This window comes from Balaenoptera acutorostrata, chromosome 4, assembly GCF_949987535.1.
Source record: "Balaenoptera acutorostrata chromosome 4, mBalAcu1.1, whole genome shotgun sequence".
Taxonomy (NCBI): Eukaryota; Metazoa; Chordata; class Mammalia; order Artiodactyla; family Balaenopteridae; genus Balaenoptera; species Balaenoptera acutorostrata.
In genome coordinates, this window is record NC_080067.1 from 51897525 (window position 1) to 52019420 (window position 121896).

General features: G+C 36.1%; 1 protein-coding gene across 1 annotated transcript; it reads right to left on the reverse strand.

The window, feature by feature from the left end:
- Window positions 1–10774: 10774 nt before the first annotated feature.
- On the reverse strand, window positions 10775–121679 carry ZBBX (zinc finger B-box domain containing). The gene is made up of 21 exons (XM_057545624.1): window positions 121658–121679; window positions 121073–121232; window positions 114488–114604; window positions 110361–110474; window positions 107530–107620; window positions 101199–101247; window positions 100217–100326; window positions 94250–94345; window positions 62078–62236; window positions 56979–57153; window positions 49259–49379; window positions 39893–40002; window positions 39412–39512; window positions 38158–38237; window positions 36378–36517; window positions 31079–31386; window positions 27480–27633; window positions 26624–26752; window positions 21333–21590; window positions 12932–13070; window positions 10775–11140 (listed from the first exon to the last, which is right to left on the reverse strand). Exons 3-21 carry the CDS (start codon window positions 114553–114555, stop codon window positions 11014–11016), a joined length of 2529 nt encoding a protein of 842 aa, XP_057401607.1. The 5' UTR covers window positions 114556–114604; window positions 121073–121232; window positions 121658–121679; the 3' UTR covers window positions 10775–11013.
- Window positions 121680–121896: the final 217 nt, after the last annotated feature.

Here is a 121896-nt window from a genome sequence, read left to right on the forward strand (position 1 = left end):
AGTTAAGATCTGTTCCATAAATCAATAGTAAACTATCTTTTAAAAGTTTACTAAAGTGGAAAGAAGTACAAAGGAAGTATTGTACATGTTGGCAAGTGTAGACTCTGGAATCAGAAGGGCTATATTTGTAATCCAACACTCTCACTAGCTCAGTAGCCTTGGGGCATGTTATTTAATCATTCTGAGACTCCATTGTTTCATATGCAAAACGGGGATTAACAGTAATACTTACCATGCATGGTTGTTGTGAGGCCATGAAAATGCTTACAATACATTATGATGCTCAACGTGTTAGGAAGTTGCTATAGAAGGTTTCTCCTATCAAATTCCTTCTCTACAGATCTTTGCAAAGAAAAAAAAAATTTTTATTCAATCAATAGTCACTAATGAATGATAATATTCACTAATTAATGCTCTTTGTGCCAGATACACGCTGATGACATGGTTATGAATGAGACAGCTTTCAGGGAACTTATATTCTGAGGACACCGGTAAAAAGGTGAACCAATGCTCTTTGTGGTAATAATGAGAAGAAATTTAATGTACAAGGAGATAGAGTGAAGAGGTATATGGCTCCTTTGTATACAGAGACCAGTGAAACTTCTCTGAGAGATATTTGAGGTGAGATCTGAACCTGAAGAGGGAGATTTGCAAGGGTCTAAGGGGAGAGTGTTACAGAAGGGAGAGTGAGTATAATGGTCCTAAAGCTAGAACCTCCTTAAGTTCAAAAAACAGCAATCAGATCGGTGTGGTCAGAGCAGGGGGAGCTCAAGGAAGAAGGGCGGGCAGTGAGGCCCTCAAGTGAGGCGGGGGTCTGATCATATGAAGCCTTGGTGGACACTGGGAAACTCTGGCTTTAGTTCTAACTGTAATGCGAGGAAGAATTTGAACCGGGGAGGCATGTGATCTTGTCTTCATTTTTGAAAAATAATGCTGGCTGTTTTGTGAAGTAGAGATTTTGGCTCAAGTGTGAGAGGAGTGAATGGCGTGGGAGTGGTGGAGGCAGTTGGATGGGACCATTTTCAGGGTACATTTCAAGACAGAGTTAACAGAAATTACTGCAGAATAGGTGTTCACCTGCAAGGAAAAGGAAGATTCAAAGGTAAAGCTCCTAGTGTCTTTGGCCCAAGCAATTAAGTAAACAGTGCTGTCACTGAAAAATAAATGAAGAAGACCAGAGGAGGAGCCAGTTTGCAAAGAAAAATCAACAGTTCTGTTTTGGACCTACCAGTATCCTAATCTGGAGTTAAGGGGTGATTTTTAAGGTGAAGTTATGTATTTCGAGTTGGAAAGGATCACTTAGCGAAGAGTATCGATATAGGAGGTCACAAGATTGTTCCCTGAGCACATCGATATTCAGAAACTGAGCAAAGGAGAAGGAATTTCAGACAACACTGTAAAGCTGCAGTCTGAAAAGAAAAATCATGAGAATGTTGTGTCCCCAAGGACATGTGAAGAAGAGTTTCATAGAGGATGGAGGGGTAGGAGTCAACCACATCAAACGATGCTGAGAGGCCAAGGTGAGCGCCGAGAGATATGGAGGTTGCTATGGACGAGAACACTATGATCAGATGGTGAGAACAAAAGCCTAATTTCATGGGTCAAAGAGAACACAGGGCGTGAGGAAATGGAAGTGTGTATAGACATCTCTCTCAAGAAATTTTACTACAGAGGGAGCAAAAGTGATTGTGAGGGGAATGGCTAATGAGGATATGGGTTCAAAGAAATCTATTTTTCAGTGGAACTCATAACAATATGCTGTCCCCTCTCTAAAAAGAACTTTTTGGATTGAGCAAGAGATGGGATGAATTCTATCTCCTTTATTAACAAATCTCGCACCAAATCTGTGGTGGGTATTGAAAAGGGTATTCATTCCAAAAAAAAAATAGATGCTTAAACTGGACTTAAACTTTGTACAGTTGGAGACAATGCAAAAACACTTCTTCTGAAGTACCATTTATGTTGACTGGTGTTGTATAAACAAGTAGAATAATTTCTCTAAATCTAATTGAAAAATTGAAGCACTTCTATTTCTAGAACAGAAAATACCATACAGTGAAAAATTGACCATTTGGTACGATTGTAATCTATCATTCTGTTTATAGAAAAATAAAATAAAAATTTATCTATTCAAAGAAGTCTCAGTGAGTCAGATACTTTAATTTATGAAAAGATGGGGAAAATTTTTTGGAAATATGAAAAATTAAATTGAGACCTTTTTAACTAGCTTTATGTCAAATTTGTCTTTTACATAACAGTGCAATGAACCGTTTCACTAATACCAACTAAATGTGTTTTTAATGATGTTATAATAAACCTAAAATCTTGAGAGAAGAGTGATGTTGTCAAAATATAATTGTTTCAAACTTGGAAAATAAACCATTTACCCCTAGTGCAATGTTTACTTGTGGATAAATGGCTCATTTTCACCTTGGTATTTAGCTGATAGCAGGAGGAGACATATCCTTGGTAAAAGTTCTGTCATCATCATTCCTTATTTTAATCACAAGCATCTGGTTGAGGTTTCGTTCCTCCTCTATAAAGAAAATGGGGCCATTTAAAAAACCAATAAAGGGGAATCTGTGTGAGACCGGCTGTCAGACTCATCTGGCCCTGGATGGCAGGCAAGCCAAGGGGAGGCGCCTGCCACATTTGTACCATTGCTTTTGAGAGTCCGCTGGGACCTCCAGAGACTACTCTGTCCCAAGGGGAATTTGGTGTGAAATTTCCCTTCATAGTTGTCAAGTAGATCCGTCCTGGAAATGAAAAATTGTCTGTGATGAGGACATTAGGGAACAAAATTAGAATGAAGCTCCAGGTTACTCATTTCCAGCAATGGCTTTTTGAGAATAGAGTAATATTTACACTCCAGTCACGCGTGGGAGGATGGCCTGGAGGAGGTCTAGTAAGAGCACCTGCACTTCAGGTTGATGCCGTCTGAGACGAGGTACCACCTGCACTGTCCCCACACATCAGGGTGATCCTGACATGCCACCAGCCCTTCATACCCTCTCCTTTACTGTCCCTCTCCTCACACCCACCCCAACTTTTTTACAGCTCGGTCCTACAAACCTCCTCTCCTTGACTTTGTGTTCCTTCCCTGAGGGTCTTTCAGGGGGGTCTGTGGCATACCAGACCCACTTCATTTTTTAAAACTGCCTTAAATCATAGCCCTGGGCCTGTTGAGATGCAAAGGCCATGTGACAAGTTGCCCTTCCCTCTCTCCACTCCCTCACCATGGCCTGGCAACAATTGTTTGAGCCTGACCCAGCCCTGGGCCCTCCTTAGGCAACCACGTTACCTGGTTTGAAAATATAAACTGGACCAATCTAGCTTCTCTCCCTAGAATTGCAACTGAAAAACCAATTCAAGAGACTGAGACTGTTAGCTGTCTGAGTAGTGCTGAGAGGGAGGCTGTGAGCTGAATGAGAGGCCTGCATGAACAGTAATAAATTAAATCCCTGGGCATAAGCAGAAAGGACGAGTGAACGTAAGACGTCAGTTAGTAGGGAGAAAGAGAACTAGCGTGCCCCCAAAAATCAAGGACCCATGTGTGTCCAAGACCATCCTGGTGGAGAACTGTCTCAGGTCCAGGAACCCTAAATCCCTGTGAGGCCAACTCTTCTCTAGTTCCTGTTCTTGGATTTCCATACCATTCCACTTCTCATTAAAATAAGCCCACTTTAAGTATTTTGAGTGGGTTTCCATACAGGAGGAAAAAATTCTAACTAGAAGTCAGTTGGCAATACAGGCAGCTAAGGTTGGATAATGTTTGGATACCTTCCAAAGAACTGAGGAGGAGAAACTATCTTCTCTCTGTGGTTCTCTGGGGTCTGGTCTTAAATCAAAGATATAAAAATCCAGTCACATGTCTTAACAACATTTAACATTCTGTGACAACATAAATCTCAGAATACCAGCCTGAGAGAGGGCCCAGAGACCTTCTAGGACACTAGGCCAAGGATCTCTAACTTTTCTCACGGAATTCTTTCTTCAGTTTTACAAAGAACCTCTTTATATAAAAAAAATCCAGGGCTTCCCTGGTGGCGCAGTGGTTGAGAATCTGCCTGCCAATGCAGGGGACACGGGTTCGAGCCCTGGTCTGGGAAGATCCCACATGCCGCGGAGCGACTAGGCCCGTGAGCCATAATTACTGAGCCTGCGCGTCTGGAGCCTGTGCTCCGCAACAAGAGAGGCCGCGATAGTGAGAGGCCCGCGCACTGCGATGAAGAGTGGCCCCCGCTTGCCGCAACTAGAGAAAGCCCTCGCACAGAAACGAAGACCCAACACAGCCAAAAATAAATAAATAAACAAATGTGGGGTTAAAAAAAAAATCCAACTACAGATGCTTTTGTTGGGCATCCCCTTTATACTCCCGCACCAGATCAAGAAACCCTAACAGTCCCCAGAACTCAGTTGGAAAGCAATTAACCTCTCATTGTATATGTGGACTATAAAGGATTTAAGCACTGCCCTATGGAAACATAACCACAAGGCTTTACCTCTGAAACCATCTGTAATCTCTGGCTCTACTGTACGAATATTCAGCAGTCCTATAAGAAGAAATTATTGTATATTTGTTCTCTATGTGTTCTTGTGAAAATTTCCAACATCATAGGTTTCAAAATAGCCTAATATTGGAACATTCATCTGAGACAAATGTTTCCTATCACAGTATTTTTAACAGAATGCACTGAAAGTCTTTGCTAAAGCAGATTGGATTTGGGCACCAGCTTTTAAGAACTTTTAAGAGATGTGGAATGTGTTTCAAGAAGTCCTAAGGTGAAAACGTGAAGCTGAACAATGATGACATCTCTGTTTGTGTAACTCAAGTATGTCTTTCAGGCTAAAAAAGAGGTACGATTTCTGTAAGAAATTGAATGATATAAGCAGAGCAGTGTCTCTTAAATTTGACTTATTTAAATCTCAAAAGGTGGTTTCTACCACATATTTCAAACCACATTAACTCCAAAATCCATATATTCTGAAAGCAAGAAGTTGTGGATCAGTGATGAGAATAACATTCTCTAACAGAGAGGCCAGTTGCCCCAGTATCCACTCTCCCCATCTTCCCTAGCGACACAGCCCCAGTTTTATTTTGAGCAGCAATGTGACCACTTAAGCAGCTACAGTTCCAAGCTCCCTTGCGTCCAGATGTGGCTAAGTTCTGGCCAATAAGATGTGAGCAGAAGTGTTGTGTGAGATTTCCAGAAAGGCTGGTTTCAAGGAAGCTGCCTCAGCAAGGAGGTGCCTATCTTTCTCTCCCCACTGCCGCCCCTCTCGGTGCCTCAAACTCAGATTGTGATGGCCAAAGATCTACAACCTTCTCCTATGACGAGGGGACCCTGAGGACGGAAACAACGTAGTGAGATGTACCGCCTGAGGAGCTCTTGACAGCCTAATCCCACACTTGACATACAAGGGGAACACTCCATGTTATTCCACTGTTCTTTGATGTTTCCTATAATATAAAATTAAACCAAATCCTAATTGATTCAGTAGTCTAACTTACAAGATATTCTTCCAGGGCTACGGCATAGGAGGTCAGAGGAGAAAGTAGATGTGATGATTATTTTGAAGAATAAAATGTGCATCTGTTTATCTCATGCCTCCACTTGCAGCTCTCTTTTTTTAAGTACAGAAGCTGTTTAAGAACTCTGCCATCACTTGAATAAACAACAAAACGTTATCCTATAAAAGTGTTACAATTACCTAAATAATGTGAAATTATATCCAAACTTACCTTAAAAGATCTCTTTCATACTTAACTAATTTTGAATATATAAGGTTTAGTTAATTGTAAATAGGGATGGAATACATTTCCCTTCTTAGAAATCTTTCTAAGCATTTGTATGTAGAATAATGTGTATTTGTTTTCTGGATAGAAAACAATTCATATATTGCTTCCTTCTGGGAGAAATAAGGGCATATAGAGAGCACTTTCACACCGATGTTTCCATAACTGTTATTGTATAGTATATGTATCTGAAAAAAAAAAAAACACACAAGATAATCTCATCAATCAATTAATTCTTTTCATTTTAAACATAACTGTCACTTCGTGGAGAATATTAAGAATATTCTCTCCTCTTCCTTAACTATGAAAGACATTTGCATTAAAAGAAGAGGATCTTTATTTCCTTAGAGTTCATCTATGCCTGCTGGTTATTCCCCAGCTAAAGCCATAATCCTGTTTGCAACATCATAATCATTTACCCAGCAAACAATCAGGGTGTCACTAACAAAGAATTATGACTTTAGGTAGGGGATAAACTACAGGCACAGATGAACTCTGAGGAAATAAAGATTGTTTTCATGCAAATGTGGTTAGTAATAAATAACCAGGGATGAAAATTATGATGAAACAGAATACTCTATAAAAACAGATTTGGGGAGGTATAAATAGTATGTTATTAAAATTTCTCCTTTCTGGAAGTATGATGCACAGGGTGTTTATAAAGTACCAGTGCAATTATAATACTCAAAAACTCTGAATATACATGATAGAAGAAATCTATAAACACAGGGAAATAATGTTTCAGAAAGATTTTTAACAAAATTAGATATTTCAATTTCAACAAAAACACCAGCTTTATACAATATTCAATCTAATTGTCCAACTCACTGAATGCATTCTTCACTTTTGATAGTGAGTGATTTTTATGGATCGTTTATGTCAACTTGGTTCTAAATTCACTAATCCATCCTTTAATTTGTCTGTATATTCCATGATTGTAGGGTAAACTCATGAGAAATGATGATAATAAGCATGGCAGAGCCCTTTCCAGTTCCCAGAGGGATTTTGCACTCATTACTGCATTTTATACTCACGCCATCTTTTTTTTTTTTTTTTTTTAAGCTGTGCCACGCGGCATGTGGAAGCCTAGTTTTCTGACCAGGGATCAAACCTGTGCCCCCTGCAACGGAAGCACGGAGTCTTAACCACTGGACCGCCAGGGAAGTCCCCACACCATCTTTTGAGCTAAGTCAAGTCAGTCTTTTACTCCAGTTCATGAAGAAACACATTCAAATAAGTGATCTGCCATCTAGTAAACAGTGTAACCTGATAACCTGTGTTTCTCGCACTACATATATCATGCTGTCTTCCTTCGGGAAAAGTTAGGGACTGAAACAGCTTATCAGTTGGATCCTGCACATTCATTCATTCATTCATGCATTTGTTACTAATGACCACCCAATCTCAGCCAGGCACATGATAAGGGCTAAGCTAATAGAGTGGTGAACAAAAAAGATATAATCCATGTTCTATAGAACTCTACCATCTAGTTGAGAGACATACATCAAAAAAAACACACAAATAAATTAATAATTATAAGTGCTACAAAGGAAAAAGTAGGATGCTGTGAGAAAGAATAAAAGGAACAAGGGGAATTAATTTAGATAGACGTTAGAGAGTCTCTTGAGAAGGTACGTTTTGAGACCTTGGAGATGAGAAATTGCATGTGCCCAAAACCAAGATGAGCTAATCATTGCTCAAGATCTTTCCAACAACTGAATCATAGGGACAAAGAGAACTGGTTTTTCTGAATCAAGGCATTATTTAAAATATTTGAGCACCTTATTTCAGAGATGGAGCCATTGTGTAACATTCATGTGTTCAAGAAAAATTTTCTGCGTACCTCACATATAAAACACAGAATTAGGTGGTCTTAAGGGTGGGGTGGGCCACTGGCCTGTGTTGTGTGACACACTCAGAGTGCGCCAGATGTGAATGACTTCAATGAATATCAAACAACATAGAAAACTATAAAATATAATTTAATTTCAATTTGTTTCCATCATGTGTATGGCCAGAGTTATAAAATTACAGAATTTCCTATGGCTATACACCAGAGGCAAATCTGCATATAAACTGCTAAATCCTAACATGCATGCAAAATCATATGATCATTTGTCCAATAGTTGCTAGAAGCACACTATACTAACACTAGAATTAGGAATATGGTTGTGATTCTTCTAGAATGTCTGTAACTCTCTCAATTCCACAGTCAGAACTAGGTGCATGCCTTTAACAGTGATTTTTAAGCTTGATCTCCAAGATGAGAGAACACATTGAAGCTGCTTCGGGCAAAGGCCCTAATCTTATTTCGCTTTTATTTCCTCATTAGACTAAAGGCAAATGAATTAAGGAATTTTTCTAAATGTGTGGTTATGGGAAGCAAATAAAGGCAGAAGGGGGTCTGCTCTGCCCCAGAGGACCCTCATGTTTAATTTCAATGTCGTACTAGAAGTTAAATGACAAAGTCAATGGTACACTCCTTATTTCAAATTCTGCCCAGAAGTGTACTGACGACAACCAACTACCAGCTTAATTTTTATTTCAAAATTCTTATATTGTAAAAGGTAATGGCATCTTATAAAATCTCCTTCTGAGCTAGTTTATAAAAAACTCAAGCTATGGCCAAATACACAGAAGGAACAGTAGTGGTTCTACTTTCCTAATGAGAATAAGACAACATCTCCTGCCATTTTGTCTGAGAAAAAACATTTGAGTTTTATAAATTGCACCCAGAGGAACAATTTTCTTTTCCATCAAAAGGGAAAAGGAAGATGTCTTAGAGCAAAGGAGGAGAGGGAAAGCCAAGAAACTTTAAACCTGAGCAGACATGTTAAAAAGAAAAACAGTATCTTTTCCTATCTGAACAGATGAAGAGGAAATCTCCATTTAAACTATAGATACTAAAATTCAGAAAGCTAGCAGCCTCAGGATAAGTTGCCAGAAGGGGTTTTGACACAAATGACAAAGATTCAAGGGTGACTCACTGCTGCCTCTCTATGGGATTGCAGTAGAAGTACTAAGAGAACAGTAACAATTACAGAGGCGTCACGCTCTTAATTTTAAGATATTTCTTCTGAAAAATTTTATTCTGTTACTATGATTGGCTTCCCTGATTACTTATTGTTCACTTATGTTACTCACTTTTAATAAATGGCATTTTTATGCTAAAAGACATAGAAATGGCTATAGGTTCTCTTCACCATCATTTTCTATCCTGTCAGTAGATGATGTGTGTGAATGCCAGTACAATTTTTTGATGCTGGGAAAAAAGTATACAAGATCGACTTACACTAAACAAACATCAGTCTTGTGTAAGGGGTTTCTACCCAGAATCTCAGAATTTAGAATCTTGGAATACTACTCAGAAGAAGGGTTTGAACCCCGAGATATGACTATGCTGTGGTGATAGCATAACCAACCTGTAGGGATGTTCTTCTGATAGGTCAACAAACTCCTTAAGGGGAAAGTGTCCTAAAATGTCACAAGGAGACATCCATAAAACTATCCTCCCATGTCGTCTTCTGCTCTTTTTTAAGCCCTTGCATTATAAAACTACGTAAAACCTTGAACACCTACCAACCCCAAGATCCACTACCACTCAAGACTAGCAAAACACTTCCAAATGTGTTATTTTCCTTGGCTACCACAACAGTCCTTCAAACTGACTATGTTTGAATTAGTCAGGGTTCTCCGGAGAAACAGAACCAATTGTGATGGCTAGCAAATTCAAACTCTATAGGGCAGGCCGGCAGGCTGGAGGCCAGGGAAGAGCTGATGTTGCAGCTTGAATCTGAAGTCAGTCTGAAGGCAGAATTCTCTCTTCCTTAGAGGACCTCAGTCTTCTTTCTCTTAAGACTTTCAAACGATTGGATGAGACCCACACACACTATGGATGGTAATCTGCTTTACTCAAAATCTATTGATTTTGTTAATGTTAATGTCATCTAAAAAATACCTTCATAGAAACATCTAAAATAAAGTGTGACCAAATATCCTGAGTACCTTAGCCTGGCCAAGTTGACACAAAAAATTAACCATCACACTGACCCTCCCCAAATAAGATGCTTAGGGGATCTTTTCTGTGTTTTACTAGAACACAGAATGGCAAGTATTATGTCCACTTTATTTTAGGTCCCCTTTTTCTCTTCCAGCAGAAACTTTTTTTACAAATTTTTTTTTTTAATTTTTAAAATTTATTTGTTTATTTTATTTATGGCTTGTGTTGGGTCTTCGTTTCTGTGTGAGGGCTTTCTCTAGTTGCGACAAGCGGGGGCCACTCTTCATCGCGGTGCGCGGGCCTCTCACTATCGCGGCCTCTCTTGTTGCGGAGCACAGGCTCCAGACGCGCAGGCTCAGTAATTATGGCTCACGGGCCTAGTTTCTCCGCGGCATGTGGGATCTTCCCAGACCAGGGCTCGAACCCGCGTCCCCTGCATTGGCAGGCAGACTCTCAACCACTGCGCCACCAGGGAAGCCCCAAGCAGAATCTTTTGATGTTACCAGAACTTCTATAAATGTCAAAAACACCAATAGAAAAAAAAAAAAAAAAAAAGCTGTAATCACCAAAGTAAAAAATGGATTCCAGGCTCAAGAAATGATTCTGCCAAGTATAACTTGGCCATCAAATGTACATTGATGACATAATTATTTAAAATGTAATTTAACAATTAGTGTTACTTTAAAGATAACCATGTACTAATTTATATAATATTATACATCAAATGTACTTCAATAAAAATAATTAGTTAATTAATTTTAAAAAGATAATCATGTACCATCTTATGATAAGTTCTTAGAGACACAGTTATAACTTACTTTTTATCAATTTCCTTTTTTTAATTTGATTTTATTTATTTTTTTATACAGCAGGTTCTTATTAGTTATCTATTTTATACATATTAGTGTATATATGTCCACCCCAATCTCCCAATTCATCACACCACCACCACACCCTGCCACTTACTTTTTAAATTTCACTAAGTTTTACTAATATGATCTGCAATATAGATTAGTATTTGACATACAATATACCGTTTGGAAGAAAAAGCCCTTAAACTTGTAATTTCACTAACTTATATTAGTCTGCAAACCTTGAAGTATCAGAGACAATAATCAAAATCTCCAGCACCTGGACACACAATCACTTGATTACTTTTTTCAGTTGTTTGCTTTATTCTGGGTACAAAATGGAAAAAGTAATGGACAAATGATCATTAGGTACTCTTTGACCACGGGAGTGTAATGACATGTTGCTCGTCAAGAAAATCTTCTTCCTCCTCATCCGTACTGCTTTCAGAAACTGTCAGCAAGGACTGGATTTCAGTATCTTTTTCAGAAGAGCTGGAAATACATTAAAAGATCAATACACAATATACAGAACCAGGTTTCAACTCTTCATTTATCTTCTGATCAATACTACACACGCTGAAGTCATCGGAGGCAGGCAGACGTGAGGGGGCTGTCTTAGACTGAGACCATAATTTTCAATGTGCCCAATACACCAAGCCTCCTTGTAGTGAGAGATCCCCATCGTTCTCCCTCTCCCAAGAAATAAAGCCACAGTGGAACCACGGAGAGAAGATTTTATGGTCTCTTGTTGTGTCGTTCATTGATGATTCAGAAGGTACTTCACAAACTTACAGAGCCTCCGGGTCATCGTTAAGAACACTCATCATTACATGGGCTCTTTAACAGAATCCCAGGGAATAGACTGCCAGCTAAATCACCTCTTTTGTGTACAGTAAATTAGGACTATGTGGATAGCCAGTCAAGATATGCCAAAGCCAAAATTAAGAACAGCAATTATACAGTTATTTTATTTTGTTGCATTTTATGGTGGAAAGGAACTCATGGAAACTCTAGTGTGTTGCTGTCTGAAATTTTGGGAAAGACGTAGAATGGGGGAACAGAGAGGAACCTGCATAGTTCAGATATTTTGCTCCAAGTTATCTAGAATTTCAGCCGATGTATGCTACTAAATAATATACAATAGTTCACCCTGTGACAGATAGAACTCTTCTTTGGATTTTATGCCCAACACAGGCTAAACCAGCATTTCCTAAACTCTTGTCGGTGGACCAGTTCATATCTAACTGTGATTAAAAAAAAAAAAAAAGTTTTCACTGGTCTGAGAAAAGAAGGACAAGGTAATAACTTTTTCATGAAATTTTTAATTTTAAAGAACTGTGCTTTATTCTATTAGTATATTCTCCTTATATTTAGTACTAAATGTCTTTCCTTTTATGAAATGATGGTGAGAGCATGAAGTTGGTTTAGTTACTTTGTTCTTAATGATTTTTTTAGGGAAAAAATAGCAACTTTATATTGATCCCTTTAAAAAAAATATCCGTGGTGTTAGAAATGCAAAAATCCTCGGACCACAGCTAAATGATTTCCTCCTTCAGAAAGACAGAGTAATGGACTCTTGATTCCCTTTTACTGCAATATTAGACTTCAACCAATCAAAGGAATTTACAATTCAAGGGACTTTTATTTTACATTTAGCTCAGTCTTTTTAGAAGAATCCCTCTTCCTTTTTCAGGGAATTCCAGTATGTCAATAGTAGCCTCACAAGATAGACTAGTTTTCTGAAGATTTATTAGTATAACCCCCATGTTCCTTATAAACAGATCACCATCTCTAAATAAATGTTCTTACCTTATGTAAGGAAACAATGAAGTTATACAGATTAAAATATGCTATCATTAACGATCTAGACTTGATTTCAAGGAGACTTCTCAATATTCTATTCTATACATTGAGTAAGAGGCTATTAATGCAAAGTGTTGAAACTTAGTAAGTTAATGAATGCAAGCAAGGCAATTGTTTTTCAATATAAGAAGAAATGCTGAAGGATTATTAAATTTCCAAATGTTTTTTCATTTTCCTGACACACATTGTGCAGCAGAGAATTATCTCTTCACGTTAAAGTAACAACTTCATAAGCCTTTCACTAAATCCTGATAATAGGTCAGCAAAGGACCTGAACATTTTACAAAGAGTGGCCATATAAAGGACACACATGAGGACAATCTTTCTTTTTGTAGTAAAGATAGTAAAGATAACTAGTTGGGGCTTGTCAAAAATTTTACTATGCACTGTCTGTACATATAAGCTGCAGATTTAACCTACCTCTGTTCCTCAACTCCACATGGGCCCCTCGCACGTGAGGTCTTACGGAAATTCTGGGTAGTCTGACTTATATTCAGCGAATGGTTGTTGAAGGCTGGTAACTCTTCTGAGGTTAGGCTGTAAAGTTTTTCTGAAGGATCTGAAATATTTTATTTCATGCATTGTCAGCACATAAATTCAAGAAACAAATGTACAGCATATGGTGCTGGAAGTTTACTCAAAGTAAATTACAAGCAGTACAAAGATGGTCAGTACAGATTTTCAATCATCTCAATTTTTTAGTCCTGGTGGGGTGGGCTGAATGTGAGGTACGTTTGATCTGAGATTCCAAATGAGGGCATGGGTATCAAGTCACTTTAATCACACTGATTTATTTTTAGCAAATTCCCCAATTTTCTTCAGCTTTGTTGAGATACAATTGACATGTAACATTATGTAAGTTTAAGGTGTACAATGTGTTGATTAGAGACACATATACTGTAAAATGATTACCACCATAGTGTTAGTTTGTACCTCTATCATTCCACATAACTACCATTTCTTTTTTGTGGTGAGAACATTTAAGATCTTCTCTCCTAGCAACTTTCAAGTATACAATACAGTATTACTAACTATAATTACTATGCTGTACATTAGATCCCCAGAAGTTATTCATCTTATAACTTATTCATCTTATAAGTTTATCCTGTTTGACTAACATCTCCCCATTTCTCCCACTCTCCTCTCCTGGTAACCACCACTTTTCTCTGTTTCTATGATTTTGGTTTTTTCAGAGTCCACATAGAAGTGATATTTGATTAGTATTTGTATAGTGTAGTATAGACAGTATTTGTCTTCCCCTATCTGACTTACTTTACCCAGCCACATTGATTTTTTAATACACAAATTTTGATTGTTTGATATTTTAAGTGTCAAATGCCCTGAAAATTCCCAAAATTCCAAACAAAATCAAGCGAGCCTCTTTAAAGTTACAATACTGGGCAACTCCTAAACTTGCCTGAATGTTAAATACTTTACTATATCTTTTTATCTTCTAAGAATTAAAAGCTTTGCCCACACACAGTCTGAGGCAATGGTTAGTCTTGAAAGCTACCCTTTCTTTTTAGACTTCCTTGCTTTGTTTGGGTAGATAATAGCCATGTGTATGTGAAAGGGTTGAAGCCTTAACTCTTTTTCCTTTGCATGAAGCTGGCCGGTGATTCAGCCTGAGTAAGGACAAATAGTGCAAGCTAAATAAGCAAATGTATAAGCAAACACATCTTTACATGAACTACCCAAAAGTCAAGTATAGAAATAAATACAATTGCTATGTTAGGTCATAATGCCCTCGTTTTGTCATTGATAAAGTTGTAAGAGCCATCTAACTTATACATGAGGTTATGTTATGGAGACTTTTAAAACTGTTAAAACTACTGGCTGCTGTTCCTCCCTTCACTCTTATGAAAGCGCCAAGATCAGAAGGACCAAACACCAAACTGCGAGTATTAATACACTTGACAAAAGATACTTTTGTGGTGGGGGGCTGGTTAGAAATAACTTGAAGTTTTTAAGCAAGCAGAGCTTCCCCTACAGAAGGTAACTTAGATTATTCCTCCCGCAAGATAGAGCTCAATACATTTACGACTGGAAGTGTCCTTAAAATCCCAGTGACTTCTTAATTACGATACATGGAGAAATTCAGTAGGCTGAGGGATAAGGCTACTGCTCCCACCACCACCCCAAAGCAAGCAGGACAGCTTTCCCTGGTCTCGTTTATGTTTGGGAACTCTATAAGATTAATTTTGAGAAAAACAAAAGATTCCTCAGCTAAAATTTTTGTCCCATCCCCACTTGCTGGAGATTAGGAAATTGACGGCCCACCGGGGGTTGATAACTTATTCAAAGTCATGCAACTACATAACAGAAGAACTGGAACTCAACCTAAGCTCTTTTAGCTCACCGAAACAATAAATCACTATGTTCCAGAATCTAATTCTTTAGCATTAGGCTACTATCTTCTCTCCTGTTTTTCCACAAGATGAAAGAAAACAGGCAGGCAAGGTCCCTTCACATACCCCGGTGGTAGAGAATGTTAACCCGTGGGAAAGCAGTCAATTCAGAATTTGGAATTGGTAGAACCACAGTGCTAAAACCCAGTGGTGATACTTAGATCTAAGGAATCCCACCAGGAGAGATATTCAACCTCTGTTAGGCATTTGAGTCCTAACTGAATGAGTGCAGAGCTAATCCAAATTGTGCAAATAGGATGAGACTATTTTTGTATAATTATTCATTCTCAAAATTATATTTCAGAATACCTTGTGAAGTTAGCAGGAACAAAGGTGACATCACTTGACTTTCAAGGCAGAGAAAAATAAAACTGCTAACAAAAACCCTACTGCAGGTTAGCATTAAAACCTAAGAGGTCAACCGTACAAAAACCTAAGTCTTCTGATTTTTCTCATACAAGACCAAGGAAGACTGCATTGATGTTTACATTGGAGATTTTACTTTAAAACTGTCAAGTCAGCTGATTGTTGAGGAGTGGACTGAAGTTAAATCTTTTCTATCCCTGGAGTAAGAGTGTATGTTCTCTGATCACTGAAGAATCTCTTAAATGCAATAATAAAGAATGGCCAAGGAGGAAAACTGACTAAATACAAAGTTCTACAGTGTATTTCTAAAACTCAGGTCATTTAAAACATGTACATAAAACTTTATTCTATGGGGAAATAAACACATATGAATATGGGGATATATGTATACGTATAGCTGATTCACTTTGTTATACAGCAGCAACTAACACAACAATGTAAAGCAATTATACTCCAATAAAGCTGTTAAAAAGAAAAAAAAAGAAATGAAGTAAAGAAGAAAGGCAGGACCAAAGAAACAGGTTAAAAACTTCAAAGAACAAAAACAAAGCACACAGGCTATTTCCCAATAAGGAATTCACCACCAACAACAAAATCAAGAACTAGATACACATACAAAGGACACCCCAATGTTTGGGAGGTGTGACAACCAGGACCCTCGCCCTGTAACCTGTGAGCCCGTGCCCAGCCCGCCAGCGTCCTTCTCCTCACCCACTGTCTTGCCTTATTTATCCTCCATCCCTTCTTTCCTTTGCCTTCACTCTGCCCACACCCTCTCCCTCTCAAGTGATCACAATGGTGATTTGAAGGAAGGATTTCACACTGTTTAAGTGGCACTGTGGTCTGGTGGTAAGACAAAGGAATGTGGGGCAGACTTGCCTGGGTTTGTGCCTGGGGGCTTCTGAGCACCCAGGGGAGGCAGTTACTGGGCCATCCAGAGCCCAAGTTACTGTAGCCACACAGGGGGAACGAAAAGCAGCACCGGCCCCATCTACCTCACGGGGTAGCTGTGAAGATCAAGTGGAGCAACATTTCATGGCAGACTAAACAGTGATTATTACTACTCATTGAATGGTTTCATATTCTTTACATCAGAATGTATTTAATATGTCGACTTTCACTTTTAGGTGTCACTCAATTTTTTTTCCCTGAAATTCAGATGCCCTAAAGCAAACAGATTGCCATTCTAACCCAACTCAACCTGATTGTCTTTACAAGGGTTATCTAGTTAATTAGCTAACTGTAAATCCTGATTAGCCCTTTTACAGTTTAATATCTTACTTGCTGGTCAACCTTCTAATTACTCAGGAAACTACTGCCTCACTCTTTTACTTCACAGGCAGTATGGCTACATCTGCTAGTATCAGGGAGATTTTTATTCTTTCTTGTTTAAGAAAAAGTCTTTTCCTCTCTTTAATTACTTGGCTCAGTACCTTTGGGCTCGTACAAGCATAAGATTGCCATGGAAATGTAAGGACCCCAAAAACTCTTAAACCACAAATCAGAATGAGTTTAAAACAAATGAATCATTTTTAACTATTGAAAAGATGAATGCTTTACTGTGTATTATTACTGATACTTTCTCGTAATGCATATCTTCTGATATTTCCAAATTCTTCAGGCTATAACAATATCCAAAAACTGAAAAAGTGCCTTGGTAAGTAAATGATACTGATATGTTGAGTTCATTAAGGGAGTGACTATAGTGTTATTTACAAAGATATTTGTGGAGGGAGTAAAAATACAGCCTGAACTATAGCTAACTATAATCCTCAAAGTGCCCAGAAAAAAACATAGTTCTAGAACGGAAACAGCTTTTATATGTTTTTGACTAAAAATTGGACTTGTCAAGTGCACCATACCTTACTGTATGTCAAAAGCGCCACTCATTGGTTTCTTATATAATTTAATAGTGTTTTCAGGACAGACTATGTGCTGGGCACTTACATGTTAAAATGTATGTGTGTGTGGAGAGAGAAAATTTTTATAAATATAATATTTAATATATACCTGTAGTGAAATTCAGTCATTGAACAATTTTATGATAGGGCCTATTATCATGCTCATCTTTCATACATGGAAACTGATGCAGCGTGAGTTTAAGAAAGTAATTTGCCCAATGTCAAGAAGCTAGGAATTGGTGGTTCTAAATTTCAGAGCTGGACCCCTGGCCCCAGAGCCTGATTCTCAACCACCCTGCCTTGCTGCCCCTTGTCTCCTGATTCAGCAGGAAGTTGTATCTGCAACCTGCATACACGTGCACGCAAACACACACACACGCGCGCGCGCACGCGCGTGCATGCACATTCCTAGCCCCCTGCCGGCCCCACCTCCTTTTGAAATGGCTCTACTGTCAGCTTCATCAATCAGAGTCAAAGGAGAAACTACTCAATGTATTATAGTTATTTTCTGTCTTTTCTTCTCCAGGCTCCTTGGCTCTTTTCCTAGAACTTAGAGGAAGTGGATGTATCTATCCTAGAGCTAACAGAAAACAAGTCAGAAGGTTTGCTACTCACAAAAAGGCAGGTTTCACAGGCAAACTCATTTATATTTGCTTAAGAGTTCAGTTGTGTAGCTGTGTTTGTGTGAGACCAGACCTCATGAAGTTTTTCCGGAATGCACCATGAGTAGTGACATGTAGGCGGAATTTTTCTGCCCAGTTATGCTGAACAGAACACAAAAGCCTGTGCTGAATCAGTGAATTTTCTAGAATAAGGCCTGATTGCACCACAGCATCTGTCCCCTCACTGACTGTTGGGATGATTCAGCTGATGTGCTGTCCTCTTCCTTCCTCAGCTCCAGGTGAGTGTCTCCAAAGCTGTGCACTCATCCAAGGCCAATCTTCCCAAATAGAAAGAGAGCTGTTCCTGGGTAGAGTGTGTATAAGTGATTGCATTCTGCTCCTGAACTATCAGAAAGCCCTGGCAGTTCGCAGGCTACATAGTGGTGCTTGTTTTTATATATGAAAAGTTATGTATTCTAGTGAAAATATTGGTGTTGGAGTATGAGGAAATGAGTGACACGGAGAAAAAGTGAAGCATGTAAGGACAAACCTGACAGAGGAAATGGAAAAGCTGAGAGGTTAGAAACAAAAAAAGACTACTGTTTATAAAATATTTCATTTGTAAATAACGGAACTTATCAACTTATCAAAGTAAAAAACCTTCACCTTCTGATTTAAAATTGTATGATTATCCTTTTGATCCAGTTCAGACCTGACATGCTTCATTTTAGAATTGGCTTTTAATGTGAGAATTACCTCCAAGGATATTTCCATTTGATTTTTAGTAATGTGGAGTCAGGCAAATGAATGACAGGTAAAGATGGATCACAATCTCTCCTCCCCCAATCCCTAATGAAATGAATGGAAAAAAGCAGAAAAATAAAAAATCATAAATAGAACCAAAGAAAGACGTACAAGTTCACATAATAGACTTTGATAAGGGACAAGCAAAGGAATAAACAGAAGATTCATTAAGGTATAGCTGGGGGCTACTGCTGTCCACCCCCTCCCCTCCCCACCCAGTACGCACACAAACTAGTAACAGGAAAAGGAGAGTCATCTAAGGTGCTGACAAGTCTCACCAATACCACACGAATTTAGAGAAAAGTGGGTGAAGGGGAAGTAAGGAGAAAACATTTTAAATATTTTTAAGCCCTAAACATCCACCAGAAGATCTCAGCAGAGGCAAGAAAATTGCAAACTCGCAGGTGTCCCCCCCAGGGACAGAACACACTTGAAATCAGGTCCAGTAAAGTTTGGTGTTTAATAAAATCCATAAAAAAAGACAAAAGAGCCCAGATCCTCCAACAAAAGAGGTTAAACTCCCCAGTCCTTCATGTATCCTTCCTGTGCCTTTGAGCCAGCAGGATACAGAAAAGAGTGCAACAGCCAACCCCCAAATAGTAGCTCCAAAGAGAAGATTAACACATCTCAGTACAGGTGGAGAGAGTTTCAGGGAGAATGCGGTCTCACTATATCAGAAAAGACAGAAGATATGAGCAAAGCCACCCACAATGCATGTGAGCAAGTAAGATACATGGAACTGACGGCAACTAGTTATGCAAACAAACTGGAATCCAAGAATCCATAGCACACAAAGAATGATTAAATGAAAGACCAATTTGGTAGATAACAGATCAAGACCATAACAAAATTCCCCCATAAGTCCTTGGGCTACAGAAGAAATAATGAAAATGACATTTTTAAAAAGAATAAAACTAATATCAAAGATCAAACAACAACATGTCAGACATCAAAAAGGAAAATAAATTAAATGATCACTTGTTCCTGGACTGGATCTTGCACCAGAAAAAAACAAGCTATAATGAACATCACTGAGACAATTTAAAAAAATTAGATACACACTATGGATTAGAGAATTATAGTGTATCATTGTTAAATTTCCTGATTTTGATCATTGTACCGTGGTTATATAAGAAAATGCTGTTGTTCGTGGAAAATACACTGAAGTATTTTTTGGAAAAGGGTCATGATGTCTATAACTTCTTCTCAAATGGTTCAGAAAAGTGTTGTGTTTGTGTGTGTGTGTGTGTGTGTGTGTGTGTGTACATATATGCAAATGAGGTAAAAGAAAAACAGATGGTGAACTGGGTAAAGTGTATATGGGAGTTCCTTGTACTATTCTTGCGTTCTTGCAAATTATCTGTAAATCTGAAATTATATCAAAGTAAAAATTACCAAAAAAAGTCAAAGCAATACCTGTAAAGGGCTAATTTATTAAGTCAGTCAATAAAGAAAGGACTAAAACCAGCTGAAAATTGAAATTCTGACATAGAAGATGTCAGTAAATGCAAAGGAAGATAAAAACAGGTTAAAACAGTTGAAGAAAATGTACGAAGATCCAACATAAACAAAACAGGTCTCAGCAGGAGAAAGCCAAATGGAACAGAAAAGCAACTCAAATATACAATAGCAGACAATTTCTCTGAAAATAAGCAGGAATTTAAGCGTTTTAAGAATGCTGAATTACTGACACTGAAACATAATCCTGGTCCGGTAACTGAATTTCAAAGATTAAGAAAAAAACTCTTCTAACGTCCAGTCAGGAAAGAAGCAAGTCACATGCAAGAGAGAGGGTGAAGTAAAAAATCGGAGACCTCAGACTATTTCACAGCAAATTCAGACCCAGGAGACAATGAATCAGTATGTTCAAGGTTGAAGAGAAAAGTGACCCAAGGAAATTACCCACAGTCAATTTGCCATTCAAATACAAAGGTAGCAGGCATTCTCAAACATGACAGGACCTCAGTAATAGAGTTACCATGAGCTCTACCTGAGGGGAAGAAAAGTATTTGACAATTAAATTCAACCAAACAAAAGTTAACTGGAAAAGCCACGCCAAAGGACTAACTAGCACCATATCCAGGGACAGAAGACACTGGAGAAATGTCTACTGAGTGCAGAGGAAAAAAATCTGTGATCCACTCAATTAATCTAGATAACTTGCCAATTGACCATAAAGATAAAACTCAGACATTCTCCAGAATGCCACAATCAAAACTTCTAGAAATGAATCAAAATAAAAGGTTCCAAACTGGGAAGTCTTATAAAAATGCAGAATCTCAGGCCCCATCCCAGACATAAGAATCAGAATCTGCATTTTAACAAGACCCCTGGGGCATCTGCGTACACATTGAAACTTGAGAAACACTGCTTCAAAAGATCGAACAGCTCACTTCTCAAAGTGTGTTGGGCAATGGCTTTTATAAAGCAACAGAGATTAGCCACTCACTGAGTTTGTAGGAAGGAGAAAAAAAAATTTTGTTCTGTCCGCATGAAGGATGAAGGTCCTTAAGCCACAATTTAACCGTGTATTATGTGAGCTAAGGGGACTATCTCTGATATGGCTGGGCACCCACACGTTTTATAACATTTTCAGGGTGACATCGGGGGATAGTCAAGAAAACAGACACAAAGGTTGATGGTTAAAAGAGAAGGGAAAGGCTTGTTTTCTTGGAACATGATATGAAGAATCAGGTGGAAGGCAGAGTTAATGTTGTCTACGGTGAAAAAATAGCATTACCTGCAGGATTTCTCAGTGCATTTAATTCTTTTTCCAAACTGTCTAAGGTTTGTTGATCAGCAGTGTCGTCTAAGAAAGGCTCGTCATGGTCAGTATCATCAATATATTCAATTTCTGAAATTTCAGAAGCAGCGCTAGAGAGTGATCGAGCAGCTGTATTTCTTGACCGGGGATGAGAAGAGGAAAGGCGGCTGGAACTTCTTTTCACAGAGTTGCAACGTGGTAAATTTGCTGTTGAAGGTCTCTGTGATGTCCAGCCTAAAAAAAAAAACTTAAAAAATTTTAAATCAACTGTTTTTAAAATTCTGAATGAGTGCTTAAAGATACAAAATACCAGTCCCCTGAACTTAGAACAGTTAAATTCATGCAACAGAGTTTATGAGAAAATGAACTTTAGATTATCATCCATTTTGGTTTACCTCAATTTGTGAATCCCAAATTACTTTCCCTATGTCATAAAGAACACTTCTGGGTTATTCTTCCCTAATTTTTTATAGAGATTCAGAGAAAGGCAAGCTAATTTTAATATTAACTAAAACAAAACATCTGTAAACCCAGTCAATTCCACAACAATTCAACACCCCCAATCTTATCATCTACCCCATAGCCAGCCACTGTGCCACGTATCTTAAATTCTAGGACAATGCCACACTGTGCCTTGTAAAAGGATAGGATAAACATGGTACCACTTCCTAGTGAACCAATTTTATTTGATGGTGTGTAACATTCTTCTATTAAAACAGATATGGAGACAAAATAGACCAGTATGCAAAATCTTTTAGAAAAACACAGGCCTTAAAGAAATTGAGAGCACATCTCTAATTTTGCTAAATATGAGTTCACCCTCAGCCACTTTATAGGGCGCTTCAGTGGAAAAGTTCCAGAAGCACAGATCTGAGTCAGGTTATCACTTTGTTCCAGTAGGGTAGTGAACACTTTATCTTGATCTATTCCAAAGGTTGACTTAGTTGGTTTCTTCAATATGTGTGTTTCTTTCATAGTAGGAAAACATAATCCGTTCAAAACATACTAACAGAACATAACTATATATATCATTTGGTACTGCTCACAAGGTTCTTTAAAAAAGGCCAAGGGAATGAATATTCAAGGCATAAATTTGGAAATGCATAGTGCAGGTATATTTTTAATATCCTGAATCATTGTTCTGATTTAGATAAATATATATTAAATATAAATAATTTATAAGATAATCTTGCGTTCCCTTAATATAAATTGCCTTTGTGTAAAATATTGGATTCTTTAAAGAAGTGTTATTGTCATTATCATAAAAGTCATGATTTGACTTAACATATGCCATATAACATTATGCCCACTCTGTTGACTCAAAGGAAAATGTAAGATTTAGAAGGGTGGCTACAGGCAATTGTCATGTATTAAACGGTTAATGATTATTGAGTTTGTCTTTTATTTTTAACTTAAAAGATCTACTTTGAAGGTAGCTAGTACCCTAAGAAGAATCTTAATGCAGTGTGTAATTATTTAAGCAACTAAAACTGACTAAGGTAAGTCCCAAAGGGCACCAATTTTAATGAACATTTCAGAAATCAATTTTGAAAACAATTTTTGTGGGAGTGAAATTGTGAGTAAATTAAGATTCTGACCTTTTTGTGTCTATTTGTGCTCAGAGACAATTCTGAAGAAAAATAACTGACAAAAACGTGCCTATGTTTTTTAAAAAATAAATGTAAATATCCCTAAGATTTATTTTTATGACTAGAATTTGGAAATGATTTTACCTGTAATATGTAAGGAATCAATATTTTATTTATAGCCATCAAGAAAAGCAAACTTGCCATTCCCAAGAGTGAAGCAGTAGTAGGAACAATAAGGGTGGAAGTAAAGGTCAGAGAGTATAACAGTAATTCAGCTATATAAATAGAAACTTCTAGATCTATGGAGAAAACCACACCCTTCTATTTGTATTGTGCTATGTCTCAGTTAAAATTAAAAGGCATTTAAAACTCGTTAAAATAAACAAACAAGGACACCAAGGGGGGAAATCGGCGGGGGGTGGTGGTGGTGGGATGAATTGGGAGATTGAGATTAACATGTATACACTGATGTGTATAACATGGATGACTAATAAGAACCTGCTGTATAAAATAATAAATAAATATTAAAAAATAAAAAACAAAAGAAGTTATTAGGAAGGACTGGACTTCTGCCAACACAGGCAAACATGAGGTGAGAAAAATTTAACATAATGTAGATGCCCTTCAGAAAATTCAGGAGAGTACAAACGCCTGCTGAACTCTTTTAACAACATCTGGCTGCTACAGTATTAGAGGTTAACTGATCCCAGTTGAGAAAAAAAAGTACACTGGGGTTGGATCAGACTTATGCTTAGCACACAGCAAAGAGACAGACCATCTTTCTTACTGGACATATATTCAAAGTGTAATCTAAAGTACCTAAAACATAGAAAGACAGTGAGGCTTCAGGTTGATCCTTGATTTTATTTATTTTGTTCATTTAGGTATGTCATTTCCTCTAGTGCTTCCTGTATAAGCTTATTAATGTTATTGCTAGGGATAAGATTAGAGAACCAGTTAAGACAGGCACTAATGAAAAATGCCACGACTAAAGGGATCATCCCGTATTTTTTTTTTAAAGTCCAATTTGCAGATTATAAAACATAAGAAATTCCTTTTGGAAGTAACTTATGCTATCACTGGCAATGTAAATAATATTCCCATATATGTTTCAGGGACTCTTAGAAAATACATTTTTTTTAATGTATAAATTCTCAGTAATTTACACAGTGGAGCAAGAATATCAAGACAATAATGTTTTGCGACCTTTATCCAGGGAAAAAATATTGAGCCCTTTGGTCAGAATGTTACTTGTTATTGAAACAGTATGCAAAAAGCATGTTGCTCTGCTTATGTTTCATCCAATTCTAATGTTTTATTTAGAATAGTAATAATTACTATTGTATTAAAGACTCTTCAGTGAGTGATTAATATTTTTTATATATCGGCATTCTTATGCCCATTAATGTAACCCAAAGCACCATTTTACATTATTTTCCCAATATTTCACTGGTCTTATTAGTAATCATAGCCTATATTCTTGAGCTAATACCAAGGACAATTTCTTCTGTTATATTTACAGTATAACTGTGATCAGTGTTAATCTATAATTTCCTCAGATTACAGAGACAGGAAGTCGGAGTCGGGGAGCAGTAAATTTGGGCAGCGGGTGGGGAGAAGCAATGGACTTCCTGCTCAACACACATGTATTTCATAGCTATCATGTTTTTACATTCACAAACTTAAAAATCTTACAGAAAGAGGTGTTCCTTTATATACTGGCATCAGTTCAGAACATAAGATTTCTGTAACTTGTGGCATGGTCAGGAAAATTTCATTTTTATTTCAGGCCACTATCTCTGTCCAGAAAGCCATCTCTTTCCACCTCTAACTGGGAAGTCTTAATAATGCTTTAAGATTTGGCTGAAATGTCACCTACTCTCTAACATCTTAAAATATATATCAACATGTTTCAATGGCAAAGCAATTATTTTACTATCTCCATTCCTAAAAGACTGCACATGCATCTACCTCTATTATAACTGATCTTATGTACTATTATTAGTTACCTATCAGTTTCCAGAAGCCTGTTACTCACGGTTCTTTCATAAACCTTTTATTATTAATACATATGGTACAATTTATGTATTTACATGTCTATACAGCAGTGTTCTCAAAGTATGATTTTTGGACTATCTACATCAGCATGACATGGAATTGTTGATAAAATAAATGCAGATTCCTGGACCTTATCTCAGCCTTAATGAATCAGAATCTCTAAGAGTGACACTGAAAAATCCTCATTGCAACAGGTTTCCCAGGTGATTATGCTCATGCTGACATTCCAGAGCCTTTGAATTGGACTCTAAGCTCTCGGGCTTCTGGGAAGAAGGCTTATTTTATATCACCAGCACCAGGCCTCGAGTAGGTGCTCCTTCAAATGTTTTCTATAGTAAATTATTGATTTCAACTGATCACTCTAAGTTGATACTTAAAGGCATTTGGCTACTTACATATAAAGATTTGTCTTAGTGACAAATTCTCATAGCATGCATGTGAACTTGTTTTTAATCAATATATAGTGACTGTAAAAAGTATCTTTGACTGCCTCAGAAGGAAGCAGCCAGAATATTTAAAGCTGCCCTAGACTTTGATGTGAGAATAGGTATCTAATTATAGAGCCAAAAAACATCTATCATAAATGAATGGATTTTCCACTAAAAAAAGACCTTTTAAAATCTGACAGGTTCTCAACATAAATGCACATGGAAAGAATCTAAGCTAGCCAAGTAGCTTTAATCACAGGATTTAGGGCAAGAGAGACATATAAACCTTACATATTTGGACAAATCATATGTAATTAAATTTCTAGCTTGAAGATGGCCTTCAGACGAAGGCAAACAGTCCCCTTTGTCAAGTGTTTCTCCTAAACCATGGGCTCCCGAAGATCAGGGAACGGGACTTATGCAACCACTTTCTCCCAGGGCCTGGCACGGTGCCGTCACACTCAACACGTGTATTGAATTGCCTTAATTCCTCAGTCATCTATTACAACTTCATATGAAATTCAGCACAAAGCAAACCTACTTCAGGAGGTATTTTTTTAGGATAACAATAATGATCTAATAATACTATTGATTTTAATCATGCCAAAATTCTCTGCATACCCTCACTAGGAAAATACTGCAGTGAGCATTCAATATGTCGAAAGAGTTATCCTACAGAAAATCTTGAAATTATTTTGGCTAGAAAATAAGAGTTAATGAACTGAAATCAAGATTCCAGGGCCAACATATTAAGCATCAGGTTTAATTAAAGCAGAGGTGTCTTAACCACAGCAGCAAGTAGCAATCTTGTGGCTTTGTGTGATCATAATACGAATCAAGCAGAGGAGTATGCAAAATCTAGTATAGATATACTCTTTCCTGAAAGTGTAATGAAACCCAGCATGTATTTTATAAGCGTTGTTCAAAATATATGCCATATCCTGAGCTACATTTTTAAAATATTATTCTCTACTACATTGCTACAGAAAGGAGCTAAGACTGTAAAATTTATGTTTTTGAGAAGAATAAAGACTACTCGTGGTTTTTTGGTTTTGGAAGAAAAGTCCAGAACAGTTTAAATGAGTAAGTTTAAATTAAGTAACTGCAAAAACTAATTTTCAGGTGCCTAGTAAACTGCTAAGAGACAAACTAATAAATGAAGTGAGCCACCAATATGGCACTGCAGCCTTACAGCCAATGTTACCAGTCTTTTGCTGTGTTCTCCTTGATGATGGGTTCTGGGCTCTCTTCAGAACACCCAAGGCAACTGCATTATCAGCATAGGCACTTACGCTATGGTCTGGGATCCATTCTCTGTCTCCTAAAAATGGAAAAATGGTAAAATTATATAAAGTTGAAAAAGAGGAGACATCTATATTGTTGCTTTATTATATGTATTGCCTTACCGGATAATATTTAGCTAAATAAAAAACATATATAACAGTGAGGTGTTTATTATGAAAGAAAATCTCATAATTATACAACAAAAGGAATAAGTTCTAAATTGCAAAGATATTGCACACACACACACACACACGTTTGAACAGAAACAAATATTTTAAAAAGTATACAGCAATATAACATAAAATATAATCAATTGTATGTGAAAAAATATATTTGAATACATAGGAAATTTAAGAATACAGGCGACACCAAGACATGGCTTTAAAAGGAAATTATGGATATGTCTCAGAAATCTCACAGGTCCTAAGATTTTAAGATGGCATTTAAGAATTATCATACAATACTTAACAGTCAATCAAGTGATTTGAAGAATTACTATTAATTTATTAAGGGCCACACTTCTAAAATACAAAAATAATCTCTCTCAGTCTCATTATAGCCATGTTTTCTGACAGTAGCCTTAAACATAAATATATGGCAACCCACACAGGGTTAATAATTCCAGCCAGAAAAGAAGGAAATGATTGATTTGTTGAACAGAATTGCCCAGTATTTCCTAAGATGTTGACAAACTGTTTTTAAAAAAGGTGTCAGAAAACTGTTAGCTTGGTCCACAGGCCGTCTGATTTTATGTCTGAATTTACCTGCACTTGTAATCCTAGTACTGGAGTAGCTGCATTCTAAGCTATGAGAAGGAAGTAAGTTGAGTCTTTCATTTTTATCAACAACAAAGAATCTTTCAAGTCCTTGATATTGTTCAGTTATGGGCTTACTTCTGAGGGCTATTTCTTGTAATAACTAGGAAACAAAATATTCAACAAAGTTAAGTTTATTTTATCTCATCCACACAAACCAGCACGTTCATTCACTGAGCACCTACTATGTTCTTGGCATGGATTCTGCCCACATCAAGTTTAGGTTCTAGTGGTGGAGACATAAGTAATAACACAACATTTATATAGAGTAAATTCGGAAAAATGCATAAACCACAATTACAGTAATAATCTGAAAGTTGCCATCAAATCTAAGGAGGACAGAAGTTCATGAAAAAAAAGTAAAGTTTTCCTTTCTCTTTCCTTTCCTTTATTTTCTTCCCTCAGTGTCTTTGCACATAAATTACTCTGGAAAATAGAGTCTCTCTCATATGCTGTGCTTTTGTACTAGTAGTATCTTTGTCTATACATAAAATAAATTCAGAGACGAAAGTAAAATACTGATGGAAACAAATCTGATCTGATCATGGTCACAGAGCAAATCCAAGTTACCAAAACATTCACCATGAATAAAATATACAAGTAGGAAACTGAGGCAAGGGTGAGCTAAGTAATTTGTGAAGTTTATACAGGTAGAAACTAGCAGACCTAGATTTTGAATATATAGATCTGGCTGATCTGAAGCCTAGGCTTACTCCACCACCCTATGAATTCATATTTTGATATGCTTTCATCCTAGGGAAAAATATAAATATGAGATTAAAAAAGTACATGGGTCTAGTAGGAAACAGATTAGAGATGTACCAGTGAGAGCTCTGGATGGACTTAAAATACAATCAGAGTGGCTATCAGTATTTAACAGTTCCCTAATGTATCTAACTAATGCCCAGATGCAGTCTGTTTCAAGGTGGTAATCACATAAAGAAAATTACGATAACTCTATTCAAATGTAGAAATCATATAAATGATATTACAAAACCAAGCTAGTGACCAATAAAGCACTTCCTTCAAAGACAAGTCCAAGTCCACCCTACTCATGACGCCTTCACTGGCTCTCCCAGACACTGATCAAAAATTCACAGGACCCCTTCAGCTCTAGTGGAGCTCATATTTGGATTAGACAATTGAAAATATGGAAGTTTCTTTTAAAGCCTAGGCTAACAGAGAACAATGAGAGTGAATTTGCTTGTTTGCCCAATGTCACCAAGTTAACTACTGGAAGTTTCAGATTCAAAACAAAGAGCCCCTGACTAGTCCATGTTCTTCCTGGCACACGCCCCTACCTCACTGCTGCTGCTCTACAACTTAGTACTCAATTCCACACCTTTATGAAGAACTCAATTTCTGGAAACTGAAGTGCAAAATGTACTGTCTTATATTCCATATTGAAGTCAAGTAATGCCACTGCTTAAAATTGCCCCTACTGTCCACTCCTGAATTTTCTACTGGAGCATAACTGATTTCTAAATAGTTTCTGCTCAGGGGATGGTTTCTACTAGGGCAGGGGAAGAGTAAAAGCAGTTCATGTAGAGTCATTTGGGATGAAAAGAAAGTAGATTCTACCACTAAGTGTAAAGCACTGTGGTTCTATGATATAATCATTTACCACTTATTTTTTTTACAATAGTAGTATGAGATCAAAATTATTAGTAGTTTTTTAACATTTCAATTTTAATGATGAAATACTTTAAATATATAGATATGTACAACACATAATATAACTTTCTCACACAATATCAGTAATTTAAAAGACTTGCTTCAAATATCTATACCAAAAATATATATATTAGACTTTATAAGTAGAATTTATTGTATTATTGTATTGAAGTTGACATACACTATTACAATGTAAGTTTTTGACTATTATTTCATCTGAGTGTATCCATAAAAAGTTCCAATTATCTTAAATGTTTCCAAAAATGCTATCAGACTTATATATACTCTATGTATCCTTTCATATTTAAATTTTAACATCACATTTTTGAGATGTATCCATGTTAATAAAAGTAGTTATGTTTCATTCATTTTAATTGTTACATTGTTTTCCATTATGTGAATTACCACAGATTATGTATCGGTGAGTTTTGCCAAATGTCTTTTATTAGGTTACAGAAAACAATGTCCACCCCAGGGCAGAGGTCAGGCAGGCTGACACCCAGAATAAAAGAACTGGGTTCTATATGCTCAGAATTCCTCTCTTATAACACAGCACACAGCATGTGCAGGTGTCACCTAGCCCTCTGCATGATGCCCTGTGGAAACTGGAAAATCAGAGTCCTTGTTTGTTCTGTTTGCAGAACTTCATTCTATGATTAATTGTTTTCTTCACTGGGGGAAAAGGAGAAGCTCAGCTGCCGTGGGCGTTGATTTGGGGAATCTGTTATTGGCTAAATTGTGGGAATGTCTTTCTAGAAGGGATTGGGGTTTACTTTTGCCAGATACATCAGGGCATCAATAGACATGGATCAACATTAGTGTTAATTTATTGGCTTGCAGATTCCAAGTAAGAAATGTACATTCAAACTCTAAACCGAAGCTGGATTAAATCCCAAGATTTCCATTTTTCAGATAAGATATTTATTGACTTGGGCCAGATCCCCTGCAGAAATCAGTTTCCTTTCATCTTGTTGTACCTGTGAGTAAGTCTCCTTGTGTATTCCTTCAGAGACTGAGCAGTCTTTTAGGGATCTAAGGTTTTTGCAGAGGTCTCAATTCTAATTCCTCACTTTGAAAAGGAAAAAGACCTGTCACTAAGTGGGCATAGAAATCCAAACCCCTAAGCAGAAGTAGCAGCAACTCAATATTCATTCTTCAACTTTTTTGGTCCCACCTTCAGTTTAGGCACCATGGAGATTCATTACAAATGACTGTAAAGTCTTGGTAAAGTGCTTGACTTCCTCAATTTCCAAATAATTTAACATTTGACTTGTCCAATTTCTAAATAACTTATTATCAATAATCATAATTACTTAAGATTTTTAGTACCTAGAACAGAGATTCAAATATAGTTTTTTAATTTGGCAATAATGTAATAATGAACTGCTTTATCGTTTTTTCTCTAAGAAGAAACAAAAACTACACCCCTATTTCTTTATTAGCCATACTCCTGAAGAATTACCTTTTCAACCTTATATTTACATTAAGCCACAAAAACTGGTTTTATCTACAAAACTGCATTTTTTTTTTCATTTTAACCAGTGACTATAGAGTAGAAAGCTAGAAAGGATTTATTACAGTAAATTATTCATAATAATGAATTTCATTTAGAAAAGTAACAGCACTCTTACTATGGTGCATGAGGTGGGTCTTAAATTATTTGTCATAGAAAATCATTTGTTACAATGGCATTTACCATATTAGAATTTGTTCTGCAAGTCATTTATATTCTTTCCCAAGTGACTTACTCTTCAACTATAAGGTCGCACATTTTAAATTCAATAGGAAGTAACATTTAAGAATATATTGTGTCAATATGAATTTTTTATGTTTATTATACAATTTTTAATACAATAAATGTAATAGATATTTACCAGTGGTGACTCTGTAGTTTTAGAATCTTCAGAGTTTGGCCTCTCATGCAGATTGCTAAATTCCAAGGATTCCTTGTCCTCTTGAGATAATTTCCCCTTAATGGAGGCTTTTTCTAAATCTGTACTTGGCAAAGAATCCTTGCTCTCAAGTGATATGCAGGAATCGTCGTACTTTTGACTACTTTCTATATCTATGCTGTCCTCTTTGAAATTTCTCTCAAAAAAGCTGTTTTCCTCTAATTTTTCAACAGCAGGAGAGAAAGCATCAGGATTCACAATGTCACCAAAATCTGCACTTGAAGTTCCTGCTGTTGAAAACACATATTTACAAAAGTTAAATAAATAAATATAAACAAATAAATTGATTAAACTGTTCACTAACCAAAAGTTCTGTGCTATAAACCTTTATCATTAAACACTATTTTTTTAACCAATGTTTCTTTACTGAGTTCTCAGTGTTAAAATACTTTTACATGGCTTATGTTCATAAATGATAATTATATATATATATATTCAAGCCTAAATTATTTAGAGTAATGGAGGGAGACAAGATATTGTTTTGTAATACAATCTTGAAATTGATGCAAATTTTCATTTCAGCCTGTGGTTCAATTCCCACTTTCCTACCCTCTCTCCCACTCAAATTTTATATCAGCAATTTATGAGAAATAATACAGAGGGAACCTTATTTCCCACATTTTACCTCTTTTGTTTAGCATGACTAGTGATGAGGAGAGGGCAAAGGGAAATCTGCCAGATGAAAGAACAGCAGCATTTAGGGGCACAGAAATGTTTAAGTTGGGACACCTGCCTCTGAAAATCTACAAAATGAGCAAGATTATATTAGTCACCCACCTCATTATGTCTGCTTTTAAAAATCACTTGGTTTAGATCACTGGTTTTCAACCTGGCTGTACAATGGAATTATCTGAAGGTACTCTTTAAAACTGTCAGCATATGGGCCTGACCCCAAACCTATTAAATCAAACACTGACAGTGGGACTTTAACACTGTTTTTTGTTTTCTTCCCCCTCCACCAAGTTCTCCAGGTGATTATAATGTGCATCCAGGATTATGAAACATTGTCCTAGATTTTCTTAAGAATAAAACTTCTTTAAAAAGCTTTGTACCATATTGCTTTCATTATCACACACACACACACACATATTTATCCAGACTGAATACAGCTTCATCTGATTATCCCTTATTCTCTTTCCAATATACATGTCTTATCTCTATAAATAGACTGTGAAAATAGTAGAGGCTATGACTAAAATAGTCTCCAGTGATACAAACTCTGCCTTACAGCCCAAAGGACTTACTTGTTGCAACCAAATGTTTATACAATTCAGCAATTACACACAGTACTTAGAACTTCCACTTCCAATATCACCTCTTAAATTGCACAAGTACTGTGAGAAATGCAATAAGTTGTATGTCAGAGAAATATTTTATAGAAAAACTTTATAAAAGCTATTCAATTTAATGAAACTTTCATGGTAATGCTGTACTTTCCTACTGAACTTGAAAAGAAATTATCTGAATCTAATATTTTTGTGGAAAGATCTGCCATTTCCTACGTATAAATGACTACAACGAACCTCTACAATATTTTTGCAAGATTGTAAAATTCCATTATTAGGATTTATTGGTGCTAAAAAGGTGAGCCTCTTAATAATGTTTAAAATGCAATGCAGAAAGTACAGATATGATTTAATTTAGTCTCATTAGAAGCCCTTTTAAGTCATAAAAAATAGATGTCTTGGTTCAACATTCAAAAATCAATTATTCTAACCTGTCACATCAACAGGATAAAGAAGAAAAATCACAGGATCATATCAATAGATGTAGAAAAAGCATTCAACAAAATCCAACACTCATTCATGATAAAAACTCTCAGCATACTATAAATAAAGGGGAATTTCCTCAACTTAATAAAGACTACCTAAAAAAAAAAACTACAGTTAATATCATAATTAATGATAAGAAACTAAAAGCTTTATCTCTAATATCAGGAACGAGATAAAGATGTCCACTCTTACCACTTCTTTTCAACATTGTAATGGAAGCCCTAGCTAATGCAATAAGACAAGAAAAGGAAGTAAAAGGTATACAGATTGGGAAGGAAGAAATAAATCTGATTTTGTTCACAGATTAGATGATTGTCTATGTACAGATCCAAAAGAGTTGACCAAAAAACTTCTGGAATTACTAAGTGATTATTGAACGGTTGCAGGATACAAGGTCAACATACAAAAGTCAATTGCTTTCCTACACACCAACATGAACAAGTGGAATTTAAAATTAATAACACAATACCATTTACATTAGCACACAAAAAATTGAAATACTTAGGTATAAATCTAAAAAAAATGTAAGATCTACATGAGGAAAACTAGACATCTCTGATGAAAGAAATCAAAAAACTAAATAAGTGAAGGGCTAGTTCACATTCATGGATAAGAAGACTCAATTTGTCAAGATGTCAGTTCTTCCCAATTTCATCTAAAGATTCAATGCAATCCCAATCAAAATCCCAGCAAGTTATTTTGTATATATTGACAAAGTGATTTTAAAACTTATATGGAGAGGTAAAAGACCCAGAATAGGCAACACAATATTGAAGGAAAAGAAGAAAGTCAGAGGATTGACACTATACAACTTTGAAAATTATCACACAGCTATAGTAATCAAGACAAAGTGGTATTAGCAAAAATATAAAAATAGATCAATGGAACAGAATGGAGAAACCATAAACAGATTCACTTAAATATAGTCAACTGATTCTTGACAAAAGAGTAAAAGCAATACAGTGGAGAAAAGATAGTCTTTTCAACAAATGGTGTTGGAACAAGTGGACATCCACACGTCCCCAAATAAATCTGGACACAGACTTTAAACTCTTCACAAAAATTAACTCAAAATGAATGATAAACCTAAATGTAAAATGCAAAACTATAAAAATCCTAGAAGATAGGAGAAAATCCAGATAATCTTGGTTATGGTAATGACATTTTAAAATACAACACAAAAGGCAGGATCCATGAAAGAAATAATTGATAAGCTGGACTTCATTAAAATTAAAAACTTCTGTTCTGTGAAAGACACTGCGAAGAGAATGAGAAGACAAGCCACATATTTGGAGAAAATATTTACAAAACACATACATAAAACACTATTATCCAAAATATACAAAAGAACTCTAAAATTTTCAACAGTAAGAAAACAGACAACCCAATTTAAAAATGGGCAAAAGGCCTTAACAGATACCTCATCAAAGAAGATATATATGGCAAATAAGCATATGAAAAGATGCTCAACATCATACATCATTAGAGAATTTCAAATTAAAACGAGATACCACTATACAATTATTAGGATGGCAAAAATCCAAAACACTGACAATGCCAAATATTGGCAAGGGTTTGAAAAACAGGAAGACTCATTCGCTGTTGGTGGGAATGAAAAGTAGTAAAGTCAATCTGAAAGACAGTTTGGTGGTTTCTTACAAAATTAAACATACTCTTACCAACAATTGTGCTCCTTGGTATTTACCGAAATGATTTAAAAACTTATGTCCAAACAAAAACTCAAACATGGATTTTTATAACAGCTTTATTCATAATTGCCAAAACTTGAAAGCAACCAAGATGTCTTTTAATAAGCGAATGTATAAATAAATTGTGGTACATCCAGACAATGGAATATTATTCAGCGCTAAAAAGAAGTGAGCTATCCAAGACATGAAAACACATGGGGGCACCTTTAAATACATATTATTAAGTAAAAGAAGCCAATCTGAAAAGATTATTGTATGATTTCAGCTATATGACATTCTGGAAAAGGCAAAACTGGAGACAGTAAAAAGATCGGTGGTTGCCAAGGGTTAGCAGGGAAGTTTGTGTGAAAAGACAGAGCACAGAGGATTTTTTGGGCACTGAAACTACTTTGTATTATTCTATAATGTTGGATACAAGTCATTATACATTTGTCCAAACCCAGAGAACATACAACACCAAGAGTGAACCCTAATGTAAACTGTGGACTCTGGGTAAAAATGATGTGTCTATGTTCATCGATTTTAACAAATTATTGTTAAATAATTTGTACTATTCTGGTTTGGGATGCTGATAGTGGAAGAAGCTATGAGTTTGTGGAGTCTGAGGGTATATGGGAACTCTGTATTTCATGCTTAATTTTCCTATGAACCTAAAACTGCTCTCTAAAAAATAAAGTCTATTCAAATAAATTAAGTATCTTTAAAGTAACACTTAATGGGCATTTGTATTCAGCATTTTCCCAAAGGCAATTGGAACTCCATGCTCCAGGTAGGTTAAAAATACCTTCTGGCTTAGACCTGGAGCCCTGTAGAGTCCTAAATTCCCATGTGGGTATAGTTCATTGTCATACGATTTAGAGGCTTCGTAGCTGAAAATGTTAAAACCAGCATGATTACTACAAATCATTGTTCTCTACCATCTGTTACCCAATGAGAAGGTAATCATCAGTTTTACAACTAGTCACTTTAAATAATGATCTCTGGCATCTCTCAAATTCTTCACATAAGATATATTTATTGGTTTTTCTGAAAATCCTAAGTAGATAAAATAAAATCCTAAGTAGATAAAAGTAGATTAGAAATAATCTAGTTCCCATATTTTAGTTTCGGAAAGTGAGATCTAAGAAAGGAAGTGACATGTTCAAGGTCACACAGCAATTTAAGGCAGAAATGAAAACAAAATCTGACTAGCAGGCCAGGATACTTTGCTATGACTGACTTTAAATGATGATCTCAGCATCTAGAAATGAAAACCAGACATTAGCACACAGTATTCTAATCTATAGATCCCAAGGGTACTACTAGTAATAACAATGTAGATATATAAACAGATGATTTGTTTTGGTTTTATCACTAATGTGAAACTTTACACAAACTTAAATATTTTATGAAAAGATTTAGTGTAAGGGAGGGAGGACAAAAGAGTGCCAATCAGACTTTTGTCACTAAAAGCCCATCTATGTAATCCTTTAAATGCTAGCTCAGTCCATAATAACTTTTAGAGTAGTCCTATACCGGCTGCTTTTTTCTCTGAATACAAATACCATTGTCCATTGACCAAAAAGAGTATTTGATAGAAAATTATGTATTTTCAACCAATTTTCTCCTGAGGACTAAATCTTCTGGGTTTAAAATGAACAGCAAAATAGGCAAAGCTTTTATATACTGCAATACCTATTGGTTTTATTAAGTTACTAACATTCACCATTAATAATATTAAGCAACAACAAAAAAAGTTACCTTTTGAGTTATCTTTACAATAAGAAGTGTTGTTGCTCAGATGAAGATGTAAGAGGTGTGTTTTTCCCTTGGTGAAAATATGATGTTGATGGATGTCATTTTCATATAGAAAAGTATTCTGATAATCATGAAATTTGCAACTTTCATGTTTAGGGACAAGCAAAAGAAAAGAGTTGAAAGAAATTATATATAAAAAAGTTAAAAGACCCAGCTTATTAAAATAAATACAGTAAAACTTTAAGCAAATAGGGTTATTCACATTAATTTAATATTTGCTTCAACGTTCTGTGGACAAATTCTAAACCACAAGTAACTAAACAGTATTATGAATTTAAAGGATATAGGCAACTGGGACAAACCTGATTTAACTACAAATTTTTAATTGACAGTTTCTTGTTAAAAATATTCTGAAATAAGTTTGGTTTCTCATGGTCTTTCTTCTAAAAATGGAGAGTTATCTTTCAATCTCATCAAGCTCATGAAATCAAGGTTTTATTGCTTAAATAAACTTTTTATTTGTTCATCATGAACTTTATGAGTTCAAAAGCCTTATGTGGTATTTATATCTCAGTTTTAATGAAGATTACCATATACAAGCGTAATTACAATTGAATAACATTTTCTATGAATGGAATAATATATTTAATAATACTTGATATTTATGTAAGCTCTACAGAGTACCACCATAAAAACTCATGGATTATGCTTAACCAAAAAGGTCCTCTTGTGTCACTTATGATGCTTTATGACTCTTAGAAAAGAAGCTCTATGGGCACCTCCAAACCCAAGATGCAAAACTATTGCCAAACCATAATCAGTAACTTTCTCTGCCTTGTCTAACATGGAGGTCAAAGCAAAGACTTGTGATAAGATATATAAAAGAATCAAGTTAGCGAGTAGAAATCCATTTCCTTAGGGATATAGTAGTGCATATAAACCTCTTATATACTGACCAGAAGGTTGTCCCCTGCCAAAAGCACATTTGCTGCTAAATATCTGGGCCTATGTGTCCAAACGTGGGGCTTTTCGGGTCTGAGGGCATCACTTAGGCCCACTGCTGTTCCAAAATGCTGACAGGGGCCTAAGGTGATCTGAACATACAAACAAAGAATCGGTGTAGGGGCTACTTAATAGGAACTTCATTCTGCTGTTTACCCAACTTAATGCTTTGTAGTCAAAACATGTGAAATCCTAGCTAAAGTTTCAACAGCAAAGAGGACTTAGAATAATTTTTAGCATTACTAACAGATACAGCTAGATATTATTTTTCATTTGGAAATGACAAAATTCTAAAAAAAATTTACAAGCTGAATCATTATAATTCATTTATTTAATTTATCACACAGTAAAATCTACCTAGGAAGTGATCTATAATTTGGGGGCTTTTCTTATCTCTCAACTTATTAATGTACTTGTTTTTATTTAGGGTTCATAACAAACTGAAGAAAAATCCAAAAAGTACCTTTGGAGAAAGTAAGGAAGTTCATATGAAATATATGACTTGGGAGGCCATTTCAAATAATAACAATTCCTAAATTCAGAAGCATCTATTAAATAATCCAGATATTAGGTATGAGTATAAACATATCATTATAGATAATTTTCTAATTACTGAATGCTGATAAATATTAGCAATATTGTACCCAAATTTAGACATGGCTTAAGTAAAATATATTCTAACATTAAAGTCACATTTTTTTTATGTTGTGAATTTCTCAAGAGATAGTTAATTTTTTGTGAGTTTTTAATAAGTATCAAAAGTGAATTAGAAAGATCTTACCTTTGTTGACTGTCTGCATCTGCTAACTCAACTTTATAAGGCACGACATTTCCAGGTTCTTCAAATTCTGCTTCATCAGTCTTATTAAATGCATGTTGTATAATATTAGTATGTTCAACAAATTTATAATACATTAACCAGCTAATTTGTGCATAATATTTAGAGAATTTTTTTTCTCACAAAGAAATGTCATGAGCTCTCTGACTATATGCCATAGAGCATTAGTTCTAGGAGAACTAAACAAATTCAACAGATATTTGCTGAGGGCTTTTGCTGTGTCAGTACATTTATCACTACTATCACACCCAGAACCAAATATAACAACTTAGGTTTTATTTTGTAACTACTAAGTGCCAAGTAGATCAGTGACTAAGATGTTTTTCATTCTCTGGCCAGCATGTCATACCATATGCATCAACAGTTTAATGAAAAGCACACACAAATACACATGCACATATGTATTTATTTGTTCAGAATCTTCACTTTATCCAGATCAGAAATAAAAATGTTGCCAGGCATACACACACACACACACACACACACACACACACAGCAGAAGCTATTAACCTCAAGAAGAAAGTAGTACTTAAAAAGGTACTTCCTCATTGTAGTCCTTCTCTGTGACAACCATAGTAAGAGCAACATTGAGGACAGGGTGTATACTCAGCTACTAGAGGACTAGAAAGTCAGAAATGCACTGAGTTTATCACAACTTAACCCTCCAGGCTGGAGCTCTAGCTCTGACTGGCTCTAGCTCCAGCTTATTCTAGCTGGTGTCTTCTAGAGGTTTGTATTCAAGTTATTATTATACTAAATCCCTTAAATCTTAACACTATTTTTCCTTTAAATAGAAAATATTAAATGACATTCAACAAACTAAATTTATACAAATTTTATTAAATAAATATCATATAATGAGAACAGTCTTTGTTAAAAAGCCTGATAACACAGAGAACTAAATAAAACAAACACTAAACTACATTTCTACAAGTTAAAAGAGTGAAACATCTTCTCATCTCCCATACTATGACACAATATCAATTTAGCTCATGAATTTACTGTCTACATTAAAATAATAGTCGTTTGTATTCCTGTCAGCATATTTAAATTCAAATACTTGTAAATTTAAAATACTTGTTATATACTTGTAAATTTATTTCAACAAGAAATCTTGTTGAAAATAACATGTAGTTGTAACTGTATGTTATGAATTTCCTGTTTGTTAAATAATATGAGTGGTCATTATGCACTTACATCATCCAGTTCGACTATTTTTAGAGATGGTTCAGGTCTCTCTATGTTTAATTCTTCTACTGGCAGAAAAAGAGCTGGAGGTTGTATTTTGATATCTTCAACTAGAAAATAAGATTAAAAATAATATCATCAAAGCATATACCTTACCTGATAATTCATCTCCAAATAACATAGGCAACAATAGAAGAAGAATGTTCTCCTGTGCATCCACACAAAGGTATAAATACTGTAAATTTTCCCAGTTCAAGTAAAATACACATTTACTTAACATTCGATTTTTAAATGAAACTATTTAAACTAAGGCAAAGTAAATCTAGAGAATGGCAAGGAGAGTGTGCATGATTTTGATCTGGAGATAAAGTGTACACAGTGCAGTTGAGAACGATACAGTAAGGAAAACCAAAAGCAGATGCTGATTAACGCTCAGTGTATATAATTTGAAATAGTAAATTTGAAAATATCTAATCAAGGCTGAACTAACCATCACTATCTTCATCATTTTCATTCTGAGAACACTGTGCCTTCCTACTGGTTTTACACTGAGGTATAAAGGTGTCCAGTAGCATGTTTTGAAGTTGCTCCTGTGGAGTTCTACAAAACAAGAAAGTAGCAATTAAAAGCCTAAAGTACATTATCTGAAATTTCTCCAGACAAGATCTTGATTTATTTCACAAACAAGTGAGTCTACAAAATTAATAATGAAAACCATAGCCATACCTCTAATTCACAGAAGAAAAGTACAACTGTATAACATAATCTGAATCCACTAAAATAATTTTGTAAATCAAATTAACATCATACAAGGTTTTAAATTTCATATCTTATTGTTTTTCCTTTAGGATGAAAATCAAAGTTATGACAGAATTCAGTATTTTTGCAAAAAAACACATGGAATCCATGAAACATATCACACTGTTTGAAAAGCTAATTTACAAAAGTGTGTTGTATCTCACAGACTTGGCATTATGTTGATAAGTTCTAAGAGAACTGAAGACATTTTTCTGAACTTCCACCAAGCCAGTCGGGTGATAAAATAGGCTTCCACAATAAGAATGTGAGGTGTCCTGGTTGTAGCATCTATTATCTAATTAACAGTGAGGTCTGATGTGGCCTGTCTCACATACAAGGCAATGAAGCACAGGAATTCTTAGAGGTCTTGTGCATTTGGTTCCAAAGGACAGTCCCAAACAATGGGGAAGGGAGTCACTTTTTAACTGCCTTTAAACTGCACAGCTCTTCTAGATTATGCATGCTCATGGAGTCCCCATATAAAAGTCAGGGTCTTCTTAATAATATTAGCAGGTGACAATAATACAAAAAATGTACCAGGCTATGTTCTAAACAATTTGGGGTACTGAATCTTAACAGGAATATTAAATAGGCACTAATATTATCTAAGTTGGATGAGAAAATTAAAGCACAAAGAAGTAATCCAGCTTGTTCAGTCATTCAGGTAGTAAATGCAGCAAAGACAATTTGAACTCAAGCAGTCTGCCTCCCTAAGCCCATGTTCTTAATCATTACTCTATATTGCCTCTCTCACAATTTGCAAAGGTACTAAAAATTTAATGATCTCCTAGCAAACTGTGACTATGTGCATTTCCCCAGTATATGTAATGTATATACCAGAACACTCCAAAATATTTATATATTATCCAGCTTTGAAGAGCATGTCATCTTACATCCATAATTTAATTATATGATGGAAAATATTAAAGAGTAAAGGTCAAAGACAAACTGGCATCTGGCCACCAGAAACCCCTTTCCAGTTTGACATAGATATACTGTACTAAAAATTCAATCACTGATACACATAAATGTACTAATATCCAGATACTCCTTCATGAAGTGAAAACTTACCTAATTTTAGGAGGAAAGCCCTGAACCAAAGACTTAGAGAGTCCAGTTAATAGAGCATTGGAGCTAAAGGGGTCCCTTAGATTATTTATTCCAAACTCAATGTTTTTCAGGTGATAAAATGTGGACCAAGAGAATTAAAGTGATTTGTCCATGAACAAACAACTAGTTAGTCAATAAACTAACTCTACATTCTGGATTGGGACCCTAGCACAATTGCTTTGTTAAAAGATCATGCCACATAAATAAAAGATGACATATGCTTTAGAATAGGATTACCCCACCAGATTTTCCTCTTTTAAACTTTAAACAAATATATATTGAGCATTGACCAATTCATTTGGGGAAACCAACTGATTCTGTGAATCAGTGTTAGGCTGTTTGCATCAGAATCACCAGAGAAGATCTTTTTGAATGCAGAGTCTCATACCCATCCTTAAAAACACTGATTTTTAGGTCTGTCTGGGGCCGGGAGGAGAAATCAGCATTCTAAAAACCTCCCCCCATGCTTCTGATGATCAGCTAGAACTGAGAAGTACATATAATAAAAAGAGTAGGGGAACTGGAGTAGAAATACCAGCTAATTTTTAATATCCACCCTTAAAATACTCTAAATCCAAATCGTATGATCTCTTTCATGAAACTTTCCTAGCATTTAAAAGACCCACTAGAAACAAAAGAGAAAAAAAACCAGTGGGACTACATCAAACTAAAAAGCATCTGCACAGCAAAGGAGACCATCAACAAAATGAAAAGACAGCCTACCAAATGAGAGAAGATATTTGCAAATCACATATTTAATAAGGAACTAATATCTAAATAATATCTAAGATATATAAATCAACAACAAAAAACCCAAAGAACCCAATTAAAAATCAGCAGAGGATCTGAATAGACATTTTCCAAAGAAGACATACAGATGACCAACAGGCACATGAAAAGATGTTCAACATCATTAATCATCAGGGAAATGCAAATGAAAACCACAATGAGATATCACCTCACACCTGCTAGAATGGCTATCATCACAAAGATAAGAAATAGCAAATGTTGGAGAAGATATGGAGAAAAGGGAACTTAATACACTGTTGGTGGGAATGTAATTTGGTGTAGCCGCTGTGGAAAACATTATGGAGATTCCTCAAAAAATTAAGAATAGAACTACCATATGATCTAGCTATTCCATTTCTGGGTATTTATCTGAAGAAAATGAAAATAATAATTTGAAAAGATGTATGTACCCCTTTGCAGCTTTATTTACAGTAGCCAGGATATGGAAACAACCTAAGTACCCAGCAACAGATGAATGGATAAAGATGTGGTTATACACACACACACACACACACACACACACACACACACACACACTATGGAATACTACTTAGCTATAAGCAAACATAAAATCTTGACATTTGTGACAACATAGATAGACCTTGATGGTATAAGTGAAAAATGTCAGAGAAAGACAAATGATTTCACTCATAAGTGAAATATAAAAAAATCAAAAATAAACAAAACAAAACAAAACAAAAACAAACACATTAATACAGAGAACAGATTAGTAGTTACCAGAGGGGAAGGGGAGTAGAAGAGGGTGAAATGAGTAAAGGTGTTCAACTGTACAGTAACGAATGGAAACTAAACTTCTGGTCGTGAGCAGGTTGCAGTGTGAAATATAATCTGCACACATGAAACATACATATAATGTTATAAACCAATGTTATCTCAACTACAACAAAAAGAACCACTGGAGATATTAAGATTGCTATTAAGGTCTATCAACACTTACGTATTGGCAGGTAAAATACAAAAATCATTACTATCCAAATCAGAAAAGTGATATAAAAACAAAATGCAAGGGCTTCCCTGGTGGCGCAGTGGTTGAGAATCTGCCTGCCAATGCAGGGGACACGGGTTCGAGCCCTGGTCTGGGAAGATCCCACATGCCGCGGAGCAACTAGGCCCGTGAGCCACAATTACTGAGCCTGCGCGTCTGGAGCCTGTGCTCCGCAAGAAGAGAGGCTGCGATAGTGAGAGGCCCGCGCACCGCGATGAAGAGTGGCCCCCGCTTGCCGCAACTGGAGAAAGCCCTTGCACAGAAACGAAGACCCAACAACACAGCCAAAAATAAATAAATTAATTAATAAAAAAAAAATGCAATAGAACATATATTTATAAACCTGTTAAGCCTTTTATAAAACATGACAATTATAGGCAGAAATGAAGTCAGTCATTTAACAAAAGTGTTCTTCTTCTACTGTATAGGAAACTCAGTGTGAAGGGCCTTGAAAGGCAGCCACTAAAAAAGATAAGTGACCTTGGGATTACTTTTATGTACTAATTCCTAAGCTAGAAAGAGGCAATTGACAGATATACACTACTAAGTTTCACACCTGAAAGACTGTTATGGACATCATACTTTAAAAGAGATATAGACAACTTGGACAATAGTTACATAGGAATAACCAGAATAGTCTATGTATGAACTTAAAACCCTGCCACATAAACCACAATGGGATATAACTACACACCTATTAAAACAACCATCAAAAGAAAAAATAACCTGAGAATACCAAGCACTGGCAAGGATGTGGAGCAACTAGAACTCTCACACATTGCAGAAAAAAATGCAAAACTATGCAGTCACTTTGGAAAGAGTTTGGCAGTTTCTCATCAAGATAAACATATATTTACCATATAACTCAGCCATCCTGGTCCAGGTATTTACCCGGGGAATTAAAAACTTATATTCAAACAAAAACCTATATGCAAATATTTATAATAGATTTAGTCATAATTGCCCAAAACTAGAAACCAGCTGGATGTTGTTTAACAGATGAATGGATAAAATATATACCATGATGATGAAATACTACTCTACCATAAAAAGGAACAGACTTTGATTCACTCAAGAACATGGTTGAATCTTAAATGCATTTTGTTAAATGAAGGATGCAAAAAGCTACATATTTTATGATTTAATTTACATGACATTCAGAAAAAGGCAAATGTATAAGGATGGAAACAGACCAATAGTTGCCATGGGTTGAGGAAGAAGGGTTGACTAAAAGAAGAGGAAGCATGAGGGATTATGGGGTGATGGAACTGTATTCTTCAGTACTGTGGTGAACACATGGCTCTAGGCATTGGCGAAAGCCCATAGACTTGTACACAAGTTTATTCAAATTTTAAAAAGTACTCATGATATGGGCATACCCCCCAAAATGGTAGAACCACTCTAAAGGAGATGGGAAAGTAATGAGTGCCATGGCCTAAGCAACTTTGGAAAACAAGATTTTGACTGGATACTGTAGAAAGCACTATACACAGTGTACTCTAATTGGTAAATTTGTTTCTCACAGTGATATTAGTTAGCGATTCTGAAACTGCTTTACACATATATTAAGGGTGATAAATTAATAAATATATTATAGATACTGAGAGCCAGGATTCTCACTGCAGGTGAAAGAAACCACAAATAAGCAAAGCGAGAATGTAAATGAACCATTTGATGTTGGTTTGGATGTATGAATATGAACTCATGTTTACCTTAATAGATATCCAGGTAGACAGGTACAGAAGTAAATTTAGTTGTGTGTGTATCCTGGGTTAGTATATATACATGTATCTCCTAGATATTCTCTGAGAAAACCTAGGATCTGTGACTCCTGAGCAGCAAGGTGTACACCTAAGTTGAGATCTTGGTTTCTGAGTAACAGTCTCCAGTAAAAGGAATCAGGTTTCCTTGGAAAAATGATTCTCAGGTTAGGACAGGAAAATGCATCTCAAGTGCTAGAAAAATAAAGAGATGTTCAACGCAAACCAACCAACAAACAAAAAAGGGCAAGAATGTATTGAAAGGAGCGAGAAGTCAACCTGAAAGAGCTCTCAATGATCAAAGCAGGAACTTGAGTCAAAAAATAAATAACAATTGTATTGGATATTAATCCAAAATAAAATAAATATCCATGAGTCCACATAAATAAACAATTGAATAAATAAACCAAAGTGGGAAAAGAGATATTCTTCCTTGAAGAATTCCAATTAATAAATGTAGAAGGAATAGAGGAAACAGAAAATCCCCAACAGAGCAGCAGAGTAATAACTGATACAGGCAAAATCCACTGACAAATGCTACAATTAGTAGATGAAAGGTTAAAGAAAAACAGAATTTTGCATCATCTCAAAGTATCTCCCCTAAAATATTTATTACTATGATGTGATTAAGTCCCCCCCCCCACCCAATTCATATGTTGAAATTCTAACACTCAGTGTGATGGTATTAAGAGATGAGGCCTTTGGGAGGTGATTAGGTCATGAAGGCAGAGTCCCCACATAGGATTAGCACCTTTATAGAAGAGGCCCATGAGAGCCCTGTGAAGACACCATGAAAAGATGTCTCCTATGAACCAGGAAGCAGGCCATCACCAGACTCTGAATCTGCTGGCGTCTTGATCTGGGACTTCCTAACCACAGGAACACTGAGAAATAAATGTTTGTTTTTTATAAGCCACCCAGTCTATGGTATTCTGTTATAACATCCCAAATGGACAAAGACAGAGATTGGTACCAGAAGTGGGGTGCTGCTATAAAATTCCTTAAAATGTGAAAGCAGCTTTGGAGCTGGCTAATTAGTAAAGGCTGGAAGAGGTCTGAAGTTCATGCTAGGAAAAGGCTACATTGCTATTAATAGACCTTTAAAGACAATTCTGGTAAGGGCTCAAAAAAAAGAGAGAGCTGTAGAAAAAGCTTCAATAGTCTTAAAGAATACCAAAGTAATCCTGAATAGAATGTCAGTAGTAATATGGATGGTAAATGCCATTTTGATGAGGTATCAGATGGAAGTAAGGAACAAGTTATCATCCAATGGAGGAAAGGCAATCCTTGCTAATAAAGTGGCAAAGAACTTAGCTGAATTGCATTCCTGTCCTAGTGTTTTATGGAAGGTAGAACTTGTGAGTAATGAAATTAGACATATGGCTGAGGCAATTTCTAAGCAAAGTGTTGGAGAGGCCTGGTTTCTCATGACTGCTCATAACAGAATGCAAGGAAGAGAGAAATGAATTAAAGACAGAATTAATCAAAAGAGAAGCAAAACTTAAAGATTTGGAACATTCTCAGCCTATTTATATTTATATTGAAAAGTATGACACAACCTATACAGGAGAGAATAGGAAGTATATGGCCAAAGGATCATCTCACAGGGAGATCAGTTAGCCATCTAAACAGAAGATATGACCTATTATCCAAGACAATGGAAGAATGATCCTGAAGGCAGTTCAGAAATCATCAGGGCTATCTCTCCCATCACAGAGAGCCCCCATTAGAGCAACAGCCCAGTAAATCCCTGGGCTGCCCTTGTGACCCCAGACTAGAACAGCCACACAATTCAAGCCCAGGGGAGTCACAGGCATGTCACCGAGCTCAGAGTCATCTTAGGAATGGGGCCACTCAAAGCCGCAGGGCAGAGCCAACCAGAGCCTTGGGGGCCCAGCCCCTGCCAGGCAAAGCTCGGGGCAGAACTGCTGCCTCAGTGTGTCCAGAAGTGGGGCTTCTATCCCAGTGGGCCCGGACAGCAGAGGATACATTCAAGATTTAAGGTCTAATAGCATTTGGCTCGTTAGGTTTCAGACTTGCTCAGGACCTGTTACTTCTTTTTTATTTCCAATTTCTCCCTTTTAGAATGGGAATATCTATCCTATGCCTGTCCCACTTTTGTATTTTGGAAGCACAGAACATGTTTGCTTTCATACGTTCACAGTTAGAGAGCAATTTGTCTCAGAATGAATCATACATTGAATTTCACCCATATCTGATTTAGATGATACTTAGATAAGACTTTAGAATTAAGACTTTAGAATTTTGAGTTGATGATGGAAGGAGCTAAGACTTTTGGGGCTACTGGATAGAATGAACATATTTTGCATGTGAGCAGGACATAAACTGGTGGAGGGCAAGGAGCAGAAAGCTCTCTTCTGAATGTTTGTGTCCCCACAAAATGCATATGTTGAAATTCTAACCTCCCAGGTGATGGTATTAGGTGGTGAGCCTTTGGGAGGTGATTAGGTCAGAGGGTAGCACCCCCATGAATGGGATTAGTCTCTCCCCAAGAGAGACCTCTCGCCCCTTCTGCCCCGTGAGGACACAGTGAGAAGACAGCCCTCTATGAACCAGGAAGCCGGGTCTCTCCAGTCACCAAGTCTGCTGGCACCTTGATCTTGGACTTCCCACCCTTAAGAACTGTGAAAAATAAATGTGTGTTGTTTATAAGCCACCCAGCCTATGGTATTCTGACAGCTTGAACAGACCACAATGTTAATTATGAAAGGAAAAGAGTGGTTTTGCAGCAGGGAACCTTGGTGAGTACCACATTAACCATGTGTTCAAGGTTAACATCCTGGTGATGAGATCTACTGATAGTATGATCGGGTGATATCATGCACTGAGAAGGGTACATCCTCTCTGTGGCCTTCTTCCTCAAAATGCACAACCTCAATCTAATTATGAAAAAACACCAGATAGACCCACACTGAGTATATTCTATGAAATACCCAGCAGGTACTCATGTCCAGGTCATGAAGACAAGGGAAGACTGAGGAATTGCAATGGATAAGGAGATAGGACAAAACTGCAATGTGAGATCCTGAATTGAATCCTGAAACAGAATAAGGACGTTAGTGAAAAATACTAGTGAAATCCAAATAAAGTGTGTAGTTTAGTGAGTTATATTGTACTAATGTTAATTTCTTGGTGTTGATACATGCACTATGATTATATAAGATGTTACCATTAGAAAAGCTGAATGAACGGCATGTGGAAATTCTTCATGTTGTTTTGCAACTCTTGATTGCATGTCTTATTTCAAAATTAAAAAAAGAAAATTAAAAGAAAAGAAATCTGCCCATGAAAAACAGTTGAAGGGGCATGAGGGCAGATGGTAACTTGTCAAACAGAAGCTTCAAGGAAGCCATGAGGGCTGATTTTTAAAAATATGAAGGGATACCATGAAGAGGAGAAATTCAATTTGCTCAGTATTGGTTTAACTGGTAGAATTAGGACCAAGTTAGCAACTAGTCAGAAAAAATTACAGCTCACTAGGAGATATCATAGGAGGCAGAATGTTCCAAGGATGGAGTGGGCCGTCTCAGGAGATGGTTTTGTATGACTGGAAGTGAAGCAAGGGCTCGAAAACCACTCCTCAGGTACATTCTAGACAGGTTTTCTAACACCCTGCTCCTCAAAATGTGGTTCAGAGACTAGCATTATCCACGGCAGTATCACATGGGAGCTGTCAGAAATTCAGAAATGCAAAATCTCAGGCTCCACCTATACCTACTGAAGAAGAATCTGTATTTTGCCATAGTCTCTACCTGATTCCTAGGCACAATGAAGTGTGAGTAGCAATGCTACAGGGCAAACTGAGCCCATGGCCTTTAAAGATACCTCCCAATGTGGTTCTTATATCATGGTAAAATTATGAATGACTCCAACATGTACTCAGTCATCATTTTGGTTTGATATTTAACTTTTAAACAATTTATGAAATGCTACATCTAATGATATAGCCTTTGAATAAAATATATTTGAATACTATTAATAAAACTATAAAATCAAAGGTCTGCTTAACTTAAAAGTAACTTAAAAGTTTCTGAAGAGTACAGCCTCAAAAATTACCTCTTCAAAGTAAGCTTTCATTTATAACATTATTTTTGCTATTATTTTAAAATTCTATACCATATTTGTGCCTCATTTCCCACATACACATTTCCATTTCTCAAGGCAAACCCTAAATCAATCACACATTACATATATAAATAGAATTAAAATTCTTATCAGAACGGTAGAAGCTTCACAGGGATTTAATATTGCTTTAAAATTATTTATGCAAATGTGAAGTGCATAAATAACACCGCTACAAAAAAGCATGTCATACAAGGAACGTAAATAGCTTTTACATTTCTTATTTATAATGCAAAAAATCAGAAAATACCTTCTGTGTTTTTTAAGCCATAATTTTTCCATGTAGGATAGACTGTCTTCTTTAAATTCAATCGTAAGTGGTTCTGTCCAAATTCTCAGATTAGTTTGTACTTCACATTCTTCCAATGAGTCTATAAAAATAAACATAATATGCATAATTAAGGTAACCTAGTCTACAAATTACCACATCTTGTCTCAAGATATAGAATTCACCATTTTTGAGGCAAGTATGCTTTGATATTTGTCTGTATAATCAATAGTTCTAGGCTTAAATGATGCAAAAGTGTTAAATATTGGTGATTTATTCTATTACTGTATAGACAGTTTTCTTCAATAATTTCTTGAAATGAAAAAAATCTTATGATTCACAAGGTTTTTTAAAGCAACTAATTATTTTACACGATAAAGATAAATACAAATAGATTCATTATATATTCTATAAACGCACACACACATAAAGGTATGTGTTAGAGCCACTGACAATAATATTTATACATTATGGGAAACAGAAAATAAATAACTCAAAATGGCACCTGGAGGAGAGTGGCATTTTGGTACTCTCTGTCTTCATGGAACCAACTGTCCTCATGAATTTATATCTACATGGCAACTTACTTCCAGATGCTTAAGATGTTTCTGAAGTACTACTAAATTAAAACCACCATTCAAAGATATTTAAAACTGATGGAGATTTCTGGGAAAGAAAGCAGCATAAATACAGGGTTACTAGTCTCTCCACCCTCCTAGATATTAGCCCTCTCTCCATAATGACCACAATGGGAGGAAAAATGTGGGAGGACATAGAGAAGTAGTAAAGAGGGAAACAATTATTTTTTTATAGACTGAAACTAGAGAATAATCCCAAGCTCATACTGCAGCCTTTAATAAATAGCTTTTAGAAACAGCCAAATGCCAGCAATAGAAATAAACCAAAAGAATGTAAGTCATCCACTCGTATTCTTCCCAAAGTGTAGAGCAGTGTTGAAGAAAGCAACTGGAGGATGTTCTGAGAACCACCATCAGAACGCATGAACTGAAAGAGTAGGAGTCAAGGACAAGAGCAAGTCATAGAAAAAAGGAGAGGCCTCCACTGTGAGTCCTCCTTTTCATAAGGAAACAAAATATTTCCCGGCAAGGAAGCTGAAAGAGAAAAAAAATGAGGACTCACTTTTCTTTCTGTCCAGGTCATGGAGAAAAGCCACTTGTGGCTTGAGAGATAACCCCCAAGTCTAGAAGGGTGATGAGGAGGAAGGAGATGAAGCAGCTGACTTGTGACTCACTCTTCTCCCATCACCAGTGGCACATTCCCAGGAAATAAAGATGGCAGGTGGCCTGGGTTAACTTGCTTGTGAATATGCTAATAACTAGACTTTCTGGCAAACAAATGAATGATATTTTCTAGAGAGAGAGTCTTTAGCTATGTAATGCATTCAGCAGGATAAGCTTTGTTTCAAATTGCTTACAGAAAACAAATCTAGAACGCATGGATTCATGAGTCACGTCTCCCTGAACAATGCCACACAAGCTATGGAACTGAGGTTTTGGTTTGCTCCCTTGTTTAATGGTTCCCTAGCTACCTTTTGTGTGAAGTTGTGTAAGACATCCCATTGTTCATATTGAAGGGACGATGCGTATTTTCCTTAATAGACAATGCTTTTAAAAGTCTTAAGGTAAATTTGCCCAAGGTGTTTAAGGAACAGCCAGGAGGCCAGTGTGGCTGAAACAGAACAAGCCAGGGAGAGAGTAACAGGAAGTGAGATCACAGAGATAGGGACTTCAGATTACATTGAACCTTCTAGGCCATTGTAAGTATTTGCCTTTCACACTGAAGGAAATGAAATTTTACAGTTCACTAAAACGTAATCAAGTTAGAAATCAATAACAGAAATGACTAGAACACTTGAAAATTCAAAGCTAATGGCCAAGAAACACAGGAAAACATACTCAGTGTCATTTGTAATGAGGTACACAAATGAAATATACAATTTCATGTCTATCAGACAAGAAAAAATTTTTAAAAACTGACAGTTAAAGTGTTGGTGATAATGGGAAGCAGCCAAACCATTTATATACTGCAGAGAGGAATATAAACTAACACAAATACTTTGGTAAAAAAATTCAGGTTTACCTAGTATAGTTAAAGACACAGACACCCTATGACCCAGCTATTCTGCTCTCAGGAATAGACACCTAGAAATGTGTACACATGTGTACTAGGAGACTTATGCAAGAATATTCAAAACAGCAGTGTTTGCTGGGTAGGGCTAAGGGAATAAGTGATGTTGAAGCACTCAGCAACTAAAAATAATGGAAAGCCGTTACCAACCCTAGGCTTGAGAGGACAAAGTTGGAGAAGTTTGTAAGAAGTCATTGAAAGCAAGGGCTGTGGACAAAAGGTCATCTAAGTGCTGCTCTGTAACACAAGTAGAGAATGCAGTCACTGCAAAATCTCAGCACATCAAGGAGAGGAAAAGTAAGTACCTCTACCTCTTTCTACCCCAAATGGGAATCAACCTAAACAAACATCAACATTTCAACAGGTAAACAGTGGTGTAATCATATAAAGAAGACTTTTAAGCAGAAGACTCTTAAGCAGGGAAAATGAATGAAATACAACTATGCACATCTTTATGGGTAAATCTCAGTAAATTATGTTGAATAAGTTAAACAAGTTGGAAAAGAGTACATATACTAGTTTTCCATTTACACAATGTTTAAATACATGCAAATTTAACAATATATTGTTTAGAGATACACACATGCAGTAAACTGCAAGGAAATCAAGGGAATGAAAAAACACAAATCCAGGCTAGTGATAATCACTTAGAGGGGAGGGAAGAGGAAGAGAACAGGTTCTTATTGTTTTGTTTTTCTCCATAAGGTATATAAATTTTATAAATGTTCTTTTTATCTACTTAATATCTTAGGGAAAGGAAAATGTTTGCACGCACATACATATAATATACACGCACATAAACAATCACATTTATAATACTCTGAGGCAAAATAAAATCACATATTATATCAACAGAAGTCCTCATCTTAATGATTTCTCCATGGCAACCACACTGTTGACCTCATTTCTTTACTTAAAAACACAGTCCTCCATGGGTTTTTATGATAATACACTTTACCAACTTTCCTCCTATATCTATGCCACTCTTTGTCTTGTTTGTAGCCTTGTCTTTCCAAGCCACTAAATGTAATTCCTCTCTAGCTTGTTGTGCTACAACCTTGCTCTCTGAGGTCCAGCCGTGCACATCTACCTTCAGTTCCATTAACACAATATGCTCTCTTCATCATGGAGCCTCTGTACATTCTAATTTGTCTCCACTCTCCAACTCATTTTCTAGACTTCAACTTGAACCTTGGCTTCTTAGAAATCCCTTTTTAATTATCTGTATCAGCCAGGGTCCTGACAGGAAAGAAAAAACTCAAAGGGGTAATTTGAAGAAGATCAAATGAAGGGACTAATTTATAATCATGGTAAGGTTAAGGGAACAAGTGATGTTGAAGCACTCAGAGACTAAAAATAGTGGAGAGCTGTTACCAACCCTAGGCTTGAGAGGACAAAGTAAGGCAAGTGCTGTAAGTAGTCATGGAAAGCAATGGCTGTGGATGAAAGCTCATCTGAGTGGAGCTAATGATATATGCAGACAAAGCAGTAACTGCAAAATCTCAGCACATAAAGGAGAGGGAGAGTGAATACCTCTACCTCTTTCTTCTCACCCTTCAATGTTCTGCTAGTGTCTCCAACTGGTCAAACCCAACCAGAAGCCAGAGAACAAGGGAGTTCACGTGATGCAGCCTCTAAAGATCAACCTCTAGGGGCACAGAGTAGGGCAGAAATGGGAAAGAACGGATCTGGAGAGACAGAGTCTACTTAGTTTGCATCTAAGCATCCATTTGTCTGTCTGTCTCTTCCTCTGAAAACAAAACAAAACAAAACTAACTCATGTCTGAAGCACAGGGGACACAAAGTTCTAGAGCCACTATGTATCACAGGGAGATTTCAATTTAGTGATACTCCCAACTAAATTTAAATGTTAGATACCAGTAGTACGTGTCATATTAGGTATCAGGAAAAAGAGAGGAGAAAAAAAAAACAATTACTCAATATAAAACACAGCTGCCATGGTTCTTCATTTTGTAGCTGGTTTTGAAGCCTACCTTGATTTGTTTACCATAGCTTCCTTCTCTCATCACCCATTCTGTTTACCTTACTGTCTGCCAACCCCTTTTACCTGGTAGAGGACTAAAATCTTTCTCAAAAGATTCAAGACCATAGAAGCCCTCTTTTCATTGGGTTGCCACATTTTTCCAATGAACATTATTACTGGACACAGAAAAATTAAGTATGCCACTGAATGGTTTGCAGATGAAGTCTATCTTTTCTTTATTGTATGATAACAATCTAATTGTTCCTTCATACTTGTGCTCAAACAACATGGTCGGTACAGTGACCCTTCCTGACTATTAACTCAGTGCTGATGAGCCCCAAATGGCAGTGGGTAGTCTCAGCTTCCTGTTTAATGGAAGTTTTGCCGGAGTTTCATGTAATATAGAGCCCCTTGTAGGAAAAGCACCCCAAACTCACAAGATGTTGTTTCTCAGCTGGAACCCATACTGAACCTTCAGCAGGCCATTCCACAAAACTATCAAGCTAGCTGGATAGTGCTGCACATGGTAAGATGAGTGAATTCCATGAGTATGAGCCTATTCCTATACCTTTTTCATAATAAAATGAGTGTATTGATCTAAGACACTCATTGTGTAAGATACCACAGTGACAAATAAAGCTTCTGCTGGCAGTTATACTACAGGAAGAGAAGGCAAATCCTTTTCTGAAATATGTAGCTTTTCCCATGAAGACAAATTACTACCCTACCCATGATGGAAAGGGTCCAATATAATCATTCTGTAACTGATACTCCCTGTTCACAAAATCCACTTAGCATCATGCCATCAATCTAATGGGCAAGCATTATCTTCTGTGCAATAGCAAGACAATCAAGGTTCTTTGGGACTATATAATGCTAGAAAGCTGGAGAGTTAATATAGGTATGAAGCAAGACTGTGAAGGTATACTGTAACCTCTGCCTTATGTTATCAAACTATCTCTGGTTATATTTATTAATAGAAATAGAAAAGAATACATTTGATATGTCAAGGAACAGTAAACTATAGCCCTTGGGCCAAATCTGGCCCACTGCTTTTGTATGGCTTTCAAGCTAAGAATGGTTTCCACATATTTTAATGGCTGAAAAAAATCAAAAGAAGGATAATATATTGTGACATGTGAAAATGATGTAAAATTCAAACTTGTATCCATAAACAAGGTTTTATTAGAAAATAGTCACACTCGTTTGTTTATATATTGTCTTTCATGATACAGTGGCAGAGTTGTATGGCCCTTCTGAATGGCCCTCAAAGCTTAAAATATTTACTATCTGTCACTTTACAGAAAAATCAACCCCTAGGCTAGGTCAATAGCTGTCTGCCTCCTCCAACCATGGAGAATGTGTTGGTTTTCTCCAGCAAAGACACTACATCTAGAAAAGCAACTGTGACCTGTATCATCATCATCGGATCAAGTTTAATCTGTAGTCATTTTCCAAGATCATTGGCTTTTGTACCAAATAAGTTAAATGGAAATATAATAAAAAGCAGTATTCCTGCATCTTTCAGGTCTTTGATGTTGGCATTAATCTTTGCAATCCCCAGGTATTGCTTCTGGCATGGTATTTTATTAGCATGGACATTGGCAAGGAAGGGAGACAGTTCTAGGGTCTTCTACTTACGTACTACCACAACAACCTTCATGCCACAGGTCAGACCATCAATATAGGCATTATTCTTGTTACTGAGTATATGTGTTCCCAAGAGTCAAGACTGGGAAAATAACCACATAATGGTCCCACAGTCCCAATGCACTATGAGACAGAATAAAGACAAGAGTCTATCTATCATTCCACTTCCACAAATCTCTAAGACTGACTGGTGGATTACGGTGGTACTTAGGGTCTCCAGGGTCTCTAACTGTCAGTTCAGACCCAGAATCTAATAACCCCTCTGAAGGTCTGGGCATTGCCTTTCCTCAGTGCATGTTTATCCTGGTAAATAGCCATAAGTTCTGTAGTGAAAGCTTAGAGGAAGATTCATAGTGTACCCTGTGACCACACTACAAAATGCTGCAAAAGGACCCAGCCTCTACCTCAAGGGGCTTCAGATTTGTGGTCTGGCTTAGGGCTGAGAACTTTATAATAAACTCTGAACCCCCAATATGGTAGCTCAAGTTGGGTCTCTGTGCATCAGGATGGAAATTTTCTACTTGGATAGGAAAAACAGGAGTCTATACAAACTTGTTCAGTCTTATGTACTCCAATTAGTACCACAGATCTCTGTGAATTGAAACAATCTAATTACTAGTCTTCCTTGCCCCTTATTTTGGTAATTTTTCCACTATAACTTTGATAATTATATGCCAACATCTGGCCTCTACCACTCCAGGTTTCCATGATTCCTTTGAAATCAGGCAGTTCAATTCCATTTAAGCATCTTTATCCACAATCTTCAGCCTATAGAGGAAAGCTACAACACATCAGTTCTTCTATTATTTTTAAATACTATGTCTTCAAAGTGGACAATCAAAAAGGTATTTCTATAGAACACTTAATCCCTTTCAGAGTAAAAAAGTAAAAAATACATCAAAATGTGAAAGCACAAATAAAAGAGCACATAAAATAACATAGTCAATGAGAGTTATATTGATGTACATACTAAAACAGGGTATACAAATAAAGTCTTGGAAGTATTAACAAAATTGACGTATCATGAACAAATGTAGGAAAAATATTTGAAAGAGAGAACATTATTTAGTAAAAAATCAGATTTTAATTGGGAATACGGTGTGTGATATCTTGACATTAGGAATTACACTATGTTACAAAAGAGGACTAATCAGGAGGGTTCCTTCACTGGAAAAAAAATGAAATAAAAATCATAAAATTGAATGCTGTCAACTAAGTTACATGATTTAAGTTTATTATCTAATATTTTATTTTTAATGAAAAGCAATTGGAAGCCTCAACAAGATTCTGAGTAATAAAATTAATAAATTGAATACTTCTAAAGGTGTGATTTCCCTCAAAAGGTACTGGGAAACAAAGAAAAGACACTGTACACTTCGGTCATCCAGATCTTCAATGTCTAGAATATGGGTGTGAAAATTACCAAGGAAAAATAAAAACAAATATTTCTTCAAAAAGAAAGAAAAACAAAAGACAAATTAATTATACCCCTGAACTTCACAGCAGTCCTTGAAATATATTTCTCAAGACACATATAAGAAAATTCTCTACTCCTCTCATCTCATAGATCCTCCTGTTTTATATATTGTAATTACAGTTCAATAAAAGAATAGTTGTTCTGACAAAACTTTCTGCTGGAAGAGGAGCTGAGAGAATCTAATTCTCTATTCATTTGACAGCCTGAATTTACGTAAGAAACAAAGGCAAATATATCCCCAATGCCCAATTCAGGGGTCTATAAATATTAAACCACTAAACCAATGGTCATAGAGTGACTACTCCCTTGAAGAGTTGTATCAAACTACTATCCCAATGTTTCAGTGTTTCTGAACACTGCATTTATATTCACAGAGAATGGAGATAAAATAAATTCAGCTTTATTTTAAAGCATTCATTTTATTTTTAAAAAAAAAGCGGTACCTGGTTTTGCTGCATGTAACTTCTGTTTCTCATTGTCATCATGATGTCCAGTTCTCCATTGATTTAGAACTTCTTGAAAGGATTGGGCAGAAGCTTCTTCAACAAATGGCCCTTCACACAAGAGCCTATCTCTTGGATTTGCACATTCTTCTTTTTTTGTTGTTGAAAGTTCTACCTAAAACAATTAACAGTATATCTAAGTGTGCTTTACCAAATGTTCTGTATCTTACAATACAGGTAGCATTAATTACTGAGCATTGTGAATCACACATTATTTTAAAACTTAGAATAGAATGTTTTTAAGTTGTACTTATTTATGTGCTTTACTGATTTCTTTAAAACTATAGACAGTTTTAAATGGTCTCTTCAGAAAGTACTAAAACTAGAGCCTACAGGACTGAGGGTTTATCATTATGTTATCCACCAGTGTTTTCCCTGGAAAGCAGTGGTAGCCTTGTATCTAATCCTACTTCTCCAGTCTCCTGCTCCCTGCAACCTCCCCACAGCAGAAAGAACAGTTTCTTAACATGTAAATCTGATATCACTTCTCTGCTCCAAACCCTCCAATGACTCTCTGTGAAACCCTCAGTTCCTACTAGGACTTACAAGGTTGTACACAACCTTGTACCCCCCTGCCTTTCACTTCATTTCCTTTAATTCTCCCCTTCATTCACCCTGCTCCAGCTAAACTTATCTTCTTTCAGTTCTAGGAACCCATCAAGCATAGTCCACTGGAGGGCCTTGCGCTAGCTATATCCAATGCCTGGAATGGTCCCTCTTCATATCTTCACACAGCCATTCCACTCATTTAATTCAGTCTTGGCTCAAATGTCACCTACTCAGAGAATAGGTGATGACACTACTGATGACCCTAAAAACAAAGCCCCTTTCTTCCCCACTTTCCAATCTCTTATCTGCTTTATTTTTCTCTCAATAACTGATCTCCATGTGAATTTACTCTACATGTTTGTTTATTGCTGGTCTCTCCCCATTAGAATGTAATGGGATCAGGAATGTTGTCTGTTTCCTCAGTGCCAAGAGTAGTGCCTGGCACAAAGTAGGTGCTCATTAAAAGTTACCTGAATGAATGGACAAATTAATGAATGCATATGAAAAACTGCCTGCTTCTCAATGTAATGATGGGGGGAAAGGATGAATTCCGTACAAAATATAGATCCACTGTGAACACACAGAAGAAAATAAAGGTAGGATTTGGCAGTTATCCAGTGAATCAGAGAAAACAGCCAAATTAGGAATCTAAAGCAAAATAAGTTCCGCACCAATGCTGAATTATCAAATGTGGATTACCTACACTGATGAAATTGCTAAATCTCCATTGTGTATCTTCTAGATACAACAGTAGAATCCTCTATGTTCAGCCCTTAATTGCAAAAAGACCAGGCAGATTGTCAGAGGACAACTGAGTGAAAATCGTTAAATATGTGCATATATAAAATTCAGTATAAACAAAAAGCATCTGGAACCTACAGACACTATGCTAGTGGTTGACACAGAAACACAGAAATAGAAATAGGAGCAAAGAGCAGGAATTTAACTCAGATAAACAAGAATCCTACAGACAAAAAGTGGCAGGGGCAGTATTCCGGAGTGAGAGAATGGTATATATGTTAAGGCATGGAGTTAAAGAACACAGTGGCATGGAACTGTATGCAGTTGTGTTGCTATAGCAAAAAGTGGGATATGAGAAAATATAAAGGGTGGAAAGACAAGTAGGGGCAGATTGTAAAGGATCCTGCCTGCCATCCAGAGAAAATTACACTTAAACATCTTGGAAATGCAAACCTACTGAAGAGTCCCACCCAGTAGCTACTGAAGAGTCCCACACAGTAGTGTGGGAGAGAAAGAAATTGGAGAACAGTGAGTTTGGATGCAAGGAAACCAATTAAAATTTACATCTATTTCTCAATATCTATCAACATTACAAATGCATAACCCTCTTCACCTAAGAATTTTATCATATGGATATACTCATATATATACAAAACAATATTTTTCAAAATTATTTTTTATACTATAGTTTATACTGGCAAAAGATTAAAACAGTATAAATGTTGATCAGAGAAAACATAGTTTAAAAGTTGTTTTATAGCCAATAAATGGAATATTTTACAACCACTATATAGAATGAGAAGGCTGTGGAATACACTTATATGGATAACAAAACTACTGTTAAGTGTAAAAAGCATGTTTGCAGAGCAGTATGCAACACACTAATATTTGTGTTAAGAAATACCTACATACAAAAGTAGAATAATTATTAACTTCTAGAAGGGGAGAGAAGAAAATGCACTTTTCACTTTATAGACCTTTTGCACTTAAAGCAAAAGCTAATTTCAGTATTTGGAATAGCAATAAGAATAGAAGTGACCAAATATTCAAGAGTTTTCAGACGGTTTTAAGATGAGATGTGGTAACTGATTGGATATGCAAAGGAGAAAGAGAAATGACTATAGAAAATAAATGTTCCTGCTGGCTTGGAAAGCTAGAAGAGAGGCTGCCACCAACAGTAACATCCATAGGTTTTGGAGAAGACATGATGAATTTCGTTTGGAAATACTGAGTCTTAGAAGTATGTGGGAAGGTATTTACAGGTATTCAGTAAGCAATATGTGAATGCGTGTGTATATGTATGCTGCACTCATGAAGATGCACTGAAAACTCAGTGCTTAATACAAAAGGAGTTAAGTATTCTGGTGATTCTAGCAGCTTTCCAGGGCAGCTCCTTTCCAGGCAATGAATCAGAGACATAAGACATTCACATTTTACAGCTATGCCTATGGAATACTTGGCTTCCACGCAGCGGTGACAGGATAGGAAAAAGCCAGAGGATAGTACATTGGCTCTTAAATGTTTCAGCTCAGAACTGTCATATGTCACTTCCACTCAGAGCCCATCAGGATGCTGCCCAATTCTACAGGGGCTAGGAAATTTCAAGAAGCACATGGAATCCAATGCTGTGCATCAATTACCCCTCTAGGCTACATGATACCCCACAAAATATGTTTTAATATCCCCACTTTCCAGAAAAGGAAACAGAGGATCAAAAGGCTAAAGTAAACTACCCGATGTTACAAAGCTAGAAAACCAGAGTCAGGATTTCAAACCCAGGTTTCAGTCTCTAAAATGAAAGTTCTTTCATGAACTGCACCCATTTCCAAGGATATCCACTGGCTTGAATCCATAAGAAAAGTCCTAAGACAGATTATCAGGCCTTAGCACCATTTTGACTCTTCCAGGCATTCAAATTGCTTGGTAAGCCAATTAAAAATCAGATTCCTGGGCCCAACTTAGATGTAAAAAAAAATCGAAGTTTGAGTGGCAGGCCAGGAATGCACATTTTTTACAAACTTACCCAGTGATTCTGATGCTTATTGCAGCTGGAGAACCTCTGCTCCTCAGCACAGAGTAGTACGAAGCATATGAGGGGGGTACTTCTTTAGTGTGTGCACTGTGTACAGGTGCACACCTGAGGGTCGACAGCAGGCATGCCCAACCAGGACTACTCACCAGAATGACTGAGCAGGTGTTAAAACCACACGTCTGGACCCACCCAGAGAGATGCTAAACTCAGTCATGTGTGTTTCTCTAATGTTTCTCCAGTTGATTCTAATGTGCATTCCTGGATGAAACCACTGAATTAATGGCTTTACGTTAAGACCAGAGGTGGAGGGTCTATACAGCATACACAGTTACCGATGGGAACAAGAGGCAGTATTTATTTTAGGGATTAAAAGAGTAGGCAAAAGAGTAGCTCCATAGCTTTCTAGTAGAGCTAGTTACTTAAATCCTCTCTGGCTTTCTCATCTGTTAAGTGAGATAATGATAATGTAAAACTTATATGGTTATTGTGATTATTGGATAAGATAAAGCAATTAAAGGATTAAGCCTAGCATACAGTGTTTAATAAATGTTAGCTGTTGATTTATCACTATTTTTATTGGTAGGATAAATTAGATAAAATGGCAGGCATGAAGGAGAAACCTTTAAAACCACAGCCTCTGGGTAATGGTTAAAAGCAGGTAATTTGGGGTCATAAGGCCTGGGTTCAAATTGAAGTTCCACTATCAATGATATCTTGGGCAATTAAAAAAAACTACTTTGCCACTATTTTCTCATCTGAAAAAAAAGAAAAAAATTTAAAAGGGTAAAAAGATAATACACGTAAAATATGTAGGATGGTGTCTGGCACATAGTTGGTCCTCAGTACATTATTATTCTAATAAGACTGTAACTCATTCAGTGATTATTCACAAGCACCCTTGGCAGGTCTATTAGTGAAATTCATGCCAAACTGCTAACCTTCCTGGACAATTCAAGTATAGTTTCTCTGCTGTAAAGAGGTCCTACTACCGTAGAGCATGTTTTCTTTCATGTTCTCTGAGCAAGGGTTAGGAACTCACGGGACTGAAGTTCAAGCCTGATTCTGTCACAAAGTAACAAGCTGTGTGACTCTGGCCAAGTTGCTATTTCTGAACTACAGTGAAAAGGCGAGTGGCATCTAAAAGAATGAGGATTATTAATTACAAGGATCAAAATTTGAGGAAGTTTCTTTCTTGCTAAAGAATCAATACAACAAGTCTATTATTAAAACACAAACATGAGCTGATGAAAGCTTATCTAGTACATCATAGGATCAGTAATCAATCTGAATGACCACACAATTTGGTATAAATCTGATTTTAAATAACTGTGAAATTGCCTGTCACCTAAAACACTTGGCAAGGTTTTGTATTTCTAGCCTCTCTGAGATCCTGATTAATATAAAATTGTTATATTGCATTGTGGTTTTTTTTTATATTTCTCCCAAATATTCATTTCCTGATGTGGTGAAAATGCCTGGAAAGCAATATGATCAAAGGATCATTCATCAAAAAACTAGTAGCCAGAGAAATCAAAGCAATCTCTTTAAAAGGATTTTTACAGTGAAAGTGTTACTGATTAATAAAAAAACAAATTCATATTAACCAACAGTGTGATCAAATAATCTCCAAAACTCTACAGCTCTAGTTGAGTATATGAATGACAGTTTCCATGATCATGTATGACAGAAAATGTCTACTATATTTTCCTCAGCTTACCTCAGAGCTGCTCCCCTGAAGAAGAAGAGATTTGGTTTTATGCTGACTTTTACTAATCCCTTTTGTAGAACAATTCTCCCCTTTGGGTTCATCCGGATTAACTTTCTTTATAAACTGATGGGCAACATCCAATACATTGGATAATATTTGAGATTTTGCCTATAAATAAACAAAATAGGAATAAAAAGCCTAATGTGTCAGCCTAAGTAATTTAGATATATTAAATCATGTTTTCATTATTCTATGACTAATAAACTTCAATGCATTTTATTTAATATTTAAAAATACAAATTGCCATTTACATCAACCATATAATAGTGACAGCTGCCATCTACTGAAGGGCTAGTTTGAGCTCATACTATCCTAAGTATCTTTAAAACATGTTATTTAGTCCTCAACTCTAAAGCATAACTATTTTTTATCATTGCTTTAGGGATAAAGAAAGGAAAGTTTTGAGGGTTTAAATAACTTGCCCTTGGTCACATGGTGAGTGGGTGGCAGAGCTGGGAAGTGACCCCAGGTGTGTATAATTCTAATGACCCCTAGCCTTTCCACTATATCGACCCTAAATAGGTAGGTGTGCTATTTTGCGCACATAATGGCTAAAGAACTAAATATAATCTAGAGGGAGCCTGAATAAGCAGTAATGAGTATTTTGTTGGTGATAAAACATCTTTAGAAAGTATTAACTACTCAAACGTGCACATCCAGAAGTGCCCTAGCAAACTCCCAGTTGTTCTCTTCGCCATGCCTTTGCTCATGAGTTTCACTTACCAGGAAGGCCCTCCCTCCTCTATTATCTTCCTTGTCGGGCACACTCCTACCTCTCCTTCTAGATTCACCCCAAGTTACTCCCATGGGTCCAGGCACCTCTCCCTGCCTCCCTCCCACAGATGCATGAGGCACCCATTCTCTGCACCCTCTTCCTACCCTGAGGAGATCCCTACCAGCCCACACAGTATTGATTTGATATCATCTTTTGATGTCTGTCTACACCATAAAAGTTCACAGAAGAAAAACATCATGTCTTCTTCAATCTTTGTGTGGCTACCACAGTGCCTGGCAAATAGCACATGGCAAAATAACATAAAAATAAGGTGTTGGGGATGGGAGAGGGAGAATCACAGAATTAAAATAAATAACTGGGAAACAAGAATTCAAAAAGCCTTTTCAAGTGCCTTCAGAGTGGCCAGAAAAGAACAGGCAAATCTCAGGAAGGCCCTATTTTCTAAAGGACTTCCTATCGGCAATAAGCCTGGTTTGCCCAAGGAGACCCTGCAGGATTCTGGATCCCATCTGAGCTTGAACCAAACAAACTCCAGAGGGAAGATGCAGGCACTTCAGAGACTCTCTGAAAACCTGACATTAGGAACAAAAGTAATAGGTCTTACTTCTTAGCAAATGTTCTCAAGATAGAGGAAAACTTCAGCAGGGATCAGAAATGATCCCTGAAATTTTTAAAATTTTAAAATTTTAAATTTTAAAATTTTATATTTTTTAAAATTTTCATCTAGCTACCTATTTAAATAGCTAAGACTACTTTCCAGTTATGATCTTTAGTAAATCTATTAAGATTCACTGCAATCTGATTCTGGAATAAATCAGTGAACATCAAATTAACTAGTGTTACTTCACACTGAATTAATAAATTTATCTATGAAAAATGACTAAAATGACCTATGCACACATATTGCTGTCCATATACAAACCTATGGCATCTGCTCCAAATTTTCCCAAAGATCATCAAAAAGCCTCTACAGACCTAAGCAGTCCTTATTTTTAAAAGAAATTCATATTTATAATACAAAATTGTTGTCTATATTCATTATACTGTGCATTAGATCTCCATGGCTTATTTACTACTTGTTGTAAGTGTGTACCCTTAAACAACATCAGTCTTATCCCCTTCATGGCCCCATCCCCTGTAAACACCATTTTGCTGTTTTTTATGAGTTTGACTTTTTGGATTCCACATATAAGGGATATCATACAGTATTTGTCTTTCTCTGTCTGACATATCTCACTTAGCATAATGTGTTCAAGGTCGATCCATGGTGTCACAAATGGCAAAAGGATATCCTCCTTTCTCATGGCTGAATGATATTTCATTGTGCATATATACCACATCTTTTTTATCCATTCATCCATTGACAGGCATTTAGGTTGTTTCCATATCTTAGATATTGTGAATGATGCTATATAGGAGTGTATCTATCTCTTCAAAATCCTGTTTTAATTTCCTTTGGCTATATATCCAGAACTGGAACTGCTGAATCATATGGTAGATCTATTTTTAATTTCTTGAGGAAACTCCATATTATTTTCCATAGTGGCTGCACCAATTTACATCCCCACCAACAGTGTACGAGGGTTCGCTTTCCACCATGTCCTTGCCAGCACCTGTTGTCTTCTTGAGGACATTACTTGGTTTGGGGTTAGTGGAGATTATAAAGAGGCACAAAGGAACATTTGGGGAGTGACAGAAATACTGCGTATTTATTTATACTGAAGGTACACAAGTATATTGAAATGTATTTTCAGAACTAATCAAGCTGCACACTTCAAAGGAGTGTATTTTACAAAACAAGGTGAACATACTTATCATTGCTGAACTTAAAAATGGTTAAGATGGTAATGTTTACAATTTTTGTATTTTACCACAATTTTTAAACAATGTGGACACAGAAATAATGTGTGATTTTATTGTTCATAAATTAAACCTGAATAAACTTGATTTATCAAGAAAAAAAAGGAAATTAAGCCAAAGGTAATGTTTCATTTTTCCAGAAACATCTGCATTTTAACAAATATTTTTTTAAGCTAAGTAATCTAATTTAACCTGATTTTAAATTCCCTAGAATAAAGTACTATTGACTTCAAAGGTGGTTAAAATTTCTAGTTTATATTTTATATTTTAAAAAATATCAAAAAACAATAGTATTCTATATAAAATTATCAAGATAGAATTATCATTCAAATATATATATATACATATTTAGATAGCACAGAACAAAGATTATTTCTGTCCTAAAATGAATCTTGCTATCAATGATTCAGTAATTTTTATAACAGTTTTAGGTAGCATATTAAGAGACCCTTAAATGGCCAAAAAAATGATTTTATTCTTAAGTTAAATTTAGTGGGCTTCCCTGGTGGCACGGTGGTTAAGAATCTGCCTGCCAATGCAAGGGACACGGGTTCGAGCCCTGGCCCGGGAAGATCCCACATGTCGCAGAGCAACTAAGCCCGTGCGCCACAACTACTGTGCCTGCGCTCAAGAGCCTGCAAGCCACAACTACTGAGCCCATGTGCCACAACTACTGAAGCCTGAGTGCCTAGAGCCCGTGCTCTGCAACAAGAGAAGCCATGACAATGAGAAGCCCGCACACCGCAAGGAAGAGTAGCCCCCGCTCACCACAACTAGAGAAAGCCCGCGCTCAGCAACAAGGACCCAACACAGCCAAAAATAAAAACAAACAAATAAATAAATTTAGTGCTAAAAAATAAGATAAATATCATGAATAACTGATAAATTGGAATGCTATCTAAATGTCTTAAGATTCCATTAATTCAATATAAATAAAATGCCAATAAATGTGAATTTTTTTTTCCCACGACACCTTACATTTAAATATTACTCTTCTTCGTTGTTAGAGTGTATAAGTATACTCTATTTTTCTCATTCTTAAAAGAATTTTACAAGGAAAGTGAACAGAATTGTGATCCCCATTACTTAGACAAGAAAACCCAAGCTCATAAAGCTTAGGTCAAAGCCAAGTGGATACAAAACGCTGCGGCCTGAGTTAGAATCAAGGTCTTCCTTCTTCCAGCCTAATCCCTTTTCCCTACCGAATTATGTTAACACAGAAAATGTGTTTTACTTTTGACTTTCTGAAACTTAAAATTATTAAATTGTATCTCTAATAATGGATATGAACATTGTTCCTTCCATTTAACAAAACAAAACTACATACATCGTGAAATGTTTACCACAATAAGTTTAGTGAACATCCATTATCTCATATAGATACAAAATTAAAGAAATAGGAAAAAAATTTTCCTTATGATAAGAACTCTTAGGATTTACTCTCTTAACAACTTTCATATATAACATTAATATATACAACTTCTTGTGCAGAGATTAGATTGTTGAGTTCTTGTTTTTAATTACATTTATTGTGCTTATTTATTTTCATGTTTGACCAAGCACTAGCACATTGAAGGGAGAAATAGAGATACTCCTTTCACTCATCTCACCTACATATTGCAGGAGAGAGGGGAATTGGAGGGCTACATGAACTTTGAAAAAACAAAACTTTTGAGCAACAAAGTTAAAAGTATTCTATAAGAGTAGAATTATACAACAAACTTAAGCCATCTATCCCCTAACTAACAGGTGTAAAATTTAACAGAATCATTAAGATTAGAAATTCACCACAATACTATAACATGCTATTTTATAATACTTAAAAGTTCCTACGTATGTGAAAAATATATCACCCATATGTTATTTTTAACAATGTTAATTCTTCCAATGATCGCAGAATATCTTTCCATTTGTTTGTGTCTTCTTCAATTTCTTTCAGCAATATTGTTAATAGTTTTCATGCACAGGTCTTTCATCTCCTTGGTTAAATTTATTCCTAGATATTTTATTTTTTTACTGCAATGGTAAATGAATTGTTTCCTTAATATCTCTCTCTTCTAATTTGTTGCTAGTATATAGAAACACAACCTTTTTTATATTGATTGCAAATTTATGGTTTTTGTTTATTATTCTAATAGCTTTTCAGTGAAGTCTTTATGGTTTTCTGTAAATAAAATCATGTCATCCACAAATAGTGACAGTTTAACTTCTTCCTTTCCAATTTAGATGCTTTTTATTTCTTTTTCTTACCTAATTGCTCTGGCTAGGACTTCCAATACTATATTAAATAAGAGTAGTAAGAGTGGGCATCCTTGTCTTGTTCCTGATCTTAGAGGGATAGCTTTCAGGTTTTCATCATTGAGTATGATGTTAGCTGTCAATCTGTCATATATGGCCTTTATTACTTTGAAGTGTATTACCTGTATACACATTCTATTGAGAGTTTTTATCATAAATGGGTGTTGAATATTGTCAAGTCCTTTTTCTGCATCTTTTGAGATGATTATTTGATTTTCTCTTTCATTTTGTTAATGTGGTATATCATGTTGATTGATTTGTGACTGTTGAATCATTTTTGCATCCCTGGAATAAATTCCACCTGATCATTGTGCATGATCCTTTAAATGTATTATATCTGGTTTGCTAATATTTTGTTGTGAATTTTTGCATCTATGTTCATCAGAGATATTGGCCTGTAATTTTATTTTTTTGTGCTGTCCTTGTTTGGTTTTTGGTAACAAGGTAATGGTCTTGTAAAATAAACATTCCCATCTCTTCAAATTTTTGGAAGAGTTTGAGAAGGATAGGTATTAAACCTTCTTTGAATGTTTGGTAGAATTCACTCATGAAGCTGTCTATCCCTGGACTTTTGCTTTTTGGAGGGTTTGTGATTACTGTTACAATCTCCTTACTAGTGATTGGTCTATTCAGATTTTCTATTTTTTCATGATTCAGTCTTGGAAGATTGTTTGATTCTAAGAATTTGTCCATTTCTGCTAGGTTGTCGTATTGTTGGTGTATATCTATTTGTAACATTCTCTTACGATCCTTTGTATTTCTGTAGTATCCATTGTAATTTTTAGTCTTTTGTTTCTAATTTTATTTATCTGAACCTCCTCTCTTTCGTAGTGAATCTAGCTAAAAGTGTGTCAACTGTATCTTTTCAAAGAATGAGCTCTGTTTAATTGATCTTTTCTATTGCCTAAAGTCTGTATTTCATTTCCACTCTGATTTTTATTATTTCCTTTCTTCTACTGACTTTGGGCTTCATTTGTTCTTCTTTTTCTAGTTCCTTTAGGTGTAAGGTTAGAATGTTTGAGAGGTTTTTTGTTTCTCGAGTTAGGCCTGTAATGCTACAAACTTCTCTCATAGTACCACTTTTGCTGCATCCCATAGATTTTGGTAGGTTGTATTTTCATTTTTATTTGTCTTCAGGTATTTTTTTATTTCTCCTTTGACTTCTTCATTGACCCAACAGTTGTTCATTGGCAAGCTGTTTAGTCTTCATACATTTGTGACTTTTCCAGCTTTCTTCTTATAATTAATTTCTATTGTCATACCACTGTCATCAGAAAAGGTGCTTGATATGATTTCAATCATCTTAAATTTATTGATATTTGTTTTGTGCCGAAAGATATGGTCTATTCTTGAGAAAGTTCCATGTGCATTTGAGAAGAATGTGTACTCTGCTGAATTTGGATGGAATGTTCTGTACAAATTTATCAAATTTGTCTGGTCTAATGTTTCATTTAAGGTTGCTGTTTCCTTGTTGACTTTCTGACTGGGATGATCTATTCACTGATGTAAGCAAGGTGTTAAAGTTCCCTACTATTAACTATTTTTGTGTTGCTGTCAATTCCTCCCTTTAGGTCTGTTAATAATTGCTTTATATATTTTGGTGCTCCTATGTTACATGCAAATATATTAACAAATGTTATATATTCTTGATAAATTGTTCCCTTTATCATTATATAATGTCCATATTTGTCTCTTGTTACTTTAGCTTGAGGTTTATTTTAACTGATATGAGCATGTTTACAATCACTTTCCTGTGGCTACCATTTTCTTAGACTATCATCTCCCATCCCTTTACGTTAAGCTTATGTCTGCTTTTAGAGCTGAGATGAGTCTCCTGAGGCAACATGGAGTTGGTTCTTGTTTTTTAATCCATCCAGCCACTCTGTGTCTTTTGACTGGTGAGTTCAATCTATTCACATTTAGGATGATTATTGACAGAATAGGACTTAGTACTGCCATTTTATCTTGTTTTCTGGTTGCTCTCTATATCTCCATTGTTTCTTTTTCCTTGTGTTTCTGTCTGCCACTTTACTTTGGTAGTTTTCTACAATGTTTTTCACAGTTTCCTCTTGTTTTATATTTTATGCCTATGCTCTAGATTTATGTTTTGTGGTTACCATGAGGTTTATATAAAAGTGTCATAGATAAAATAGTCCTTTTTCTGCTGATAGCATTATCTTCATTTGCCTATTCAAGTTCCATTCTTGTCCTCTTCCCCTTTATATGTTTTTGTTGTCTCAAATTATCCATTTTTATGTTGTGAGTTTGTAACCAAATTGAAGTGTCTATACTTATTTTTACTGCTTTTTCCCCTTTAACCTCTATGCTATAATTGTTTAACAACCTAATCTGAAACAGAGTTGCAATTTTCTGATTCTATTTATCATTTTACACAAAGTTTTGTGTACTTTTGCCTTCTGATTTTAGGTAGAAGAGCCTTCTTCAACATTTTTGGTAAGGCAGGTCTAATGGTGATGAACTTCCTCAGCTTTTGTTTGTCTGGTAAATGCTTTATTTCTCCTTCATATCTGAAAAATAACTTTGCTGGGCAGAGTATTCTTGCCTGACAGTTTTTATCTTTCAATATTTTGAGAATATCATTCCACTCTCTTCTGGCATGTAGAGTTTCTGCTGATAGCCTGATGGGGGTTCCTTTGTAAGTTACTATCTTTTTTCTCCTGGTTGCCTTAAAAATTCTTTATCATTGCCTTTTGACAGTTCTAATATAATGTGTCTTAGAGAAGGTCTTTTTGCACTGAGATAATAATGTGTTCTCTTAATTTCCTGGACTGGTATCTCCAGATCCTTCAGATTTGGGAAGTTCTCAGCTAATATTTCTTTAAATAAACTCTCTGCTCCCTTCTCCCTCTCTTCTCCTTCTAGGATAGCCATTATCCTTATGCAGCCTTTCCTAATGGAGTTGGATAGTTCTCATAGAATTTCTTCATTTTTAAAAGGTCTTAGTTCTCTCTCCTCTTCTACCTGAATCACTTCTATATTTATATCTTTGAGTTCACTAATTCTTTTTTCCATATGGTCTCTATTTCCAGTGCTTTCTAATGCCTTCTTCAACTCATTTATTGAGTTCTTCAGCTCTAGATTTTCTGTTTGTTCTGTTTTTCAGAGTTTCAGTTTTGCTGAAGTATTCCCTCTGTTCATTAATTTTATTCCTGAGCTCATTTGAACGGTCTGAGTTTTCTTGTAACTCACTGAGTTTCCTCATGACAGCTATTTTGAATTCTCTATCAATTAGATTGCATTATCCTATGACTTTAAGTTCTATTTCTAGAGAATTGTCATTTTCTTTTTGTGATACTGTGTTATCGTGGTTTTTCATGGTGCTTGAGGAGTTGTTCCTCCACCAGCGCATTTGAAGTAGCAAACACCTGTCTTATTTAGATAAAGCTTTTTAGCTTTGATTCTAACAGTTAAACAAATTGGTATATATTAGAAGCCTTTCTTTTGTTTTTCAGTAGGTGGCACTACAGCACAAGTTTTTGGTTTCTCTTACCTGAGCTGCCTCTGGCTGTTTGAGAATGGGCACTTTCCACCCTCCACTGCCTCTGTCAGAGGTGTCCTCAGTATCCAAGTTGTCACTGCTTGGGTTTCCGGGGTTGCTGGTGCCTTGTTGTGCCAGTGTCACTGCTGCTGCTAGCACTGCCACTGGGGGCACCAAGGTAATGGGCACCCCACCACATCCAAGGTCACCCGGAGTAGCATGGGTCATAAGCACCCCTGCTGCATCTGGGGTTGTCAGGTTCAAGGATGCCACTGCCACAGGTAGGGGGAGGCCAGAATCACAGGCACCCACCATGGATGGAGGGACCATGGTTGTGGGCCCTTGCCGCCAGCACTGCTGCCTGGTCCCCTGTGGCCATGGGTGCCACTGCAGTTGGGATTCTGGAGTTATGTGCTCTGCTACTGGGTTCTCTGGGGCTGTGGGATCACCTGCCATGGCCAGCAGGCTGGGATCATGGGTACCACCTCCGCTGTTCCAACAGTTCTGCCTCTTCTTTGTGTTCCAGTCCACTCACCTCCAGATGTACAGATGTGTGGAACTCTCTGGCATCCTAGTGTGTTGGACAGAGGAAGTTTGCTGAGTTATGGATGTTTTACTAGTTGTGGACTGAAGGAGAGAGACAAACAGAGCATCTCATGCTACCATGATGTTGACATCACTCCAAGAGCAAATTGTTTATCCTTTTGAGATGATGTTTTCTTCCTTAACTAACCACAGCAAAAAAAACTCACGTCTTCTGGGTGCTCTTATAACTCCCAGCTTACATCTATGCTGGAGCTTTGCTTTTCAGTGTGATCCATATATCAGCAGTATCACCATCACCTGAAAACCTGCTAAAAATATGAAATCTATGTCCCACTCAGACTCACTGAATCAGAATCTGCAGTTTAATATGTAATTTAACATACATTAAGGTTTGAGAATCACTATGTCAGAACACTTAGTCAACTGCGTTACAGTTGTTTGAAAATATCTATCTTCTCTTTTGTGATGATGAATTCCTTGATTCCTTGAGAGAGGGGATCATGTCATATATATAAATGTGTACACACACATATATATATAAAATTCTCCTCCCTGCAGCCCTGTCCTTCATGCTTTGCAACTAGAACATTGTTTGATGCTGGTAAGTACTTGAGAAATATTGGTTGAATCTAATTTAACTGACTTACTGAGATAAAAATGACTAAAAATTCCATTTGAATATTCATTCCTTATACCCAAGCTATCTGAGTCAATGTCAACACAGGCAAAATAAATGGCACTATTAATAACAGCACAAAAGGGCAAATCATTTACCTCTCTAAGCCTAAATGTTTACACCTGTAAAATGAAGACAATCTCTACCTTGCAGGGCTGTTGTGAATACATATCTTTTATGAAAAACACCTAGCAGAGTGATGACATAAAGAAGTGCATTCAAATGACTGCTATCATTTTATCTAGATCAACATAGCATACTATTTCTCTGTAAATAAGATAAATAGTTTAAATATCCAGAAAATAGAATTCCTGCCAAATTCAATAGACCTCTGACTACGGTATAATGAAGAGGTCAGTAAATAATTCTATCACCATAAAACAAATGCTAAACTGGATAAATTTGTTAAAAACCATTTCAGAACTCTGGAAACCAACCAAAAGCAAACAAATTAAGAAATATTTATTCAAGAAAAACTATGCTGAAATTAATGAAGAACAGTAAAAGTGTAAGGCTTCCCTGCATGGGTCTACTCCTATATTAAATGTCCCTTCCCAAGTCTGTCAATTACTAAGGCAAGACTGGCCTTGCTGAACATGGAGTGTGCCTGATTCCCAGGGGAGGACAGAGTCTTGAAGTTACATTGGCATTATCAGTGAACTAGAAAATTTGGTTATAAATGAATGGGGAAAACCTTCGGTTCTGACAGCCTGAGGTTTTGGTCCCAGTTGGGAAGAGCTGTGGACCAGACAAACACTTAATGGAATGATCCTGAAAATGAGATCTATATAAGCGCTTTTTAAAAAATGGAAATCACAAAAAAACCCCAAGTGAAAATTCTTGAGTACGACTTATATAAACTAACAATAGATTTGAAATGAAAGGAAGAAGAGTCAATCAACTTGAAGACAGACCAAGATAAATCATCTAAATTGAAAAGAAAAATGTAAAAGATTAAAGAAAATGAACACAGCTTTAAAGACTTATGGGACAGCATCAAGCATCCAACATACATTTAGTGGGAATATCAGAGGGAAAGAAATGAGCATAAAAAATATGAAGAAATGAGGGCCCCAAATATTCATATTTGATGAAAAATTATCACTTCAAAAATCCACAAAGCTCAACAGCTCCCAAGAAAGATAAACATAGAGAGATCCACACCAAGACATATCATAATCAAATTACTGAAAGCCAAAGACAAATAGAAAAATTTGAAAGGAAAAAGGGAAAAATGACTCACTACATATAAGGCTACAGCAGTATGAATAACAAGCTGATCTCACATCTGAAAAAATGGAGACCCAGAAGGTAGTGGAATGACACAAAGTGCTGAAAGGAAAAACTGCCAAAGATAATTTTATATTCAGAAAGAGGATCATTCATTTCTAGCATATCAGCCTTACAAGAAATACTAAAGAAAGGTTTTAAGGCTGAAAGGTATTAAATCTACCAGAAGAAAGACAGAGGCCTGGAAGCATAAATATATGAGTAAATAGAAAAGATGCTTAAGTATTTATTTTCTCTTTTATTTTCTTAATTTCTTTTAAAAGCATAAAATCATATATAACAACATCATTAGCACTATCATTAACATTATGGCCTTACTGATTTTCTGCCTAGCTGTTCCATTAGAAATTTCAATACCTCCTTCTCAGAAATTAATGAAACAGCTAGGCAGAAAATCAGTAAGGACATGGAAAACTTTAACGACATCAAGTAACTTGACCTAAATAACATTTAAAGAACCCTCAATCTCACAACATCAGATTATGAATTCTTTTCAAGATCACATGGAACATTCTCCAAGACAGACATATGCTCCACATAAAATAAGTATTAATAAATTCATAAGAATTGAAATCATAGAAAGTATGTTCTCTGACCTCAACAAAAATATATAAATCAGGAACAAATAGTTTTGGGAAATAATAAAATATTTAGAAGTTGAACAACCCATTTCTAAATCACTTTTGGATGAAAAATAAGTCACAAGGAAAATTAGAAAATTGACTGGAAGTAAAAACACAACATATCGAAACGTATGGTATGCAGTAAAAGCAGTGGTTAGAGTGACAGTTATAGCTTTCAGTGCTATTTTGGAAAGGAAGAAAAATCTAAAATCATAATCTAAGCTTCACTTCAAGAAGGTAGAAAAAGAAAAGAAAAAAGTCCAAAAGGAGGTAGAATTCACAAAATAAGGATCAGAGTAGAATCAATGAAATAAAAACAACTGCAAAGAAATCAAGGCAACTAAAATTGGAAAGACTTACAAATTCATAAACTTTTAGCTAAACTGACCAAGAAAAAAAACAGAGTAAAATACAAATTAACAAAATCAATAATGACATAAGAAACATCGCTATAGACCTACAGTAATTTCTGGATTATAGTGGAATTTGAAACATTTATGCCAACAAATGGACAACTTAGATTGAATGGACAAATTCAATGAAAGACATAAATTACCAAAATTGACTCAAGAAAAAGAAGAAAAGTAGAATAATAAGGTAAAGAAATTGAATTAGTAATTGAACATTTTCCCATGAAAAAAATCCCAGACTCAGATTGCTTCACTGGCAAATTCTATCCAACATTTAAGGAAGAAATTAAACCAATCCAATACAAACACTTACAGAAAATAGAGAAGGAAATACCTCTAAATGAATTTTATGAGGCCAATACAACCCTGATACCAAAGTAGATAACCACATTTCAGGAAAACAAATCTACAGCTTAATATTCCACATGAATGTAGATACAAAGTTCCTTCCCAAAATATTAACAAATTCAATCCACCAACATGTAAATTATGCATTATGACCAAGTGAAATTATACCCCAGTAATACAATCATAACATCTGAAAATCAAGTACTGTAATAAGCCATATTAATAAAGGACAAACAGCATGATTATTTCAGTAAGAGCAGGAAACACACACACACAACAAACAGGGAATACAAAGGAACTTCCTCAAACTGATAAGAGCATCTACAATAAAACCTATAACTAACATCAGAATTAATGGTGAAAGACTATATGCTTTGCCCTTAATCAGAAACAAAGCCAGGAAGTAAACTTACTACTTCTTTTTAACATTTACTGGCAGCTCTAGCTAACACATTAAGACAAGAAAAAGAAATTAAAGGCATCTAGGTTGGAAAGGAAAAAGTAAAACTACTTTTATTTGTAGAGGATACAATCCTTTATGTAGAAAATCCCAAGGTACCTAAAAAAATAACTATTATAATAAGTGAGTTCATCAGGGTCACAGGACTCAGGATCAATATTCAAAAATCTATTTTATTTCTATATACTAGCAATGAACAACCTGAAAATAAAATTAAGAAAAGAATTACATACACAGTAACTTCAAAAAGAATAAAATACTTGGGAAAACATTTAACAGAAAAGCATAAGAACTTAAGACTAAAAACCACAAAACATTGACAAAGGAAATTAAATAAGATCTAAATAAATGGAACAAAATCATGTTCATAGACTGAAAGACAATATTGTTAAGTGGCAATTTTCCCCAAATTGATTTGTGGACTCCATAAAATCCTTATCAAAATCCCATGAAGATTTTTCTTTGTAGCAGTTGACAAACTTATCCTATTATGTATATGGACACAGTGAAATATCATCTCATACCCGTTAGGATAGCTACTATCAAAACAACAGAGGATAACAAGTGTTGGTGAGGATGTGGAGAAATTGGAACACTCGTGCACTATTAATTGGAATGTAAAATGTTTCAGCAGCTATGGAAAATGGGGGTTTCTCAAAAAATTAAGTACAGAATTACCATATGATCCAGCAATTCCATTTCTGGGTATATATCCAAAATATCTTGAAGAGATATTTTCACACCCATGTTTATAGCAGCATTGTTTCTACCTCTTGGCAGTAGTCAAGAGGTAGAAATAATGCAAGTGTCCATCAGTGGATGAATGGATAAATAAAATGTGGTATATAGGTACAGTGAAATATTATTCAGCCTTAGAAAAGAAGGAAAACTGATATGCCACAACATGGATGAACTTGAGAAAATTATGCTAAGTGAAATAAGTCAGTCACCAAAAGACAAATATTGTATGATTCCACTTATATTAGGTATCTAGAATAGTCAAAGTCATAGAAACAAAGTACAATGTTGTTTAATGGGGATGAAGTTTTAGTTTTGCAAGATAAAGTTCTGGAGACTGATTGCACAATAACGTGAACATACTGAGTTATACACTTAAAAATGATTAAGATGGTAGAATTTATGTTATGTATGTTTTACCACAATTTAAAATTTTTAAATGTATATGGAATGTAGATGATCTGGAATAGCCAAAATAATTTTAAACAGAAGAAAAAAATTGGAGAACTTATACCACCTGATCTCAAAACTTCTTATAAAGCTACAGTAATCAAGACAGTGTAGTATTGGCATAAGGCTAGGTAAATAGATCAAAAGAACAGAATACAGAGTCCAGGAATAAGACCTTATGTTCAAATGACTTTTAACAAAGATGCCAAGGAAATTCAGTGGGAAATGATAGTCTTTGTAACAAATAGTACTGGGCCAATTAGAGGGCAATATGCATAAATATGAACTTACAGACACTTACCTCACACCGTATGCAAAATAAAATGCATTGTAGCTCTAAATCCAAGGGCTAAAATTATAAATCTTATGAAATAAAATGTAGGGGAAAAGTTTTAGGACCTTGGATCAGGCAAAATTTTTAAAGATGACACTTAAAACGTGACCCATGAAAGAAAGATAAATGAAGGCTTTGTTATGAAACTTAATCAATGAAATTTGATCTGAGAATGTCATATATTCTATACCAAAATTCCATCAGGTTTTGTGTTTGTTTGTTTTTGTAGTAATTGACAATCTTATCCTAAACTTGACAATCTTATTCTAAAATGTATATGGAAATGTAAAAGACCTAGAATTTGAATTTTTTAATTTGCATTAAAAAATAAAGTTGAGCCATAGACTAGGAGAATATATTTGAAAATCATATATCTGATAAAGACATATATCTAGAATACATAAAGAACTCAAACCTCAATAACACAAAGACAAATAACCCAATTTTTAAATGGTCAAAAGATATGAATAAACATTTCACCAAAGATATATAAACAGCTAATAAGAAAATAAAAAGATGTTCGGGCTTCCCTGGTGGCGCAGTGGTTGGGAGTCTGCCTGCCAGTGCAGGGGACACGGGTTCGTGCCCTGGTCTGGGAAGATCCCACATGCCACGGAGCAACTGGGACCGTGAGCCGCAGTTACTGAGCCTGCGCGTCTGGAGCCTGTGCTCTGCAACAAGAGAGGCCGCGATAATGAGAGGCCCGCGCAACGCGATGAAGGGTGGCCCCCCGCTTGCCGCAACTAGAGAAAGCCCTCGCACAGAAACGAGGACCCAACACAGCCATAAATAAATAAAAATAAATTAAAAAAAAAAAAAAAAGATGTTCAACATCATTAATCATTAGAGAAATGCAAATTAAAACCACAATAAGATATCATTACACACATAGTAGAACAGCTATAATGCAATACTGACAGTACCAAGCTTTGGCAAAAATGTGGAGAAAATAAAACCCTCATATGTTACTGGTGAGAAATGTAAAATGGCAGACTTCCCTGGTTGTGCAGTGATTAAGAATCCGCCTGCCAATGCAGAGGACACGGGTTTGAGCCCTGGTCCGGGAAGATCCCACATGCAGTGGAGCAACTAAGCCCATACACCACAACTACTGAGCCTGCGCTCTAGAGCCCGCAAGCCACAACTACTGAGCCCATGTCCCACAACTACTGAAGCCTGCATGCCCTAGAGCCCATGCTCCACAACAAGAAAAGCCACTGCAATGAGAAGCCCGCGCACCGCAATGAAGAGTAGCCCCCGCTCGCCGCAGCTAGAGAAAGCCTGCATGCAGCAATGAAAACCCAACACAGCCCCCCCAAAAAAAACAAAAAAGAAATGTTAAATGGCACAGATACTTTGGAAAATAGTTTAATAGTTTCTTGAAAAGTTAACAAGTACTAACCTTGGGACTCAACAATTCCACTCCTAGGTACCTACACAAGAGCAGTAAAAATATGTCTTCACAAGGACCTGTACACAAAGAAATATCTCTAGCATCATTATCCTAACAGCCAAAAGTCTAAAAAAAAATCTATATGCCCATCAATTGATGACTGAATAAACAAAATATGATATATCCATAGAATGGAATATTATTCATCATTAGAAAGCAATGAACCACTACAATGAACATGCAACACTGTGGAAGAACCTCAGAAATCTTATGCTAAGTGAAAGAAGTCAGACGCAAAAGATTGCATAGGAATGATTCCATTTAAATGAAATTTCTAGAAAAGACAAATCTATAGCAACAGATAACGGAGGAGTGGTTGCCCGGGGCTGTAAGTGGTAGCAAGGATTGATTGCAAAAAAAGTACCAGGAAATTTTTGGTGTAATAGAAATGTTCTAAAACTCAATTGTAGTGATTATTGCACAGGTTTGTAAATTTACTTTAAAAATCATTGAATTGGTATTTCCCTGGTGGTGCAGTGGTTAAGAATCCGCCTGCCAATGCAGGGGACACGGGTTCAAGCCTTGGTCCAGGAAGATCCCACATGGCGCGGAGCAACTAAACCCGTGCACCACAACTACTGAGCCTGCGCTCTAGAGCCCACAAGCCACAACTACTGAAGCCCACATGCCTAGAGCCCGTGCTCCACAACAAGAGAAGCCACCGCAATGAGAAGCCTGTGCACTGCAATGAAGAGTAGCCCTTGCTCAAGGCAACTAGAGAAAGTCCGTGTGCAGCAATGAAAAACAAACCCAACACAGCCAAAAAATAAACAAATAAATAGATCTATTAAAAAAAATCATCAAATTGCACAGTTATAATGTGAATTTCAGAGTATGTAAATTAAACCTCAATAAAAGGAATTTAGACTAAAATATAAAACAATAGACAAGAGTAGGCTGACTGCAGCAGAGACTTGTATTAGGGTGAATGCACAGTCTCTTGTCATGTCCCCTTCTATCATAATTTCTTCCTGACCAACAGCAGTGTTCATCCTCACCAGCCCCACCATGGAAAATACAACTGCTCAACATATTTCTGCCCTCTGGGCCACTGTTCACTGGACAGTAAGTGAGCACCAGGTTGAGCTCATGAAGATTTAGATTTGAAATCAAGAAAGCAACATTGGTCTCTCTGTCATTGATCCTCTATTATGTATCTTCATAATTCATTAATTACAAGAAAAAAAAGGTAGATATACAGGAAAAAATAATAAAAGTGGAAGAAGGAGTCTGCCTAGTCTTTCAACAATTTCCAAAATCCAGTCCTGGTTCTTACCATGATTCAGCTACATGACCCCTACTCTCATACAATGAGACATCTGTGAGGTCTTTAATAACAAGAAAAAATTCTTTTTGACCAAGTTAGTGTAAAGAGTCCTAACTAATGCAAGGATCAGTACTTCCCAATTGAGGCAAGGAAACCTGAAGATGTGGGGAGGTGTTTTGGGTTTTCACAAGCATTGGAGAGCATTACTGACATTTAATGGATGATAACCAGGTTTAATACATATTCTGAAATGTGAGGAATGGTCCACCTCAAGAAAAGTTCCTGCCCCAAACACTCATGAGATTCCCATTGAGGAATAGTAACACAGACCTAGACTTACACTAGCAACAGTTAAAAAAAAATTACAGAAACCCAGTGAAAATAAATCATCATGCCATCACACTAAAAAGTAAGAAATAGAGGTTCCTTCCAATTCATGAATACTACTTCTCAGGGGTAACCACTATTAACAGTTCGGTGTATATCCCTGCAGCCTTTTATCTTTGCTTAGAAGAACACATCTAGATTTGCAACACAAAACACATTATCTTTCACTTAAAAATATATCAACTATCATTTTAAGTAATAAGTAACCAATGAACAAGAATGTAAAGGTTATTGTTATAAAATATTTAAAATAGATAACTATAAATGTTGTGCCATAACACTGTCTGATATGTATTATAAGATATTTTCAAATTTTAAAACTCAAACATTTATGTCAAAGAGTGTTCTGCCTATGTTTTCCTCTAAGGGTTTTATATTGTCCAGCCTTACATTTAGGTCTTTAATCCATTTTGAGTTTATTTTTGTGTATGGTGTTAGGGAGTGTCCTAATTTCATTCTTTCACATGTAGCTGTCCAGTTTTCCCAGCACCACTTATTGAAGAGACTGTCTTTTCTCCTTGTATATTCTTGCTTCCTTTGTCATAGATTGGGTGACCGTAGGTGCATGGGTTTATCTCTGGGCTTTCTATCCTGTTCCATTGATCTATATTTCTGTTTTTATGCCAATACCATACTGCCTTGATTACTGTAGCTTTGTAGTATAGTCTGAAGTCAGGGAGCCTTATTCCTCCAGCTCCATTTTTCTTTCTCCAGATTGCTTTAGCCATTTGGGGTCTTTTGCGTTTCCATACAAATTGTAAAACTTTTTGTTCTAGTTCTGTAAAAAATGCCATTGGTAATTAGATAGGGATTGCACTGAATCTGTAGATTGCTTTGGGTAGTATAGTCATTTTCACAATGCTGATTCTTCCAATCCAAGAACATGGTATATCTCTCCATCTATTTGTGTCATATTTGATTTCTTTCATCAGTGTCTTGTAGTTTTCTGCAGATAGGTCTTTTGCCTCCTTAGGTAGGTTTATTCCTAGGTATTTTATTCTTTTGTTGCAATGGTAAATGTGTATAGCACAGGAAAAAACAAAAAAAAAGAAGGTACAATCTGTTTGCAGGATATTTATTAAGTTAACCTTAGAAATACATTTCAATATACATTAGGTGCAGACAAATACTGTTTGATTCCACTTATACGAGGTACCTAGAATAGTCAGATTCATAGAGTCAGAAAGTACACTGGTCGATGCCAGGGGCCGAGGGGTGGGGGTGGGGTGGAGTTGGGGAGGAAGAATGGGAAGTTAGTGTTTAAAGGGGACAGAGTTTCACTTTCAGGAAGGTTAAAAATTCGGGAGATGGATGATGGTGAGAGTTGCACACAATGTGAATGTACTTAGTGCCACTGAACTGTACAGTTAAATATGGTTAAAATAGTATGTTTTATATTATGTGACTTTTACCACAATAAAAAAAACATTAAAAAAGAACCTCGAAGATAATTTTATTTCCATCTTCATGAAAATTTACATATAGCAGTACTCATAGGTAGCAACTAATAGGAGGCGGAGGGGACTAAAATTGAATAAAATTACCTGTGCAACTTCTCTACATGCCAAAAATGTTTAAAAATCAAAACAAAACAGCCTTCAGGGCACATAGTAAATCATATATCTCACTGTAAGAGAGAGGCTTAAACTAAAGCCAAAGAATGTGATTTACTGCCAGCACTTCCAGAGTCCCCCACAGCCTTCACTACACTGCATGATGGTAGGATTTCATCTGGTAACTGTTCTAACTTCTCACCTGAACTTTTTTTTTCTCCCTAGAATGATATTATCTTGCAAATTACACTCTAGGAGAATTCATCACTCTGACAATGTATCATTAATCAAAGTAAAGAGGGTTGATATTTTATAGCATTTTGGAATGGATGGCACCTTATAGAAGTTAAGGTCCAACAGTAAAAGTTTTAGTTTAGTTAGAAAAATGATATACTTTATGGTAGTGTCAGTGCTTCAAAACTCTATCATCATCATCCCAAACCCTGGCTATCCAGCAACATGAATAATCATGTTGACATAACCACGCCTCCTTATACGATCCAGAAGTTCCAGCTCAAAGAAGTTCACACATGATTTAGACCGACGTTACTTCCTAAGTTTGAAAAAAAATGTTGAAATGTCTCTTTTCATGGTCCTAACTTTCACTGATTTTCCAGTTGCAAAATTTTAGAAGAGATTTACTGCAACCACAGCCTTGTATTAAAAATGGAAAGCTCTACTGATGTGTATAAAATGGATGACTAATAAGAAAATAAATAAATAAATAAATAAACTTTTTTTTTTTAAAGTGGAAAACTCTAATTCCTGTAGAAGAGTTTTGTTATTTCATTGGTACTTGCTAGGCAAATAGATAATAGAGGTAGACAGAGAGGTGTACACATATACACATACACAGAAAAAATTGTGTTACATATACACAGAACCCAAGAAACGTTATGAATTCACTGGTTACAACGACTGTTGAACACAGTTGGAATTTGGATAGCTTTTAACTATAAAAATCATTTCAGGAAGATGAAATTATGTACTAATGGAATTTTTTAAAAAGGAATATATATATATATAATATATATGTGTATTATGTATATAAGGTTTTTTGGCCTTACTTTTGAGAAAACACTTCCTTCCCATATGGAGAATATTTTCCCAAGTACAGTTTTTTCTGGTTTCTTTGATGTGAATTAACTCATATGCAATTGGTAAATAGGGGAATGATGTCAGTATAAAACTATGGAGTTTTATTGATTCTTAAGTTTTTCTTTTCCAGCACATTACTGTTTTGGGCAATCAGGGGCAAGCTGTTTCACAATTAAAGCCAAAATCTTAGCAATATATAAAGATCTTACGGGGAAAAAAAAGCTGAAAATCTATAAAAATGCCTCCCCACAGTGTAAGTACAGACTACTTTAATGACTTTAATGACCGTGCATTCCACTAAGTTAAGCTATCTGGAAAAAATGTGAGTGCAGATAAAGAAGCAATAAAGATACTCTCTGATTTAAAACAATGGATTAATAAAGGAGGCAACAGTTTGATTCAGAGTTTTCATTTTGACAAATATGATGTCATTAGAAGTGAATTACTACCAGGACCTATATCACAGAGAAGGAAACACAAGTCCTCAAGGAACATGTGCCAGTGGTTTTATAAGGATGGTTAACTGTTTTTGTTACGGCTCTGATTACAAAGTGCCATGGGATTTGAGTGGCCTTTCCCTAACCCTAATTTTTCCTGGAGCCCTATTAGATAGGTAGGGGATTATCCAGAATGGGAAGTTTTTCAGAAATTGTATATTGTTACGGCAGTAATACATGTACACTAAAGAACTGTGCTTTAATTTATAGTGAAATATACTTTTTTATTAAAACTCATCAAAACATTTGCTCAAGGTATATTTATCCAAAGAAACCTCCACAGATTATTTTGCCAGCATATTTCTATTTATATATCTATATATATATATATTAAATACAGTGCATGATGATAATGTAAGGATCCTGTTAACTAAAATCAACAATAACAAACCAGACTAAATCTCTCTGAGTTGGAAGCTACCTAGAAAAGAAGGAATACTAAACATACCAAGCAGATAAATTTTCTCAAATTATCATGTATCTATGATAAGATGCAATAAGCCCATGAAATTTCCACCTAGTAAAACTATCTTTGCAGAGTAAAAATTATTTATAAAAATACATAAGTATGAACATCCTAACCCAATAAACAAGAATGAAAAAGATTGAGGTAAGAGGTGGATGGGCCCCTGGGCTGGACAGATGGTATTTGTCAAGCGGAGTAAAATTGGAGCTTTGTTTTCCCTAGACACTTCAAGGACCAAGTTAATGACAGGACCTGAGCTCTGCTGGAGTAAAGAGATAAGATGACCACTCTTGAGGTCAAGGAGACCTCCCCGACTGCACATGTGCAGAAAGGCTCCTTGGGGGTCAAAAGGGAGGGGCGCCACCCCATAATAGGTGCTGTCAAACCTCCCACTAGCCTCTGTGCTGGAATCCATCTTGGTAAAACGATGCGCAGGCATGTTGGGGAGTGTCCTAGAACAGGTCAGATGTGGGAAGAGAAGTGAGATAATTGGTCAAAGGTAAACAAAGACCCGGACTAACTGCTCTGTACACATGATTTAACCATCTCTTTACTACACTCCTCCTCATTAGGGAGGACGCCCACACCCTTTCTCTCCAGGTGTGTATTTCTGCCTTGCTTCTGTCTTAAATAAACAGTTTCTCTGTGTTCTCCCCAACATGTCTCACTGTGTCTCTAATAATAAACTTTGTACCTGTTTTTACAGTTTTTGCCTCCTTAAGAAATTGATTTTTCACATGGGGCAAGAGCCAGGGGAACTTTGCTTCTAGCCTCTAGCCCCTGGTGGTTAAGATTCCTGGTTTTCATTCAGGCTACCCAGGTTCGATTCCTGGGCAGGGAACTAAGACCCTGCTGCTGTCTCTCTGAGATCAAGATGGAGCTTCATCTCTCAATTTTTTCACATTATTAAAATATATACTCTATTCTTAGAGCAAATTGTTATTTTGCTTTTCTGATGAATCCACCTTTACAGATAGTACACATTTATTCCCTAAAAATAGGCTTTACCTTAGGGCCAACTCTGAATTTTCCATGAAAGTTGAAGTAAAAGGTATCCATAAATAAAGGACTTGACCAAAGTTTTTGTCTACTGTTAGGATCAAAAGAAAGAAAGAAAAAAGTCAACTTCAGGCCAGCTGAAAGGTAAAGAAACAAAGGACAGGAATTTCCATATAGCAGACACCAGAAAGAAAAACAGAGTTTGAGTAGAAGTCTCCATATAAATACATGAAGAAACAGGAGAAAACTAAATATTTATAGGATGAAAGAAAATTGCAGCAGAGAAACTCACAACAGAATCATGTTTCAAATCCAGTTCTGCTCATTATATTTCTAAAAACAGATACGAAATTTGCATGAGTAGTACAAAAATGTCAATGGTATGAAGAACTACTTATTGCAAGCTAGTTAGGATTCAAATCCTGGAAGTGTGAAATTCATGTGACTAAAGTTTATTGCTTATTCCAGCATCATTTCAGTATAACTTTAAGTAGAACTTAAAGGACCCTTAGATTTACCTTTCCTCTAAAGGTCTAATGGAAAACACAGGTTTTATTAATCAAAGATTTATGTGTTATTATTCCTCCTTGACACGTAAGGGATAATAAAAAAATAAGCAAGTACCTGGACACAGGCCTCGGATTATAAATGCAATTTACTATTCAATAGACAGTAAATGTCAAATAAAAGTAATCTGGACTCAATATTTAGTACTATCATAAAGTAACGTGAGAGTAACAAAATAAAACACACTTAATGCCATTAAACTATTTAAAAATAAGACAATACAGCATATAAATGTAATAGCTAAAAAAATAATATATTGTCAAAAATTTTAAATCACTTGATATTAAGAAAAATAACAAAATGTGTTCTCAGCCTTTCAAATTTTATTACAACATTAAAAATTCTATTTAGAGAGCAATCTTAAAAGTGAGCCAGAATAGCAACAAGAAAACAACGTAGGAAATTCACACCTGCAATCTGCTTTCTATTTGCAGTTTTGATGCCATATAATTATGCACTATATTAATTATCTTAGCAAGTACTTACTATTGTTTTCAACTAATATTATATGTATAATGCATCCAGATGAGTTAGCTGCTTTTAGCAATTACGCATATTTGAGATACATGAAGAACAAATGATTTAATATGCAATGATTTGAATAACAGATTTTTAGGCATAGCAGAATAAACTCACTAATAAATAACAATAATCTGTCATTCATTTTCTTATACATGGTAATGCTACTACTATGTATAAGTAGTACATCACAATTGACAATTTTTATCCCATAAATACCAATGAACATAAAATATAGTAAAAAAAAAAAGAAAAAACTACTGTAAAATTTGTCAGACTCCATGAAAAACCTGTAAGATAATATGGGTAGCACCTGTAAATTATAAAGACTCCTCAAATAATCAGCATCAATGTGATTGATTAAAGGTTCAGACATGTGGTTAGACTAACGATTTTTTTTTAAACAACACACATTTATTATCTCATGAGTTCCATGAGTCAGAGTCTAGTTCCAGCTTAACTGGATGCTCTGCTCAAGATCTTAGAAGGCTGCAGGCAAGGTGTGGGCCAGGCTGCATTCCTTCCTGAGTTTGGGGTTCTCTTCCAAGCTCACAAGGTTGTTGACAGAATGCAGTTCCTGAGGCTACAGGACTGAAGTTCTGGTTTTCTTGCTTGCTGCCAGCCTGAGGCTGCTCTCAGTTCCTAGAGGCTGCCCACACTTTCTTGCTATGTGGCCCTCTCCCTCTCCCAGGCCCTCTCACTACAGGGCAGGTTACTTCTTTAAGGCCAAAAAGAGGATCTCTCTGACCTCAGGGAGGGCCTCGGTCTCCCTTTTAAGAGCTGTCATGTGATTAAGCCAGGTCCACCCAGAATCAGCTCCTTTTTGATAACTCAAAATCAACTTATTTGGAACCATAATTACATCTGCAAAACCCCTTGACCTTTGTCATATTCTATTGGCAAGTCACAGGTTCTCAGACTAATGATCTTTATGGTCCCCTCTAATATTGAGCTTCTATTATTTTCTATTTGGATAAGGAAGAAGTCTGTATTTTTCTAAAATTTTACCTCACTGTATTTTCACAAGTCTTCCAAAATATGTATTACTATAATACTTTTTAAAACATCCCTAAAACCAAAAGTAACCATTTCATTAATTCTTTAGAGTCATTATCATTAAAATACTTTGTTTTCTAGATTCTAAATTTAGATGGTCTAAGAACTGCATTGAATTTTTATAAATACTATATCCTGACTAATAAAACCTAATGCATGGAGCACCTGCTATGAGCAGAATACTTTTATATTTGTTGTCATTTAATCAGATCCTCACAACATCTCTGTAAGCTTCTGAGCTTGCATATATGAGTTTTATCTTAAAGATTCTTTTAGCATAAATATTACAGAAACACCCTCTTTTCCCTTTGAGATGAATTCAGGCTACCTCTGCATTAAACCCTAGCACTACATCTTCCTTCTCCACTGCATCTGTAACTCTGTCACTTGATTCTGTAATATACTCCCTGAACCACTAATGTTCTTTCAATTCTTCACTGGTGGTAACAGAAGCCCTGCTCTTACTTTTCTACACACTTTTCAAATGTAGTCTTTTCCCTTTCCCTAGCTTTTCCTAGTACTGGTATCTAAAAATATCATCATCACAGTTATGGTTTCACTGAAGTGCAGGTTATTAAAATGTCCCATATTTAAAATATGTCTCACATTTTGAAACTGTCTTCTCAAAAATCCTTATCAGCATTTCTCCAAGGAAGATATAAAATGGCCATAAGCACATGAAAAGATGTTCAACATAATTAGTAATCGGGAAAACGCAAATGAAAACCGTAATGAGATACTACTTCACGCCCACTAGGTCAAAAAGTGAGATTAATAACTGTTGGCTAGAGTACAGAGAAATCAGAACTTTCATGTTCTGTTGATAGGTGTGAAATGAAGCAGCCACTTTGGAAAACACTCTGGCAGTTCCTCAAACAATTAAATATTAGAGTTACCATACAACCCAGCAAGTCCACTACTAGAGATCTAGCAACGAAAAATTAAAACATATGCCCACAAAAAGCTGTCCATAAATATTCACAGCAGTATTATTCATAATGGCCAAAAGGTGGAAACAGCCAAATGTCCATCAGACAATGAATGGATAAACAAAATGTGATATATCCATACAATGGAATGTTATTTGGCCATAAATAAATGAAGCACAGATACATGCCACAACATGGATGAAACTTGAAAACATTATACTAAGTAAAGGCAGCTAGTCAAAAAGACCACATATTGTATGATTCAATTTATATTAAATATCTAGAATGGGCTAATCCATAGAGACAGAAAGTAGATAAGTCGTCGCCAGGGGATTGCAGGGAGGATGGTAGAGGGGGATGGGAATAGTAGCAAAATGGTACAGGGTTTCTTTTTGAAGTGATAAAAATGTTCTACAATTAACTGTGGTGAGAGTTGCACATATCCGTGAATGTACTAAAATCTATTGAATTATAAACTTTAAATGGATAAGTTGTATAGTATGTAAGTTATATCTTAATAAAACTGTTTTTAAAAAATTCTTGTCTATGATGCCTCTATAAGTGCTGTTGATCTATCTTTTGGGTAACCCATCATTCTGTCTTTAGAAATTCTGGTTAATCAAAGACTTAATTGCAATGCCCTCCAAGGAGTCTACCTGGGTAAACTAAACTTTCAGACTCACCAGGCTGTCAGCAAACCCCTCTTGGCAACAGTCTGCTCACAAGGATAAGAACAGGAACAACAGTTTACCAATGGGACAGCATCAGTTGTTATTCTTGGGAGTCTTGCAATAGTTCACGCAGAAGTACAGCTCAGATAGATGAGGGACAGACCTGGTTTAGAAGCCTTATTTCCCACCAGAGTCAATCCCCATCTGCAGGTTTCCAGAGCCCCACAGCCCACGTGCCAGCTACAAAGCTCACCATGTTCAGGGAGCTGTGGCTTACCCCAAGTACTTATAGTCCTCCCGTTAGGTGCAATTTGCCAATGAGGAGTCATGTTTACCATGAATATGTTGTCTAGGAACATAGGTGACATTAGGACCTTTATCTGTTTCCCAGGAAAAGAGCTAGAAAGCTAACTAAAGGTCAAATTCTCGGACACAAGAGGAAAAGCTTTTCTTAACCCTTCACCAACATAACATATTAACATACCATACGTTCTTTTAATTGTCCAACCTTTGGTTTTCAAAATTTAGAGAGAAATAAACTTTGCCATTTAAAATGTAATTTTAAATTATTTCACGAGCTTGTTCATATCATTCAGGATTTATTCATGTTTTCACTCATTCAAAAATGAGATTTTTACATGCCAGGTACAATGTTAAGCACTAAGAATACAGTGATAAACATGACAGAAATAGTTCCTCTCCTTACAAGATTTGAAATTTATCAGAAGAGATAAAAGAGTAAAAAGTCAATAACAATATAGTTTAAAAACTCCTTTGACAGAAGTTCAAAGTTATAATCATATTGAATCATACAGAATTATTCATATTTAAGAAAGAAAAGAAAAGCATGCCAATACTCAGTTGTTTATATATATTTTAAATATTTTATTTTTTCTTATGTGTAACACTAACTAATATTTATAAATAGCAAATTTATAAATTTTTTAGGATATTGACATTACCTGGACTCTAAAATCATGTGAATTTATGATAATTCCTTTTTGAGGGAACATTTACTCCCCATCCTTATATTTCTATCTTATTTGTGAGACTTCGGGAGAAGAAAGTGAGTGTGCTGACCTCTGTCCCTTCTGGGTTCTCCGAGGGCTACCTGTCCAGAGAGGGATGTATTCCAGTCTAGATCTCCATTAAGGAGTTTTTCTGGGTAGGTTCTGCCCTGTCAAAGGGAAAAGTCTATAACATTGGGGTGGGGGGGAGGGCAAAAAGTTCAGTTCCAGGAAATATCAGGAAGCTGATCTGTCTGAACACCCATGCTACAACCACCAATTCTGATTGTATCAATAATAAAAATGATAGTTTGATTTCTACCTTCTGACTCTAATACCTATTTCTCAATTGGTTTAGAACATGGAAAGTGAAGAAAGAGATGTTATATATTGCCCTTCAAAAATTGCAGTACACTCTAAAACTGGCCAACAATTATCTATACTGTAATCTCATTCTGAATTACATATTGTCACAGGTCAGGTTGGCCAAGAAACAAATTCTGAGATTTGCCTGCCTGACTTTTACTGGGGAGTTCTCTGAGAAGAACACCTGTGGGTGAGTGAAGGAAGCAGAACTGGGCAAAGAAGAGAGTTGAATTTGATGCAATTGACAATCCCAAGGGAGGAGCTGTGATGGCCCATCGGAGTTGTCCCCAATTGAGGCAAGAGGTAGCTGGGAATTTGTACCCTAACATAGACCAGATATTGGCCCAGAGGATGGGCTGCCTCCAGGGATGGAGTGTAGGCTTGGAGGTGGCAGTTCTCTTTGGGCAAAGGCAATTCCAGGGGAGAGACTCAACTATGATACAAATGCAGGCAACATTCCAGGCAGCTAGGGTAGTGGGTGTCTCATTTCTAAAGAGGAAGATCTGGGTGGCACACATAGCATCTACATTATGTGTGTCCACAGCATTTAAAACGGGTACATTAGGATCATCCAGGTAAGCAATCACGATATTAACCAAATGACCAGCTATGGCCTAAAATTACTGTATTATCCTGAACATTAACAGAATAATGGTAGTGTGAGCCTAAAAGCTGATACTGGGCATTGTCAAATGAAAGAAAAAAATCTACCATAAAGTCGGAAAGCATAATAGTATTATGATAACCGAGGTAATTATTTTCCTGTCGGTATGTTCAAGCAAACAAATATTCCCACTTATAATCCATATTTATGTAGGTATACCTTACTTCGTAGACAAAAAAGTGAAGAGCCTGCATATAGATGCCTCATGTTAGAAAACATAGAAATTCTACCTTAGTTATCTCTTCTCTCATTACCAACCACCCCTCTTCCCAAGGTCTCTCCTTTCCAGTTAAGAAAATCTCCATTCTAATTAAGAAAATATATATACCAGAATCTATTAATGATTTTCTTAATCCAGCCTCCCCTTGCACGTGTCATACTTCACAATGAAATGCCTTTTGTTTGTTCCCCACCCCGCCCCCCGTTTTCCTTTATCTCTGATTAACCTTGTCTCTTCTTTGATCTTTTGTTGTTAAAAGGAAATAGGAATTCCTGATATATTGAGGCCTTATTTTTCACCAATGTGAGGCTTACCAAGTGAAAAAACCTTTTGTTTTAACCCTTAGTGTTGAAAATCAATCTAAATACAGAAGTAGAATTTTCATCCTTAGTAATTCCCCTCATGAATTTACACATCATTTTGCAGATAATTAACTATTTCACAGAGGTTAGAGAAGGTTAAAAACAAAAACAAAAACTTCTGCTGAAATCACTTCCAAGTATTAATCAATCGTAAATCAAAAGAAAGATCCTTTGAAATTATGTTAGTCAACATGGAAATGGTAATAGTTTGTCTTCAGTTTTTCAGGGATTTATCTCTTAAGTGAAACAAGATATGCCAGGACAAAATGGTCCCTACTGACTGTGAACTTTGTAAAGACTCACTGGTATGTAGGCTGGGGGCTGAAATGATTAACAACACTCAAAATAAGCTATTCTTCATAATAACCAGAAATGCCAACATAGGTTAAATAATATAAAGTATAACAGTCATTAGCCTAGAATGCTTGCTTTTTATATAGTAATGCTTAATACTCAGATATAAGATGTCTGCTCTAACTTCTCAGATTAGGTATGAATTCAACAGTCAACAAAAAAAAAATCTCATGACTTCTTTTTCTTTGTCCTCACAGTTTACGTATTTTTTAAATTGAGATACAGTTGCTGTACAATATTATATAAGTTACAGGTGTACAAAAAAAATCCCATGACTTTGACAGTTACCAAAGTGGTGGAAAACTGAAAGTGCTATGGCTGGTTAATGAGGGCTAAAGAGAAAGAGGTATCCACTCACTGCTGAACAATGGCCATCAGGCCAAGCCACAACAGCATCAAGAACCTTACCTTAATGCACAGGGAAGAATGATGGAAACAAGAAGAAAAAAAGCAAGATGACTGAAAAAAAAAAACACAAAGGGCTAAACAGTGCACAGAAATAATAAGAAAATGGTAGATAGCTAATGGGACAATTGATTAAATTCAAGATGGGATGGCAGAGAATGGATAAGGCCATGATAGAGGAGCAAAAACAAAGTACTAACCGGAAGAGCAAATCTCTGAGGATGAATGTGTAGCAACACATATTATATCAGCTAGTTGAGACCTCCTATTAACTGTTATAACAGCTACTGGTCAACATAATGGGCAGGAGTCACCAATATATAGTGAGACTCTGTCCACTGTACACTTTACTAAGATCAGAAGCAGTAGGTTATACAGTCCGAAATAGCTTCCTTTAAAAAAAACTTTTTTTTTAATTTTAAAATTTTAGTTGAATAAAATAAAGGGTCAAATTTACTTGAATTATCTAAAAAAAGATAGCTCCTTCAAAGTATTTCATTACTTAGCAATCTGGGTACATAAAATGATGTCATATACAAAGAGAGTAGTAACCATGTATGTTTAGCTCCCAATACAGGTGGTCTCTGTTAGCTCTTTTCTAAGGGTCAGCCTCACAATCTGACTTCCCCAGCAGACAATGAACTTCCCAGGAAAATCCTCAAGATAGCACCAAGTAGCAACTTTGGTCTCCACAGACTAGAGGGCAATCCAGAGGAATAACATAAATATAGAAGATATATAGTTATTTATCATTATTTAACTTTAAAATATATACATAAGAGAATCCCCGTATTTGAAAAAAACTCTCAAGGATTCATTATTACTTGCTATGCTCTTTGATTTGTATACATATTATGAAATTCATTTATGTTAATTTCTAGAGATGAATGCATCTTCTGCAATTAGAAGTTCACTAGAAACTTAAATACCATTCTACTATTACTGGCTTATCAACCTTTCCTCCCCTGCAACCAAAACTAGAAAATGTGATGCTGGGATGAGATGAAGCTTATACTCAGTAAATATTAATTCTCTCACTTCAGCATCAATTCCACATTAAGAATTTTATAAGAATATAATTTACAAAAATCATGTTCTTCTATGTTAAGATATCGAATATATTCATTTTAATGACATTAACATGGAATAGAAAAACACTCAATGTTTACTATACATATGCTATGTCACATTACTTTTAGTAAGCATGGTTTGACCTATGTCATATCTGCCTCTGGATTACAATAAACCATATCATGGCAAAGTTTGACTGTGTTTTGAAATTGAATGTGGGCGGGGGGGACTGAGAGAAGCAGAAAGGGACAGAGGTCTGGAAGAGAGAGGGGAAGGAAGGGAGAGAGAAAAGAGAATCAGACAGATAAATCTTGAAGGTCAAATACTGAAGTTGAGGGAAGGAGCCATGTCTGATTCTTCTTTGTACCTTCCACACCAGCTAGCACAGTGCCTAAATTCACTGAGCAGTAATTCAGAAAATGTGCTGAATAAATCATTGAATGGAAAATTCTAACAAGAATTCACAGTGGGATAATTACACTCTTTACCCTTACAGTGGCGTGCCTTTAGTTAAATTCTATATTATTTGCATATTAACAATTACACTCACTTTTGTATACGTTAATTTTCATTTCCTATGACTGTCCGGTCTTAGGATACTTCCTGAGGCAGGGGAGTAGTTGGTGGATTTCTTTTTGTTTTCCTTCCATCACTTCTGCCAGAAGGCTCTAAACACTGACTAGCCACTCAAAAGTTAACAGACTTGGGCTTCCCTAGTGGCGCAGTGGTTGAGGATCTGCCTGCCAATGCAGAGAACACGGGTTCGAGCCCTGGTCTGGGAAGATCCCACATGCCACGGAGCAACTAAGCCCATGTGCCACAACTACTGAGCCTGCGCGTCTGGAGCCTGTGCTCCACAACAAGAGAGGCCGCGATAGTGAGAGGCCCGCGCACCGCGATGAAGAGTGGCCCCCGCTTGCCGCAACTGGAGAAAGCCCTCGCACAGAAACGAAGACCCAACACAGCCATAAATTAAATAAATAAATAAAAATTTAAAAAATAAATAAACAGGAGCTGTTGTTTAAAAAAAAAAAAGTTCACAGACTTCGTTGGGTCATCAGCATCTGTGAGAGCTACCAATATTTATATATGTTGAAGCAACATGTAAAGATTGAAGTCTATCAGTGATCTTTCTAAATACAGATAATATCAATATTAAAATTTACAAGATAATATTTAATCCTTCAATCCATTATACAAGGTACTCGATTCTCACTTTTATTTCCAGGTCCTTAAGAGGAGGATCCTAGGGTTATTCATCTGTGTGGGGTCACTGCCTAGCACTGACCCTGCACAACGAATGAAATCTATGACAAAACAATGCATCATCAAACGTAACTGGTATAATGTTATATCAATATTTAACCATATTTATTGTTTACGTATTAGAATCTTAAAGCCATCTGACAGGGTTTGAGTTTAGGCATTTCAAAAAATGACAACTATATGAGGATAAATAAAAGTTTGTGATATGTAGGAGGAAAAGTAGAAACCTGAGAGATAAGCTTATTTAAAAAATAGTGGGGGAGGACAAATAAAAGACAAATTTTTTTTAAATAAACATGAGAAGAAAACAAGAGATTTCTATTTATAAACTAGATAGAAATAATACTTAAATCATGTGTTCATTTGAAACCACAATAGATAAAAATATTGTCTAATTTTTAAATGTCAAGTTCACAGATAGAAGGTATAATGTAAAAACTCTAATCAAGCTAAGTGTTTCAGGAGCTATATTAAAGCACAGTTTAAACAGCAAAATAAAATCCAGATTAGCATTCAGTAAAATAATTTTAAGTTATATGTAAAGATTGTAGATAATAGAATTTTACAAATTAATGCAAATCATCCTAAATTCTAGATAATTAAACATGTTTTATATGTCTTTGTGTTGAAACATTTTATAAATACATTACAAGTAAAGCGTTTTAAAAAGTCATACCTGCAAAAGAGTTGTTCTATGGAGTTTCAGTGCCCCCTTTTGATGAATTTTAGCAAAGCATCCTGAACAATAATCTTCTCCACATTCAAGGCATACCTTAAAAGATATTGAAAAATCATACAATCTTATAAAATATGACTTTGAGAAAATATGTGCATAAAAAATTCATTGCTCTCATCTTTACTTCTCCAATTACACACCTAGATGTCAGCAGAATTGAGAAGCCCAAGGAAACGGGACATTTGTCCCAGTTAAGATGTAACTCTGAGAAAAATTAACTTGTAAACTTTAATTATTCTCATAGCAAAATAAATATAATAGCTGTAAGTAGGTTTTAGATATATGTGTTAGGTGCATGTATGTATGTACAATTTCTGAATAAATCACTAAAAAAACGGCAACCTCAGATCAAACTTCTTAATCTGGTAAAAATTAACAGCAATATCTCTGGGTCAAAACTATTTCATTATGAGTTCTTTCATCTTTCTGTATGGATTTACATGACACACTTAGTTTCAAACGATGTGTATACTATTTGTCTCCAAAAATCCCCACAGTCTTCTTTGAACGGCACTAGTCTTCTTTGAACGGCACTACTTCACTGGTGATTCTCAAAATGTGGTTTTAAAAGCATTCTTAGAAGATTCCTCAAAGGAAAAAAAAGTATAAGAAAAAAACTGGACGGATCTTCATCAACATGTCAGCAATGTTTATGACTGGCAAAATGATTACAGACAAGTGTATATTTGTCTTGCAAGTTCTCTATGGTGCTAAAATGTCATTCTTTAAATTTGCGGGTAAGTTGGAAAATGTGATATACCTCTACCTATCATGGTGCCAAGCAAGGGTGAAAGTGAGAAAAGGAAATGGAATTTTTACTGCAAGAGTAATTACTACTGTGCAGACGAACAGCCACTCTAACACCCTTTACAGTATGATAAAAAATAGTGCAAATGGCTAGTAGCCCCCATTTTCTTGAGTTTGGCCTAGGTTGAGAACATCCAGTAGTACAAATAAGAAGGCATGAGGCCTGGAGAGAGTGTGTCAGAAAGTCTGTGCCAAGGAGCTCACACTCCCTTTAGCTCTCTTTCATTTCCTCTCCCTTTAGGGTGCCCACCACCCTTCTCCCCCTCCTTCCTCTCCCCTCTCTCAGGGCATAATAAGCGTAAAGCAGCTGGGGCAGACTGGGGAGAGACAGACCAGGTTCTTCTGCCTGTACGGGTCACTGGTGACCTGATGCGCAATTCAGTGACACTTCTCAAACTGTACCACGCATACACATCTCCTGGGATTTCCTTACAGTGCACACGCTGATTTGGGAAGTCTGGAATGGGACCCAAGATCCTGCATTCTAACAAGCTCCCAGGTGATGCCCATGCAGCTGCTGGGTGCAGACCACACAGGGAGTAAGAAGGCACTAGAGTGTATTGGATGAAGAAAAGGAGACTAAACTTAGGGGGGTATAAATTAAGAGTTTGGGATTAACAGATACACACTACTATATATAAAACAGATAACCAACAAGGACCTACTGTATAGCACAGAGAACTATTCTCAATATTTTTAATAACCTATAAGGGAAAAGAATCTGAAAAAGAATATATATACAGGGCTTTCCTGGTGGCGCAGTGGTTGAGAATCTGCCTGCCAATGCAGGGGACACGGGTTCGAGCCCTGGTCTGGGACGATCCCACATGCCGCAGAGCAACTAGGCCCGTGAGCCACAACTACTGAGCCTGCGCGTCTGGAGCCTGTGCTCCGCAACAAGAGAGGCCGCAATAGTGAGAGGCCCGCGCACCGTGATGAAGAGTGGCCCCTGCTTGCCGCAACTAGAGAAAGCCCTTGCACAGAAACGAAGACCCAACACAGCCAAAAATTAATTAATTAATTAATTAATTTTTTTAAAAAAGAATATATATACATATATAGATATCTAGCACTTTGCTGTATACCTGAAATTAACACAACATTGTAACTCAACTGTACTTCAATAAAAAAAATTAAATAAAACTCAATAAGAGTCCATTAATTTTTAAAAATTGTATTGCAAGTTCCCACATGATGATGCAGTTACCTACAATAATGTAGCCATGTTTATTAAATATGCAATGATTAGGACAATACTCCAAAAATAGGTTAAAAGAGTAAGAAGCTGTATATAACTAAAATGAAACTAAAAAGAAAGGGTCAAATAACAATAACAATATCCACAACATTCAGGGAGCACTTACTCATTGTTCTAAGGGCTTCGTATGTGCCATCTCATTTAATCCTCACAATAGCCCCATAAGGTTAGCATGACCATTGTACCTCCATTGTGAAGATGAGGCAACAAAGGAACATAATGATTGAGAATTTGTCCATTCATACAGCTAATGGAGCCAGGATTTCAACCCCAGTCTGGTTCAAAGCTTAAGCTCTTACCCATGACCCACATTACTAATAATCATTGACCATTAATTTCAGTATTAATCATTTATTAGAAAACCTTCATAACATCTGCAATAAAATAAATCCAAAATGTCAAATGATTGCATGGTCTGGTATTTATCAAAATCCAAATGTATTTTTCAAATGTGATTATAGCTACACAGAACTGGATTTATAATTTTAGTGGAAGAAAAATAAATACTATCCCTAGTATGGGAACTAATCCTAGCCTTTCAACTCCTGTTTCAAGAGCTATAGTCTCTTAGAGAAATGATGATACAAGCATTATCTAAATCCATAATTTTTAAGTGCAAAATTAAAAGCTATAATTTCACATACACATATGGAAGTATTATTGTATTAACGTAGACTTCAAAATGTATTCTACAACATGTCAGCTAATATTTTAACGAATTTCTCATAAATGTTCAGCACCATTTTTACAATGTAATATAGAGGACTGAGAGTCAGTTTCAGCATATAATTCTAAGCCAAATATTTGCTAACAATAGACTTTCAATGAAAGTAGCCAAACGGATGTTATACTGGAAGATCAAAGCTGGAGTCACAGAGTAAGCTTATATATTTTGTTATACAAGCATATTTGGATTTAAATTGGGTTAAAATGACCGCCAACTGGAAAATCTTTTTAGGTAGTTTGTATAACTGGCAGGAACATACTAAAAATGTAGATAAGGATGCCATTCCACCACAGATACTTCTTTGATGATGGAATACGAAAGTGCTGTTTTAGCAAATATCTTTTTAATTTGTTCAAGGCTAGATCACTTATGCTAAGCCTTCAGAATCCATTTGAGTTTAATTAAATTATCCACATTTGCCAAATTAATATGTAATTTTTAACTATCCATTTCACTTTTGCTATGTAGAAGCAGCCTAAAGCCACTGGAATTTCTTTTAAAAATAAGAAATCTGCAAATTTGGGGTTTTATTTTTACCGCCAACATATATGAATGCAACACATATAAAATGTGCCAACAACAAAAGGCATACAATTTACTATCTCTTCTCAATGTGCTAGGCACAATGCTAAATACTTCACATGCATTAACCATTATCCTCAATAACTTTGAGGTCGTTATACTACTGTTACCCGTCTTATCCCATTTTACAAATGAGAAGACAGAAACAAAAGAATTACGTCATTTGCTGAAGTTCACATAGCTAACAACAGGTAAAGTTGAGATTCAAGCCCCCAAAATGTAAGCTCTTACTCCCCACCTCCCATCCCTGTACAATTTTCCCTGATTAAGGTCCTGTCATAGGATATAGAAAGGTTGACTCTGATTATCCAGTTAGCATGACCATCTAGAATGATGGAAGGTAAGAACACCAGGTAACCTCAGAGTTCAACACTATAGAGTTCATTACATCTACCGAGCTTGAATTTTTAAATAACTTTTTGTGCTTTTAACAAGTATCATGGGATATTATTTTCATTTCAAATCAAAGAACATCTTTTCCTAAAATCTTAGTAAATTCTTTAAGAATGGTTAGGGCCTAAACCCTGACTTCTATTTACAACAGTTTTCAGGCAAATCAGTTTTGTAATCACTGCACGCTTCGTCACTCTCATCTGCTTTCCAGCCAAGGCACATGCCATTTATACTGTCCGGGAATGTCATTTGCTTGCTTTTCCTTCTCTCTGGAAAAACAGAGCCTTTATTTCCAAGTCAGATCTTATCTACATATGCCATATTGTTTGAATTCCATGGCCTTTAAAAAGTGCTCAACATAGAAGAGGATTAATAAGAAATATTGACTCATAGCTCCTAGGCAAATACTTTCTCAGATCAACAGTGGACTCCAACAATTCAATTCTGCCTTAAGACCCTTTTAGCTTTCATACTTCAAACTTCAGGAATATTAGCATTTGTTTATATTTTCTAAACTTTTCTGGATAGGTATAACTTGTTAAAATTCCTCCATCATATCAAGTAAGGAGAAAAATAGTATGATGTATGATGTAAAAGTAAGAGCATTATACCAAGAGCCAGGGTTTTACAGTTAATATTATTAGTGCTTTATTAGACTTAAAGCACTCTAACTCTCTGAGTTCAGTTAAAACTGCAATGAAATAAGGCTAGTAATACAATCTTAAACCAGAAGTGATTATAACTAAATTCTCTGAAACGTAATAAATCTTAGTTATAGTGATCCACAAACATTAGTTATAATCATTAAATTCTTTGGGGGAAAACTGCTTCCTAGGTATGTATAATATTTTAATTGCAAAATATATTGGATATCTTCCTTTCAGTTAGCTTCAATGATAACAGTGTTTTCAATAACAGAAACACTTTAAAGAAATGACTCATTCAACAAACATTTGTTGAGTACCTATTAAATTGCAGGCATAATTCAAGGTGGTGAGCACACAGCAGGGAACAAAAGTAAATCCCTACTCTCATGAAATTTACATTGTAGGGGAGTGGAAAATAAACAAATAAACATACACTAAGGGTGATAAATGTTATGTAGATGAAGGAGGCAGCTTCACAAAACTATAGTCATCTCAGCTGTTGCTATTTTATAAAGAGCTGTCAGGGCAGGCAATGTTTGAGTTGACCTTTATTGATATGAGGAGACCTTGGGGAGAGAAAATTTGATGGGGAAATATTAATAGTTGAATTTTGAACACATTAAATTAGTGATTTTGGTTAGACATCCAAGTAGAAGTGTTGATTAGGCAGTCTGAGTTGAAAGTTCAGGGGAGAGATATGAGTTAAAGAGGTAAATTTGGGAACCATCAAAATAAAGATGGGCTTTAAAGCCAAGAGAGTAGATGAAACTACCTAAAGAACAAGTATAAACAGACTAGAAAAGAGGCCTGAGGACTAAGCCCTGTGGCACTCCAGCGTTAAGGGGTCAAGAATACAGAAAAACAACAAAGCCTTACACAGAAAAATACATACCATACGATTCCATTTATATAAATTTCAATAGGTTTAGCACCACTACATGTATGCTGCTAAAAATCAGAATAGTAGTTGGCTTTGTAGTGGGAGTTAATTGTAAAAGGCACAAGGGAACCTTCTGGGGTATTCTATTATCTTGATGGGGGTGTATACATTTAAGATTTGTCCATTTCGCAGTAGGTAAATTATACCTCAATAAAAAAAAAAGAGAGAGAGAGAGAGAGAGAACGGGAGGAGATAATGTGATGACAGCAAGTGTAGACAACTCTTTAGAAATGTTACTAAAAAGGGTACAGGGGGAGATGTGGGGATCAAAGAAGAATTTCTGTTCCAGTTTTGGTTCGGGAAATACTGCAGCATGTTCTTGTGCTGATAGGCACGATCCAAGGGAGAGAGGACAAGAGTTAGGTGGTGTCTTTAAACAAGAATGAGAGGATGAGATTCAGGGCATCGTGTAGCATTGGCCTTTCCTGGCAGCCTGCACACTTCACCCTTAGTAATGGTGGTCATGAAGGAAAAGACATGGCTACCAAGCAGGTTAAGTCGGGACAGGTGTATGAGCCCATGTGAAAGTCTGATCTTATTCCAGTGTACGTACTAGCAGAGCGGCTTTGTCCTCACACTGCCCACAAACCTTCCCTTTTATCTTGGGTTTTTCATGTTCAGAAGAATTTGCCATTTTATAATTAGATGGTTGTTTCACTGGTTCTGAAAGGGAAAAAAAAGACCAATCACATTAAAATACGATGTTCAGTTTTCTGATTGATAAAGGAAATTATGCACATTTCTAAATTCTCAAACAGTATATAAATGTTAGTTGCCCAATAAGAATGGCATGTAGCCAAGTCTAATCTTCCCAGTAGACTAGGGAGGCCACAGTCCCCCTCCCACCCCCTGTGACCACAGGGCCACACATATCCACCCATATCCATTGTGCTGTAAACTCAGTTGAACTGGACATGTAAAATTACAGAATGTTAAAAACTATGCTTTGGATAGAATTCCCATAGCATTCTGCCCCATCTCTGGATCAAACTAAAGCCCACAGAGAACAACTTCTATAATAAATGTTATATATATTTTTATAATTTGTTCTATCAAATTATCTTAACTATCCAAATTAAATGTTTATCCTCTATTTTAAAAATCTTATTTCTTTTAGAATTACTGTAAATTCAAATTTTATTTTTGGTTTTTGCTATTTTCAAATACTGTATTAAAATATAAAGCAGTTTTCAATATTATTTTAATTTCCCAGAGTAAAATTTCAATCTATAATTTTATACTGCTAAAATTTTCTTCCTAGAGTTTAAGGAACAATGCTATGAAAGTTCTCACTTTTCAAAAATACTATTATTATGATCATATCCTAAGTTGATTTGTGACATAAAATAAGCACCCCTCCCCAAAATACAGATAAAATATATTTTGAGTATCAAAGAAAAAGAGTCACCATTTTTGGGTTTAGAATCTTTATGCTGCATGAACAGTTCTAGCACTTAAATTTTCTATGTAATTCAAATGTGAAAAAAAAGAAATTATACCTTCAGCATCTAATAATATAATGGTAAACTGTTTACCTTGAAGCTGCTCCTTCAGTAATTTTAATTTCACTTTTCCAGCAGAAAGCTGTATTAATAAAACAGATATTGCATGTCAGGTATACAAACTCAAATTAAGTTACTAATAAAAATATTATAAAGCCATAACATTTTGGTGCATCTTGAACAAAACAAACATTTTGAAAGAATAATATAATAGGAGATCTTTAATGCATATATAGGAATTTTAATTAAATCAAGAGAAAATTCATAAAAGAAAAATATATTTTGGAAATATATATAAACCAGTTTTTTAAAAAAACATGTCACAAATTATCTTTAAACAAAAATTACATATCACCATGAAATGATTTTAGGAAAGCACTAGCATTCAAATATTGTAAAGGCTCAGTAAGCCTTTTCTATCTCTGATCTTTCTGAAACACACAAAGCCTAATATTTGTGTAGACTGAATCTAAGCTGAATTCTGACTAAGCTATTCTGCTCACATAACTGTAGAAGCTAATATTATTATCTTAATTGCCCAAATTAGAGGACCACATGTTTAAGCGTCATAGGCATAACCTTCAAGTATATTATTTGTGATCCCTGACTTTCCCAAGTTGTAGCCAAAAAAATTGAGTAAGTAACAATTATGGATAGGTATTTCAAATAAATAATCACTTAAAATCCTTGGATCTTAAGAGTTTAAGAAACGAAACAGACTCGCCAATTGCACATACTTGCCTTGGTCTTATTAAAACCAACATCTGAAGTACACAGACACTCACGGAGCATGGCGCACACTTACACACACACTGTCAATTCATGCCTCATTTTCAATTTGCATGCTCAATTGCCCAATTTGTACATGAGAATATGAGAACAATGGTTGCCTCTATGTCTATGGCTGTACCAACTGCAGTCATCTTTGAAAATTTAGGCCTAATTATTTTCAGTGAATCTAGTGGTTTTGCTTCAAAAGGGCATTTGTTTGTTCCCATTCTTTAAGGAGCTGCTCAGATGCTATGTACCGAACACAGCAGACAAGGAAATAGAATTGAAATAATCAATTTTTATGTGAACCACACTTTTATTTTTAAACTGGCAGTGTTGTACAAGTTACAGATAATTTAATCCTATTTTTTATAACCAAATTATCCAATACCATTACCTTAATGATACATCTGAATTGCAACATGATCTATGTGTTTATAGGCTACCTGGGCAGAATGGATATACCACAGCAAAACGAATTCATTATTAGGGACATGTTATACTTTGTTCTTGTTACTGTGAATAATATTTTTCTGCTCTATGAATATAGCCATATTTACTTCAAATGAATCAAACCGCATACAAATATTTCAATGAACAAACTGCTAGCTTACTATTTTTAGGCAAATAGAATTTCCTCCTAAGTCTGATTTTTATCTGTTGGGGAAAGAGATGAGGGTGGAGTAGCGCTGGCCCAGGGATATACACACACACACAGGCAAACACCATAAAGATATATGTATATGGATATGCATATGTGTGTATATATAAAACACCAGGAATTCAATATACTGAAGCCTATACCTTATTAACCCACTTATGACTCCACCAGGAGATGCTGAAGGGGTCCTATCAGGAGTCAGGGCAGCTTAGTGTCTCTACCACACAGACATATTATCTGGGCCCTTGGGGTCAGACTATTTGTATTCATCGGCCTCCCTGGCATTCACAAATGCCTCCATCCTGCCACTAATGTTATAATCCACCGTGCTGGGCCCACACTCCTTCCACAAGCCACCTTTTCAAATATCCTCATTCTTAATCCAATTAGCTACTCAACCTTTGCCATTCTCCACTACTTGTCCTTCCGTCCAGGCTGCTCTGCCCTTCCATGAAGCCCTTTATTAAGGAGTCCTTTAACTATCTTATGCCTTAAAAATTTCCTTAAAATATCTCTTCCAAAAGTTCACAGTAATTAGACCCACCTTTCCTCACACACAACCTTCTCCACAGAACTCTCCAGAGGAAATAGCTCCATTTCTCCTCCCTTTCACTCACCAGGAGAGAAGGAAAATGTTCTCCCTGTTTGCCCCTCAGTGCTGCTTCCAGGATACTGTTCCGCTCTCACCATTAGGCGAAGCTGCCTCTACTGAAGGTCCCCACCATCCACTTATTGCCTTTATCAATACCCAGGATCCTCTTCCACCTGAACCTCAGCAGTCTGTTCAGTATTTCTCTCCAGCACATTTCTGGGTGATGATCGTGGAGACTTTACTGTCCCTGTTCACCTGACATCCTGATGCTGAAAACCCTCCGACATGCTGACTACTATGAACGTCTAAGTGCCTCCTCAGCCACCTGACCATTATGACCAAACCTTGGGCCTAAGCAGCAATCTGAATGGCCATACCTTCAAAATCCCAAACTCAGAGTTTCTCAGTGCAAACCGCAATCTCCTTACCTCCTTCCTCTTAGACCTCCCATTATCTACCAACCATTGTGATGAAATAACAGCAACTGGGTCCCCTACAAATCCATGCTGAATAAGCCCCGTGGGCTCTCATGGCTCTTCAGCAATCCATTCATTCATTTGCTACTAAACCTCAAACATGATTCTCACATGATTTGGCTACTCCAAATCTTCTCCATTCCAAAAAACTCAGATTCACCCCATTTCCTTTCCTTAATCTGAACAGATGATCTTGCCTTCAAATTTACTAAGAATGCCAAGGTCTTCCTATTAATATTTTTCCACAGCTTCCTGCCTCACCGCCTGTCAAAAGCAACCTCTAAAAATGTACCTTTACTGCCACCTGTTTTCTCTTCCATTTTTCTTGTCTCAGAGAAAATGTGCCCTCCTTCCCTTGGTCAGGCCGTCCTCAAGGAGCTACCTCTTCAAAGCCCTCAGCAACCGGCACCTCTCTCATTTGAATCTTCAATCTTTCTTCCACTAGTGAATCTATCCCTCAGCTACAAATTGGCTCACACCTTCCCCCTGATTCTAAATATATATATATATATATATATATATATATACAGTATTTATATATATAGTATTTGTTTATATATTTTTGTATTATATATATAAAGTCTCCTTGATCCTATTAAAGCCTTGAGAGATCATCCTCTGTTCTCACGTTTACTGAAACTTTAGCCTTTACTCATTGCCACCTGCCTTTCTTTTTCAACCACTTGAAATATATTTTTACATATGATAACAATCCAACCATCAAATTTATTGTTTTTAAAAATTCTCATTCTCCGTAAATAAACATTTTAATGTGATTTTCAGTTAATATTACAATTGGTTTCACACATATTATCTCACACCTTGCTCAAAACTCTGTGAAGTAGTCAGCAAGTACTGTTATGCATGTTTACAAATATGGTAACAGTAGCCCAAGAAAGGTTACATCATTTGTCTAAAATCACAAAGCTAATGAGATGAGTCAGGATTTTAATCTATATAGTCTAGCAAAGGGTTTCTTGTTCTTGGTACCACTGACATTTTAGGCCAAATAATTCTTTGTTGTGGGGTCTGCCCAGTGCATTGTAGAATGTTCAGCAGCACCCCTGGCTTGTAGCCACTACACACCATTAGCCAAAAAAATCCCTCTCAGTGGTGATAACTAAAAATGTGTCCAGACATTGCCAAATGCCTCCTGGGGGACAAAACTGCCCCCTGTTGAGAAACACTGGTCTAAAACTAAACCTAACTTTTTCATTACAAATACGTCAATCAAGGTTGACTTCTCCATTTTTTTTCTAAAAATGTCCTCCTTTACTTTCATCTCCTATGAAATTACATTACTTTGACTCTGTTTCTCCCATTATTTCTCTTCTCAGGCTCCCTTTACTGGAGAGCTGGCAAATTATCTTAGAACTAGCCTGAAAGCCTGCATTCCAAATCTTGGCCCTGACCCTTGACGTGAGCAAGTTATTTAACTTTTTTGATGTTAAATTACTTCATTTGTGGAACTGGAAAAAATAACAACTGCCTCTTAAGAGTGATACAAGCACTTAATGAGATAAAACAGGAAAAGCACTGTTGACTGGTATAAAGCAGACAGTGAATAAATATTCAAGTTCTCTTTGCTTCCATATTCTCTGGGCTTTATCCTTCATACCTGCCCTTTATCCTTTACACCTTTCTTATCCTTTTTATAAATTCTTAGGGAGCACATTTACTCTCTCAGCTTCAACTAACACATGAGAATGCAAACAAAACTCTAACATCTTTGAAATTTGCTAAGAGAGTAGAACTTCAATGTTTTTATTTAAAAAAAAAGGTAAATATGGATGTGTTAATTAACTCGATAGAGGGAATTTACTCACAATGTATATGTATATCAAATCATCGTGTTGTACACTTTAAATAACTTACAATTTTACTTGCCAATTATACAATAAAGCTGGGAAAAGAAAGTAAGAGAGGGAGGGTAGAAGGGAGGGAGAGAAGGAGGAAGCCAACTATCTAGCTCTAAATCTAAACACCAGAATTTTTTTTTCCAGCTCCTTTATTTATTCTATCTCCTAGGCAATTCATCCTGGAATATCAGTTATATATTTGACTTCTTCTTTTCCTTTCTCACTGTGTTTTGGGTCCATGTTTCCTTTATATTTCTTCTGCTACGTTCTCATTCAGACTCTTCTCATCTGACCTTTTAATAGACTTATAAATAGTCTCTATGCTTCTGTATCAGTGGTCTCCAAAGTAGCGTGTATGCATGCCTGAGGGAGCTCAGGAAAAGATCAAAGAGAAGAAAAGAAGCATCTATTCATGTTTATATCATCTTTGATTAATTTCCATATTTTGTTTTACAATAAACATGACATATTAGTAAATTAGTATGTATATAAATAAATTATATTTATAAGTAAATTAAAAGTTCATAGATAGAAAGTCCATTCTCAAAATATATTTTTATTGCTGTGGTACATGATCGAAAGAGTTTGAATATCATTTGCTCTATACTCTACTTACATAAACTTCAAATACACTGGATATTAACAAGATCAACCATCATACATCATTATCTTAAACTTGCTACTCTCCTGCTTCAAAGTTGTCAGGGAATTCTATTCACCCAGTGAAAAAGTCAACACTCCTGAGTCTGGTATTCAGGCCTCCTACCCTCCTGCCCAATCTTATTTCTACTCCCACCTTCTGTAACTCCCCAACCCCCCATGCTTTCATCCTCAATTATGAGGTTTATGGGAATGGGCATTATGACTTATTCATCACTTTTCCTTACAAATATATCTAGTACACGCTCAAATATTTGTAGAGCTAAACTATTATTTCCCAAACACAAATGATTCATACACTACATGGCAAAAATTACACAGTGATTTTTCTTATAAATATTTTCATATGTGCATCATCTTTTACATTAGGTAAGGATATCCTTGAGAACAAGGATAATTCACTATAAGACAAAGAAGGCACTTAATAAATGCTATTGAATAAATAAATCAATAATCACAAAGAGTCAGCACTTTTAATATAGTATATTTATAACAACATCTAAAGTATGGAACACTGTCTCAGAAAGATAATGAAAAATGCAAAGTGTATTATAAAACTTTTAATACAAAAACTAAAGAAACATGTCTCAGTAAGAGAATGACACTAAAGAATAAAATGCCTTTTCTAAGCCAAAAAGGTTAGAAGTGCCAAGATATCTGTAGATGCCAACTGACCCAATGGAAGTTTAATGATAGGTATATAAAAAAGAAAAAGCTATATAAGTTAAAACTTACAAAGTCACAGATTTTGTACTAAAGAATCCAGAAGCAAAACAGTTTTCTTTACATAAGGACACTCATTTGCCTTTAACCTTAAATATTATGTAATGTTATATTTTACAATACACAGTAAAGATAAAGCAATTCTATAGCTGGGAAATTTTAAAGCATTTTCCCTTGGGTATCTTCACATATGGAATCAACAGTTTATGAATAATTATTATTCAAGCAGAACATAAATACATTAAATAAATGTGATATAATAAAAAGGCAGAAAAAAGTCTGTCCTTTGTTATATCAAATAATTTTGCTTTCACCTTAATATAGAACTACATAGTTCTATTTCGCGTACTTAAAACCAGAACTGAACTGAATGGAAAAATTCAGTTTAGAAAATTCACCTGAAGATGAATTTTTAAAAATCAACTTTCAGATGAAAAACAAAAACATATCCGAATAGTGAAAGTTGCATATTAGCCCATAAAATATAATCGAAATCCAATAACATGCAAAGTTGTTAAAACAAGAATAGGAGGTTCTTAAGTATGGAAGGGAATGCAAGATCTGAAAAAATAATTTATATCTTCTCAGCAAACTGCCTAAGAATCAAATGGTATTTTCTTACCGTAATAACATTTCCTTTATTTTGTGACATCATGCATGATTGATTACCCAATCTGCCCACTTGTCCAGATTTCCAGTGACATCCACTTGACCTTCAATATATATGAACAGAAGACAAAATGTAATTACTAAATATATTTCTCCTTTTAATGAAAACAAATATATTTCCCCTGTTTCAGAAAATGGAAATTCAGTTGTTAACATTTAACAGACCACCACAAAATAAAAATGAAATATCAATAATGCCACAATATCCTCAGTAATTCTAAAATATAGCTCTATTATATTTGGAACTTTTGAGAAGAAATGAATAAAAGTGAAATGTCCAAACACAGATGAAGAATTTCATTTTTTTAGACATTTACAATGACTAAAGATAGCTTTACTGATTTATAGGAAATTTTACAGATTGTCATGCAGTTTTAAAAGCTAAGCGTTCACAAATGTAAAGAGAAAAAGGAAGCAAAACAAGACCCCCCAAAATTCAGCAGATCTACTATGTGATGAATTCCTTATTAAGACTTCAAATTAGCTCCCACAGCAAAAGGTAACAGAGCTTGCAAAGAAGGCAAACTGTTTCATTTTACAGTTTTCAAAGCACTTTTATTTGAGCCTCACAAAATCTTTTGAAGTCAGCAGAGCAGGGAGGCCAATTCCCATTTTAAACAATAATGAGAGAAAAACTTGCCCAAAGCCACAGAAATAATAAATCATAAAACCAAGATTGGAAAACCAGACTTTCCATCTTCCTGACCAGTAACTGGCAGGTTCTCATTCTGGCTGTGACATTTACTATCTGTGTGACCTTAGAAAAGCATTTAACTATTCTGAAAACCTAGTCAAGCTTTAGAACATTTTTGAAAACATCTAGAAAAGGTTCCTCAACTAATGAAAACTTACTCTTGGGGGCTGATTTCAGGAACTCTGATTCACAGATATATTCATGATCCACTGAGAAGCCCAAACTAAATCCAAATTAGTGAAGGTTTAAAAAAATAAGAAAAAAAAGGAAAAACCAAAAAAAACACCGTAAAAAAAGAGAACTGGCCATTGGATCATTAGGATAAGAGCAGCAAGATACAGAATAAACTTTGTCACCTGGGATTTACTACATTGAGATGACTTTGATTAAACCAATACTCTGGTTATTAGAAAGGTTGTGTGTACAGCTCATGAATACTTTTTCAAAGAGTTAATCTCTAAAGATAAACACTACTAAAACTATAATAAACCTTTCAATTTTCTTTAATGGTTCAGAAGGTACTTCATAGATATTTGATAATCATCATTTTGAATACTAAACAAAAGCAAATTTAATACACAGAGAGTCTGGTAATATTTAGTACCACCAAAAGCATATGAAATACGCCCACTCATTCTCTGTAGGAGAAAGTTATACACTTTTGAAGCCTATTTGAAAGAAATTCTCCAATGTCTACCAAAATGTAAACTGCCATATACTTTGACCTAAAATTACATGGGTGGGAATTTATCCCATAGGTACTCTTATATATGTAAGCAAAAATATATGTAGAAGCATATTCATGGCAGCATATATAACCACAAAATACTGAAAACTTAATAAAGATCTGAAAAATAAATGCTATTATAGCCACACAAAGAAATACTATGCAGCCACGAAAAGAATGAGATCGCTGTGCACTGACGTGGCAAGAGCACTAAGATATATCAAGTAGAAAAGTAGAATGTGAATCCATCCACAGACTTTTATAGATGAACTCATTTTAAAAATGTAAAAGACATGTCAGGTACAAACCTACACATAGACACACACACACACACATTCAAACACATATATACATAGGCTTGTACAAAGACATTTGTGGGAAGAAACATTTTAATTGTTAAAAGTGGTACTACAGGGCTTCCCTGGTGGCGCAGTGGTTGAGAATCTGCCTGCCAGTGCAGGGGACACGAGTTCGAGCCCTGGTCTGGGAGGATCCCACATGCCGCGGAGCAACTAGGCCCGTGAGCCACAACTACTGAGCCTGCGCGTCTGGAGCCTGTGCTCCGCAACGAGAGAGGCCGCGATAGTGAGAGGCCCGCGCACCGCGATGAAGAGTGGCCCCTGCTCGCCGCAACTGGAGAAAGCCCTCGCACAGAAACGAAGACCCAACACAGCCATAAATAAATAAATAAATAAATAAATAAAATTTTTTAAAAAGTGGTACTACAAAATGGGCTGGGAGTTAGCCTAAAGTGAAGAAGAGATAATTTTCATTATATAACTATCAGTTATACTTGATTTTAATTATATTTATGTATTATTTTTACAACAAAGCAAAATGCTCAGTAAAATTAGTACAGATATGCAAGCATAATATTAGAGAAGTCTCATTAATAAAATTTCAGCTAAAGCACATTTGCTAAAAATATTTCAAACATACGTGAGGGTCTGAATGATTCTTCTCTATGTGCATGTTAACCCCTGCCCCCCAAAAGTCTTTTAATAAATAAAAATGCCCTACACATAAACTGGCAATCTGCTATTGATGGCAATTTTATGGGAGCAAAGGGCAAGTTCTGCATTGCTGTCCTCAACATTCCAGACTATAACTGGTTCAGAAGAGGAATGTAAGAAAAGAAATAAGAACATGTAAGACCAAATAAGGTTCAGAGGAAAGGGACACAAATAGAAAAAGGAGGGGAAATTTAATATTGCTTGTTCATCAGGAAAAGCCAGAAATGATTCATTCAGGACAGATAGTCATTGGAATGACAATAATATATAAAATAGTTCTTGACATAAGGACTTCAGTTTATAATAAAATTCATTTTATTCCTCTAAAATCCTCTAAAAATGTCACCCACCCTCTTTCTTCCTTTTCTTTGCTCCTTGTTGCTTGGAATTCTTGTAGTTTCTTTTCCATCTCTTGGTTCTCCAACTCTAACTGTACTTTCTCCATTCTCAGTTCTTGAGCATTTCTGAATAAGATTTAAATGCAAAATGTTCATTTGGAGTAAACAAACCCCCCCCCAAAAAGGAAAAAAAAAAGGCAAAATAAGTTTATATCATGGTTTGCCCTTAATTAAAATTATGAATAATAAATATGTGAAAAACTATTTTAAATACTTCCTTTGTAGTCTTTGAAATATGGTTTCTAAAGTTAGCATTTGCTTTTAATTAATATTCTCCTGAAGCAAGGTATCGCTTTAAATCTTAAACTTTTGTTTTATTACATTGTTAGAGGTCTCAAATCATAATTCACGTTATACATGAGCTATGTCTTTATATATGTACAAATATCCATGACACACAAATAGAAAATAAAATAAAAATTATTTTCTAATTTTTTATTTTCTAATTTTGAAGGATTCAAGTATTCATACTTTGAATCATAGTGTTTAAAATAACTATTCTGTATGGGCAGAATACACATTTTTGCTAAATTAATCATTTTGGAAAACTTTGATAAATTTCTACCTTTATGCCATGTATGTATAATACAAAAAGAGAAAGAGAGAGAGAGAAAGAGAGAGAAGGGCCTGCTTGGAGCCTATTAGGAAGAAAACACCTATCAAGGGTTTTGGAACAGGAGCCATCAAAGAGATAAATGGGAACTGAGCCAAGCACCACCTATTGTTTCCATTGAAGGAAAGCAACAAGAAGAAAACTTTCTGAGGACAGAGCAGAGCCCCCTTACAGATTCCTGTACAAGAGCTTTCGTAATAATATCTGAAGTTCATCAAGCTTTTGATGCAAGCTATTTTCTTCATTCTACAATTCTGGTCCCTTGTCAGCATTAGTCACTGAGTCTCTCTTTCATAGAAGTAAACCAACCTAGTTCTCTAGCTTTCATTCTCTATCATGAGTTTAAATCTCTTCCTTCGTTATTTCATTAGTGTCTTATTATAATCAAGTAGTGTGGGCTACTTGGGTATGTGTGCCATGGCAAGGAACCAAAATAAGAATAATGAAGATAAGAGAGAGAAATAATTGAGAGGTGGTGAGCAATCCACCAAAGAGCAAGTGGGCCAAAGATATGTCCCCAAGTGGACAGTCCAGGAAGATATATGGAAAGTGAGAGGAGGCGAAAACTGTCTAGAGCGTTCAGAGAAGCTGGTGAAGACATTGAGAGAGACAGGGATTATTTTCATTATATCTGTTGCACAAGGAGTAATTCAGCCCCTACTACAAACAAGCACTGTCGTAAGTGATAGGACATGAGACCCAATGTAGCTTCCATTATAGAAAGGAACGTAGAAAAGCGTGAAGGTAACTGAAGTATAGTATAATGGTGTTTTCATTGGAGAAGTACAGGGAGATACCTGAGCACACAGAAAGGGCACATACCCAGCCCCTGGGGCCGTAGGAACAGTTCTTGGTGGAAGTGAAGACTAAGCTGAGTCCCAAGGGATGAAAGGACTTAGCCAGTCAAAGGGAGGTGGTGAGAGCAGTGTTCCAGGAAGAAAGAAAAGTGTGGGTACCAGTAGAAAAGAGTGATGTGTGGGTCCAAGAACTAGAAGTTCCATGTGCCCAGGCATTGAGTGCAGGACGGGGAGAGTGGCAAGAAATGGAACTGCTGAGGTGGACAGTGGCCAGATTATGAAGAGCTGTGTAGGCCATGATGAGGAATTGGGATTTGTATTCTACGAGCAACAAGAATTTTTAAAAGGTTTTAAGAGAATTGAGACTTGGTAATACGTGCACTTTAGAAAGATCACTCTGGCTGTATCATGGAATATTAATCAGAGGGTGTAAGGCTGAGAGCAAGGCAGCCAGTTAGGAGACTATCTCAGTAATCCTAATAACAGAGAGACCGTGCTGGTCTGACAGGACGGAGACAGTGGAAAGAAAAATGGGAACATTTGAGAAATATAAGAAAATAGAATTAACTGGACTTGGAGACTGACCAGAAGTAGGTGACTGACCAAGGAAGGGACAAGGAAGGAACCTGAGATAACCCAGGAGCAACCAGGAAGCCAGTGATGCCACTTCCTGAACTAATTCACTCTGGGGTGGGCTGGGGACACAGTTCAGGATTAGTGGCCCAAAGACTCAGTGGCCCACAACACTTTCCACATGGCCTCCAGAGGAAGAGTTCAAAAGCACACATGTGATTGTGTCACTTGTTTGCTTACAAAACTTTTGATGTTCTGAAAGTCCCCACTATGGTAGAGGAAGGGGGTGCGACTGAAAAAAAGCAACTGGCCTACTGACCAAGTGGTCAAGTTGATGGTGCAATTCCGTGGGTCTGGAACAAAATAAAAGATTCTTCCTGGAGACAGCCTTAGACACAGAGCCAGAAGGGCAACTAAAGTTGATCCCACAGGGACCGTGTCAACACAACAAATCCAAGAGGCAGAAACAGCCCACAGAAATGGTGTGGAGGCTGGAAAAGAGTAGAGAGGAATTGGAGAACACCAAAACGTAAGACAACATTAAGACAATTGTTGAGACAATGTCAAATAAGAAAGACGTGGAACAAGGAAAGGGCAAGAAAAGACACTCCAGAGCAATTACCATAGAATGGGTGTTCCCGCCCTAGTTTCTATGGGTTGTGGTTCATGGGTGGACCAGGGAGACATGCAGGCCAGGGAACAGTGATTCCCCCTCATCTCCAAGATAAATCCCAAACTCCTTAGTGTGGCATACAAGTTAATTTATTAGCTACATGAATTGCCGTTCTCACCAATTTTGTTCTATTAATCTTAGTGAACTGGATATGTCCGAAAGTCCCCAGACTATGTGTCTGTGTGCCTTTGAACAAGTTTCACCCAGTAACTACCCAACTAACTGCATCTTTCAGGCAAAGCTTGGAGACCTCCTCACCCCTGGCCTAGCAGTTTGGGCCATGTTCTCATAGCTACCTGTGCTTTAATATCACACCATGTTTCACACTACTTTGTAAATGTAATTTTACTTATTCCCATCCTCCACAAGCTACCTGAGGGCAAAGATTGTGACTTTCTTCTTTTGTATCCATTGTTCCTTAGCACAGTGTATACACTATGTGTACTTAACAAATGTTTGTTGGATGAATGTTTATAGGTATATACACACAGACTTAAAACATATCACCAAAATGCATTGCCCCTTCTCTTTTTGCATTAAAAAAGTAAAATTGGTAATACTAGCAATTGGATAGCTCCCCTCCTTACCAAAAACTAGTAAACCTAATAATGATAATGCCATATAACTTTTTCTAGTTGACAAAATTCTTTTCCACACAGTATCTCAAAAGTAAAGGGAGAATTAGGAAAGCTCTGAAGACACTGAGTAACCACAGGACTATTTATCTGGATCAGGGAACTCAGAAACTATAATTAAACATTGACAGTCCGTCCCCAACCCATGATGGCTGGCCCTGAATCATATTTGAGAGGAAGGCCTTGGGAATTCCCAGTGACTCTAGATGATCTCAAAGGGAAATGGTATATTGAACCTTCTGGTACCCCTACCATGTCCTGAAATTTCTAGGTTACCCAGAATTGCTTGACTCAGGCCGAATGCATCTCCAAGGCAATCTAGGACAGAAGGTACCCGTCCTGGGAAGGGTGAATTCAACATAAAGTCCTTTAACGATGCAAAGTGCAAGGGTAGTTAGTGATTTCTATTCCTTGTTTAAAGGTCTCTCACTTTAACAGTCTCCCTAAATTTCAATTTCTTTCAGTTTCTTCAGGGTGACTCTTTTCTAATTTTGTACAAGTGTTACAAAAATATTTGTAACTTTCTGTTGTATTGCTTCAATAGTTGATGAACCCAATTCACATAGATTCTTGTGGCGTAAGTATTTTTAGTCCTCATTTTTAAACCATTATAGATTTATAATATTTCAAACCTACTCTCTTAGAGCAATGTGAAGAAAATGGAGATGAGAATTCACAAAATTTTATTTCAACTCTAAACAGCCTCATATGAAAAGAATACTTTAAATTATAAAATACAGAAACTTTAGCAACTATTCTATTTAAGTAATAAACACATATGCACTTACTTATATTTTAGCTTTACAGAATTTCCAGGTTTTCCCCATGGAAGAACCACAAAATCTTTGGTGTTCATGATTACTGTCTTAGTATTGTCTAAAAATTATTGTGATTTGCGAAAACTTCTGAAAAAGTAACAAAGGCAAAAGAATTATGTCAACATAAAGTGGTTAATGTTACAAATTTGAAAATACATATAACTCAGGAAAATTTTTAAACAAGAAAACATTATGAGGGAAAAGATCAAATCAATGGTTAAACAACAAGAAATTATTATAAATGATAAATATATTATGTTATACAAATATTTATATGCTAATATAGTTATAACTATAACATATCTGATGGAACTAAAATTTTACGAATAATTATATAGCAAAAGACTGTGGAAACTGAAAGTGAAGAATGAATTCCTTAAGACAAATAGAGCACATATTCTGGCTCTTTCTATGATTAAGATTATAACAATATATATCAGGTATTTGTTCCCAGCCAAAAATAATATCCAAAGCTAGGTAGGTAGTGAAAAGAACCTTAGAAACACAATCCAAACTCGAAAACCTTTTTTTTTACATATACGGTAATGTAAAATGAGAATTAAGGTATGCAATAATTACCCAAAGGCATTCTAGTATCCTCATCTATCAAAGAAAAATTTAATGATGCTCTTTGCCTAAGATCAAAAATTAGCATATTTAGAAAGAATTTTTCAACAAGAAATGAAACAAAAAAGATTTTTTGCCTAACTCCAAGTTAGCTAGAAAATTAAATTATTCAGAACACCCTATTTCCTGAGTATCCCAATTACTCATGGTTCTACAATAATTTACTCTGTAATGCTGAACTGCTGAATCACATGCACAACTATTAGATTTTTATATGAATAAAAATTTCCAAATTCCAAACACTCTTAAATATGAGGCAATATAATAGAGTCCATAGTCATAAATGCCCAAACCATTTGATACCATCATTTTATATATGTGCTCCCATGTGCTCATAACCCCTATAAATATTTATTAAGGCTCTGCTACATGCACAGCACTGGACTGAGAGACATGAAGGAGTCAAGGCCCAAGGAGATCTGTTCTCTGGGCTCAAATAGTGTAGAGTCAAATAGGGCATATAAGACCTATATATAAAAGCCATAAAACAAGGTAGGAATCACAAAGGCTATAAAACTTACAGATATAAGAGGGGAGCAAAAGAAGAGAATTCAAGCTGGCTAGCATTTAAAGTGGGGCTTTAAGGTGAAGGGGGGCTAATATATAAAGATATGGACGGGATGAACTTTCCTCACTGCTAGAAGAAAACAGCTCTTGAATGGAGGGGGAAAAGTAGGTGTAAACTTGGAAATGTAGGCTGAGGCCCAATAATGGGCAACGTTAAATCCCAAGTTAAAGCATTTGGAATGTGTTCTGTAGCTAATGAGAATCACTGAAACTTTTAGAAGGAAGAACAGGAAATAAGCCTAGAAGGTATGCTCAAAGACTTAAGCAGAGAAGACATCAGAACAGGAGTAATCAAGTGTAAGTCTACTGTGACATTAAGGTCAACACTACCGAATGAATCGAATCTCTGGGAGATTATTTTACAATTCCAATGATGCAACCACTGATCAAAACATTTTTGGAATGCCTCTTTTGAGACTGTCTGCAGAGTCCATCATATATCCAACAAACACACAAATCTACTTTGCTATACCTCATTCAAAACTAAAAATGATGGTGGCCAGCAGGAGCAACTACTTTGTTCACTCAAATCTAGTTTCAAATTACTCTACCTCCAGAAATCAGATTTAGCCTGAAAGGGTAGATTTTTAATTCCTTAGAGGAAATTCTAAGGCAATTTATTCTCTGAAGAGAATTCCAAAATGGAATTATACAAAATAATTTTATACTGTAAGTAATGTAATGGCTGCATCATAGGACAAAGTATATTTGTGCCTTCAATCAACAGTTATTTAGCTGCTCCTTTGTGAGCCCTATTGTGGGTACTGAAGTCACAATGGTTAATAAGACATGGTGTCTTCCCTCAAAGGACTCACAATCAAGGGGAAACCACACAAATAAAGACAATACCGTGCGACATTCTGAAAGAAGAAAGTACTTAGGAGAGACGTCTAACTCAGACGCATTTCTCAACCACTAAGTCCTGTCTCTCGAAGCTAAAATCAGAGTCAAAGAAAACCAAAGATACCACAGGAATGAAAAACAAAATTTGGTTTGCTTCTACCCCTTCTTTGTAGGTAAAATCTTTGTCTCATTTCTATCACAGACTACAAAAGACACCTTTTAAAAACTTCTAGGACATAGAGTAACAGAGAGTCTATGTATCTCTTTTTGATCTAAATCAGGAAATCCAACTGCTGGACACTCATCTACTGTCGGTAAGTTTTTCGTGAAAAGTTCCATAATGTTATCATTACCATTATCATCAAAAAATAAAATAAAAGAATCCCCAAAGTTAATATGTCTGATTAATTAAAATAACTTAAATTGCCTTAACTTCATTTATGCATTGAGATACACAATTTTATATGTGTATGTACATTATGCATAAAGCTGAACTGATACACAAGGACTGAAATGAATGAAAGAAAAATCTGTAAATTTCATTAGGATGAGATGATTCAGATTTATAGCTCTGCTGATAATGTGACTTAGCCAATAAATAGTCTTATTCAGGGGGCATTTCACTTCACTGAATGCAATTAGTAAGGCTTCTTCTCAATTAAATGTTTTATCAAGCCACAAACAAAGGCCAATTTTCTTGTATGAAGAAAAAAAGGAAGATTATAATTGTGAGTCACGCTCTTCTGCCTGTTTCCTTTCCTGAAACCAACAGAGAATTAGTCACCGTTCTTGGGACAGCAAGGATATAACAATGTCAGCAGGAAGAATAGCAAGGCACAAAACTTTAGTCACTTAATGGAACCATGGAAACACAGATATACTCTCTGATATGCAAACCTCATAATTCCATGTGTCCTTTGATCAATAATTTTTTTCTTATAATTGAATACCAAAAGTTCAGTAGTTATTTGGAAATTTTTCTAGTTACCTGATTTATTAGACTGCATCATTTTTGTCCCCAAGCTTGTTTTTCCCCAGACACATACACACAATATGACCCAGAACTGCCCATGATGGTTTGAATGATCCTTCTACATAAGTTCCCATTTTGGGAAAGCAACCCAAGCATCAAGGCCTGCCACGACAGAATGGAAACAAGGAATTTATGCTCTATAAATCTAGAAACTCCAAGTATTCAAGAGCTGCCCTTGGCTCAGAGAATTTACCATCACACCATTGGCAGAATGGGATATTTGGGAAACCACTGTTTTCATATAACTGAAAACTTATCTAAGGTTAGTTGATTCTTCCAACAACCCAGATCATCTTAGAGATGAGAACTTAAAAGCCAATAAATAAGGATTTTTCTTTACTTTAGCACAGACTTTCAAGGGGTCTAATAAGCAAGCTTTTGGGGATGGGTATTTACCATAGTACTTAGAAATCAAAGGCCTAAGCAAGAAATGCTAAATGAAAATGAATTTAATTAAAAATAGTTAAATTAATAAAAGAATTTTAACAGTTCCTCTGCCTGATATAATCCTTATTTTAAATATATATGTGTATGTGTATATATATATATATATATTTTTTTTTAATCTAAGGAAAGAACTGTAAACACATGGTCCTTAGCATAACATCTTATGCTTGAGTGCCCTATTAAATAAATATATGTCATTTTCTCCTACCATAAACCCTGAAAGTAAATCAGAGATTAACATCCGGGCTGCATTCAATCTTTCAACCAACCAAAATATTTGATAATTAAACACTGCTTCAGGGCACTAAATGGTACCCAAGTCACCCACTTTTTACCTTCTATGTGCCAGTTCCCTTGAGAACAACTGAAAAAGTTTGGCTTTAAATATCAAGGGGCAAGATATCCTTTTAAGATAATTTCCAACTAAAAATGATAAGTAGTTCCATGAAGAATAACAATGGAATATTACTCAGCCCTGAAAAAGAATGAAATAAGGCCATTTGTAGCAACATGGATCGACCTAGAGATTATCATGCTAAGTGAAGTAAGTCAGAGAAAGACAAATATCATATGATATCGCTTATATGTGGAATCTAAAAAAATGACACAAATGAACTTATTTACAAAACAGAAATAGACTCACAGACATTGAAAACAAACTTGTGGTTACCAAAGGGGAAAGGGTGGGGGAAGGGATAAATTAGGAGTTTGGGTTAAAATATACACACTACTATATACAAAATAGATAACCAACAAGGACCTACTGTATAGCACAGGGAACTATACTCAATATCTTGTAATAACCTATAATGGAAAAGAATATACATATATATATATATATAACTGAATTACTTTGCTGTACACCTGAAACCAACACAACATTGTAAATGAACTATATTTCAATAAAAATTGATTTAAATAAAATAAAAATGATAAGTGATATTAAAAGATACTGGGTTTAAGTTCAGAAGACCTTTGTGTTAGAGGGTCTCTGAGCTTCAGTTTATCCAGTACAAAAAGGTAGGGATCTCCCCCTCCCTAATTTGCAGAATACTGAACAAAAGGTCTCTGATTCGTGGCCTATAAAGGGCTTCAGAGAGTTCTGGGTTAGAGAAGGGGGCAGCCTTAGAAACTACCTTGAGAAGTAAATGAGGGGAGCATCAAGGCTCTGCTTTACCCACAGCTGCCCTGATTTCATCTATTTTTACATAATGAGCCTCTGGGTCAGACTTAAAGAAACTCTTCTAGAGCTTAACAAAGTTTTAAAGGCACAATAATAAAGTAATATATAATTATTATTCTGTATCAACTAAAAACTTTATATGATTATAAAAAATACAAGTTTTAAATTTATAAATCATACCTTTTAGAAACCTAAGTCCTTTTATATATTTATAGTTTATTTCTCCCATCCATTCTCATACAATCTACTGTTATCCTAGGTGCTCTCTTGTGAATATTTTAGGCATGGGAAAATTAATACACCCATCCAAGATTGGTGACAAAGCCAGATATTACAATTTTATTCTCAGTCCTGTTAGCTCCTCTTAGGATTTAAAATCTAAATTGTTCTACATACTTAAAATAACTAATTCATATCATTCATATTCCCCCCCCCTTTCATACTCTTAACCTACCATAAAAAGGAAATTTAGAGTAAGAACTGTTTTACCAAAACTATTTTCTAAATTTTACAGCAATTTATTTAAACACCATTGAAACCCTTTTGAGTGTCAGATTGCTCTGTTTTTTGCCTCTAAATAGTTCCCCCTAAACACAGGAAAAAAAAAATACCCAGGGGCTTCGCTGGTGGCGCAGTGGTTAAGAATCTGCCTGTCAATGCAAGGGACACAGGTTCGAGCCCAGGTCCAGGAGGATCCCACATGCCACGGAGCAACTAAGCCCGTGTGCCACAACTACTGAGCCTGCGCTCTAGAGCCTGCAAGCCACAACTACTGAGCCCACGTGCCACAACTACTGAAGCCTACGCGCCTAGAGCCCATGCTCGGCAACAAGAGAAGCCACGACAATGAGAAGCCCGCGCACCACAATGAAGAGTAGCCCCCGCTCACCGCAGCTAGAGGAAGCCCGCGCACAGCAACGATGACCCAACACAGCCAAAAAATAAATAAATAAATTTATTTTTAAAAAAATACCCAGCTACTCAGCTTGGTACTTAAGATTCTCCATTATCCATTATGCCTTATGCTTTATTTTCCACTTCTCGGCTCACCGAGTTTTATTCTATTCAGTGCCCAGTTCAAAGGCCACCTCTACCATGAAGGTTTCTTCCATCAGAAACGAGCTTCTCTCCTTTAAGGACATAATGTGTATTATACTCACTTGCTACTATATTCTGTCTTGTGTTATTTTTGCTGCTTTGCTTATATAGATGTTATTTCCCCAAGTATCCCAGATATTTGAGGGTAATCCTACCATTGATCTTTGAGTCCCTAGCAATTAGTAGAGTGTCTACACATAGTGTACTGTCAATAATAATGTGCTAGGTTTTAGTATTTAATATTTTTCTACTGCTTTGAATTTTCTGTATAATCAACTCCATGAAAAACAAATTTAAAACAAACACACCCTCTTTCCCATTTCAACAAATCTTTTTTCTTTTTTCCATGTGCCAGGTATCAGGTTAAGCACTGAGGAACAAGGTGAACCAGACACGTATAGTACTAACCCTCACTAAACTTACACTCTGGTGAAGGAAGTAGGAAAAAAAATTAAAAGCAAATAAAATAATTGTAGGAAGTATTAAATGTTTTGAAGGAAATAAAGGACCGAGATTCTTTCAAATAATTAATTTGTAATACAGCTGGCAATATTATGGGAGGTCAGGGCAGACCTCCAGTAGCCTCTAAGATGAGGTGCTAGAGGGAAATAGAGGTGTGTGCACTGTGTGTGTTTTCTCATCTTCCATAAGCATACAGTTTACATAGTTTTTAATCCTGGGTAGGCATCAACTTTATAGGATTTTTTTTAATGAGTCTTGATAACTCCACAAATAAAAAATACATAACTGAACTTACACAATATATCTAAGCTCCTCGAATGCTGATGGGAGGAAGAAGAAAAAACTTCCACAGCTTCAGATTTCTCAGGAATCTGGCGCCCCTCACCGTGACCTTTAGGGAGGAGTGGACTTCTAGAATGAAGCGTATGCATGTGGCCGCCCAGGCAGAAAGAAGGCTACAAAAGGAGGTGTGATAATGGTTTGTCAAGGCACCAAATTTTTCAAATAAGACTCAAAAAGACTTCATTCGAAAAGGCTGGGTTGTAGAAAGGGTACAAGTGATGTGACGAAGGCCCAGGTTTCACTGTTTAGGGTTCACCCTCGTTCATGTCTCCATTAGCATCAAGGGCTGGGAAGTCTTTTCTTTGGAAAAAAATAAGACTCCCAACTCCGGGAGTCTAGGCCGCTTCCTGCAGCGCCTGGCACTGTGGCGGGCACAAGGCAGGAGCTCAACAAACACCCGCGGGGACGGCGCCCCCAGCTCCCCTGGGGCCCCGTCTCCTTTCCCGCCTTCCGGCCCGCTCCCCGCACCACCCAGACCCAGCGCGCTGCCCGCTACGCCGACTGCGAGGCCCGCCGCCACCGCAGCCAGCCGACCCACCTGGAGCCCCCAGACGTGTGCGTCACCGTCGCCCGCCGCAGCGAGCTGCCGGGAGCTTCCGCCTTGGTCTCCTTGGTTACCGCTTTACCTCGGTACCCATAGCAACCAGAAGGCTTGGTACTGCGGCTCTCGGCCCGCAGAGGGAGCAAGGGAGCCCTGCAGAGAAGTAGGAAGAGGGAGAGGAGAGGAAGAGAAGGAAAGGGCAGGTGCCAGAAGCTTTGTGCTGGAGTGGGTAACAC

What these genes read in the sequence shown, in the direction of transcription:
- ZBBX (XM_057545624.1), bottom strand. Translation starts at nt 114,555, where the DNA reads ATGAACACCAAAGATTTTGTGGTTCTTCCATGGGGAAAACCTGGAAAT. An exon ending in AAAGAAAAGGAAGAAAGAGG is followed by an intron (nt 107,621 to 110,360) that starts GTGGGTGACATT and finishes TATATATTGAAG; the next exon opens with GTCAAGTGGATGTCACTGGA. An exon ending in TTCAGGGGAGCAGCTCTGAG is followed by an intron (nt 57,154 to 62,077) that starts GTAAGCTGAGGA and finishes TAATTGTTTTAG; the next exon opens with GTAGAACTTTCAACAACAAA.